Here is a 144179-nt window from a genome sequence, read left to right as displayed (position 1 = left end):
TTTCGCAAGGCACTGTAGGTAGTATATGCAGCGCAGTACTATTTATTTACTTTACAGAGGGTGGTGAGGGTGGAGATGTGGCTAACAGCAAAGTATCAACAGCGTAATGAGGACTTGGGGGTGGATGGAAGGGAGAGAGACTCTCTCTCAGTAAAAACTGCCTGCATCAAGGTGCCAGGCTGAGCCACATCTGTTGATCAGCCATTAATCCCACTACTTCTAGAGTGCTCCTCTGCTGTGCCATCTGGTGCTGGGGCGGCCCGGCCACACCTTGGGGTTTAGCCTGGTCCCCGACTGACTGACTGACAATGCGGAGGATTAGAACAGAGACAGACATTAGGAACTTCCTTGGCATCGCTGAGGTAAAACATTTTATGTGTTGAAGTTATTGTTGCATGTATTAGTGTCACTTTCACCAGTAGAAAGTAATGTATCACTTCACTATTACATATTTGCATATAACATATTGCCCCTCCTACTTAATAACATCATTGTGAGTACAACTTGTAGGAATGGGAGCCCGAGGGGACGGCTGCCGTTTTATGGGCTCCTAACCAACTGTGCTATTTTGTTAGTTTTTTCACATTGTTTGTAACTTATGTTTTTACCTATTTTATATATAATGTTGCTGCTACCGTCTCTTATGACCGAAAATAACTTCTGGACATCAACAACAGCGATTACTCACCTCAAACTGAACGAAGATCCGACGCGAAGGATATACTGCTTTCTCGGGAACGGGTCCAAATTCCTGTCATTTGAGTGAAGAAAGTCATTTGAGTGAAGAAAAGACGGAGAAAAAGGGGGCGGACATCAGGCTGCCTTCTGAGAAATCATAGGCAAGTGAGTAACCCTTCACTACCATCCATTCTATTGGCCAACGTGCAATCATTGGAAAACAAAATGGATGATATACGATCAAGACTATCCTACCAAGGGGACATTAAAAACTGTAATATCTTATGTTTCACAGAGTCGTGGCTGAATGATGACATGGATAATATAGAGCTGGCGGGATTTTCCATGCATCGGCAGGACAGAGAAGCTACGAGGGGCGGTGTTGTGTGTCTATTTGTAAATATCAACTGGTGCGCAATGTCTAATACTAAAGAAGTCTCGAGGTATTGTTCGCCTGAGGTAGAGTATCTTATGACAAGCTGTAGAACACACTATCTACCAATAGAGTTCTCATCTAAATTATTCGTAGCTGTCTATTTACTACCACAAATTGATGCTGGCATTAAGACCACACTCAACCAGCTGTATAAGGCCATAAGCAAAGAAGAAAAATGCTCATCCAGCTCCTAGTGGCCTGGGACTTTAATAATGCAAGGAAACTTAAATCTGTTTTACCTCATTTCTACCAGCATGTCACATGTGCAACCAGAGGGAAAAAAACTCTAGACCACCTTTACTCCACACACAGAGTCGCATACGAAGCTCTCCCTCAGCCTCCATTTGGCAAATCTGACCATAATTATATGCCCCTGATTTCTGCTTACAAGCAAAAACTAAAGCAGGAAGTACCAGTGACTCGCTCAATATGGAAGTGGTCAGATGACGCGGATGCTATGCTAAAGGACTGTTTTTGTAGGGCAGACAGGATTATGTTCATCCAATGGCATTGAGGAGTATACCACCTCAGTCATCGGCTTCGTCAATAAGTGCATCGACGATGTCGTCCCCACAGTGTCCATACGTACATATCCCAACCAGAAGCCATGGATTACAAGCATTCTCATTGAGCTAAAGGCTAGAACTGCCACTTTCAAGGAGTGGGACACCAGTCCGGACGCTTATAAGAAATCCCGCTATGCCCTCAGACGAACCATCAAACAGCAAAGCGTCAATACCGGATTAAGATTCAATCCTACTACACCAGCTCTAACACTTGTCGGATGTGGCAGGGCTTGAAAACTATTACGGACTACAAATGGAAACCCAGACTCGAGCTGCCCAGTGACGCGAGCCTACCAGATGAGCTAAATGACTTTTATGCACGCTTCGAGGCAAGCAACACTTGAAGCATGCATGAGAGCACCAGCTGTTCCGCACGACTGTGTGATAATGCTCTCGGAAGCCGATGTGATCAAGACCTTTAAACAGGTCAATACCTACATGTTTCAAGCAGACCACCATAGTCCCTGTGCCCAAGGAAGCGAAGGTAACCTGCCTAAATCATTATCGCCCCGTAGCACTCACGTCAGTAGCCATGAAGTGCTTTGAAAGGCTGGTCATGGCTCACATCAACAGCATCATCCTGGATACCCTAGACCCATTCCAATTTGCATACCGCCCCAACAGATGATGCAATCTCAATCAACACTGCCCTTTCCCACCTGAATAAAAGGAAAACCTATGTGAGAATGCTGTTTATTGACTACAGCTCAGCGTTCAACCCCATAGTTCTCACAAAGCTCATCACTAAGCTAAGGGACTAAACACCTCCCCCTGGGACTAAACACCTCCCTCTGCAACTGGATCCTGGACTTCCTAACAGTCCACCCGCAGGTGGTAAGGGTAGGCAACAACACGTCTGCCACGCTGATCTTCAACACTGGGGCCCCTCAGGGGTGTGTGCTTTGTCCCCTCCTGTACTCCCTGTTCACCTACTACTGTGTGGCTAAACACGGTCCCAACACCATCATTAAGTTTGCTGACGACACAACAGTGGTAGGCCTGATTACCGACAAAGATAAGACAGCCTATAGGGAGGAGGTCAGAAACCTGGCAGTGTCGTGCCAGGACAACAACCTCTCCCTCAATGTGAGCAAGACAAAGGAGCTGATCGTGGACTACATGTGACGTGGTGAGGTTGGACCCAGGTGCAGAGAAGAGACCAGATGAGGAATCAGAGGTTTAGGACAAACACAATACTTTGCTACACTAAGTCTCGAAAACTCACTGAGGAAACAAACGCACACGGTAAACAATTCTTCTGCAAAGAGAAACCGAAAACACACCTCTGTTAAAGTGGAAATTATAATGACTAATAGAACACACCTGAGTGTCATAATTGTCTCTAGGATGGTCTCTACCGCCTTCTGGTGGAACCATGACACTACAGGAAATGGCGGCTGAACAGACCCTCATAAACATTTTTATTTATTTTATTTTTTATTTTACCTTTATTTAACCAGGTAGGCAAGTTGAGAACAAGTTCTCATTTACAATTGCGACCTGGCCAAGATAAAGCAAAGCAGTTCGACAGATACAACGACACAGAGTTACACATGGAGTAAAACAAACATACAGTCAATAATACAGTATAAACAAGTCTATATACAATGTGAGCAAATGAGGTGAGAAGGGAGGTAAAGGCAAAAAAGGCCATGGTGGCAAAGTAAATACAATATAGCAAGTAAAACACTGGAATGGTAGTTTTGCAATGGAAGAATGTGCAAAGTAGAAATAAAAATAATGGGGTGCAAAGGAGCAAAATAAATAAATAAATAAAAATTAAATACAGTTGGGAAAGAGGTAGTTGTTTGGGCTAAATTATAGGTGGGCTATGTACAGGTGCAGTAATCTGTGAGCTGCTCTGACAATTGGTGCTTAAAGCTAGTGAGGGAGATAAGTGTTTCCAGTTTCAGAGATTTTTGTAGTTCGTTCCAGTCAACGGGGCTATAGCGGGGTGGGTCGAGAGTTTCAAGTTTCTTGGTGTCCACATCACCAACGAACTATCATGGTCCAAACACACCAAGACAGTCATGAAGAGGGCACGACAACACCTTCTCCCCCCCAGGAGACTGAAAAGATTTGTCATGGGTTCCCAGATCCTCCAAAAGTTCCACAGCTGCACCATTGAGAGCATCCTGACTGGTTGCATCATGGCCTGGTATGGCAACTTCTTGGCATCTGACCGTAAGGTGCTACAGAGGGTTGTGAGTACGGCCCAGTACATCACTGTGGCCAAGCTTCCTGTCATCCAGGACCTATATACTAGGTAGTGTCAGAGGAAAGTCCCAAAAATTGTCAAAGACTCCAGTCACCCAAGTCATAGGCTGTTCTCTCTGCTATCACACGGCAAGTGGTACCTGGAGCACCAAGACTAGGACCAAAAGGCTCCTTAACAGCTTCTACCCCCAAGCCATAAGACTGCTGAACAATTAATCAAATGGCAACCCAGACTATTTACATTGACCCCGCCCCCCATTTGTTTTCACAGTGCTGCTACTCGCTGTTTTATTATCTATGCATAGTCACCTTACCCCTACCTACATGTACAACTACTTCGACTAACCTGTAGCCCCACATATTGAATTGGTACCGGTACCCCCTCTATATAGCCTTGTTATTGTTATTTTATTGTGTTACTTTTAATTATTTTTTTACTTTAGTTTATTTGGTAAATATTTTCTTAACTCTTTCTTGAACTGCATTGTTGGTTAAGGGCTTGTAAGTAAGCATTTCATGGTAAGGACTACACCTGTTGTATTCAGCACATGTGACAAATAAAGTTTGATTTGATTTGAAAAGGCTCTTTGAACAAACAGGGTTGAGCAACATTCATTCTTATACAGTTCATAACAGATTTCTGGTTTCTGTAGCACTTCACGTTTTGCTCATAACCATTTGAAACGTGTCAAGGTGTGTAAGTTATTACCTCTTTCTAACCTGGCAGCAAAGTATCTTCTCATTGCCACTATAATTATGTCTTTGAAGTTAAGGAAGCCCGTTCTTTCTTGAAACCGCATTTAAAAACAGTAAAAAAAATAAAAATAAAAACATGGCAAGGGTGATGACAAACATTGGAAAGAGCCGTTTGGAGGAAGATCTCTAACTATTTGAGGAGGCAAATAAATTCAGAGCCTTGATTTAACTTCTGATAACTTGGTATGCCTACATCAATACTCAACTGGCACATTTGCAACTACATCAAAGTATAGTTTATTCCACACCCTTAAATATAAATTCATAGCAAGGATTGGAATGTGACTGTAAATCAAACCCTCCTCAGTTTATAAGGACTCATTCATACTGAACTATGGTGATTAAAGACTCATACTATACATACCGTGATCCTCTGATTAAACTAGAGGGAGACAAAGGAATAGCAGACTAGAACAAGGCCAATAGAACCAGGCTCAGGAGGTTTATTCACTTCAGGACAGGGTCATTATGCCCACACCTGATTGGGGCAACTGGGCCAGACTGAGCTGAGCTGACAGGCTGGGTCCTGGGACCTGCTCCATTGCTTAGGTAGCTCCATTGTTCCATGTACCCCTCCTGATCCGTGGTGGGCAGAGGAGGCTATGGGCAACAGCGGGTCCATGAAAACCCCCTCTATCGCGGCCTGGGTCCAGGAACAGAGGACTTCAGTCAGCAGTGGCCGTCAGTCGGTCACCTTTCACTCTCTCTGCCGCCATTTAATCCAGGTTCTACTATTCACCACCGGCTGCCTGGGAAACATCCAGGCACAGCGCGGAGCAGGCAGGGAGCGACCCAGATAAAGAGACCAGGCCGGCCTCTGAGGAGCTTCTCTGGGCCTGCTCCAGTTCCCCCTTCTTCCGGTTCCCCCTCCTGCCCCTTCACCCTTCAACTCCAATCCTCCACCCCCAGGCCTTGGGCCAATACCGGACGGAACAGCAGGGAAACATTAGACCACTTCATCGGCAAGCTTCTTTGGGAGGGTTTGGTTTGCTCAGTGTTCATTTATGTAAGTGCTAGATGCTATTGCTATGATGCTGTGCAGATACAAAAATCATCATAGTAAACATGTCACTTCCAATGACTAATTACTGTACTCACTCAAAATGTTCCCCGATTTTTTTGCTAGGTTCTCAGAACGAGTACTACATTTCTAAAGGCTTGAACAGACACACATGAACAATCCTTACTTTATTACTGTAACTGAAGTGGTCATGATGATATGATAAATCATGAAAATAAGATGATGTGCAAGCACTGCTATAAGGACCTACAGTTAAGTATGTCTGCAGAAATGTAGAGTCATTAGCATGATATTCACTGTAAAGTCTGCAACAATTGTATTCGGTGCATGTGATAAATAACATTCGATTTGAAATAGGACAACTATAGTATGATTTTTTTCCGGGACAGTTTGGCAGTTTGGCTTGCCGCTAGATAGGCAGCCAGCATACCTTATGGAGGACCATAAAAGATAATCACAGAAGTTAATATCTTAACAGTTAATTAAAGCGGCAGGACCGTTTCATTAGCACAGACTGGAATATGTTCCGGAATTCTTCCTATAGCATTGAAGAGTTTACCACATCAGTCACTGGCTTCATTAATAAGAGCATCGATGATGTCGTCCCCATAGTGGCCGTACATACATATCCCAACAAGAAGCCATGGATTACATCCACTTTTAAGGAGTGGGACACTAATCCGGACGAACCATCAAACAGGCAAAGCGTTAATAGAGGACTAAGATCGAATCCTACTACATTGGCTCTGACAAGAGGTACGTTCAACATCATAGTGCCCTCCAAGCTCTTCACTAAGCTAAGGACCCTGGGACTGAACACCTCCCTCTGTAACTGGACTAGTTCCCAATGGGCCAACGCAGGTGGTGAGGGCAGGCAACAACACACCACGCTGCTTAGTCCCCTCCTGTACTCCCTGTTCACCCACGACTACTTTGGCCGTGCACGACTCTAACACAATATCATTAAGTTTGTCAACGACACACCGGTGGTAGGCCTGATCACAGACGATCGATGAGACAGCCTATAGGGAAGAGGTCAGAGACGTGGCAGTGTGGTCGTAGGACAACATCCTCTCCCTGAACGTCAGCAAGACAAAAGAGCTGACCGTGGACTACAGGAAATGGTGGGCTGGACACGCACCCCTTCACATCAAATGGGGCTGTACTGGAGTGGGGAGAGATCTTCAAGTTCCACAGTGTGCACACCTTTCATGGTCCAAACACACCAACACGGTCGTGAAGAGTGCACGACAACACCTTTTCCCCCTCAGGAGGCTGAAAAGATTTTGCATGGGCCCTCAGATCCTCAAAAAGTTCTACATCTGCACCATTGAGAGAATCTTGACTGACTGCATCACCGCTTGGTATGGCTTTGGTAATTGCTTGGCATCCGACAGTAAAGTGCTACAGAAGGTAGTGCGCACGGTCTACTACATCACTGGGGCCAAGCTTCCTGCCATCCAGGTCCTCTGTGCCAGGCGGTGTCAGTGGAGAGCCAGCAAAGTCATATACTGTTCTCTCTGCTATCGTACAACAAGTGGTACCGGAGCGCCAAGTCTGGGACCAAAAGGCTCCTGAACAGCTTCCACCCCAAGCCATAAGACTGCTGAACAGTTAATCAAATGGCTACCCTGACTACTTGTATTTACTTGTATTATTTATTTATTTGCACGGACTCTCTTGCACCAGCTCTATGCACATTCACTGGAATCTACCCACATACTACACTGACACTCCAACACACACACACGCACACACACACATGCTACTCTGTTTATTATCTATCCTGATTGCCTAGTCACTTTTACCCCTACTTACATGTTCACATCAAAACCTCAACTACCTTGTACCCCTGCACATTGACTCCATACCGGTAATACTGGTATATAGTATCTTTGTTGATATTTTATTGTGTTACTATTTCCTATTTCATTTGTAGCTAATTTTTCTCACTTTTTAACTCTGCATTGTTTTGAAAGGGCTCATAAATAAGCATTTCACAGTAAAGTTTACACCTGTTGTATTCGGCACATGTGATTCTTTTTGCTGTTGATTTGATTAAACAGCAGCTCTAATAACAGGGAACAGTCTCCTGGGAATTGTAATTTCGTTATTACTACGCTGGTTCCCCTCCGCTCTAAGTCCACATTGCAACGCCTTCAATTTTCTTGTCCGAACATGCCACAGTGAAGGCTGCAAGGAGCCGGCAGCTTTGAGGATTGCAACTAATCACGATCCAAACACAGTCGTTAATAAAACAATGGGGACGTGACGCAAGGGGTAGGGAGGGGGTCAAAGGGTAGGAGGATGACCTCCACTCATGGCGCAGTCACTATATACGGTGCATTCGGAAAGTATTCAGACCCATTGACTTTTTCCACATTTTGTTACATTACAGCCTTATTATAAAATGGATTAAATCGTTTTTTTGTCCTCCTCAATCTACACACAATACCCCATTAATGACAAAGCGAAAACAGTTTTTTTTTTATGTTTGCAAATGTATTAAAAAATTTAAACAGGGAAAAAATGATTAACATAACTATTCAGAACCTTTACTCAGAACTTTGTTGAAGCACCATTGGCAGTGATTACAGCCTTGAGTCTTCCTGTGTATGACCCTACAAGCTTGGCACACCTGTATTTGGGGAATTTCTTCCATTCTTCTCTGTAGGTCCTCTCAAGCTCTGTCAGGTTGGATGGGGAGCGTCTCTGCACAGCTATTATCAGGTCTCTCCAGAGATGTTCGATCGGGTTCAAGTCCGGGCTATGGCTGGGCCACTCAAGGACATTCAGAGACTTGTCCCGAAGCCACTCCTGCGTTGTCTTGGCTGTGTGCTCAGGGTCGTTGTCCTGTTGGAAGGTGAACCTTCGCCCCAGTCTGAGGTCATGAGCGCTCTAGACCAGGTTTTCATCAAGGATCTCTCTGTACTTTGCTCTGTTCATCTTTCCCTCAAACTGGTCTCCCAGTGCCTGCCGCTGAAAAACATCCCCACAGCATGATGCTGCCACCACCATGCTTCACAGTAGGGATGGTGCAGGTTTCCTCCAAACGTGACGCTTGGCATTCAGGCCAATGAGTTCAATATTGGTTTCATCAGACCAGAGAATCTTGTTTCTCATGATCTGATAGTCCTTTGGGTGCTTTTTGGCAAACTCCAAGCGGGCCGTCATGTGCCTTTTACTGAGGAGTGGCTTCCATTTGGCCACTCTACCATAAAGGCCTGATTGGTAGAGTGCTGCAGAGATGGTTGTCCTTCTGGAAGGTTCTCCCATCTCCACATAGGAACTCTGGAGCTCTTGGTCACCTCCCTGACCTCCCTTCTCCCCTGATTGCTCAGTTTGTCCGGGCAGCCAGGTCTAGGAAGAGTCTTGGTGGATCCAAACTTCTTCCTTTTAAGAATGATGGAGGCCACTGTGTTCTTGGGAACCTTCAATTCTGCTGAAAGTTTTTGGTACCCTTCCCCAGATCTGTGCCGTGACATAATCCTGTCTCGGAGCTCTACGGACAATTCCTTTGACCTCATGACTTGGTTTTTGCTCTGATGTGCACTGTCAACTGTGGGACCTTATAATAGACAGGTGTGTGCCTTTCCAAATCATGTCCAATCAATTAAATTTACCACAGGTGGACTTCAATCAAGTTGTAGAACCATCTCAAGGATGATCAATGGAAACAGGATGCACCTGAGCTCAATTTCGAGTCTCATAGCAAAAGGTCTGAATACTTAGGTAATAAGGTATTTCTGTTTACACATTGTATTGTATGTAGATTGATGAGGGAAGAAATTATTTAATTTATTTTAGAATAAGGCTGTAACGTAACAAAATGTGGAAAAAGTGAAGCAGTCTCAGTACTTTCCAAATGCACTGTATAAGGGTTTGTGTTCTGTTATAGGTTACTTGTTACCACCATACAAGACTAACCACCAGCATACAAGGGGCTATATAGCTCTATAATGATAGAGCCCCTGTAAACACAAGGTAAGAGAGGCAGTGAAGCATGCTGGAGAGCTAAATATCCTTCGCTCTGAGGCCCCTACCGCAGACCAGACTAACCACAACAGTAGTAGGTCTGAATTGAAGGAACTACTGCTGACTCGTTCTTTCTAGTTCCTCCGGGTCATCAAGGGTCACCTAGAGCAGACATACCTATTCTCTTCTGAACACAATTCATTGAAATATAGTTAGAGAAGTTGGTTGGTACCTTCATTTGTAGTCTAATGGACACTCCTTAACCTTGGGACACTAAAGAGGTAAATCAGCCTGAAGTGGGCCACTACACAACCTGTCCAGAGGCTCTCAGAGAGGTGGTGAGAGTCTCTGAAAGCACAAAGTTCAAGACCATGACATACCTTCCATGAGCATGGGCTTCCCTCCCCCATGGGCCAGCATCTCCCTACGGTAGCGCTCTCCCAAGTCCCTGGGGGAGAGAGAGGAGAGATATAAGATTACAGCCATATGCATTCTGCTAAAACAGCTCTTCTTCCCCATCCTGAGAGTCCTGGGCAATGTCTCAGCTCTCCCCTCACAGGGCTGATCAATTAAATCAAATCAAATTGTATTTGTCACATGACCCGAATACAACAGGTGTAGACCTTCCCTTAAAACGCTTACCTACAAGCCCTTAACCAACAATGCAGTTAAGAAAAATAAGAGTTATTTATTTAATATTTACTAAATAAACAAACGAAAACAACAAATCAAAGAGCAACAAAGAAATAACAGTAAGGAGGCTATATAAACGGAGGTACCGGTCCCGAGTCAATGTGCGGGGATACAGGTTAGTCGAGGTAATTTAGGTAATATGTACATGTAGGTAGGGGTAAAATGACTATGTGTGATAAAGTGATAATTAACAGCGAGTAGCAGCAGCGTAAAAAAGTGTGTGGGGGGGGGTCAATGCAAATAGTCTGGGTAGCCATCTAACTAGCTGTTCAGTAGTCTTATATCTTGGGGGTAGAAGCTGTGAAGAATCCTTTTGGAGCTAGACTTGGCTCCAAATGTACCGCTTGCCGTGCTGCAGCAGAGAGAACAGCGGTAGCTGGCTGGAGTCTTTGGCCATTTTTAGGGCCTCCTGATGCTAGGAAACAAAGGTTCAACAACCACAGGTGGAACTAAATGTCAGAGGGAAAGGAGAGAAAGGAAGACAGAGAGAGAGAAAAGGGCTGCGGGCTTGAATCTCTAAGATGAATCTCTAAACAAAGCCTTTGTGGAGTCCAAGTCAGAGCAGAGCTGATAGGGAGGGCTGTGGGCTATGTAATGTAGATGCTGGTTACTCTGACTGGATTACTGTACACACCTGCCAAGCTGGGGTGGGTTTTATATTGATGTCATGTTCAATGTCAGGCGGAGAGACTTAACACTACCCAGGGAAGGTTGCTTGTGAGAGAGCATTTGCCTCAGTCTTTTTGGAAATGCAAACATGTCCTTCCAGTCAAATGTACTGTAACTTTTAGTGATATAACAGTTGTTCATTGAATTTTGAATAACAAGTTCCTGGTGTATGATCACACACAGGCAAAAAATGTCAAGGGACACACAAAAATACATCACCAAATTGTCCTGACATTAGTAAAGAAAATCTTGTTTTGCATTAAAAAAACATCATCGATTTATGACTGCCTCAGAGGAAGTTCTTTGTGTTATTACAGTAAACTGTTTTTTTTTCTGTAGGGACACTGCATTTAGGTTATTGATACCCTGCATTTAGTCATACCCTACATTTAGTCATACCCTACATTTAGTCATACCCATAAAAGTCAAGTAAGTGCTGCAGACAGCCACGCCTTGATATTGTGTGTATTTCCTGATGAAGGGTTTGTGTGAGGACACACTGAATGGCTCTCAGTCTCACCTGTTTAAAGGATCGTGAACAAAGCACTGTTTTCCCACCATGGAGGCCACAGTGTGGGACATGATATAGGAGTAGTACTTGGCTCCGTAGACAATGAGGTGGTTGAATCTCAGCTGCCATGCCTGCAAAGGAAAACAAAGCATTTCACAATATCACAGCATCATTAACAACACCATAAATAAATACCCAATAAATAACCCAAATTAAACGGGCTTTCAAACAGGTTCCACTGTTTATAACATGATTCATAAAGACCACCACTGTAGGCATATTGACAAAGAAATATTTGATCTCAATTTTTTTTTTTAAACATAGACAGACCAATTGAATGCAATTATCTTTCCCCTTCGAAAAAAAATGCTTAATTCATGACAAAAGGAAACATTAAATGAGTTTGTTTCTACTATGTATGGTGAGAGTGAAGTTTGAATAGCAAGGCCAATTCAGCTTTGAAGGTTCCTGCTCATAAATGTTGCTGAAGGAAAAGACAAGCAGAGATATTCTTCTGTCATCATCTACTTCCTCCTCAGGAAAAGATCCAAAAGTATTCTGGGCCATTAAAGACAGTCTATTGATGTTTGTTCTAGTTACTGTCTGGTCACTGTTTTGTCTGCTTCAAAATGTAGGCTACTGTTCAATTGGCCAATGATTAAATCAAATACAGACTTCGGTTTAACTGTATACATTTTACTTCAAACCTTTTACTTTGCTTTTAGAGGAATATGGAAATTCCTAAAAGTGCACACCTTTCCATTTCACCTTGTTGCCTAGAAGGTCCAACTTCCTAACTATAAAGACAACGTACTCTTTTATCATGTCTGATTTGGGACTCTGGGGAATTTCATCTGGCAAACATTCAAACAGTCAGTCAGTCAGTCATTCAGTCATTCAGTCAGTCAGTCAGAAGAAAGCAGTGGTGGAATAAAACTAAATTATACCCCTGTCTCCACGGTGGTTGTAAAACACAAATGCAAAGCTAAGTACTGTAAGAATTGTATCAGAGCATTAAGGCTGTAATGCATAAGGAACCTTATAAACCTTGTTAGAGTCACATGGATATCTCCAAATGAAGTAGCCCAAAGTAACATCCAAATCTGGGCCCAGATCTTTATAAATTAATGAGTGACTAGCTCTTAGAAGGAAAAAAAAGACAATATTTTTATCTTGCTTTTTTATCCCTGACTGTGCACTTTACCATACCGTCTTGGAGAGGTGAGAGAGATAAGTTGATAGGGGCTAGTCTAAAGCACCCTGTACTCTGCCTTTGAGAGGGGTGCTGTTTATTTAAACAGCGAGCGTTGTGAAAGAAGATCGTCTAGCGTGAAACAGGCTTAAGCCGCCAAGTGTCTGCATGATGGGTCCCATCTGGGCCCTAATGACTTTAATAAGGGTAAACAGTACCCCTGACAGAGGCAGTACAAGGGGGAAACCAAAACATTAGGAAAGTGAGCACAAATTGTGAGGAGAGAATTCACCAGCTGTCAGTACCAGAGGCCTATAGTAGATATGGGGTCACCCTCATCCTCCTGTGGCAAGATATCTCCAACTGTATAACACCTTTGAACATGAAACGGAACTTCAGGTATGACCGACAGAATGGCTGAAACTTTGAGGTGGACAGTAAACACACAAACTAATCAGTTCAGACACCAGTGCTCTGCTTTATTTTTTATCCCTCTGCTTGCCTCAAATGCTAGATGTCAACTTTTGAGGAGGTCATAGCCCAGTCAAGTTAACATCTCAGGGAAATATCTCTTTTGATCCTCACACACAAAGACAAGGAAAGTCAGAGCACCCCTTCACTCTGTTCTCCTGTGTATTAGATAAAAGACACTCCTGTCCTTTGTAGACCAGGCTGCTAGGCCTTTGTTCTGGGTGCTAGGGATCAACACCACATTCTGGGTGAGAAAATACCATGTCTTGACTCTCTAGGGCTCCAAGAGAACTGATAAAGACAAAGAATCATCAACACAGCAGAAGGAATGTCAGGCTTTCCAAATATTATTATTGCAGTTGCAGGGTTTTCCATTTGGTCCATGTACTCAACAACAGATGAAAGTTTTTCTCTCCAGTCAGAACTGATACCTCTGGTCTATAAACCATATACATGTCACAATCACCCCAGTGTTTATCATTTGGGTCTTTCTGTAACCTATTAGCCATTCAAATGTTCAGTTTAGTGTGGAAGGTTTTGCTTCACTGCTGTTTAGCAAGGGCAGGGAGAGAGAATAAAAGACCAGAAATATCGTCCTTTCAGCAGAACATAAACAAATCTGGTTTCACTTGCTCCAATCCCATGACTTATCCTTTAACAACACAATTCAGATTTTTGTAAGTGGGGCTAAAAGGAGGAAAACTACTCTTCCATCATAACATGTAATTTGAGTGAAATGTTGAATTTCGGCATGGTTTTATAATCGAAGAAGAATTACCCAGACAGGAAGGAAAGTATATAACATTAACCACACTCCCCTGAGAGGTCGGTCGCTGCATGGATAAAAGTGGAAGTAGGACTTTTAGCGAGGTTAAAGCAACTGTGGCTGGTAAGCTCAATTAAAGTGAGGAGGAATATAGTTCTGACGGAGTGCTCTCTATTCCTGATGGCCCACATAATTATAGCTGAGGATAAATGCCTTATGAAGGCCATTCCTTGCTAAATGATGGCTGTGTTTTACATTCTCTATTCCCTCCTGACTTTGTACTCTTTTGTTATTTTTTTTCATTAAAGGACCACAGAAAGAAGAGTTTCAAATATTTCCCCCAGGGAGTGCTCATTCAAAGTATACCTCTGCTTTGTTATTTGAGCAGGGCCTCCAAAAAAGCTTTAATCCCTTAAACGGTACTGCGCCTGGGTAAGACATATAAAACCACAGAGCCAGGGAAGAAAAGCCAAAAAATAACTCCCTCTACCTCGCTCTTTCTATGCTCTGAGCTGTTTTTGTCCCTCTGTTGCACGAGAAAAGGCACACACTGTGGTAAAGGTTTGGGGATTAGGCAAAGAATGCCCCCCAAACATTAATTAACTATAAAGGCTGTGCTTGAGCACATAATCAAAGATCTATAGACCACCAACTCAGTGAAGGCAAAGACCATTTTGACACTGAGGTAGCCATCGTGTTTGGAGTATATGGTAGGCCGTAGAATTTATGCTGCATGTCTTTTAAGATATCACTCGTTGATCAGTTTTGGGGTTTTCCATGATAAATCTGATCCAGAGCAGAGTAGAAAATCTGTCCACAGAAAAAAGAAAATATGCTGAATCATTCATGTTACATGTTACATGTTAAACCTTAGAAATGTTCCCAAATATCCCACTTGAGTCAAGCCATTTTCTGATGCCTGAAAAAGGCTGATATCTATTAAGTCTCTACACTTATCTACCATCAATCACTCAGTCAAAGCACTTACAGGACCCTTATGTCCATTGTGTTAAAGTTAGTTTTTAAAGCAACGGTAACAATATAGGATACCTTGTTAAAAAACAACTATAAAGATGAGCAGATAAGAGTTGTCAGTGTTTGCTGCAGTGCAGGTACACTTTAAATAGTTTAGGAGGACATTTGTACATTTGTACATTTGCATGAGAGTTCAGTGTCAATGTAGCCCATGAAAGTAAACACTGTGACCGATTTAGTTCATTGTTGTTGTGTGTCAGGAGGAGTTATCTGTAGTTGAGTGTCTGCCACACTACACAACTTTTTGGACTCACACAGACGAGCCACCATTAAGACATTCATTTCTCAGCAGAAATATTGCACCATATCTTTACAGTAACCCATTTACACTGAACAAAAATATAAAACGCAACATGTAAAGTGTTGATCCCATGTTTATTGAGCTGAAATAAAAGATCCTAGAAATGTTCCATACGCACAAAAAGCTTATTTCTCTCAAATTTTGTTCACAAATTTGTTTACATCCTGTTAGGGAGCATTTCTCCTTTGCCAAGATAATCCATCCACCTGACAGGTGTGGCATATCAAGAAGCTGATTAAACAGCATGATCGTTACACAGGTGCACCTTGTGCTTGGGACACTAAAAGGCCACTCTAAAATGCGCAGTTTTGTCACACAACACAATGCCACAGAAGTCTCAAGATTTGAGTGAGTGTGCAATTGGCATGCTAAATGCAGGAATGTCCACCAGAGCTGTTGCCAAATAATATAATGTTCATTTTTCTACCATAAACAGCCTCCAACATTGTTTAAGAGAATTTGGCAGTGCGTCCACCCGGCCTCACAATCGCAGACCACGTGTATGGAGTCGTGTGGGTAAGAGGTTTGCTGATGTCAATGTTGTGAACAGAGTCCCCCATGGTGGTGGTGTGGTTATAGTATGGGCAGGCATAAGCTATGGATAACGAACATAAATGCATTTTATCGAGGGCATTTTGAATGCACAGGTACCGTGACGAGATCCTGAGGCTCATTGTGGTGCCATACATCCACCGCTATCCCCTCATGTTTCAGCATGATAATGCACAGGCCCATGTTGCAAGGATCTGTACACAATTGCAGGAAGCTGAAAATGTCCCAGTTCTTCCATGGTCTGCATACTCACCAGACATGTCACACATTGAGTATGTTGGGGATGCTCTGGATTGACATGCTCAACAGCGTGTTCCAGTTCTCGACAATATCCAGCAGCTTCTCACAGCCATTGAAGAGGAGTGGGATAACATTCCACAGGCCACAATCAACAGCCTGGTCAACTTTATGCGAAGGGGATGTTTCGTGCTGCATGAGGCAAATGTTGGTCACACCAGATACTGACTAGTTTTCTGATCCTCGCCAATATTTATTTTTTAAAGGTATCTGTGACCAACAGATGCATATCTGTATTCCCAGTCATGTGAAATCCATAGATTAGGGCCTCATTTATTTATTTCAATTGACTGATTTCCTTATATGAATTGTAATTTAGTAAAATCTTTGAACTTGTTTCATGTTGCGTTTATATTTTTGTTCACTATAGTAACACTTTAAAACAAAACTAATGTATGGCTTTGTTATCAATTTTGTGTCATCAACATGTTGCCACAACAAAATTGTGAGTTTGTGTACCTGCACTGTTTGATAATGGTTGAAAAATTGTTTCACTACTCAATAATCAGTGGCCTCCGCATAGTCAGTGGCACAACCACAGTCTCAAGTTGCTACATCTATTTCATGTAAGTGGATATCTCTCTCCATGAAATTGACATTTTGAAGTATCTTGAGTTGCTTGCTAAGGCGTATCCCTAGTCTGCATCTAACAAGTAAAGGAGCATGTAATCAATCCAATGATAACCTGTGTGGATTTCCTCACCAAACAGTATCATTCTCAATAGGATTTAACAGGCCTTTTCAAGTCTCCACACCCTGACTGAACACAGAATCTATGCATGCCATTCTAACCTGTGACCATCATTATCAGATGCACTGTGTGTAACATGGCATAGACAACACCAACCACTACACCAGGAGATACTGAAATAACCAACCAGTAAACCATTGATACTGAAATCAATCTTTCTCACTATTAGGCCTATTGATTTGAGAGAGCTTTACATACAGTCATCTCCAAAGACTTTCCCATATTATTATTCACATTAACAGTACAAATACATAGGGGCAATTCTATGGTAACAGAGTGATGCTGAAACTCAGATGTTTCACTTTATAATCTATGCCAAATAAAAACCAATGATTGCGAAGTTAAACAACCCATACAACTCTATGCTCAAGGACGACTTGGACGTTTCAGCATCACTATGTTACTATGGAATTGCCTATAATCACAATGTCAAGCTAAGCACAAGGTTAAAGCAGCTAAAGTTAACGGTTCATCTCTGAGATCGTCAGATGAGCATGGCTGACCTGTGATGTGTTGGTAGCACGTGCACCCTACAGCATGGAGTGCATGGCATGGCCCATCTCGCGGACCAGGTTCTCCATCATGTCAGGCGTGAGCACACTCTATATGCTGTTGGTTTCAAGATCAGTCCCACAGGGCCATAGAGACCTTTTCTTTTGAACATGCCAGAAACAACAGCCATGACTGCATTTTGAACTACTGAAAACATTTTTGATCTACTGAAACTCATGTCATCTTTAAAGAAAGGCAGTTGTGCTGTGGGCGTGGTGTGTGATGCTCTGTCTATCTGGTGGGGTTTATTTGCTCTGTGGACGACTTCACAGTAGATGTATCCCAGCAACGCCTCTGTCTCATGAACTACAGCCTGGGCAGGAAGTGACGAGACAAATGAGCCAAAGTAGGAGATCACACCATAGAAACACAATTTAGACACAATATAACCACAGCAAACAAACCACAACTGTAACATTGTACGGACATTGGAATAGTTATACAAGGGTTTTTACCAGTTTGCGGACATCATATTTCCACACCTCTCCTGCACTTGGATTTTTGGACATGAGAGAGACTCCATAAAGCTGGGTGAAGAGGCTGTTCAGGCCCTCCATACAATACCCCAGAGAGAAGTAGGGACTGTAGAGGCTGGGATAAATGTTGTACCAGCAACCAAAACACAACCACAAAATGTCATGAAAACATTTTAGCCAGTCCCAGTAGTGTGACAGAGACAAGCTACTGTAGATGACTGCATGAATCTCCTGCTAAAACCAAATTGGCACCTATTAGCAAAGTTCCATAGTTAATTATGGTGCTTTACAGATTCCTCTTATTCCCCCCTAAAGCCACTTGTTGCTCTGATTAACACTTGTCATGGTGACTCTTGGGACTAACGCTCTGAGATTAGCAGACATAAGGGGGGCAGCCCTATCAGTTGATTTGCAAGGCTGCTGCCAATCTTGGGAAGCATGCACAATTCCTCAGTTCTGGTGTGGACAATGCATTCCATTTCAAGAAAGCAGTGCCTTCCCTGGAGGCATATACAAATGTCACTTGGATTGAATTCAAACCAGTGAGAAGCCCATTTCCTAGGCCCAGTTTTGTAAACATGACTAGGCACACAGCAGCACATGATGTGGCCTCCTTGCTTGTTGTATATGGGACAAAGTGTTACTGCACATTATGTGCTGTATTATTTAAGTGGTGTTTCACATTGAAAGAATACTCAGGTAACACCGTATACTATGCTTCACTCAAGGGGCAACTGTAAACTTTTTCACCAAATGCTAATGGAATAGTAGCAGTAATCATATGATCTTTCCTAAAGAGTAAATTATCTTTCCTACATACTACTAAAGGGAGTCATTTATACTATTTTGCACATGATGTACTACTAGGGCTTCATTTACCACACATAATCAGAAACCCATTTCAGACTCCAGGAGAAGATGACAGAGTATGAGCACCAGGAGCCATGCAGTGGTGGTGGCAACTTTGGGCAACCAGCAATCCCTGGGAACCAACCGCATTCTAAACACAACTCCATATGAAACTCCTAACAACAACATAGCACAGCACGGCATAGCACACCAAGGAGATGGAGAGGGCTGAGGGGAAAGAGATTCGGAAACAGATTTTCCTCAGTTAAAAGAACGAGGAAAAAAATACTCTCCACCACCTCCCCCTCCTCAGACAGAGGTTGTGCCTAACCCCATTGTAGAAACAGCCATTAAGTCCATCCCCCAGGAACTGGAAAGTCTGCAATAAAGCTTTAATAAACTGTTATCCAGCACATTTGGCATTTAGACTTATTGGCCTCTGGTGAACGCCTGAGAGGAAAAGCAGTTCTTTAATAATTTCCATAAAAAAGATGATGTGAGACAGGCGCAAACTGGAGATGCTAGATGTGACCAACCACATCTCGCATTCACTCAAAATGTTCACAGCAGATCAGGCCATTCCACTTCTCCATCTGGGAATCGTAACATTTATGAATCACCCTTGGCAATAAAGATAATACACTTTCTTAATGGCCCAAAGCCCATTAATCAGCATCAAACTGCTGACATAACACATACTAGAACAAATGAGTAGGGTCTCAACAGATAATACAACATATTGTATATGCTATTGGAGAAATCCTTTCCCGACAGACTAAAATGGGATTTATTCCTGCAATGAGTTCAGATTCAGGTTGACTTGAATATTATCTGGGTCCTCACCAATGTCCCCTTTAATTTTTTTCAGCACTGAGCAAATTTCAGGTCTGCTGTGTGCCAACTTCAACATTGTGAAAATGATGTGGAACTTCCAGCACACGTTTACTGTGAACACAGAAGCTGTACCCGCTTTAAGTTACAGTTTTAACAGTGGCCAAGTAGGCTACTGTGGCTATTTGATCATATTGTAGGCCTACCAGTGGCCTACCATCAAAAACTATAGAGAAAATGCATCCCATAACATCAAAAGTTTTAGAACACCAATTCCTTCAAGGGTTTTTCTTTATTTATACTATTTTCAAAATTGTAGAATAATACCGAAGACATCAAAACTATGAAATAACACATATGGAATCATGTAGTAACCAAAAAATGATTAAACAAATCCCAGTATATTTTATATATTTTAACAGCCTGAGACAAATAAAATAAAAAGGTAAAAACAACGATAAAAATCGTTGTTGTATTATTATTATTTTTGAACTTTTTACTGATATCCATTTGGTAGTTACAGTCTTGTCCCATCGCTGCAACTACGGTACGGACTCGAGAGAGAGGTGAATGTCGAGACCTGTGTGTCCTCCGAAACACCACTGCTGGCTTGCTTCTGAAGCTAAGTGGGTTTGGTTCTGGTCACTCCCTGGATGGGAGACCAGATGCTACTGGAACTGGTGTTGGAGGGCCAGTAGGAGGCACTCCTTCCTCTGGTCTAAAAAATATCCCAATCCCCCAGGGCAGTGATTGGGGACACTGCTCTGTGTAGGGTGCTGTCTTTCGGATCGGACGTTAAACGGGTGTTCTGACTCTCTGAGGTCATTAAAGATCCCATGGCACTTATCATAAGAGAAGGGGTGTTAACCCTTGTGTCCTGGCTAAATTTACCTGGTAAAATAATGGATAAATAAAAAATAAAAACACGACCCAGCCAAACTGCATTGCTTCTTGACACACTGCTCGCTTAACCTGGAAGCTAGCAGTAGCAATGTGCTTGAGGAAACACTACAACTGGTGGCTGAAGTCAGTGTGCATGTGCCCAGCCAGCCACAAGGAGTTGCTAGAACGTGATGAGACAAGGAAATCCTGGTCTCATGGGTCTCCCGGTCACGGCTGGCTGCAACACGGCATGGGATAGAACCCGGGTCTGTAGTGCCTTAGAATTTTGCTCCACTGGGGAGGCCTTTATCTTCCCTCTGTGGGGAATAAGTGGGGGGGGGGGTGACATCTACCCTCTTTCTTTCTACATGTCCTTGTTCTGTATGTCTTGTTTTCTATTATTTGTTTTGTACCCAGAACTCTGGGTCTTGTTGTACCTGTCTGCTCTTTTATGTTTAGATAAGAATTGTATACCTGTCTTGTATACCTATACACCATTCTTGTGTGTGTTCAATAAAAAATATTTGAAACAAAAAAACTGGGATTTTGGGATTCTTCAAATATATATATTTTTCAAACATAAAAACCTTTACTTCACAAAACTTAGAAAGCTCTGAGCAATTAACTATTTCAAGGTATTATATCGTCACCTTGTGGTAGAGAGGATACATATCATCTTTTCAAAACAAAGATGGAGAAAATATATTTCCTTCCTAGAGAACAATGGAGGTTTACTCAGTAGCAGGTCATGGTACAGATACAGTATATAGACACTCAATCATATTTTTAATGGTAAGTTTACAAACATATATTATGATCAATAGAATTGACACTTGTATGTCATTATGGTAAACGGTGAAATAAGTATAACTAGTTATAATTCTAATGGCTTAGCATATAATAAGAAAAGAACATCAGTATTTACCTGGCTAAAAGAGAAGGAATATAATATTGTTTACAGAAAAGTAAAGGAAATCACAAATCTCATGGATATATTGGAACTAGTGGATATATGGAGGCTTAAATATCCTGACCTAATGAAAAATACAAGGCAGAGTCTCAATCAAACTAGTCGTTGGCACCAAAAGTTTAAAAAAAAGTGGTGATAGGGGACAGAATGCGGTCGGACCATCAAATAATTGAAATATACATTACTCTTACAGAATTTCCACATGGGTGAGGATATTGGACATTTTATCAAATCCTATTGGATAACAACTTATTTTTAACCAGGACAGAAGAATTTATAAAATATTTTTTTCAACATGGTCATGCCCTGACCTTAGAGATCCTTTTTATTCTCTATTTTGGTTAGGTCAGGGTGTGACTAGAGTGGGTAGTCTAGTTTTTTTTAGTTCTATGTTTACCTGGTATGGTTCCCAATCAGAGGCAGCTGTCTATCGTTGTCTCTGATTGGGGATCATATTTAGGCAGCCTTTTCCCACTGGGTTTTTGTGGGATCTTGTTTATGTATTGTTGCTTGTGAGCACTACATAGCTTTACATTTCGTTTTGCGCTTTATTGTTTTCTGTGAGTTTCATTTAAATAAACATGTGGAACTCTATGCACGCTGCGCCTTGGTCCAGTTATTCCAACGATCGTGACAAACATAGGTGCAGCAGATCCTCCTATTGTAATGGACACTTAAATGTGGCTTTATAGGCCATGCAATTCAATACTCATCTTTTTTTTAAATCCAGGGCCCGCAATTGATCCAGCAATTTAGGTCAAAAGAGAGAAAATAGAGGGACTAACAGTCCATATAGATAGAAAACTGTACGATAGAGGCACGGAATAAGTTAGAGGAAAAATAAAAATAACTGGAGGAACTTATTCAAGAAAGATCAAGTGTAATATATTATAAAAAAAGCAAACTGGATGGAATATGGGGCGAAATGGGGGAAATTGATATGTCACGATCGTTACAATGAGTGGACCAAGATGCAGCGTGGTATGGTTCCATCCTCTTTATTTTGAAGTGAAACTCAAAGAAAACAATAAATTGAAAACGAAACGTGAAGTTGCTATAGTGCTCACAGGCAACTATACATAGTCAAGATCCCACAAAGCACAATGGGGAAATGGCTGCCTAAATATGATCCCCAATCAGAGACAATGATAAACAGCTGCCTCTGATTGGGAACCATACCAGGCCAACATGGATATATATATTGACCTAGATAACCCACCCTTAGTCACACCCCGACCTAACTAACATAGAGAATAAAAGCTCTCTATGGTCAGGGTGTGACATGATATGATATTTTCAACAGAAATGCTACACAAAAAGAATTTACTGAAACTTGTAACAAATGATGAAGTCATGATTCACCAAGTAATATTTAGAAAAAGAAGCAAAGTACGTTAAAGCATATGTTTTTGTATCAGTTTCCTCCATCTCAACTAACCAAAATTAATATTAAGGATTATTTTTCTATTAATAATGTAAAATTAACAGCTGTACAGAAAGACTCATGTGAAGGCCAAATTACAGAGGAGGTACTTCTTGATGCCATTAAAGCCTTTAAGTGCGGTAAAACTATTGTCCGATATTATTCATCCTAATCAGACAGGTTTTTTACATGGACGATACATTGGTGATAATATAAGACAAGTACTGGAAACAACAAAACACTGAAAAATCTGGGAAACTAGGCCTGGTATTCATAGCTGACTTTCAAAAGGCTTTTGATATACAGTGCCTTGCGAAAGTATTCGGCCCGCTTGAACTTTGCGACCTTTTGCCACATTTCAGGCTTCAAACATAAAGATATAAAACTGTATTTTTTTGTGAAGAATCAACAACAAGTGGGACACCATCATGAAGTGGAACAACATTTATTGGATATTTCAAACTTTTTTAACAAATCAAAAACGGAAAAATTGGGCGTGCAAAATTATTCAGCCCCTTTACTTTCAGTGCAGCAAACTCTCTCCAGAAGTTCAGTGAGGATCTCAGAATGATCCAATGTTGACCTAAATGACTAATGATGATAAATACAATCCACCTGTGTGTAATCAAGTCTCTGTATAAATGCACCTGCAATGTGATAGTCTCAGAGGTCCGTTAAAAGCGCAGAGAGCATCATGAAGAACAAGGAACACACCAGGCAGGTCCGAGATACTGTTGTGAAGAAGTTTAAAGCTGGATTTGGATACAAAAAGATTTCCCAAGCTTTAAACATCCCAAGGAGCACTGTGCAAGCGATAATATTGAAATGGAAGGAGTATCAGACCACTGCAAATCTACCAAGACCTGGCCGTCCCTCTAAACTTTCAGCTCATACAAGGAGAAGACTGATCAGAGATGCAGCCAAGAGGATGAACTGCAGAGATCTGGATGAACTGCAGAGATCTACAGCTGAGGTGGGAGACTCTGTCCATAGGACAACAATCAGTCGTATATTGCACAAATCTGGCCTTTATGGAAGAGTGGCAAGAAGAAAGCCATTTCTTAAAGATATCCATAAAAAGTGTTGTTTAAAGTTTGCCACAAGCCACCTGGGAGACACACCAAACATGTGGAAGAAGGTGCTCTGGTCAGATGAAACCAAAATGGAACTTTTTGGCAACAATGCAAAACGTTATGTTTGGCGTAAAAGCAACACAGCTCATCACCCTGAACACACCATCCCCACTGTCAAACATGGTGGTGGCAGCATCATGGTTTGGGCCTGCTTTTCTTCAGCAGGGACAGGGAAGATGGTTAAAATTGATTGGAAGATGGATGGAGCCAAATACAGGACCATTCTGGAAGAAAACCTGATGGAGTCTGCAAAAGACCTGAGACTGGGACGGAGATTTGTCTTCCAACAAGACAATGATCCAAAACATAAAGCAAAATCTACAATGAAATGGTTCAAAAATAAACATATCCAGGTGTTAGAATGGCCAGGTCAAAGTCCAGACCTGAATCCAATCGAGAATCTGTGGAAAAAACTGAAAACTGCTGTTCACAAATGCTCTCCATCCAACCTCACTGAGCTCGAGCTGTTTTGCAAGGAGGAATGGGAAACAATTTCAGTCTCTCGATGTGCAAAACTGATAGAGACATACCCCAAGCGACTTACAGCTGTAATCGCAGCAAAAGGTGGCGCTACAAAGTATTAACTTAAGGGGGCTGAATAATTTTGCACGCCCAATTTTTCAGTTTTTGATTTGTTAAAAAAGTTTGAAATATCCAATAAATGTTGTTCCACTTCATGATTGTGTCCCACTTGTTGTTGATTCTTCACAAAAAAATACAGTTTTATATCTTTATGTTTGAAGCCTGAAATGTGGCAAAAGGTCGCAAAGTTCAAGGGGGCCGAATACTTTCGCAAGGCACTGTAGTACGATTGGAATTTATATATAAATGCCTGGAGAATCTCATACAATGGGTTAAAGTTATGTATAGTAACCTTAGGTGAAAAATAGTAAATAATGGCTACATCTCAGAAAGTATTAAACTGTCAAGACGAGTAAAACAAGGTTGTCCACTATCGGCATAAGTATTTATTATGGTTATCGAAATGTCAGCTATTAAAATCAGATCCAACAATAATATCAAGGGGCTAGAAATACAGGGCTTGAAATCAAAGGTGTCATTCTACACTGATGATTCGTGTTTTTTTTTTTAAATCCACAGTTTGGATCCCTCCATAGCCTCATAGATGATCTAGATCATTTTTTCTAACCTCTCTGGATAATGAATATGAATTCTAAGGGCTGAAATGATTAAATATTCAAGACTTAGGCCTCTTACTAAAGGCTTCAGTTACACACTGTACTTAAATCTGAACGGGTTCTCTAGCAGATTAGTAAGTAAGAAAGGCTCACCCCATGTTCAAGAATGGCCTTTTTCCCATTCAGGCTCTTGGACTGCGACTGAGTACACCCTAGCCTGACACCTGGATGTTCCTGGTCCAATCCACCTGGCCCCGCTCTATCTGGTGGATGTTGCTGCCTCCACTGGCTATATCTCCTCCTCAAGTTACTTACCAGTCTCTTTCCATCTGACCATCTGAGTACTTCCGGCGCCGACAGAGATGGCCGCCTCGCTTCGCGTTCCTAGGAAACTATGCAGTTTTTTGTTTTTTTACGTGTTATTTCTTACACTAGTACCCCAGGTCATCTTAGGTTTCTTTACATACAGCCGAGAAGAACTACTGAATATAAGATCAGCGTCAACTCACCATCAGTACGACCAAAAATATGTTTTTCGCGATGCGGATCCTGTGTTCTGCCTTACAACCAGTGTAACCGAGTGGATCACATGCAGCGACCAAAAAAAAAAAACGACTCAGAAAAAGAGGGAAACGAAGCGGTCTTCTGGTCAGACTCCGGAGACGGGGACATCGTGCACCACTCCCTAGCATTCTTCTTGCCAATGTCCAGTCTCTTGACAACAAGGTTGATGAAATCCGAGCAAGGGTAGTATTCCAGAGGGACATCAGAGACTGTAACGTTCTTTGCTTCACGGAAACATGGCTAACTGGAGAGACGCAATCCGAAGCGGTGCAGCCAGCGGGTTTCTCCACGCATCGCGCCGACAGAAACAAACATCTTTCTGGTAAGAAGAGGGGCGGGGGCGTATGTCTTATGGCCAACGTGACATGGTGTGATGAAAGAAACATACAGGAACTCAAATCCTTCTGTTCACCTGATTTAGAATTCCTCACAATCAAATGTAGACCGCATTATCTACCAAGAGAATTCTCTTCGATTATAATCACAGCCGTATATATCCCCCCCAAGCAGACACATCGATGGCTCTGAACGAACTTTATTTAACTCTCTGCAAACTGGAAACGATTTATCCGGAGGCTGCATTCATTGTAGCTGGGGATTTTAACAAGGCTAATCTGAAAACAAGACTCCCTAAATTTTATCAGCATATCGATTGCGCAACCAGGGGTGGAAAGACCCTGGATCATTGTTACTCTAACTTCCGCGACGCATATAAGGCCCTGCCCCGCCCCCTTTCGGAAAAGCTGACCACGACTCCATTTTGTTGATCCCTGCCTACAGACAGAAACTAAAACAAGAAGCTCCCACGCTGAGGTCTGTCCAACGCTGGTCCGACCAAGCTGACTCCACACTCCAAGACTGCTTCCATCACGTGGACTGGGAGATGTTTCGTATTGCGTCAGACAACAACATTGACGAATACGCTGATACGGTGTGCGAGTTCATTAGAACGTGCGTTGAAGATGTCGTTCCCATAGCAACGATTAAAACATTCCCTAACCAGAAACCGTGGATTGATGGCAGCATTCGTGTGAAACTGAAGGCACGAACCACTGCTTTTAATCAGGGCAAGGTGTCTGGTAACATGACTGAATACAAACAGTGCAGCTATTCCCTCCGCAAGGCTATCAAACAAGCTAAGCGCCAGTACAGAGACAAAGTAGAATCTCAATTCAACGGCTCAGACACAAGAGGTATGTGGCAGGGTCTACAGTCAATCACGGACTACAGGAAGAAACCCAGCCCAGTCACGGACCAGGATGTCTTGCTCCCAGGCAGACTAAATAACTTTTTTGCCCGCTTTGAGGACAATACAGTGCCACTGACACGGCCTGCAACGGAAACATGCAGTCTCTCCTTCACTGCAGCCGAAGTGAGTAAGACATTTAAACGTGTTAACCCTCGCAAGGCTGCAGGCCCAGACGGCATCCCCAGCCGCGCCCTCAGAGCATGCGCAGACCAGCTGGCCGGTGTGTTTACGGACATATTCAATCAATCCCTATACCAGTCTGCTGTTCCCACATGCTTCAAGAGGGCCACCATTGTTCCTGTTCCCAAGAAAGCTAAGGTAACTGAGCTAAACGACTACCGCCCGTAGCAGTCACATCCGTCATCATGAAGTGCTTTGAGAGACTAGTCAAGGACCATATCACCTCCACCCTACCTGACACCCTTGACCCACTCCAATTTGCTTACCGCCCAAATAGGTCCACAGACGATGCAATCTCAACCACACTGCACACTGCCCTAACCCATCTGGACAAGAGGAATACCTATGTGAGAATGCTGTTCATCGACTACAGCTCGGCATTCAACACCATAGTACCCTCCAAGCTCGTCATCAAGCTCGGGCCCTGGGTCTCGACCCCGCCCTGTGCAACTGGGTACTGGACTTCCTGACGGGCCGCCCCCAGGTGGTGAGGGTAGGCAACAACATCTCCTCCCCGCTGATCCTCAACACTGGGGCCCCACAAGGGTGCGTTCTGAGCCCTCTCCTGTACTCCCTGTTCACCCACGACTGCGCGGCCATGCACGCCTCCAACTCAATCATCAAGTTTGCGGACGACACAACAGTGGTAGGCTTGATTACCAACAACGACGAGACGGCCTACAGGGAGGAGGTGAGGGCCCTCGGAGTGTGGTGTCAGGAAAATAACCTCACACTCAACGTCAACAAAACTAAGGAGATGATTGTGGACTTCAGGAAACAGCAGAGGGAACACCCCCCCATCCACATCGATGGAACAGTAGTGGAGAGGGTAGCAAGTTTTAAGTTCCTCGGCATACACATCACAGACAAACTGAATTGGTCCACTCACACAGACAGCATCGTGAGGAAGGCGCAGCAGCGCCTCTTCAACCTCAGGAGGCTGAAGAAATTCGGCTTGTCACCAAAAGCACTCACAAACTTCTACAGATGCACAATCGAGAGCATCCTGGCGGGCTGTATCACCGCCTGGTATGGCAACTGCACCGCCCTCAACCGTAAGGCTCTCCAGAGGGTAGTGAGGTCTGCACAACGCATCACCGGGGGCAAACTACCTGCCCTCCAGGACACCTACACCACCCGATGCTACAGGAAGGCCATAAAGATCATCAAGGACATCAACCACCCGAGCCACTGCCTGTTCACCCCGCTGCCATCCAGAAGGCGAGGTCAGTACAGGTGCATCAAAGCTGGGACCGAGAGACTGAAAAACAGCTTCTATCTCAAGGCCATCAGACTGTTAAACAGCCACCACTAACATTGAGTGGCTACTGCCAACACACTGTCAATGACACTGACTCTACTCTAGCCACTTTAATCATGGGAATTGATGGGAAATGATGTAAATATATCACTAGCCACTTTAAACAATGCTACCTTATATAATGTTACTTACCCTACATTGTTCATCTCATATGCATACGTTGATACTGTACTCTATATCATCGACTGCATCCTTATGTAATACATGTATCACTAGCCACTTTAACTATGCCACTTGGTTTACATACTTATCTCATATGTATATACTGTACTCGATATCATCTACTGTATCTTGCCTATGCTGCTCTGTACCATCACTCATTCATATATCCTTATGTACATATTCTTTATCCCCTTACACTGTGTATGACAGTAGTTTTTTTTGGAATTGTTAGTTAGATTACTTGCTCGTTATTACTGCATTGTCGGAACTAGAAACACAAGCATTTCGCTACACTCGCATTAACATCTGCTAACCATGTGTATGTGACAAATAAAAATTTGATTTGAATTTGATTTGATTTGATTTGACCAGGGCTCTGGTCAAAAGTAGTGCATTATACAGGGAAAAGTTATAGGGAATAAGGTTCCCTTTGGGATGCATTCTGCCTGTTGTATTTATATTTATTATGAATCCCCATTAGCTGCTGCCAACAATTAAAAACATTACATTGCATATTTCTGTATTTTAAAGGTTACATATCTTGACTGCTGAAAAGAAAAACATTTTGGAACTAGGTCAACAAGTGTCTAATGAAACCAACACAAAACGATAGTTTTTGGTTGGAATTTTCCTTTAATTGTGTGCCCTCAGGCCACTACTCTACCACATCATATCTACAACACAAACCCATGTGTATGTTATCATGTGTGTGTATGAGTGTGTCTGTGCCTGTATGTGTGTCTCTTCACAGTTCCTGCTTTTCCATAAGGTGTATTTTTTATATATATATTTGAGCTAATTTTACAGCTTGCATGAGTTACTTGATGTGGAATAGAGTTCCATGTAGTCATGGCTCAATGTTGCCATGAGCCCCACCCTGCCTATTGTAAACGATTTCTTCATCCCATTCCCCCAGTTAAGCAAACGAAGGGGAGAGGCTGGGACTGTAAGTGATGTAGTAAATTACTTTTCCTGTCAATAACTTTGTTTGTTAAATGCCCTTTATTGTGTATGTGTGTCTCTTTTGAAGGTTTAATAAAACCTTCATTCAGCCAAGACATATTTTCATTGATTAAATATTATACAGACTGAACAGTCATTTACCAATGAGATGAATAAGTTGCATTGCAGTTGTGTGTGGTGTTGTTGCCATTCAGCCTCATCTAGTGTTGGTATGGAATAACTGATAACTGAAAAAGTACCTCAGCCTTAGGAAATCATTGGGGAAAGAAGTCACACTTCCAGTTTGCACGAATCTGTTTTTGATTTACTGTAATACAGAGATACAGACAGTATAAAAGAATACATTCAATCTAACAATGTCTTCATTTTGTTTTAATAGAAAATGAAAGCATAGTCTTCTTTTATTCACAATTTCAATAAGGAAAGGGCAATACCAGTATTACTGGCCAGAAGGCTCAGACAATATGCATAATGACTACAGAGAAAGTACTCACACTTTAAGACCCTATGAACCGATGGCTTTTCATAAAGTCATATGGTAAGTAATGAAATACAAGTTTCTAGGTGTGTGGGGAGTGGGTCAGTGACTTGAGGGGGAGAAAGAATCAGTGGAGGATGCAACAGGCTGGTAGAGGGGGGCAAGGTGGGATTGGGCCAGGCACGTTCAGGTGTCAGGCTGGGGTGTCCTCAGTCGCGGTCCAAGAGCCTCAGGTCCTCTGGAAGGAGAGACAGAGAAAGAGAAAAGATGAGGGTTTGTGAGCGCATGCCTAAAACCATAGTACACCACATACACTGGGGGTAGAGAATAATCAAAAGTGTTGTTGTGGACACTGGACAGTCGGACAAACACACACACACACTGGACACACACACACACACACACACACACACACACACACACACACACACACACACACACCTGTTTGACCTCGTTGTGATACTGAAGGTCTACTTATGTTACTTTTTTGAGTGAATTCAGGTAGCATTTGATGTCCTGCAATTGTGTTAACAATGGCAGCCAGCATTGTAAATGAAGAGATGTGCAGAAAGATAATCAGCCTCTGTGTCATTGGATCCTTTCCCCTTAATGTATTTTTTTATATCAGCCAAGCCCATCTTTTCAAGAAACACAATTGATTTCAATATCTAGTTGAGTGAAGAGTCTATTGCTTCAGTCCTTGTATAGTTTTGACTTCTTGTTACACTATTTATATTAATCTCTAGTTGAGTAAAAGTCACAAAATGATTTTAAAAAATGTGGTAAACAGTGCCACACTCAGGCAGAAAACGGAATGTTCTATTCTCAGCCAGGCCCATATTTTCAAAGATAAACATTTATTATATCTATATTTGATCAAAATACCTAGTTTTGTTGTGATCACAATAAAATCCTAATAATTCAGGTATAGAGCCCCACAGTCAGGCAGACACATCTGAATGTTCTATCACAAAGTTTCCCTGGCTGATATGGATTCTACTTAGAAATACTATACAAGTAAATTAATAGATGACAGTCACCGCTATTAACCTGTCTCCAATATAATTGCATAATTTACAGAGACCCGCCGTGGACATTCGTGTGAAAAGGTGTTCCGTGGTCTGTTTTAAACAATGGGTGGGTCTAATCCTGTACGCTGAATATTGGTTAAAAGCGCATCCCAGCCGGTGTCTATTCCACAAGCTACCGCCAGCTAAATCTATGACGTTAAAATGGCTATTTACTCTGTTCCATTTGACTGCGCAATCCACTCGTCAAATGTCTCGTCAACCCAGCCAGGCAAATTATAAACTTGATCTCCACCATAAAAAGCATCTAGACATTTTATCTCATATTTTTGGGGGAATAACATTTAGTTTCCAACAGCAGAGATTTGTATAAACCTTGCCGTCTTCTCTCCGATATTTGCAACATTGTTTCAATATTCATTCGATCTACAGCTGTCCCATAGTAATGAACGAGTCGGGACGAGATAGAGGCAGGCAGCGTTTCTCAGCCAGACGAAATCATGAATCAGCTGGCATCACCAAAAAATGTCAATTGAAAAAAGGTCAAACGAAACGAAGTGCAGCTACTGTAGTTTGCAGTCTTTCCAGCTAAAATTGGAAGTGATTGTGTTGGCTAGCTCCTCTGAACAAGTGTCCTGACGAGTGAGCACATTTTCTATGCCAAGCGAAATCGTGCCTCATTAGCTCATTGTTATGGATGAATCCAAATACATGTCACTAGAAAACAGTTTAAACAAATGCAGCTACTGTTGTTATTCTGTCTGCACTGTTTGACGTGACTGTAAGTTAGCTGTAGTCGGCTAGCTAGCAAGCAAGGGATAAGAACGTTTCCAGTATGACAATAGAACATTTAGAATGAACGACTGTGTCGCGTCCATAGATACAGAACAAAAAGACTGAACAACTTGGTCGAGTCTCTGACAACCGAACCAATAGAACGAACGTTGCTTGGGTAGCAACCCTAGATTGGTCTCGGGACTATATCTTGTTGAAGGATGAAATGATAAATTAATAAAAGATAACGTTTTGAATGAAAATATGTCAATCATTATTTGAATATGTTGGTAACCCGTTGTATAAAAGTGATAATGCCCTCCACGCCAGTGTTTGAAATATATATTTGCACGATTTGCCGGTGTTGTGCCGGAAATCCACCCCTGCCAAAATTTTCCCCCCCATTGGCGTGAACGCCCACACACTAAATTTTTCATTGCTGCTACTTGCTGAGAAGCCCCTGACTGCAGGGTGCAGTTCTCGGCCGGGCTCAATGTGGGCGGAGTCAAACGGTTTAACCCAAAACCTTCCCATCTCCTTCGAGGTCACGCAAGTTGAGGTAAAGTCAATGGTGTCAACGAAAGCGAATCTCAATCGAACCTAACCTACATGGATAGCACTATAAACCATGGAAGTAAGTGAGACTGGTATTATGCATAATGTACTTTGTAGCGTTAATTAGCACCCATTAGCACGTGAGCTAGCTAATTGCTCATAATAAGTGACACTTATTTGGACAAATTTGCCTACTTGAGCAGTAACGTAAACTCGTACATCGCCATGGTCCGTACAATTGCCCTTATTTTAGCACCCCAAAAACGTAATACTTCCAGATCAACTGTAATGTCAATACCATTGTAAAGCACCATTTCTCCCCTTTCCAACCGAATCAATTACATAACCTAAACGCTGCCCGTTTCTGCATAATTCAAGCAGGCATTTTTAAAAATGGCGGGTGGGGAAGCGAAACTAATGCGTGATAGTGAGAAGGAGAGATGTTGTGTGGGAAAATAGCTTTTTTCCACTCGATCTGTCCAACTTATCAACTTATCGCCTCTAAAATTTAAAACACTATAAAGAGTTTATATAATGTCTCATTACATACCTATTTGAAGGTTTGTGTCAAATTTGAATCAGGTTTTTAGGGCGGTGCTAAAGTGATCTTAGAAGTAAACAGCGGCTTTGAGAATGATGATCCGCATGCAATGATGACGCAAAAAAATGACTAGGTATCCCCCCTTACCCCGTCACTGTCCATTTCTTGCTTTTAAAGGATGAGAGAAGTGCTACACCTGGTGGAGAGAGATTGTAAGACAGAAATAGTTGCTTTATGTGTGCTGTACGTTACGACGTCTAGATGTAACGGAGGGTCCGTTTTTTCAACTTTTCTCCAATACTATAGAGCCATTACCATGTCGATCAACGCTTTTGAAGTGAACACAGTCGCTACAGTCCCATTCGTTTTCTTTGTAGCCTCGTTTGAATGTTGCGGTTGCGCATATTTGTACGGAATGAGGTGAGTTTACGTTAAGCCTAGGTTTACATGTACAGTTATGTAATCAATTTGATTGTTGATTTTCTGTGTTTCTTCAATGTATGCCTTGTTTTGTTTGGCTGGCTCTAAATGTCTATTGTTGATGCCATTCCCATAGTTGCACATAGCGAGTTTACACAGCCCACACAAATTCAGCAAAAAAAGAAATGTCCTCTCACTGTCAACTGCGTATATTTTTAGCAACTTAACAATGTTAATATTTGTTTGAACATAGAAAGATTCAACAACTGAGACAAACTGAACAAGTTCCACAGAGATGTGACTAACAGAAATGGAATAATGTGTCCCTGAACAAAGGAGGGGGGTTCAAAGGTAACAGTCAGTATCTGGTGTGGCCACCAGCTGCATTAAGTACTGCAGCGCATCTCCTCCTCATGGACTGCACCAGATTTGCCCGTTCTTGCTGTGAGATGTTACCCCACTCTTCCACCAAGGCACCTGCATGTTCTTGGACATTTCTGGGGGGAATGTCCCTAGCCCTCACCCTTCGATCCAATAGGTCCCAGACGTGCTCAATGGGATTGAGATCTGGGCTCTTCGCTGGCCATGGCAGAACACTGACGTTCCTGTTTTGCAGGAAATCACGCACAGAACGAGCAGTATGGCTGGTGGCATTGTCATGCTTGAGGGTCATGTCAGGATGAGCCTGCAGGAAGGGTACCACATGAGGGAGGATGATGTCTTCCCTGTAACACACAGCTTTGAGATTGTCTGTAATTATAACAAGCTCAGTCCGATGATCCTGTGACACACCGCCCCAGACCATGGCGGACTCTCCACCTCCAAATCGATCCCGCTCCAGAGTACAGGCCTCGGTGTAACGCTCATTCCATCGATAAACTTGAATCCGACCATCACCCATGGTGAGACAAAAAAGAGAAATTCAGTGAAAAGTAATTTTTGCCAGTCTGGTCTACTGACGGTGGATTTGTGCCCATAGGCGACGTTGTTGCCGGTGATGTCTGGTGAGGACCTGCCTTACAACAGTCCTACAAGCCCTCAGTCCAGCCTCTCTCAGCCTATTGTGGACAGTCTGAGAAATGATGGAGAGATTGTGCATTCCTGGTGTAACTCGGGCAGTTGTTGTCATCCTGTACCTGTCCCGCAGGTGTGATGTACTGATCCTGTGCAGGTATTGTTACACGTGGTCTGCCACTGTGAGGACGATCAGCTGTCCGTCCTGTCTCCCTGTAGCGTTGTCTTAGGCGTCTCACAGTACGGACATTGCAATGTATTGCCCTGGCCACATCTGCAGTCCTCATGCCTCCTTGCAGCATGCCTAAGGCATGTTCACGCAGATGAGCAGAGACCCTGGGCATCTTTCTTTTGGTGTTTTTCAGAATCAGTAGAAAGGCCTCTTTAGTGTCCTCAGTTTTCATAACTGTGACCTTAATTGCCTACCGTCTGTAAGCTGTTAGTGTCTTAACGACCGTTCCACAGGTGCATGTTCATTAATTGTTTATGGTTCATTGAACAAGCATGGGAAACAGGGTTTAAAGATCTGTGAAGTTATTTGGATTTTTACGAATTATCTTTGAAAGACAGGGTCCTGAATAAGCGAGGTTTCTCTTCTTTTTTTTTGCTGAGTTTAGTTTATACAATAATGAAATACATGGCAAAAGTCAAGAAAAGTCATTGCAACTTGTCCACACTGCAAACATATTTCAAAACATATTTACGAAGAAGTCATGCACATTGCTTTGAAACAGTGTCCAAGGAAACATTTTTGGCATGTGAGTGCATTGATGTGAGAAATGGTGTGTTTGCAGTCAAATACATTTTCTGGTCCAGCAAAACCCATACATGTTCCAACTTTGTTCAAAACTGTTATGAATGCTGGAGTATTAAAACACTGTTGAATTGTACTTTTTCTTTACTTTCACATACTGTGTGTACATAAGCATTGCTCGGATCTTGTCCCCTGGACCTTGGGGGACTTTTGTGGATGATGTTCAGGTTAGACATTCCTTTAAATTATTCCACTGAACTGTAATATTTTATTTACATTCCTTTATTGAAACTTGTACCTTGTTCACACCACAGGGCCTACCAAAGTAAGGTTTCTCAAGCAACTGTGAGATGTTTGTTTTGATGGTAAGATTCCCCCCCCCCTTATTCAGTATATTATTTTTGTCCTACTTTCTGTTATAACATATGAAAAGTTACTATTTCTGTTCTTGCAGTATGTAAAGCACACTATTGTTATTGCTCATACTTTTTATTGTTCTTGACAGTTTTTGGGACCTGTTTTTACATGCACAATTCATACATCAAACTCCTGCAGAGCTGGATGCCGATGTAACATGCTGTGACTTCTTGGGGGGGGTTGTTGTCTCCTACATCCTGATATATATTCCTGGGGGGTGGTATTATCATTATTGTTATCATAACAATCAAACCTAACACCTACTCTTTCTTAACTTACACTACACTTTGTACATTGCAATGGAAGCACAGTGTGATTTCACTGAGGTATATATAAATTATGAATTTCTCATCACTAGTGGATATGTTTTTTGGGATCCCCATCCGATTGTGTGATTTTCTTTTTCAAAGGAAAACGTGAAGCAAATTAGGCGATGGTGGTGACTAGTTCTCCTGCAGAACTTTCCCATGCCATAAGTCTAGTTCTCCTGCAGAACTTTCCCATGCCATAAGTCTAGTTCTCCTGCAGAACTTTCCCATGCCATAAGTCTAGTTCTCCTGCAGAACTTTCCCATGCCATAAGTCTAGTTCTCCTGCAGAACTTTCCCATGCCATAAGTCTAGTTCTCCTGCAGAACTTTCCCATGCCATAAGTCTAGTTCTCCTGCAGAACTTTCCCATGCCATAAGTCTAGTTCTCCTGCAGAGAACTTTCCCATGCCATAAGTCTAGTTCTCCTGCAGAACTTTCCCATGTAAGTCTAGTTCTCCTGCAGAACTTTCCCATGCCATAAGTCTAGTTCTCCTGCAGAACTTTCCCATGCCATAAGTCTAGTTCTCCTGCAGAACTTTCCCATGCCATAAGTCCAGAACTTTCCCAAGTCTAGTTCTCCTGCAGAACTTTCCCATGCCATAAGTCTAGTTCTCCTGCAGAACTTTCCCAGGCCATAAGTCTAGTTCTCCTGCAGAACTTTCCCATGCCATAAGTCTAGTTCTCCTGCAGAACTTTCCCATGCCATAAGTCTAGTTCTCCTGCAGAACTTTCCCATGCCATAAGTCTTGAACATTATAAAAACTTTTCATTTGCATCCTTTAAATCACTTGTTTCACTGTAGCCAGAATGACCTGAATATATTTTCGTATGCATGTCATTCACTCACTAAGGTCTGAAGAAGAGAGGTTGAAAGATCGAAAAAGCCAGCGAAAACAAAACACACTACAGGGAGGTGTCATATGTGGTATAGTGGTATAGTCTTAAACCAATGTTTAAAGAAGTCACAGAGCATCCAGCTCTGCAGGATCAGGTGCTGTATAGGCTATTAGCTAAAGTAAGGTGCATTCTTATTTAACCTTTATTTAACTAGGCAAGTGAGTTAAGAACAAATTCTTATTTACAATGACAGCCTAGGAACAGTGGGTTAACTGCCTTGTTCAGGGGCAGAACGACATATTTTTACCGTGTCAGCTTAGTGATTTTTATCCAACAACCTTCCGGTTACTGGCCCAACACTCTAACCACCAATAGACCACTGTCTATTTTCTTTCTAGATGATACTGAAAACAAAATGCACGACGAGCTGTGTCCTGGGTATGTAGTCTACTGTGTGTAATGCTGAAGACTTGATGAATGGCAAGATATAATAGTTGTGATGACTTGAGTAGTTATAGATATCACTGAAAACCCCTTTAGTAATAGGGGCTTTTGTTTGCATTGTATTGTGAAAGTGGAGTATAATTTGACTTGATCACCCAATGAGGCACTACTCTTAATATGTATTCTTCCTTTTTCTTCAAGGAAGCAGATGTTCTTCTAAGGGACACCCTAGAGGCAGCAAGGTGATGTGAACTCCAAACATTTAAAGGCACTGTTCCCCTCCCTAGTGTAATTGGGATGGAAGGGGAAGACCGCATTACAACCCTTAAAGAACTACAGTTGTATGATGGCCTGGATGAAGAGAAAAATGTTCTCCTCAAGGAACCATTCATGTTACAGAGAGATTATAATTTGTTCTATTTGGAGGCAGTTGACAACAAGAAAATTACTGTCTTTGTCTTTTGAGGAGCAAAGCCATTTTTGAGGAGTGGTCAAACTTTGTCTGCTGTGTTAATTGTTTCAATTGTTAATTGTGTTATGTTTAGTAAAGATGACGTAGAAGTCACCCGAGTCTCTGATCTCTTCACTGGAGCTGGTATAACTTAATGTACAAAGCACATTCAGCTTGTCAGTATGTCTATATGGTATAGTCTGTCTCCATTCTCATGAGGAAAGTAAATAACATTATAAATCAGGATGGGTAGTAACTGTGTGTATATGCTCAATTAAATAATATAATTACAAAGTTATAACATTTATCAACACAATTTTAACAGTAAATAACAAGTCTGCTGTTCACTGCAACTATCAGTAGTTTGTCTCAAATATAGCATGAAGCAAAAAGTGTTACATCTGCTGGTACTTGTAAGAAATATTATATAAATCTTCAAAAATGAAATATGTTTGTATTCAACTTGTGCCTTGCGCAAATGTGTGTTACTGTCAAACATCAGATGGACAAAAAAATGTGGGCAGGGTCAAATGTGAGCAGAGTCAAACGTTTGACTCCACCCACATTGAACCCAGCCCCGAATTGCACACTGCAGTCAGGGGTACTTGGACTTGCTTGCTGGTTGAGATTTCTGCTCTTCACTCCATTGTCAGTTTAGCCTACATTTCACTGATCATAGGAGCAGAAATGGTTTTTTATTTGTGTCCTTCAAGGCAGCTGTCAATGATCACGTTAGGCTGTGTTTCATTTGATTTGTTATGGCGGTTTGATCGCAGAGGAGACACTAGTAATGTCTGCAGTTTTCGGTTTGTCATTTTGTTTCAAATGTATTAGTCTAATAATAAATCTCTTCGCCAAAATTAATCTCTCCCATGTCTTATTCGACTAGTAGTTAATCTGAAATGTTTGCTTGCCTACATTTTACTCTGTTTAATATAACACACATTAAGTCAGAGGCAAAACCAAGACCGGAGGGGGAATAGACCGGGAGGTGGACAAGGGGTTCGAGACGAGTCAAGACCGAGACCGGAGGGGGGATAGACCGGGAGGTGGACAAGGGGTTCGAGACAAGTCAAGACCGAGACCGGAGGGGGATAGACCGGGAGGTGGACAAGGGGTTCGAGACGAGTCAAGACCGAGACCGGAGGGGGATAGACCAGGAGGTGGACAAGGGGTTCAAGACGAGTCAATACCGAGACCGGAGGGGGATAGACCGGGAGGTGGACAAGGGGTTCGAGACGAGTCAAGACCGAGACCGGAGGGGGATAGACTGGGAGGTGGACAAGGGGTTCGAGACGAGTCAAGACCGAGACCGGAGGGGGATAGACCAGGAGGTGGACAAGGGGTTCAAGACGAGTCAATACCGAGACCGGAGGGGGATAGACCGGGAGGTGGACAAGGGGTTCGAGACGAGTCAAGACCGAGACCGGAGGGGGATAGACCGGGAGGTGGACAAGGGGTTCGAGACGAGGCAAGACCGAGACCGGAGGGGGATAGACCGGGAAGTGGACAAGGGGTTCGAGACGAGACGAGTCAAGGCCGAGCCCGGAGGGGGATAGACAGGGAGGTGGACAAGGGGTTCGAGACGAGTCAAGACCGAGACCGGAGGGGGATATACCAGGAGGTGGACAAGGGGTTCGAGACGAGGCAAGACCAAGACCGGAGGGGGATAGACCAGGAGGTGGGCAAGGGGTTCGAGACGAGGCAAGACCAAGACCGGAGGGGGGATAGACCAGGAGGTGGACAAGGGGTTTGAGACGAGTCAAGACCGAGAACGGAGGGGGGATAGACCGGGAGGTGGACAAGGGGTTCGAGACGAGTCAGGGCCGAGAGTCCAATTCAAGCCCATGATTGTCATTTTGTCAAATCACTACCATAAACAAGAGTCCAGTATTTCTGTGTGCATATTTCAGAACAACATATATATTCTTTAGACATTCAAAATAGTGGCAGGGGGGCCTGGGGGTCCTCCCCATCATTTTGGGGGGGCATCTAAAGCTAATTTCCTAACTTTTTACACAATCCACAGTCTCTATTTAGCAAAAATGCCCACAGTCATCAAGCTAGGTAAGAGATCATTACAAAATATGTTTAAGGGGTTAATAAGACTGAACTAGATAAAAGGTCATTTATTAATAAATATTGTGTTGCACCTTTAACCAATCGCCTAACAAATGAACAACTCTTGAAAAAATACAAAGTCTTTTGATTGTCTTTACTAAGACATCCTCTATATAACATTTCAGCCAGACCGACCAGCCAGCCCACATACACCACATACTGTGCCTTGCAAAAGTATTCACCCCCCTTGGCATTTTTTACTCATTTTTTCTAATCTTTACAGGAAAATGCCACGGGCGCTCTCTGATGTGTGGAGACATTTCACTGCAGCTAATGTAGAAAGAAAAGCTGTGTGAATTTTAGGGCTGGATGGAATCCTGTGGCGTACGGCATTAGCATAAAATAGTCCCCGCGATATGCAACTTTTCAGGGAAGTTACTAACCAATATACACAGGCAGTTAGGAAAGCAAAGGCTAGCTTTTTCAAACAGAAATGTGCATCCTGCAGTAAAGTCCATGGAGAATAAGAGCACCTCCTCCCAGCTGCCCACTGCACTGAGGCTAGGAAACACTGTCACCACCGATAAAGCCACAATAATTGAGAATTTCAATAAGCGTTTTTCTACGGCTGGCCATGCTTTCCACATGACCACCCCTGCCCTGGTTAACAGCCCTGCACCCACCACAGCAACTTGCTCAAGCCTCCCCCATTTCTCCTTCACACAAATCCAGACAGCTGATGTTCTGAAAGAGCTGCAAAATCTGGACCCCTACAAATCAGCAGGGCTAGACAATCTGGATCCTCTCTTTCTAAAATTATCAGCCGAAATTGTTGCAATCCCTATTACTAGACTGTTCAACCTTTCTTTCGTATTGTCTGAGATCCCCAAAGATTGGAAAGCTGCTGCGGTCATCCCCCTCTTCAAAGGGGGAGACACTCTAGACCCAAACTGCTACAGACCTATATCTATCCTACCCTGCATTTCTAAGGTCTTTCGAAAGCCAAGTTAACAAACAGATCACCGACCATTTCGAATCTCACCGTACCTTCTCCGCTATGCAATCTGGTTTCCGAGCTGGTCATGGGTGCACCTCAGCCACGCTCAAGGTCCTAAACGATATTATAACCGCCATTTTCTCTGCATATATCAATGATGTCGCTCTTGCTGCTGGTGATTCTCTGATCCACCTTTACGCAGACGACACCATTCTGTATACTTCTGGCCCTTCTTTGGACACTGTGTTAACTAACCTCCAGACAAGCTTCAATGCCATACAACTCTCCTTCTGTGGCCTCCAACTGCTCTTAAACGCAAGTAAAACTAAATGTATGCTCTTCAACCGATCGCTGCCCGCACCTGCCCGCCCATCCAGCATCACTACTCTGGACAGTTCTGACTTAGAATATGTGGACAACTACAAATACCTATGTGTCTGGTTAGACTGTAAACTCTCCTTCCAGACTCACATTAAGCATCTCCAATCCAAAATTACACCTAGAATTGGCTTCCTATTTCGCAACAAAGCATCCTTCACTCATGTGATGTCATTTACAAAATAGCCTCCAACACTCTACTCAGCAAATTGGATGCAGTCTATCACAGTGCCACCCGTTTTGTCACCAAAAATGCTCTCGTTGGCTGTCCCTCGCTTCATATTCTTCGCCAAACCCACTGGCTCCAGGTCATCTATAAGTCTTTGCTAGGTAAAGCCCCGCCTTATCTCAGCTCACTGGTCACCATAGCAGTACCCACCCATAGCACGCACTCCAGCAAGTATATTTCACTGGTCACCCCCAAAGCCAATTCCTACTTTGCCCGCCTTTCCTTCCAGTTCTATCTATCTATTCTGCCAACAATGCCTTAGTATACGCTGAGTCAAATAAAACCTATTTTTAAAACCTCTTATAAAGTTGGTTTTGTAGCATAAATTGTGTATTTAATATTGGCTGATATTACGATTGTCTGTTTTATATCTGCAAAGTAGTTCAAATTAACGCTTTCAGATCCACTTTAAACAGTTACTTTGTGTGCTAAACTCTTTTTTTTTTACAATGGGAAGTAATAGTTGTACATTTCAATTGGGAAATGCTTAATGGTTGTGTTTTTGTATTCTTATGATTGGGACCTACTGGCTTATTATGTCTGAGTTTATGGATTGCTTAACTTTTAACATCATGCTGTATGTGACTGCTGTCTTTCCATTGGCTCTATGCAGTTGTGTAGTGGTGCCTGAAGAAGTGGGTATACTCAGATTTAGCCAAAAAGTTCCCCGGCGGCCACCTAGCGAAGGAAAAGCAACCTGTATGAAAAAATCCTGTTTTCCTATTATTTTTTAAAAATGTAGTTTTCCTATAGATTTCTCAGATTTTCACTCTCAAAAGCACACTATTTTAAAATAGAAAAAAATACAAAAATGTGATGGTCTAAGTACACAACAATGCTTAAACCACATAAATCTGATTGGGTGGGCCTGTCAGGGCATTGCTCCCCAGTGGGTGGGCCTCTGTCCACCCAGACCCGAACCAACACTTTGGACTAAACTTTTTCAATAGCTGGTTTGCATACCCATTGTTGCCTTATTTAGAATTGACTGGTAAATGAAACGTCTTTCCTACCCTACCGATGTCATTCTTCTGTGAGCTGCTCCATGCCAAAACCAGTTGAGAGCTGCACACTGGCTGCCTGCAGATGACATTCCGCTGAAACTGTGCGCGGCGGGCATGTGAATAGAGTTCACGTGCTTTGCGATTTCGTATGCTACTTTGTGCATGATTTCTCGATTGCACTACAATACTTTGATACGCATCAGGGATTAAGAAGTAATTATAAACTGGGTGGTTCAAGTCCTGCATGCTGATTGACTGACAGCTGTGGTATATCAGACGTATACCACGGGTATGACATAACATTTATTTTTACTGCTCCAATTACATTGGTAACCAGTTTATAATAGCAATAAGGCACCTCGGGGGGGGGGGTTGTTATATGGCCAATATCGCGATGCGTCGTGCGTAAGAACAGCCCTTAGCTGTGGTATATTAGCCATACACCCCCTTATGCCTTAAGTATACGCAATAGCCACTGAAAAGAAGTGGGTATACGGTTAATACTTGCGTATAAACTCCACTACACCAACGGGCCTGTGTTACAGAGTGCACTCTCCTACATGAGTGCACTAGTATTAGGTTCCCACTGCGAAAAAAAAACACGTTTATAATAATAAATATGCTGTTAAGATACTGTATTAATGTTTCAAGGCAGAATTGTATAGACTTAGTCTGGCAAAGCTGTTTTATGCATTGTGACAATGGAAGCTGATCATTTGTTTCTTTACTCTGCTCTTTTCAGCTGGTCTCGGGAAGAAATTACATGTCCTCACTGTCAGTCTGAGCACAAATGTATCAGTACAAAATGTATCTGACAGAGACACTTAATGTGGTCTCGAGACCAACACTGAAATTGATAAGACATACAAAAATTAGCCTTGAATTGATGTCTTTATTAACCAGAAAAAAACAGCCATCTTGCTCTCCACAACCATACTGAGTACCAGGAACTTTTCCCTGTGAAATCTGTTTGTATCAAAGTATGAAAAACATTAAGCAAAAATGTCAATGCAATTGCAGTTCAAGACCCCCCCCACACACACACGACTGGCAAAAATCTCAGAAAAGGAATTTAATACTGAGCGTACATAATACAGAACAACACTAGAATGTCTTCCCAATATGAGAAATCACAGTATTTTGCAATAAGTACTTTTTGGTTTCCTGTACTTGGCAAAAGAGTACCAATTTGTGACATGTGGCAAGACAATGCATTGTAATGTCATACAAAAGGAAAATGAATACTCAAATTTAAATAAGCAATGGTTTGCTACAGAGTGATCCCCAAACCACATCACTCAATCTCATATTTACACCTCAATCAATGACTAGAATACACAACGAAATATTGCAAAATAAACAATGAAAAAATGAAGACAAAACAGAGGAAAACTAGGAATTCAAATTTGTACATTTTGGCTCATATCAACAAGTCACCACACAACACATTAAAGGATAATTCGTGTGGATTTACAAAAGGAGTGTTGAAGTCAAAAGGAGGGTGAAGAAGATAAGTTGTCTCAGCGAGTGTGCTTGGACTGAATCCGCCATCCTGGAAATGTTTATCCCTACCTACTCTAACTCCCAAGACTGCATTTCTGAGACTACGGTAAACTTAGTTGACCCCTGAGTTCCTAATGCAAAACTAGTGTATGAAATACCTCTTTACAGTGTGTTTCTTAGTGCAAACCAGCAAAATATGCTTGATTAAACAGAGGTATATTAAGATAGCACCCAAGCTGACAATGCTTCCCCGAACAGTTATTTAGCTGGCCAAATCACAAAGCAGAATGGGAGGTGGTTTGCTCTATATACACACACACTTGTGAAAACCAGCTGTTCAAATGCTTGCATTCATACATTTTTTTACCTTTTTTTTCTCCATTTATTATTATTTTTTCATAGAAAATATAAATATCCCTGAATGAAACAGATTCACAGCATTTCCTTTTGAAAGGGCTCCAGTGCTACTACCTTAATGTGGCGATCAAGTGTCTTCAAGGTCTCCAGTTAGTCTCGCTCTGGCTAAGCCTGCTGCGCCAAGTCCTTCATTCGCTGTCGTGATATGTCACCGTCCGTTTGCCACGGTTTCGGGTCTTGATACGTGTTCCACTCTGAGGTTCCTTGTACGACTGGTCGGTGTCTGCCTCAGATGCATCCCTCCTGCGTTGTCGAGAGTGGCGGACGGCACCCTTTTCGCTGACCCTTGACCTCTTGTGGCTTTTTCTCTTTGTACTGTTCTGGGAACCTGAGCTAGCAGAGGACTTCTCAGAGGCAGAGGACTCTTCCTCCTCTTCGCTTTCAGAGGCAGAACTGTGGGCACTGCTGCTGCAGCTTTCTTTTCGCTTGCGTTTCTGTCGCTCCAAACGTCTCTTCCATCTCGGACACTCAACCTCCTTCTCATCCTCTGACCCTTGAGAAGAGGCATCTTCCTGACTATTACAGTCCTCGGGTTCTGACTTGGATCGAGATTCCTTCTTGGGATGCTTTGAGTTAGATCTTTTTGCCTCCCTCTCATCCTTATCACAGTAGCTCTTAGCTTTAGCCTTGCGCATGCACTGTTTCTTTTCATCAGGGTTCTCTGAGGAGTCTGAGGTGTAAATGCGTTTTCTCTTGGAAGAGGACTGTCGTTTTGTAGCAGCTGGGGAGGCTTTTCTTCGGTTGCGTTGATATCCTTTATGTGAAACAGTTTTGCTCTTCCCATTCTTACAACTGCCTTGCATCTCAGAGTTCAAGTCCTCCTCAGAGTCTTCATTGATATATTTCTTTTTTGGTTGGGCGCGAAGGCAAGGCCGCATGCTAGGGCTATGCTTCTCCTTCCTATCAGATTCTTCCTCTGAGGAAGCATGCAGTTTCCTCCTTGCTCTCCTGTTGGGTACAACTTCCTCCTCGCTCTCTGAAGCAGAGTCATTGCGACTCTGCCTTTTGTTTCGCAATGGAGTTTTTTTATTGGATTCTCCCTCAGATTCATCGTATGAATGGTTGCTGTCTGCTTCGTCTTCCTCCCCATCTTCCTCCTCTTCAGATTTCAGTATTTTCTTGCGAGAGCTTGATCTCTTTGGAGTGTCACTGAGTTCCTCTGATTCAGGGCCATCCTGTTTGTGGGTTGACGCAGATGTTTGCTCTTGGCTTTTTGATGGTAATTTACAATTTTTCTCTGAGTCTTTAAGATGTTCTTTCTCCACCCTCCTCCCGTTTTTGTGAGGGTGCTTTTGAGCATTGTGGTCTCGTGTTGTGTGTTGTCTCTTTCTGGAGCCAGACTTCTCTTCTGCCACATAACTGGTAATGCAAGTTCTACTTTTGCTCACTGCAGCAGTTGCGGTGCTTCTGGAGGACTTCTGAGACACAATAGTTTCTTCCTCCTCCCCTTCAGAGCTCTCCTCATCCTCTTTCTCAGAGTTACTATCAGCCGGTTGATGTTTTGTGCTGTAGCCATTTACATGAGACAAATCATCTGAAAGAGATAGAAACATTAACACTACAGCAACAAATGAATGAAATTGGAGTAAAGGCAGAGAGAAAGTAGCCTTGACTGTGAAAGCATCTACAGTATGCATGTAGCTCTTACCCTTACCCCCCGTCACTGCAGCTTGTCTGGTCGTCCTGCGGCTGCTGGAGTTCTTACTCTCTCCATTCTGATGGCAACGAGAGGATGAAGCTTCACTCTCAATACTGTCCTCATTGTTCTCCCAATCACCCGATGAATCCTTGCCTTTTTTAGAACCTAGGTGAGAGAAAGAATATGTTACCCAATAGTGTTGAAATTTGTTCTCAAAGAATGCCCCCTTTTGTGGTTCTGGTACAGTAGATCCTTGAAAACAAAAGTTGATCCAAACCGACTGTGTGCTTACTCTGTGCTGATGACGGATCCTCGGATCCAGAGGCTGATGACTGATCCTCGGATTCAGAGCTGCTCTGGATCACGGCAGTGCGTTTGCTGACTCGGGTCGCATGGCGGCTGCTTTTCCGCCTATGTTTGTCCTCATCCTCAGAGGCTGAACCATCGTCTTCCTCAGAGGCTTCCAGAAGCTTCATCTTGTTAACAGCTGCCCTGGCAGTCTTCCTTTTCAATGTCCTGCGGCCCACATTCTCCTCCTCATCCCGGTAAGTGTCTGTACCCTGGGATGGTGATCTCTCAGAGTCGTTCCCTCGTCGCCTCTCTCGCCCAAATGTTCTGCTATGACCGTTCATCTGGGAACCCCTCTCTGGACACAGTGCAGCAACATTTTAATGGCTAATAATCATATAATAACAACAAAAAAAAATCTGCTCTGTACAGACCTTTGACCAGAAGGGCAGTTATCTGCTCTCTACTCCCTGCTCTAGTTACCTCTAATTTTCCTTGCTCTGTGGTGTGATGGTATTTACCTGGCCGTTTGGTATGCTTCCTATGGGTAACAGCATTGTTCCTGGTTAGCCTGGTGCTGGACCTGCTGGGGAATCGGTGAGACATTGAGTTGGACAACTTCTCACAGTCCTCACTCTCCTCCCGCTCATTGGAGGACTCACTCTCGCTCTCAGCAACTGAAATAAAACATCAAAAACAGGGATTTTATTAGAAGGACAGCTAATAAGAGCTAGCTGCCTTCTGTCAGATTTATGTGAAATACTCACTTTTCTTCTTTGCCCCATTGTTCCTGGTGACTCTTCTGGTTCCCCTGGTCTCTGTGCTGTGATGGTGCTGTGAGGACCTCGGGCGTTTCTCTTCTTCAGAGTCACTCATATATAACTCACTGTAAATCTCAGAGTCTGACCTTGAGGAAGCTTCAGAAGAGCTGTGGCCTGAGCTGTCACTGCTGTGGCTCCTCCTCCTGGTTCTCTCAGGAGCAGAGACTTTGGCTGAGGTAGATTTGGTCGTCGACGCCGCTTCCACCTTTTCCTGAGTTTTTAGATCAGTCCTCTTTTGACTGAAGGGAAAGAACAATATAATTAGAAGTGCTGTACGTCATGTGGACAAGTACATTTCCTTAAGCCCAATGAGGTCCGTGGGCAGTAGAAATGGGGCCTACCTTGTGGTGTCAGTGCTGGGTGCAGCAGACTCGTGGTGCTGAAGCTTCTTTCGGAACCTCTGGCTGCGGCGGAGCTTCTCGCTGCTCTTGACGGCAGTTTTGTATTGCGATATGATTGTTCTGATTCGCTCTTCGAAGAATGCAGAGAGCCGCAAAGTCATACTGTAGATCTGGGGACATAGGAGATAAAAAATATGTAAAGCACACCAATTTGGCATCAGGTCCTAGTCACTAGATTGATGACAATCCAGAACCTGACCAATGTCAAATTGTAAATGAAAAATCAACTCGATAAGTTTTTGATCAAGGTAGGATTTTTTACACTGGAATCACTTGTATGGTTTGGAAATGCAAGAGCTGAAATACCTTTGAGCGTTTGTTTGGCGTGAAGGCTTTAGCATTGGCAAATATCAGAAGTGTGTCTTTGCAGAGCTCCATGGGGTTTTCATAACGGTCCTCCTCAAGGGTCCCCTTCACCATTTCAAAGTCCATGGGAGTGTCAATGATGCTAAGGTAGTCCTGCAAACAGACATGAGTCCCATTCGATCAACAGTTCTGTCAAAGCCAGAGTCATTATTACAGTAGAACTCTCTGTTCTCTTACTGGGTAGGAGGTAGGATCCACAGGCTTTCTGAAGGGCTCAGAGTCCTCACACTCAAAGACATAGTTCATCAGGCGTTTGCACTGCCCCTTCCAGGAGTCTGGGTCAGGTACCGTCTCCAAAGAGCGCTGGGATGAAGGAAGACACAAGATAACATCCCCAGCCACTTCCCTCAGTTTTCATTGATGATTTTACATAATCTTTCATTACTTACCTGGCACAGTCTGTGTCCAGAAGAGGTGCCTGGTGCCTCTTCCAGGTCCTGGGAAAGACATTCAAATCAACATCAGTTCATCCCAAACATTTCAGAGCAAGGTTTGAATGACTTGCCACATCAAACCCTGATTTACCTCATCATCCGTGTAGTCCATATCTTCAATTGCATTGTAGATCTCCATGATATCTGTACAGCTAGGTCGACTGAGGAAATAAAAAGGCAACATAAGTTGTTAAAAATGTATCTGTATAAAAGTTTGAGCTCAATAACACTTGAAAAACTCACTTGATAAATTTTAGCAGGACATCTGTGATAAGTTTTGCTGAATGGGCTATCTTGCTCCTTGGCTCATTGAAGGTCCGGGCATTGTGCACAATGTATCTGGCATCCCAAACTACAGCGGACAGTCGCCTGTAGAACCTACTCAACAGTCTCAGTCTGATGGTGCTCAGGTCTGTGGGGAAGGCTATCACCGTGCAGTAAGTTGGGTATTGAACTATGTCCACCGGGCCAGAGAATGGGGCTACAATATCTGTCAATGAGAAGGAAAAGAACATTTTAAATTCAAAACCTCACTAGCCCATCTAGGAATGGTATACAACGCAGGGTCTGTTGAGGAGGAAGTAGTACCAAAATGCAGTGGTGCTTACCGACAGTGATGAGTTGGTCAATGCCTGCTATGATGCGTTCACACTCGTCATCTCTGCTCCTCTCACCCCACTCTCCTGTCTGGGGTTTATACATGACCTCTCTCATCTCCTCTGCTGTCACTGGAACCCCTCCACCTATACACTCAGGTTGCTGGGCTGAAGAGCACACACCATTGTTGCCATATAGTCCATTACCAAATAGTGTACTAGAATGTCCCATTTACAACAGAGTCTGTTAAAATTACCATCCTCTGGAATAGCTTCCACATCCCAAGGACTTAGCTTCTCCGTTTCGCCATTGTCCCATCTGGCAACAAAACAAAGACAAGCAGGTTAGAAGCATCATTTTGACTGGTTTCGAACATTGCAGACCCAATCATACTAGCACTTTAATAAATTCTCACCGGACTTTGAAGCACTGGAAATGACTGTCTGGATATTCAGGCTGATATGGCTCCTGACAAACAATAATCCCAAACCACCAGGCATCATCTATTACGGACCGGAATCTGTCATCTGCAGTGAGGAATGTTACCATTTTAGGTGGGGGAATGCAGAAAACATTGTATCGAAATGTTGACCTGTTCATCTCATACGTTACTGGACCTTGAGTGTGTGGAACCCCTGAGGAGAGATGTATTGTTAACTTACTTGGCTGCCAGACTCTACTGCGTGCTTCGTCATAACTCTGCCGAAGCACGAGGAAGTCAATCACATCTGGCATGTCATGATACCTGAGGGGAGGCGTACAGAAGTCCAAAGTTACCAAATGGCTCTGGTAATATCTGTGTACATTCATCTTTAATGTTAGACACTTTGAAGCGGTTGCATCACTTACTTGACATAAAATGATTTGTCTGTGATTTTGCGCGTGCCGTGGTCAATGAGCGTCAGTTTCAGGCGGCAGAGTGTCGGAGGGCACACTTCATACTTGATCCCAGTTATTTTAACAAATTCTTGGTCCTGTAGAGAAAAGGAGAGCGTCAAGTTACTCTTCAACAATGTCCTTTTAAACACAGGCCCTCTCAACACACTAGCCCGTTTTCTACCGCATCAGTGGAAGACAGATTCATCCGTTTCCTAGTTTGGAGCAGAGTGGATATGGTCTTACCCTCAGCTCCATCTTCCTCCAGGGCTGTTTCTCCATGTTAATGGGGTACAGGTTGTTCCTGTTCACCGCCTCCACATACGCCTCGTGACCCTGGCGGAAATAGATTACCTGAGGGAGAGAGAGGGTAACAGTAATTAGATCAGAGGAGGCTGGTGGGAGGAGCTATAGGAGGACAGGCTCATTGAAATTGCTAGAATGGAAATGTGGTTTCCATTTGTTTGACACCGTTCCATTCCAGCCATTCCTATAGCTCCTCCCACAAGCCTCCTCTGATGTAGACATCAGAGAAGCACACAACGAAGTAGGGGAGACATATGGTCCAGACAGAGCCACGTACCTCATCACCCATCTGGGGAACAAAGGGAGACTTCCTGGGAATGACATCAGTGATCCACGTTGAGGGTCTGAACTCGTTGGAGACTTCTCTGTTGATCGACGGCCTGGCTTTAGGCCGCTGTGATACAAATGAACAATTACGTAAGATTCATTTAATATTCAATAGAGAAGTGTGAAACTACTTTGTCATACCATAACAGGATGCAAGCACTGACAGAAAATATGCAGGTTAGTAGAGTGGCTAACCTTGGGCTTCTTGGATTTCTGCTTGCTAGTCTGAGGTGGTCGTTCCTCATCCTCACTTTGCTGCTTCTCTTCCTCCTCTATCTCTTCCTCCTCCGAGCTGCTAAGCTGGCGGCGAACTCGTTTTCGTGATGACACGGGAGTGGAGGGCTGCAGGTTAATCCCAGCGTCTGCAGTCCAGTCAGAGTACTCACTGGACGAGTGGCTGTCATGGGAAACGCAAGTTATATTAGCATTAAACCAAGGGAAACAACAATATGACATACGTCATGTACCTCTTGCAAGGAATCAAGAGAAGCAAGGAGCTTATCTGTACCTTGAACTGTCACTTTTCCATTCCTCTTCCTCATTGGATGAATCCAGTTCACTGCCCTCCATCTCATGGTCCTAGAGGGATAGGCGATGGCAAGATTGACCTCTTTCACCCATATTCCAATATAGCTTGTTATTCTCTAACGGACACGTCAAAAGCATAGAATGTACCTCTGATGTTGTGGTCCCCTCTCCCTCCTCACAGGAGAACTCGATTAATTCCTCCACAATGCCATCTCTGCTCTGCTGGAAGACTTTTTGCTTTTTGCGGGACTGTGCTCGTTTGATGCAAGGCAGCTCATCTTCAGAATCATCCTGAGGCAGAAGCAAAGCAGAAATGCAGGTATGACGTCAGTATCATTTAAAAATTCCTGTGGTCAGTCATGATTTTAAAAGTAATAAATATATGGCTACTTACTCTACAACTGCCGTATGTCACACGGCGTTTCTTTGCATTGTATAAGGCAATCTCCTCCTCTCCTTTTGTAATTCGGAAGTCATCCTGGTAACTAAGATCATTTACACATTTAATTTAAACTTGCATTTCAGAAATAATGTTCTAGCGATGAACCATTCAGGAGTAGGCTTGTTTATATACATGACATCCTTTGTGTTATATAACCAACTATACAGATTATCTACCCCTGTTGTTTGAGGGATGTCGGTGTCACCTGTAACTGCTGGATGAGAGCTCAGGTACCACCACCCTGCGTCTCCAGGCCTGCAGGTCCCTCTCCGTGGCCATCTGGCTGCGAGGGGCATTTTGGTGCATCTGTCTCACCCCCTCCACCTGCCCACTGCGCCGCAGACCCACGTTAGGGGACGACTGCACCTCAGCTGCACCTCGCTCATTCACCGATGCTGGGAACAGAGTGGGAGAGAAGGGAACACAACATCACTGCTTGTCCAGGACCCAATCATTCATTCAACCATAATGGATGAGAAATGATTTTCCATTTCCAATAGAGTCCTCGACCATTAACATGTAGGAATACAAAGTTTTTGAGCATGCCCCAGAGCAATGGTAGCTTATAGAAAGTAAAAGAGCTAGGAATATGTTATCTTGCACGCCACCACACAATACTGCTAGTAGAACTGACAGTATGGGTGTGTTCCGGTACCTCTGCGTGGGGTGCTGGGGGCTGGGGCCAGTGTCCCTGGTCTGCTCTGCCTGTCCTGCTGCTCCTGCAGCTGCCTGATGGTGTCGTCCAGAATGCTGCGTCTGGCCGTGGCCTCCTCGTGGTCTGTGGTCAGCTGACTGATCACCTGCTCCATCACCTCGCCATCACCTGAGGGGGACAACATGGACAGTCTTAAGTAACAGGGTCTTAAGTAACAACCACTTTCTCAAACAGATTAACACATCCACCCACTCACAAACTCTCAGAGAAACAGATGGTAGTTGCACTGGTCAAACAAAATCCACCCATCCACACATGCCCAACTGCTATTTTAGTGTGGTTGTACTGGTCCAATAAACAAAAGGATCATATTGCCTTACAACTGTCTCGTAAATGCTAGTTTACATACTTGTGGCAACATATCCCAGCTGAGGCACCAGGTGTTCGTCTGCAATGTTCTCCCTCCCAGGGACCAGCCGCTGGTATCTAGGGGGGTGGGGGTTCCCATCCACATCCACCAGGAAGGGAGGGGGCATGAGGTGGGGTGCCTGCTGGGTCTGCTCATCCAAAACAAAGCCGTTGGCGTCCCGGATCAGTGGCCGATAGTCGGTGTGGAAAAACACCTGATCTGGAAGCTGGACAAAGACAGACAGGCAGTCAATCTCAAACCATTAAATAAAGGACTCTTTCCTATGCATAGATATAGTATGAACTCCAGCCTTACCTTCTCGTATGGCTTGGAGCTCCCAAAGCCAAAAATGACCAGATGACCGTGGGAGTCTGTGCAGGCAAAGCGCTGGCCGTCGGGAGTGAATTTGCAGTCAAAGACAGCACCATGACCCTGGCCCTCAATCTGTAGGGCAGACAGAGCAACCAAGATGGAGTCAGTCATAGTTGGAGAGAATGGATGTTACTGTCTTCTGGGGTGCGTGGCTCCTCCTCACCATGTTGAAGTAGTGCTGTGTCTTTGTGCCCCGGATGATGTCCCAGATGAAGACGTTTCCGTCGTGGCCAGCAGACAGCATGATCCTGGGATCTGAGGGGTGGGGCTCCAGGACAAACACCTCAGCCTCATGGCCCTGCACAGAGCATCACACAGCTGTCAGGTCAAATCACTGTCTGATGCTATTTTGCCAAGTCACAGGACAAAATGTTTTGAGGAAATGCTCCTGAAAAGCATGCTTACAGTGACAAGCAGTTGCAAGGGGAAAAACAGTAGAACTATAATGTCCTCCTGACTAAAGAATCTAGGACTATCCCTCAACATGTTATTTATATACAAATAGTTGAAGGATGGAAATTCATCTACACTAGTAGTAGTCATAGATACAACATGTCCTCAGCTATCTTTGTGAGACAGCACTGTTCATGAAAATAGAATGTAAGACAATGCAGTTGCTCCTACTTTAAGGATATGTAGCAGCTGGCCTGTATAGGAGTTCCACACTTTGAGGATATGGTTGTTGACCGCTGTGATTACTGAGTTGTCATGGCGATCCCACGCTACCATGGTGACCTTGGGCTTGAAAAAGCTTTCCTCACAGGTCGCGTGTTCTGAGCTGCGGAGAAAGTTGATATGAAAGGATAAAAACAGATACAAGCATGTGTAGGTGTATGTAATGGTGCTGGCAAGCTGTTCATTCCTTACCCTGGTAGAGTGGCATTCATGTTGAGAAGAAGGCTCCTCCACTGCTGACGCTGAGTCAGCCTCCAGATGCGTGCTGTGCCATCTCGACTGCCACTCGCAAACCTACGAGACAAACCAAGACAATGGACTCTAGGCAATCCTCATGAAAACGGTTGGGCTAAGGTGAGTGCTTCAACTAATCACATTGATCATACCTTTCTCCTGAGTGGCAAAATTGGATGCTGTCGACCTTGTCCTAAAAATTAGAACATATATTGACAACAATGATGATTAGAATATTACATCAACATTGTTTGTATTTGTTGTAAATTAAAGCTTCAATGGATTTAATGATTATTTGTTTTAGGAACTAATTTTCTTGTGTTCAGCTTTTCGCTGCTATGTGATGGTTTATCTGCTCTTCAAAAGGATCTTACCGTGTGTTCATGAAGCTCTGATATTTTTTCAGGGTTCCCACCTCCCAGGTAATATATTCTGATGACATCGTCAGTACTTCCCGTCGCTAAGAACATACCACCTAAAATGTTTTATAAAACAAAACAACTACTATCAATTTATCCCAGTTTGGTTAAGCCTTTATATACCCATGTTAGAATAACTTGTAACAGTTGGTGAGGTAAAAAGTTGAATCAATACTTCTGTTAAAATCGTATCAGCTATGATTAGTGTAATAGTATGATCAATTTGTAGAAATGTATTTAATGAGCCAAAGCATTATTTTACACAAAACTGCTATCTTGACATCGTTACCTGGACTGAATGATGAGCACACCATCTGAACTCCCGGCCTGGGTCGCTCTGTAAACTTCTGCGGGCGATCACTTTATAAACAGAGTGTAAATGTTTCAGATTTATGTCATTTTCAGGATGCAATTACTATCTAAATCAAATTACCAGTAGTTGAAACTCACCTGAAATTGATGTTATTGACATCCCACTGCCAAAAGCAGATTGTTGCATCAGTTCCAGTGGACACCAGGTATCTCTTTGAGCCCTTGGCAAACGGTGAGAACTGAGACAGATGTAATTCAAAGTTAAATGCTGTTCCAGATATACTTATGTAGTTATATACTTATGTAGACATCCCCTATACTGAGGGATGTCTACGGTACAGACAGCAAATCACACTAGAAGTCCAATGTGAGCTGCTGAAGCAATCAGGTTTAGTATGTACATTATGAGTTAAAAAGTGCTGTGTTCAGTTAACGCATTGCACTGTTGCATGGTGTCCTACATTTGCAAAACTGTGGACAGCATTAGCTTACATACTATTTGCCCGGCTAACATTACAGTCGATCGAAACATAATAAGGGTGTTGGAGGAATATGGAAGCTCCTACCTGTAGGGAGGTAATGGATCCACTGTGCCCCTGTAGGACAGCCATAGGGGCACAGGTACGAAGGCACCACACTCGGATGGTTTTGTCACAGCTGCCAGCTGCCATCAAGGTATTCTCAAAGCTGACAGCCAGGTCTGAGATCTCAGCAGAATGTCCTCGCAGGGTGGAGTGAAGCCTCCCGTCAAACGAAGACCATATCTTCACCAAGCAGTCGTCCGAGCCCTTGAAAGTAGGGTTTGATAAGGTAGATAAAGTGATGAGCCTCGGGTATACCACCTAACATGATTTCCCCCAAGAACTTGATCTTTATGACGACAAAACTCACAGTGAAAATCCTGAGACCGGTCCGATCAAAAGCAATGCAGTAGACTGCAGACAGATGACCCAGAATCCTCCTGTGCATCCGCATGTGCTGATAGTTGCTCACAGGGTTCACAGTGCTGAACCGTTGAGTACCTGTTAGCTCCCTTCCTCTGTACACCTCCACTGTGAAGGACAAAACACTATGATTCAGAGTCCAAACATGATAACAGAATCATTTTAAGAGAAAACACAGAATGCGTTAAGTTGAATTTACCGCACCGGCATGAATAGAAAATAATGTGTGAACATGTCAATCCTGTGTCAGGGAATACCCACCTAGATTTGGAGGATCCTTGCAGGTCAAAGGCATCTCTGGTGGTCTCCCTCTGTGCAGGGCAGCAAATGATGAGCCTTTCCTCCGAACATTGCCGTAACCTGGAAGAGATGGAAAGAAATAAGTAATTGAATCATTTCATTTTACAATTCGATTTCAGAACAAATAGTTGCTGATGTATACATTTAGAATGCACGCTCAATCAAGATGCATGTAAAGCTTTGTACCTTTTGAAGTTCTGAGTAAGGACTGCCTCCCAGTTCCCAGTAGGGAATGTACGCCTGGAACACATGGCACTTCTTTGTCCAGAATCGGCCCAATCTTCTTACAGATCTGCAGCAAATGGTCAGGTGCAATGTGTCCGTTGGCTGCAACCTATGGGATCAAAAATAGTGTTGATGATGAGCAGAATGACTAATCCAGCTTTCATTGTTAAACCATTATGCATGCTTTGTTCTTTCTTCAATCAAGCCATCACAACATTTGTATATTTATATTTGGGTAGCTGTTAAGTGCGTTGGGCCAGTAACCGAAATGGTCGCTGTTTCAAATCCACGAGCCGAATAGGTTAAGTCGTTCTGGAGCGTCTGGTAAATGAAAAAATTAAAATACAAATGACACCAGGAATCGTGAAACTACAGTACTGCAACCACACTGTCTATATATTATTATTTAGATCATCATAGTCTTTGTCTAATAGACAGTCAGCCAGTGGTACTGTAAGAAAATTGCATTTATTTTTCTAGGGGGTAAAAAAAGAATCACTGACATAACTTGGGTTCTTCATGTACATCGGATCTCATTCCACCAGTGTGCTGTATTCTTTGTGGGCAGAACGTTTTATGTAAAACACATTCATCAACCGACGAATCACAACACAGGTCACAAGGAAAATAACGCAACTACAGCCTTTCTAGGACGTGGATTGGTCAACAGTGGTGTCCTGACGTAGCCAGAACCCAAAGAGTCCCCACCCTATCTGCAGTACAACAGATACATTTAAATGTGTTAAATGTGTTTCTATACTACAGCGTTAAGCTTTCGAAACATACAAAAATAAGTAATCCTACATACCGGTGAAAGTTTAAATCTGGTTATTATGTAACAAGAATGTAACAACGAATAAAGCTGAATAGAACAAAGAGTAAATGGCCTATGCATGGACACAACGTGGCTGTCATTCAACAATAACAGATATTCGACATTTAATTTACAGCTATAGATTATAGACTTACCAAATCTTCGTAAGATCTTGGATGTTCATGTCCTTGCCAGTCTAATCTGCAAGGCAAAAGCTATCCAAAAAGGTGCCTGTTAGTGTAAATCACAACACTCAAGATGCTAGAAATACTGACAGAAATTAAGTTAGTAAAAACATGTGATGTCAAACGAGTGAGGCGGTCAGAGAAGCATTAAAACTCGTGAGTGAGACAAGTTCTACGTTCCAGTCCAATCGGGATAGCTAGTAGCTACATACACCGAAGGCAGAACGCCGCTGCTACCGGAATACACACCTGATATTCTTCTAGTTCGCTCGCTAGAACCTGCAATAGATACAAAAATAGGTTTTTCGAATGTGTTGCTTTCATGAACTTTTCGCCAACAATTTTGAATAGTAAGAAAAATGATGTCAATAAGGCACGCCAATTTACCTCAGCCGCGCTCTGACATGGACCCGTTGTTAGAAAACGTGAAATTAGGTAATATAGCTCTGTAAGTGAATATAATAAAATAGTGAGCACAATTGGATATCAATTAAATCAAGATTTATATATATTTTAAGCAATGAATTAGGCAACTATATTCGCCTTACCTGATTCAAGGAGCGAAATATTCCGACTTTTGGCCATTGAATCGGCCGTGATTTGGTGGGTCTACAATTTTAAACTAACTTTATGACTAGTGAGAGTATGATATATTTATTTAATTTCGGTTACACTGCTCTGACCCCCTCCACAGTTGCTCCCGCTTTCTAATCAGCCTGTTTTCAGTCGCCATTGGAAGGATGAGGCCTCAGCAATACGAGTTACTTCCGCCACAGCAGAGGAAATAGGGGGTGGGGAACAACTCTTTATTTTTTGTTCGACTACAACAAAGACAAAGCGAAGCTCGCCCTCTAAATGAACTGATATTCTATTTGAATACATTAGAAAGCTTTGGGTCAATGTAACGAAACAAAGCTATTTATATATGCGAAACTATAGTATAAAGACGCATTGTTGTTGTCTTCGACAAGGTCGAGTGTCTTGTTGATGACGTCATATGTGATGGCAAAACAAAAATGTCAATCTGTCACATTTTATTTTACCCGATGCAATTTGTCTTTGATACACTCACTTAGCTACACTATTTAAGCTTTGTTTCAATAACTCAACTAAATAAAGAAAAATATCCATGCATCCCTTTGTATAGACAAGTAGGCTATGCAATGCTGATGAGAACAATGCAGTATTAGCCTGTGCAGTGCACGATAGGCTTCAATTGCGTTGGCGAAATATTAGTGCTATGACAATAATAGGAATATTATCTTTTTATTTTTAGACATTTGTCTGGAGATATGGCATGATAGACCCACATTTCTTACATCATGTAACTACACTACATGAACCAAAGTATGTGGACACCTGCTTGTGGAACATCTCACTCCGAAATCATGGGCATTAATATGGAGTTGGTCCCCCCTTTGCTGCTGTAACAGCCTCCACTCTTCTGGGAAGGCTTTCCACTAGGTTTTGGAACATTGCTGTGTGCTTCCATTCAGCCACAAGGGCATTAGTGAGGTCGGGCTCTGATGTTCGCAGTCAGGGTTCCAATTCATCCCAAAGGTGTTTGTTGGGTTTGAGGTCAGTGCTCTGTGCAGGCCAGTCAAGTTCTTCCACACCGATCTCAACAAACCATTTCTGTATATGCCTCGCTTTGAAAAAAGGGCCTTCCCCAAACTGTTGCCACAAAGTTGGAAGCACAGAATCGTCTATAATGTCATTGTATGCTGTAGCGTTACGATTTCCCTTCACTGGAAATAAGGGATCTAGCCTGAACCATGAAAAACAGCCACAGACCATTATTCCTCCTCCACCAAACTTTACAGTTGGCATTATGCATTCCATCAGGAAGCGTTCTCCTAGGCTTCAATTGAATTGACAAGTAGGCGAAATATTAGTGCTATGACAATTTCAGGAATACTTATTTTTAGACATTTGTCTGGAGACATGACATGATATACCCACATTTTTACATCATGTAAATACTGTATATTGTTTTCTAGTCTCCATGTGGTGTCTATCCTGCACTTGCATTTGAGGGATCTTGACTAGATGGGATATGCAGCTAATGTCAGAAGTGACTTTTCGTAGCAGGTCAGGAGAATTTACGCTCAGGTTTGGAGAATTATGTTAAAGGTGTCACGCCCTGACCATAGAGAGCTTTTATTCTCTATGTTGGTTAGGTCGGGTGTGATTTAATGGTGGGTTATCTAGGTGAATTATATTTCTATGTTGGCCTAGTATGGTTCCCAATCACAGGCAGTGATTGGGGATCTGATTGGGGATCATATTTAGGTAGCCTGTCACCACGGGACTAGGTGGGTGAGGAAGGCGCAGAGTTCCACTGGGAAAAAAGTGCACTTTAATAAGGCACACAAAATTAGACAAGCCCAACAACACAGGGCGTGGACAGTAAAAGTGACTACCCAAGACACAGGGTGCCAAGTCCAGAAAATACACACCTATACCTAAAACACACACACACACACATGTAACATAAAGACAATCCCGCACAAAACAAGGGCGGTACACGTACTTTAAATAAGGAAGCTCATTAAGCACATACAGAACACAGGTGAAACTAATAAGACAAAACAAACAGACAAATGAAAAAGGGATCAGTGGCGGCTAGTCGACCACCGCCAAGTGTAACGGGTGTGAAACGGCTAGCTTAGTTAGCGGTGGTGGGCGAGGGGACGGTCTAAAGTTATACTGTTATATTTATGCTGTTGTCCCGGATCACTGGTTGCTGCGGAAAAGGAGGATGTCAAAAGCGGAGTGAGTGTAACGGATGTGAAACGTTAGCGGTGTTGCGCGCTAAATAGTGTTTCAATCGGTGACGTCCCTTGCTCTGAGACCTTGAAGTAGTAGTTCCCCTTGCTTTGCAAGGGCCGTGGCTTTTGTGGAGCGATGGGTAACGATGCTTCGTGGGTGACTGTTGTTGATGTGTGCAGAGGGTCCCTGGTTCGCGCCCAGGTATGGGCGACGGAACGGTCTAAAGTTATACTGTTACACGAGCACCGCCAGCGGAAGTCGTGACATAGCCATTTTCCCATTGTGCTTTGTGGGATCTTGATTTTGTATAGTTACTGTTTAGCCTGCAGAACGTTACAGTCATTTATAGTTTGTTGTTTTTTGGGTGTTCATCAAATAAAGAAAGACGCGTTGTGCCAGCTCTACGCTCCAGACCTCCAGTGCGCCTCCACGGCCCAGTATAACCTGCGCCGGCCATACCTACTGTGTCTCTAGTGCGCCTCCACAGTCCAGTACGTCCTGTGCCTCCTCACCACACTCAAATCAAATGTATTTATATAGCCCATCGTACATCAGCTGATATCTCAAAGTGCTGTACAGAAACCCAGCCTAAAACCCAAAACAGCAAGCAATGCAGGTGTAGAAGCACGGTGGCTGGGTGTTAATGTAATTTCATAATTCCAATATGTTTTCATTAATTGAATTAACTTAGTCTATTTTATGAGAATATGTAAGATTCTTATTTGCATAAAATAGACAGAGACCAGTCTTATCAAAATTAGATAATAGTATTTATTCTCGGAGAGGCTCCAATTTAACCACGAACAACCGTTTATATACAAAATATGATGTCATAGGTTATAAAATGTTCTTCCTCCTATCAACCAGGACCCAACAAAAGTTTAAAGTTTATTCCCACCCCTTCACTCTCTCACTCCAGACACACAGTTAAATCAAGATAAAACTTCTGAAGTTTTCATCCATCACCATTCAGCAGACAGTTCCAGCTAATGGAAAACCTAAGAAAACACACACTGCCTTATCTTAACATCCCAGAGTTAAGTTGAGTCGGTTCAACCACAGGTTAACGACCCTTTCTGCTTACTTAAAAACCCACAATTCCAGTCTTCTCCAACCTGGCTGGAATGGTATTTATTTTGTTTAATTACCCCCTGTCTCATGCTCCACAATCCCTCCCTTATGAATTAATATTATTAATAAGATATAATAAAACAGAGTATAAGTTTCATTAGTTATAGTTCTATTTAAAATGTAGATATTGTTTAGTCATTATTCATAAAATTCCTAACACTGGGAAAAACTCCCTAGAAAACCTAGGAAGAAACCTAGAGAGGAACCAGGCTATGAGGGGTGGCCAGACCTCTTCTAGCTGTGCCAGGTAGAGATTATAACAGAACATGGCCAAGATGTTCAAATGTTCATAAATGACCAGCATGGTCAAATAATAATAATCACATTAGTTGTCGAGGGTGCAGCAAGTCAGCACCTCAGGAGTAAATGTCAGTTGGCTTTTCATAGCCGACCATTAGGAGTATCTCTACCGCTCCTGCTGTCTCTTTAGAGTTGAAAACAGCAGGTCTGGGACAGGTAGCACGTCAGGTGAACAGGTCAGGGTTCCATAGCCGCAGGCAGAACAGTTGAAACTGGAGCAACAGCATGGTCAGGTGGACTGGGGACAGCAAGGAGTCATCATGCCAGGTAGTCCTGAGGCATGGTCCTATAGCTCAGGTCCTCCGAGAGAGAGAAAGAAAGAGAGCATTAGAGAGAGCATACTTAAATTCACACAGGACACCAGATAAGACAGGAGAAGTACTCCAGATATAACAAACTGACCCTAGCCCCCCAACACATAAACTACTGCAGCCTAAATACTGGAGGCTGAGACAGGAGGGGTCAGGAGAAACTGTGGCCCCATCCGATGATACCCCCGGACAGGGCCAAACAGGAAGGATATAACCCCACCCACTTTGCCAAAGCACAGCCCCCACACCACTAGAGGGATATCTTCAACCACCAACATACCATCCTGAGACAAGGCCGAGTATAGCCCACCAAGATCTCCGCCACGGCACAACCAAAGGGGGGGTGTCATTGGCCAGGCAGAGACAACAAGGACAGTTCATTGCTCCAGAGCCTTTCCGTTCACCTTCACACTCCTGGGCCAGACTACACTCAATCATATGACCCACTGAAGAGATGAGTCTTCAGTAAAGACTTAAAGGTTGAGACCGAGTCTGCGTCTCTCACATGGGTAGGCAGACCATTCCATAAAAATGGAGCTCTATAGGAGAAAGCCCTGCCTCCAGCTGTTTGCTTAGAAATTCTAGGAACAATTAGGAGGCCTGCATCTTGTGACCGTAGCGTACGTATAGGTATGTACGGCAGGACCAAATCAGAAAGATAGGTAGGAACAAGCCCATGTAATGCTTTGTAGGTTAGCAGTAAAACCTTGAAATCAGCCAGTGTAGGGAGGCTAGCACTGGAGTAATATGATCAAAAGGTTTGGTTCTAGTCAGGATTCTAGCAGCCGTATTTAGCACTAACTGAAGTTTATTTAGTGCTTTATCCAGGTAGCCAGAAAGTAAAGCATTGCAGTCGTCTAACCTAGAAGTAACAAAAGCATGGATTAATTTTTCTGCATCATCTTTGGACAGAAAGTTTCTGATTTTTGCAATGTTACGTAGATTGAAAAAAGCTGTCCTTGAAACAGTCTTGATATGTTCGTCAAAAGAGAGATTATTAAGGTCCAGAGTAACGCCGAGGTCCTTCACAGTTTTACAGTGGGGCAAAAAAGTATTTAGTCAACCACCAATTGTGCAAGTTCTCCCACTTAAAAAGATGAGAGAGGCCTGTAATTTTCATCATAGGTACACTTCAACTATGACAGACAAAATGAGAAAAACAAATCCAGAAAATCAAGATTGGGAGAATGTCATATGGTCAGATCAAACCAAAATAGAACTTTTTGGTAAAAACTCAACTCGTCGTGTTTGGAGGACAAAGAATGCTGAGTTGCATCCAAAGAACACCATACCTACTGTGAAGCACGGGGGTGGAAACATCATGCTTTGGGGCTGTTTTTCTGCAAAGGGACCAGGATGACTGATCCATGTAAAGGAAAGAATGAATGGGGCCATGTATCATGAGATTTTGAGTGAAAACCTCCTTCCATCAGCAAGGGCATTGAAGATGAAACGTGGCTGGGTCTTTCAGCATGACAATGATCCCAAACACACCGTCCGGGCAACGAAGGAGTGGCTTCGTAAGAAGCATTTCACGGTCCTGGAGTGGCCTAGCCAGTCTCCAGATCTCAACCCCATAGAAAATCTTTGGAGGGAGTTGAAAGTCCGTGTTGCCCAGCAGCAGCCCCAAAACATCACTGCTCTAGAGGAGATCTGCATGGAGGAATGGGCCAAAATACCAGCAACAGTGTGTGAAAACTTTGTGAAGACTTACAGAAAATGTTTGACCTCTGTCATTGCCAACAAAGGGTATATAAAAAAGTATTGAGATAAACTTGTGTTATTGACCAAATACTTATTTTCCACCATAATTTGCAAATAAATTCATTAAAAATCCTACAATGTGATTTTCTGGATTTTCTTTTCTCATTTTGTCTGTCATAGTTGAAGTGTACCTATGATGAAAATTACAGGCCTCTCTCATCTTTTTAAGTGGGAGAACTTGCACAATTGGTGGCTGACTAAATACTTTCTTGTCCCACTGTATTTGAGACCACTGTACAACCATCAAGATGAATTATCAGAATCAACAGATGATCTCTTTGTTTCTTGGGACCTAAAACAAGCATCTCTGTTTTGTCCGAGTTTAAAAGTAGAAAGTTTGCAATCATCCACTTCCTTATGTCTGAAACACAGGCTTCTATCGAGGGCAATTTTGGGGCTTCACCATGTTTCATTGAAATGTACAGCTGTGTGTCATCCGCATAGCAGTGAAAGTTAACATTATGTTTTCGAATGACATCCCCAAGAGGTAAAATAGATAGTGAAAACAATAGAGGTCCTAAAACGGAACCTTGAGGAACACCGAAATTTACAGTTGATTTGTCAGAGGACGAACCATTCACAGAGACAAGATAAGATCTAAACCAGGCCAGAACGTGTCCGGGTAGACCAATTTGGGTTTCCAAAATTCGCCCTGAAGTGCGTGTCATCAGCCCGGTGCCACCTGTACCGGTCCCACGCATCAGGCCTCCAGTGCGCCTTCACAGTCCAGAGCTTCCGGCGACAGGTCCCAGTCCAGAGCTTCCGGCGACGTTTCACAGTCCGGTTCCTCCGGCGACGACCCGCGGTCCGGTAGTTCTGGCGACGTGTCCACTAGTGGAGTGGGTACTTCGCCCGCACCGGAGCCGCCCCGACGTTAGATACCCACCCGGACCATCCCCTATTGAGTCAGGTTTTGCGGCCGGAGTCCGCACCTTTGGGGGCTACTGTCACGCCCTGACCAGAAAGCTTTTATTCTCTATGTTGGGTAGGTCGGGGTGTGATTTAAGGGTGGGTTATCTAGGTGAATTATATTTATATGTTGGCCTGGTATGGTTCCCAATCAGAGGCAGCTGTTTATCGTTGTCTCTGATTGGGGATCATATTTAGGTAGCCATTTCCCATTGTGCTTTGTGGGATCTTGTCTATTTATAGTTGCCTGTGAGCAAATCAAATCAAATTTTATTTGTCACATACACATGGTTAGCAGATGTTAATGCGAGTGTAGCGAAATGCTTGTGCTTCTAGTTCCGACAATGCAGTAATAATCCAACAAGTAATCTAACTAACAATTCCCCCCCAAAAACTACTGTCTTATACACAGTGTAAGGGGATAAAGAATATGTACATAAAGATATTTGAATGAGTGATGGTACAGAGCAGCTTAGGCAAGATACAGTAGATGGTATCGAGTACAGTATATACATATGAGATGAGTATGTAAACAAAGTGGCATAGTTAAAGTGGCTAGTGATACATGTATTACATAAGGATGCAGTAGATGATATAGAGTACAGTATATACGTATACATATGAGATGAATAATGTAGGGTATGTAAACATTATATTAGGTAGCATTGTTTAAAGTGGCTAGTGATATATTTTACATCATTTCCCATCAATTCCCATTATTAAAGTGGCTGGAGTTGAGTCAGTGTGTTGGCAGCAGCCACTCAATGTTAGTGGTGGCTGTTTAACAGTCTGATGGCCTTGAGATACAAGCTGTTTTTCAGTCTCTCGGTCCCAGCTTTGATGCACCTGTACTGACCTCGCCTTCTGGATGATAGCGGGGTGAACAGGCAGTGGCTCGGGTGGTTGTTGTCCTTGATGATCTTTATGGCCTTCCTGTAACATCGGGTGGTGTAGGTGTCCTGGAGGGCAGGTAGTTTGCCCCCGGTGATGCGTTGTGCAGACCTCACTACCCTCTGGAGAGCCTTACGGTTGTGGGCGGAGCAGTTGCCATACCAGGCGGTGAAACAGCCCGCCAGTATGCTCTCGATTGTGCATCTGTAGAAGTTTGTGAGTGCTTTTGGTGACAAGCCGAATTTCTTCAGCCTCCTGAGGTTGAAGAGGCGCTGCTGCGCCTTCTTCATGATGCTGTCTGTGTGAGTGGACCAATTCAGTTTGTCTGTGATGTGTATGCCGAGGAACTTAAAACTTACTACCCTCTCCACTACTGTTCCATCGATGTGGATAGGGGGTGTTCCCTCTGCTGTTTCCTGAAGTCCACAATCATCTCCTTAGTTTTGTTGACGTTGAGTGTGAGGTTATTTTCCTGACACCACACTCCGAGGGCCCTCACCTCCTCCCTGTAGGCCGTCTCGTCGTTGTTGGTAATCAAGCCTACCACTGTTGTGTCGTCCGCAAACTTGATGATTGAGTTGGAGGCGTGCTTGGCCACGCAGTCGTGGGTGAACAGGGAGTACAGGAGAGGGCTCAGAACGCACCCTTGTGGGGCCCCAGTGTTGAGGATCAGCGGGGTGGAGATGTTGCCTGCATTATAGTAGCATCACGTTTTGTTTGTTTGTTTTGTTGTCTAAAGTTTTCTATTCCAAAATAAAGGATTGAAACATACCACGCTGCATCTTCGTTCACTCCTTATAACGATCGTGTCATAAGGTTAGTTAAAATGCAAAAATCCTCCCCGATGCTATTCAAATATGAAAGTTTTGAGGTCAGTTATTAGCGGCATCCCTTCAAGACACGACCCATTCTAGGCTATGTATTTACGGTACAACAAATGTCATTTGTGTTTAAAAAAAAGTCATATTGAAAAAAGAATGACATATGCAACAGATAAGTTTCATAAGTAGGTATAACTGAGTAGTTACAACTGTTATTAATAGGTAGCTAAGTGGTTGAAATAGTTAATGGGCCATTAACTAGATTCAGCTCATTTTTTTGAACATTTTTTTTTCTGAGCGGATGATGGGGACCCGGAACATAAATATAAATAATGTGCACTCTGCAAATTTACACAAGAATCCCAACGGATCATTGTAGGCTCGTGTTAATCTGCAAAATTGTAATCATTCGCCTACCTCATGCCTTTTGCACACAATGTATATACTCTTTTTTTCTCTCTACTGTGTTATTGACTTGTTAATTGTTTACTCCATGTGGAACTCTGTGTTGTCTGTTCACACTGCTATGCTTTATCTTGGCCAGGTCGCAGTTGCAAATGAGAACTTGTTCTCAACTAGCCTACCTGGTTAAATAAAGGTGAAATTAAAAATTACCCAAAAAAAGGCTATGAGAATTTATTCCGAAAACTTGGGGGCGGGGATAAAATCAATAACGGGACTAATTAGTTGACAATCCCTGAAATATTGTGATTGTCATGCAGCTACTTGTCGAATAGCCTGAGGTGGTGTATGGCTACACTGGCCTAATAGAATTAGACATATGCTCAATATTTGGCAAGCACCAAAAAACAATCACATATTTTCAATCAATATGGTATAAGAGATATTACAGAGTATTTAATCAATGCATACATAGTAAGTGTCTGTGAATTAGAATATTACACATATACAGGTTATTTCACTTGTGATCAATAAGAGAACAGAGAAAACAGAGAAATTACAACCATTTAATTAAATTGGCACGCTTATATCAATCATAACACAGATACAGCTACAAAAAAAGGAGAAATACTGTACATAAAATCCTAAAACCACATGTAAATCTTGCTACAGCTGCTATGTTCACTTGAAAGATTAAGTGAAATTACAGTCATGTTTATCAGTATCCCCAAAAGGATAAGCTACAACCAGTATGTTTAACACTGTAATGCATTTCATGTTACTAGCTTGGCTAAAAACACATGAACCATCCCCATTCCTCACAACGTACCATTACATACTGCATAGAAATTATGAAAAAACCCTAGTTTTACAGCAGCTATATCAAATGTTATTGCAATGCCATCACCGAACAGAGTCAAACAACATTTAACATAATGCACAGGCCTGACGAAAAATCCAGTACATGTACTAGGGAGGATGATGAATCATAACTGTGGATTCATAAAACAGTTAATATTCATAGAGCACAGCTTAAACAGTCACCACATTCCTACCCATTATAAACAAACATGAAACAAGTATTATTGTGTATAACCCCCCCCCCCAACCCTTCCCCATACAATACAGGTTAAATAAACTGTCCCTCATAAAGCCTATGGAATGTTAGTGTCAGACAAGCTCTCCCAGTTGAATAACAAATTCCTGATATTGACATGATTGCATGTCATTGCTGCAAACCTGCCCCCCTGACAACTGCCCCAGACTACAAAAGAAAAGGGAAACACACAATGACCATAACTTTTCTTCCAGAGGTGTAAAAAAAAAAAAAAAAAAAAGGGGGGGGAATAAGTGTTTCTACAATCTTACTACTACACAACCTGCCTTTTCTTAAGAAAATAGTTGATAAAAATATTCCTCTGCATTGTACAAGAAAGGAGGTACGGGGAGCACTGGCAAAAGTGTAAGCTTATTATTCTGCCTCATCCTCCTCTTTCTCAGGCTCATCTGCATCAGCATCTGCCTCTTCTGCTGCCCCCTGGAGGATGAAAAAAATATGTCTCATATTATAGGATAGTTATTTTAGGTCTTGTTGGTTACACAATATTTTTGTGTGTAGGGGACAAACAGCTGTCAATGCCAATTATAATACTTGTCCTGTTTGTAATACCTAATACTCATGATTTTGAATGCTGTATATATCAGTGCCATGGCATATCGTATAATTTAAACTAAACCAAGTCTTGCCTCCTCATCTTTGGTCTCTCCGTTTTCTGCCGGTGCTGTTTTTTCCTCAGGAGCTTCTTTCTTCTCCTCAGGCTTGACCTTCTCTACTACCTCCTTTACTTTTTTGGGCTTGGCTGCTGCCTTGACTGGTGTCTACAAAAAAACAGACAAACATGAGATACATGTCAATGTAAAAATGCACAGCACGCATAATAATTGGGTGCTTTTTAGTTTCAGCAAAAGTTGACAACTACAACATTTGTTTTTACCTTTGTCTTAGGCTCTGGTTTAGCCGGAGTAGTGGGTTTCTGCAAAAATTATTAATATTTGATAATTAGTCCAATTACAAATAGAAAATATCATATATTAACCAAATAGATCGAATAGATCATAAATAGGCTATACAACATATAACTATTAACTTACTGATGACAACCTCGTGGATCGCCTTTTTGGCTGGTGAGAAAAACAAAAAGGTTATCAGTTATTGCAGAAAAAGTATTTATTTATAATGAACAAATATAACAGCATGAAATACTAACCTCGACTTCAGTGTCATTACTTGCCTGTGGGGGTGGGGAGAGAGAGAAAATAAAATGTTAGCAAAAACCAAGAACAACAATCCCACATTCATGGATCTGGAGCTGCCGGGAGAAGTGGGAGTGTAATGCTTGGGGAGGGGGATGGGCTCACATGCTGTACCCCCGCCGCTCCACCCCCAAATTAACGAGGATTATGTAATCTGAAACTGGGTGGGGGAGGGTAGGCTAACGTATTTACATTTCTATGCCATTTGACTTTTCCCATTGTCATGATGCAAAAACAGAGCCTTTGTGGTACCAGTTACCGGGAGAGCGACAAGTAAAACAGTATGTTATAGTCAGGCTTTAGTATCCTGTAAACATAAAGGCCAAATAGCAGCCCCCTCAATCCACCAGCAACACACGGAGGCATCCATCCACACGCCATGTCAACCAATCTACTGTATGTTCCCGCCATTAGTAATATCTATAATTCCCTGAACCACCCCTATACGATCCCGTATGCGCGTTCGTGCATGTCCAGAGAAATTCAATGTTGCATAATGCAACATTGTTAGAGAAGCAAAGACAGGAAATACGCACGAACAAATAGCAAAACATTTTTTTTATTACCGTGATCACCTATAATTCAGGTGGTCTTTTTCTTTAAAAATAAATAAATTATATGACCCCATTTAAGTGATACATAACGATGAGTTGTCGATGCCTTTCGTATTTGCAAGGGCTGCCATGACACTCCAAAGACCGTACCTTTCCATGCCATAGGGTGTCGCGCATTACACTACGCTTTACTGCACACAGGACACAAAGTGATAATATAGGATGCCACAAGCGTCTGTTTTTTTAGGATTAAAACGGGGCTATTAAAAGTATTTGAATACAAACGTGAACGTACTATGTATGCGATTTAAAGCACTTCCAATATTCACAAAATATCCTATAGTTCATGCACGCATTTCTGCAATGGCAACATGTAGCTTACTTACATCGCTGGTGGGTTACACCCCTTTGTCTGATCTCATTGCTGAGAAGGCTTTTAAGCTACTTTACATTAATGAAATACCCAATATATGCGTCAAATTAAATGAGATGATTACGTTACTTATATAAAAAGCACAAGCTGTGATAGTTTATTATGTACGGATTATTAACAGGAGAAAGTGAGATCGACTGGAAAATGCTACCACACTAAGTAAAAAGGCGCCACTTCCATATCAACAAGACAGACACACAAAGACACATTCAGACTTTAGAGCAAAAGTGTTACATTGTATCAAGCATATTTTAGCGTACATGCAATTGTTGCAGGTATTTATAAAACACTTCCTGTGTTAAATTATATTGTACAATAAGGTTTAAATGAAGGTACACAATCCAACTTACTTTGCTTCTTTTCGGCATGGCTGCTTTACTTGTATTGTCTAGATAACAAATTAGCCTTCTCAGTTACTGAAAATTCAGTGCAGGCTTCTGAAAGTGTTCGATGTAACTCAGTCAGTACCTTCAGAACACACTGTAACTAACATAAATGTTCCATCAGTAGGCCTACGTACAGAAACGAGCTGAAACCGGATTGGATCCCCCTCTCTATATTATATTCCTTATCCTACCAACCTGACGGCCAACGCATTCTCCGCCCCTTGTTGCCATTGATTGGCTTTAAGGTCCAGGCAACATATTTTTAAACCATAGCAAGTTACCTGTGTGGGTATGTCTGTATGCCAATCAGTCGTTCCAACTTTCGATTTTTATTAAAGGGGTGGGAATAGCTCGATTCAAAATTGTGTTATTTTCCTTGACATTATATTAGAATAATGTATACATACTGTAAATGACCCTTATAGAATTGTCAATCTTTTTTTATTGAATAAAGTCATTTTGTACATTTAGCCTATGTGGATAATGAATTTATATATTACATCTTCTTATGCATATATTTTGCACATTCTCATAATGATTTGAAGTTAATAAAATATGCTGTATTTGAATAAATAAGAGTTTCTAATGTGAAAATCAGCCCGTGGTTCAGACTGGATGTGTCTTCCATTTATCATAAGCGCATCAGCAACAAAGGTTGATAAGAAGAAATGGCTGACGGGTGCGCTTGGTTCCTGGTGCTGGGATCTGTCTTTTTGTGCAATCTCTTCAAAATACTGTTGCCGACCATTTCCTCTTTCGTAAGTAGGGGTTATTTAGGCATTGGTCGTGTGAGAAATGCAGGGTTGGCTTGTAAATCATGTAATGTTTTGGCAGATTTGCCCAGGTTAAATGAGCTAGCTTGCTATTTCACCTCTCGCGCCCCTCAAACAACGAAGCTAACCAACCATTCCGTCCTGTTGGCAAATTGTTACATTGGATCATGGAAGGTGTGTTAGGCTGATAATATTGCCGGGTAGATAATGCCGTGTAGTTATCTATTGGCTACAGATTCAAATAGCAACCATAACATGTCAATACATCTGAGGTCTTATGGTATTTCTAGCCTATAGGCATAGAATATGGGTTGTTATAAACTGGGTGGGTCGAGCCCTGAATGCTGATTGGCTGAAAGCCATGGTATATAAGACCATTGGGATGACAAAACATTTATTTTTACTGTTCTAATTAATTTTGTAACCAGTTTATAATAGCAATAAAGCACCTCTGGGGTTTGTGGTATATGACACATATACCATGGCTAAGGGTTGTATCCAGGCACTCCGCATTGCATCGTGCATAAGAACAGCTCATAGATGTGATGTTTTGGCCATATATCACACCTCCTTGTGACTTATTAAGCAATATACTCCTAAACCATGTGTTGCATGTTCTCATGCAATAAACCACAAATGGCCAATTGCCAAGGCAATTTCACTACAAAGAAAATAGACTTTTAAATGAGTAAAACATTTGGTATCCTACATGTGAATGCAATTCATGAAAGTCGTTGACTATCAGACAACACATTTAACAGGATGACGTACAGTGTTTATTGGACATAATACAACTTTCCAATACTTTTGCACTTTTGTTGCAGTAACATACTGGTAACTAGCTCTCAAACTCTAGGTGGCATTCTGCCTTCTCCCTACAGTTTTCAGCCATTAGCTTCGTTCACGACTACCTCATGTGAACTACAATCCTGAAGCTGTGTTTTAATGTTTAGGAACACTTACACACAGGTGTTCGGAGAATGCTAATTAGCACTGGTGGCCGCCTCTTGGCTGCCATAAACAAGCGCTATAATATGGAGATATGGCCGCATGGGAACACTAACCCTAAACCTATCAAGGTGTGTTTAAATTTACCTTTATTTGTCGCTGATTTAAAAGATAAGGTCCTTTCTTGTGCTTCCAAAACCGTACGTCAAGCGATGCGTGTTAATGTTCAGATTGAGCGTCGGGGCTCTTAATTAACAAAGTTCCACTGTATAGAAGACGCCTTCGTCCAATGAATTATGTGTAATAAAACTGAGTCATGATCAAGGGAAAACTGGTAACCATCCCAAAGTTATCTCCTATCAGAAACCAGGCTAAACCTGTAGTGTATTAGCCCTGCTGCAGCAGATGATGCTTTTATTCCTTACGAATTTTGTAATTTCCCATTGAAAATGACAAAAAAACATGGAATAATAGCGCCATCTGTTGGCAGTAGGCCTAGTAATGTGTGTTCGCTGTGTTCTAGCAAAATATAAAATTAAATGTTTGTCTGTTGGGATGTGAAGCTGTCGAAGGTCCTTCAGAACGATGTTGAGCAGGAGAGGGATATGAGGGCTGAGATCCAGGAGATGAAGAAGGAGCACAACTCCGTTAGCATGATGGATGAGTTTGCAAGATACGCCAGACTAGAGCGCAAAATCAACAAGATGACTGACAAGCTGAAGACACATGGTAAGAGAGACACACAATTTAAAGTTGGTTTAGGTGGTCGGTGTGGAAGAGGGCGTGGCAATGGGCGTGGTCGGGCCAGTTGGCTCTGCTGAATTTCTCTACACCCCTATCTTGGCCATGTAGATTCCAAGAACACAGGATGAGATGTTACTATCCTTTGTGCAAGCACTTCCAAGAGTTAATGAACAGTGAGCGTGGTGAAATTTGGGGAGCGCATCGTCAGTAGTGTACCTTTGGTTCCTAGGGTGTTTCGGCCTTTCACACTATACACCCTCCCCAAAGGCGACCAGCGACAGGGTGATCAATCCTACGCTTGCGTCCCATTCCCAATTAGTCATAGGAGTTGCCTTGTTGTTGATAGCCAACATCCCATGGGACTATGCATGGCAGGGGCGTCCTCCTCCCTGAGTCAAGCATTGTTGACCGCATACCTCCTGGCCCTCTCACTTCGGGGCCCAGCCGGGGTCTTTCCTCTTCGGCAGCTAGATCAGCATAGCGCAGATGTTTTCGCTCATAAGCCTCATCTACTGAGTCCTCCCAGGGTACTGTGAGCTCAATGATGAAGACCTTATTGAGCGAACGGGACCAGAGCACCATGTCAGGTCTTAGGGTGGTGGTTGCGATCTCCGGAGGAAACACAAGTTGCCGGCCAATGTCAGCTAGCATTTTCCAGTCGCGGGCCAAGCACAGCTGGTCTCGCTCTAATGGTGTAGAGCCGCTCTTCGGTGGTTTAGCCCCTTCGCGGACAAAGTTTGTCCGTAAGGAGTGTGATGCTGCTGTGGGTGGTAGGGAGTTGGTGGCAGCTCGCTTGTCCTCCAGGGCGGACGCAAGGTTTTTAAGGACTTGGTTGTGACGCCAAGTGTAGCGTCCTTGGGTGAGGCTTGTTTTACACCCTGTGAGAATGTGCCTGAGGTTGGCTGGCATGGAACAGAGGGCACAGTCCGGATCTTCACCATACCATTAACTGGTGTTGGAAGGACGTCATATGTTGCTCTGATGGAAAAGCTCAACCGCCTCGCTTCCATGGCCCACAGATCCTTCCAGCTGATCTTCCTCTTCTCCACACTGTCCCATCGAGTCCACTGTCCCTGTTTGGCAAGAGAGACTGCCTTGGCCCACCTTGCAGCCTCCTCCTGATGGCGTACTTCCTGCACTACCATCTTCCGCCGCTCGGGTGCAGTGGCCTTACTCCAAGCAGCACGGCTAGTTAACCCAAGGCCTCCTCTCCCTTGCTGAACATGACCCACAATGTCAGCATGTCTGAGGGCTGCTGTTGCCTCCTGGACTGCTTTTCCTGGCCTCCATTTTCGCCCAGTTGCCAAGGTCGGCGCGGTGTTGCTCACCACTGGGTCTCGAGATTCATTCAGTGTCATCTGGAGCCTGGTTTTTGCACACTTGAATTCCTCTGTTAGACTGGTGAGGGGCAGCTTGAGGACACCATCTCCATAGAGGCCTATGGTGGTAAGGCATCGTGGAACTCCGAGCCACTTCTTTAAGTAGCCTGTGACTCCTCTTTCCATCTTCTCCACTGTTGAGATTGGAACCTCATACAGTGCTAAGGGCCACAACACCCGGGGTAGGAGACCAAACTGCAGACACCAGGCCTTTAACTTTCCAGGTAGCTGGGTGTTGTCGATGGACTGTAGGCTACTGCTGATGTCTTTGCACAGCTGTTGCACCTGGTCTTTGTCCTTCAGGCTTGCATCATACCACCTTCCAAGGCTTTTTACCGGCTGCTCAGACACTGTTGGGATTTGGTCATCTCCGATGAAGAATTTCAGGTCAGAGAGTACTCCCTTCACAATCGAGATGCTGCGTGACTTGGATGGTTTAATCTTCATACGGGCCCAGCTGATGTTCTCCTCGAGTTTTCTGAGCAGTCTCCTGGTGCATGGGACAGTGGTGGTCAATGTTGTAATGTCGTCCATGTAGGCTCTGAGTGGAGGGAGGCGGAAACCAGAGTCGACTCGCTGTCCACCAGCAACCCATTTTGAGGATCTGATGATAACCTCCATTGCCATTGTGAATGCCAACGGAGAAATGGTACATCCCGCCATTATACCTACATTCAGGCACTGCAATGAGGTGGTGAACTCTGAGGTGGTGAAGCAGAACTGCAGATCCTGGAAGTACGACTTCACCAGGTTTGTGATGGTGTCCGGTATGTGGAAAAATCTGAAGGCAGACCACAGGAGTTCATGGGGCACAGAACCAAATGCATTGGCGAGGTCGAGGAAGACTACATGGAGGTCCCTTTTCTCCACCTTGGCCATTTGGATCTGGTGCCAGATCATGCTGGAATGTTCCAAGCAGCCAGAGAACCCTGATATTCCTGCCTTCTGTACAGATGTATCGACGTACGCATTCCTTTGCAGGTACTCGGCCATCCTCTGGGCAATGACCCTAAAGAAGATTTTACCCTCGACATTCAGTAAGGAGATTGGGCGGAATTGGCTGATGTTCACTGCATCCTTCTCCTTAGGGATCAGGACCCCGCCTGCCCTACGCCACACTTTGGGTATTATCTTCTTCTGCCAAGCTGTTCTCATAAGCCTCCAGAGGAACCTCAGGACGTCTGGTGCGTTCTTATACACTTTGTACGGGACTCCATTTGGCCCCGGGGCTGATGCTGTTCTTCCCTGACGAACTGTGTTTTCCACCTCTTTCCATGTCAGAGGGCTGGTCTCAATATGACGTTCCGGGGGTTCAATGGGTGGGATATCTGATGGGATGGCCAGATGTTCATGTCGCTTTGAGTCAAAGTTTGTTGTTCTCAGGTGCTCCTCTAGGTCTTTCTTTGTTGTTTTTAGAGCTCCACTTTTTTCCTTTGTGAAGAGACTTTTAAGGAACTTGAAAGGATCTTTATAGAATCGAGTTCTAGTTTGCTCTTTCTTCCTTCTGCGTTTCCGTAGGTTCTCTGCTCTACGGAGGGATGCCAACCGGGTTTTGATGTCAGCCTGAAGTGCCTCTATGCCCTCCTTTTCCACTTCCGAGGCCTTCTTCCACTGTTTCTTAAGCTGCCGCCTTTCTTGAACGAGGCACTTGATTTCTTGTTGCCTCCTGGAAACTGGTGGGGTTGGAACCTTTCTCCCGCCTTTTGCCTCTTCCACTCCAAATCTTTCTGTCCCGTACTCATAGATGATGTCCCCCATCCTCTCCAACTTCTTCTCCACTGTGCCTCAAAGTTTCTCGAGGGTCAAGGTAAGGTCAGTATTCACTGTTTCCCACAACTTCTTGTCACTGGCGCCAGGCCACTTCACATACGGTCTGTGCCCTGGCAGTCTCCTCTCGACTGCAGGTCTGGGAGGCTGGGTGAGTTCCACTCCTGTTGTTGGTTCCACCTCAGTTGTTACTTCGGTGCTTGAGTTTACGTCCTCCATGACAAGTGGTACTGATGCACTGCAAACTATGGTTTACGTCCAGTTGCTGTGCTTCATTCGACTGATTTGATCGCTTTCGCAGAAAGTAATCAATGCGAGTTCTCTGTCTCTCTTTACCCAAACACCCCTTCTTCCCCTGGTGGATCCTCAACCCATGGTGTGATGTAACTTTCCTCCAACCACAGACACATACCTGCATCTGTTTGTGGCCCACTGTTGCAGCAGAACTTGTGACAGTTGCTGTGGTGTTCTCTTGTGCTGTGCTCTCATTACTCGTAGTCGTTTCCAGTCCAGTCGTTACCATGTTGTCAGCCGATGAGTCATCTTCCGCCCCCGCTCTCGCAGACTCTAGGGGTATTCTCGTATGTTGACTTTCTGTAGCTAAAGCGGGTGTTTCCAACATACTGCGAAGCATGGGAAACTACAGAAATGGGAAGCTACCCCATGACTGTCCCAGTGGGGTCTATTCCCTCCGGTCAGCCGTCTCTCCATGCCGCCACAAACACTTTCCCCTGTTGTCAGCAGTCACTGGACAAGTCCAGATATTCAGATTCCAAGAACACAGGATGAGATGTTACTATCCTTTGTGCAAGCAAGACATTTCCTGCAGTTCTACACATTTTTGTCCATGGAGCTGAGATACATTTTTGCAGTTTTAAAGTTAATTTCATGCAATACCACATTCTGCAATAGAGCTAAGATAATTGTTTTAAAGCTTATTTCTTGCAATTCATCATTGCTAATACTACTAAATTCATTGCTTTTGGAATTTTCAATTCTCCCTGATATTCTAGCTTTTATAAAGGTTATTTAATTAAAAAAGATATGTCTTTAAAATGTTCTACATAATTTATAGCTGGTTTTAGTTGTTTAAGTTTACACTGAAAGTGTTTTTCCACTCCAAAAAAGTATTGTATTGTTATAATTGTTTAAATTTAACACTGTTTGGAATTAGGTGGCCTGAAAAAATGCTTAGGCTGTCCACCCAGAGATTGCAATGGGAGAAAAATCCCTTATAGTGAGTAGGGTTGCACATTTTGGGGAATATTCAGAGGTGGAAACTTTCCATGGGAATATATGGAAATTAATGGAAATACATGCAAATGAATATAATTTAAATGTAGATGTTTTTTGCATTGGATATATTTACCATATCATATGGAGACAGAAACATAAACATTTTACCTTTTCATAAGTAGACATAATTGCAAATTATGACATCCTTCCAATAGAAATAACAAAAACGATTTAGTTATGAATTTAACTTTAATTAAATGAGTTGACTCTTCACATGGGATGATTTCACTGAACAACAAAAGGGAATATTGAACGATCCCCAATGATCCATCGCATCACCCAAAAATGTTTTCAACATACATCTGTAAAATGATAACCAAAGCTTTAGTTTCTAGACTCTTCTTCTCAGGCTTCCATGTCTTCTCCCTGGACCTCCTTAATGTCCACCTCTTGAACATCAGACTCTGAGGCCTCATCTTCACTGTCACTTTCCAACCTTGTTGAGGATGGCTCGTTGTTAGGCTCAAAAAGCCTCAAATTTTACAGAATGGCCACCTATTTTTCAACCCTTGTATTGGTTGCATGCTTTGGTGTGTGTGTTCCCAAACAAGGCCCAGTTGCGCTCTGAGGTGGCTGATGTTGGTGGGATTTGAAGGATGATGGAGGCAACAAGGGAAAGCCTCAGATCCACAAAGTCCTTTCCACCAGGTGGCTGATGAGATATGTTGGCATGACTGCCATATTGCATCTCCATCCCAAAGCCCTTGCTTGGAAGTGTATTTTGCCAAACTGTCAAAAACCTTGCCCTCATCCAGGCCAAGGTGGTGAGACACGGTAGTGATGACACCATAGGCCTGGTTGATATCTGCATCAGACAGGATGCTCTTGCCAGCATACTTGGGGTCCAACATGTACGCTGCGGCGTGTATGAGATTCAGGCAGAAGTCTTCACGCTTTTTTATGTATTTCAGAAGTGCAGTTTCTTCTGCATGGAGCAACAGTGAAATGGGCAGGGCAGTACGGATTTCTTATCTTACATCTGCAAGCAGAGTCAACATCAGACAGGATGGCATTGTCTCCCTCAATCTGTGCAATGGCTACAGGTTTCAGGAGTTTCAGGCTGTTTAGCACTCTCTCCCAAAATACATAATCTAGGAGGATCCTCTTAATGGGGCTGTCCATATCGGCAGACTGTGATATGGCAATTTCTTGGAGAGACTCCTTCTCCTCCAGGAGACTGTCAAACACGATGACAACACCACCCCAACTGGTGTTGCTGGGCAGCTTCAACGTGGTGTTCTTATTCTTCTCAATTTGCTTGGTGAGGTAGATTGCTGCTATAACTTGATGACCCTTCACATAGCTAAACATTTCCTTGGCTCTCTTGTAGAGTGTATCCATTGTTTTCAGTGCCAAGATGTCCTTGAGGAGCAGATTCAATTCATGAGCAGCACAGCCAATTGGTGTGATGTGAGGGTAGGACTCCACCTCTTTAGACCAAGCAGCCTTCATGTTCGCTGCATTGTCTGTCACCAGTGCAAATGCCTTCTGTGGTCCAAGGTCATTGATGACTGCCTTCAGCTCATCTGCAATGTAGAGACCGGTGTGTCTGTCCCTGTCACACCCTGATCAGTTTCACCTGTCCTTGTTATTGTCTCCACCCTATCCAGGTGTCGCTTGTTATCACTGGTGTATATATCCCTGTGTTTCCTGTCTCTCTGTGCCAGTTTGTTTTGTATGTTTCAAGTCAACCAGTGTGTTTTTCCTGTGCGCCTGCCTTTTCTATTCTCTTTTACTAGTCCTCCCGGTTTTGACCTTTTCCTGTTTTCTGGACGTTACCTGCCTGTCTGACAATTCTGCCTGCCCTGACCTTGAGCTTGCCTGCCACACTGTACCTCCTGGACTCTGAATTGGTTATGACTTTTTGCCTGTCCACGACCATTCTCTTGCCTACCCCTTTTGGATATAATAAATATCAAAGATTCCATCTGCCTCCCGTGTCTGCATCTGAGTCTCGCCTTGTGCCTTTATAGTACGAACTGGCCATGACAGACCCAGCAGACTTGGACCAGCTCCGCCATGCTATCTCCTTGCAGGGAGCCACCATTGGGCGGCATGAGGATTTACTGCTGGACCTTTTGGAAGGGCTTCGTTCCCTGACAGAATGTCACGACCAAGGGTTCAAGGCTATCATGGTGCGAATCAGTGAGTTAGCTATTATAGGCAACCTGCCGCCTCAGCCCTCCCAACCACCCAGTAACCTGTCTACTATCAGTGGTGGGTTTGTACAGCCTACCCCGGCTCCCCGAGAACCCCCGCTTACCACCTCCGGAGTGATATTCTGGGGATCCTGGAACCTGCCGGGGTTATTTTTCTCAATGCTCCCTTATTTTTCAGATTTTTTGGGGGGGGAATATCTCCGTACAGCCAAGCACCTTAACTCCAGGCAGGCTGGGTGGGCTCTTGTTTACTAGGTTCAATTTCACCGTTTCAAGTAATGTAGATGCAGATGCTATAGCTCCCTCATTTACCTTCTATATAAGATAAGGGGCAAAAAGACGGGAAACCAAATGATCCATACCTCTAGGTTTTTCCAAACTGCTCTCTGCTGCCTATAGGGGACTTGCATGTTAATGCACCATGTTTGGGAGGTGGGGTTTAGATAACAGACTGAGTGTGTACTGGGGGGCCTGTTGTTGCAGTTGCTGCCTGTTGCTCTCCTTCATGTCCAGGCCATAGCTCTGAACTATACTGAGGCAGGAAGCATAGTATAGAGCTCCATTCCGACTGTGTCATACAGACACACACTCCATTGACTATCAAACAACAACCACATGTCTCCAACAGACATTTGAGTTAATGTCATATGAATGACAGCCTTTGCATTACACTATGGCGCCTGCCCTGTAACTGTAAGGGCTATGACCGAGCCAACAAGGAAATACTATACTCAGATGGATTTTATTTTTTTGTTATGAAAAACTATTTTGGACAAATTCTCAGGAATGAGAATGGTTTGTTTGGAAAACATTCCTCAGTGGATTTTGTTACACCATTTTTTTTTCTACAGGGGCAAATACAGGTTGTGACAACCCAAAGGCTATTTTGGGGGGTTTTGTTTGAAGAGATCTAGTTTTGAATTTGTCAAAATGGCCAAAAAAGTCCACACGTTCACTCTTTACCACATTGTTTAAATGAGTCACAACGCAGGTGACCTTGATATATGGTGTTTTATATGTTGTCTCAGTTCAGGGCCACTGCCTAACAACCAACATGCCTTCACGTTCAAATCATGTTGTTCAATGACAGGAATATTTCACTATTTTGGAATCAAAAGCATTTTCACATTGAAATGCACCACATGTATTTCTCCAGTAATTCTCCAGTCTAAGACACTGCATCTCAGTGCTAGAGGCGTCACTACAGAGCCTGGTTCAATTCAAGGCTGTATCACAACTGGCTGTGATTGGGAGTTCCATAGGGTGGCGCACAATTGGCCCAGCGTCGTCTGGGTTAGGGTTTGGCCCGGGTAGGCTGTCATTGTAAATAAGAATTTGTTCTTAAATGACTTGCCTAGTTAAATAAAGATACTTTAAAAAATTTAAATGCACTGTATACACTGGTCACACATCAGTCTTATTTGTCCCTGCCAACCCCTCCCTTACGCCATACCATAAAAAGCAGGTTCTATTCCAATGCATGTTGAGTAGTATACACTGAAATGAATTGTGAAGAACACACAAAAGGCAAGTGTTATTAGATCTGCCAAAATTCCTAACATTTAATGTATGTCTGTAGGCATTTTAGTGGATATTTAGAGAATGGATGCCAATAATTAATTTAGATGGTTCCTGTGCAGATTGGTCATTTAGTTTTTTCTTCTTACAGTCAAGTCAAGAACTGCTCAACAAGCCAAAATGAAATGGATGGTGAATATAGGTTTTTACATCCTGCAGGTAAGTTAAACATTTAAGTGAGAAATATGTCCTATATTCTTTAATAGGTACAAAATACACATACCTTTTTTTAAATGTCAGTTGTCACCACCAGAAGACATGCACAAGTAATTCTGATGCACTGAATCAGGCTGTTTTCTCTTGTCTCTCTAGGCTGCTCTGATGATCTCACTGATTTGGAAGTATTATGCTGACCCAGTGACTGTTGTACCCAGTAAGTGGATTGCCCCCCTGGAGCAGATGGTGGCTTTCCCATCTAGAGTAGCAGGTAAATTGTGTGATTTCAACACCTGAGAATTGAGGCCCACACTCGCTTTCAAAGTGGGTCAATTCATTATAATCAAGTTTAATGTGTAAAATACTTAATTATAGACGACTACTGAATGTCCCTTTTATTCGGTCTCTTTAAATACTGAAGATAGAATCACATGACCCTTTTCCATCTTAACATGGAATTCAAAACTCTCTGTTGTCTCCAAATTCAACTTAATCAAATAACTGCTAACTGACAACTCTGACGAAACCTATTTGAAACCAGTCTTTTTATCCTTTCAGGTGGTGTTGGAATCACATGCTGGCTGGTGGTGTGCAACAAAGTGGTGTCTATTGGTCTACATGCTGTTAGCTAAGGAATGGTATCTTCTCATGTCTTATTTATTCCCCAAATGTTCTGAGAATGAAGTCAGGCAGTGTTACTCAGCGCATTGATATTAAAGTTTAAACCGGTACTGTTGGTAAGCACCTTTTTACAAAGCACCCCATATTCAAACGTTGCCTTACATTGCCAGTGTTATTGCACATATTTGACGGTCTCTCATGTTGGCTTTGGAATTGTATGTTATTTCACAGGTTGCTACTCTGCGAAATGATTGTATGAGCATGTTTTAATGAGCATGTATTTAAATCTCATTCCAACTTATTGAGATGAGTTGAGCAAGAAGTGTTAAAATTGTTTAATTGTTATGTCATTTTGTTAATTGTAGGCATGGTCTGTGGCAACATTTTCATTTTGCTGAACTAATATCACAAAGTTTACTGTTTGGGTTTTTGGAAGTGTTGAAGTATGCATAAGAAAATATGCGTACTTCAACACAATAAAGAATTTGAAATCCGAAGGCCTCAAGTGTTGGTTGTTCTTAGCATCTTGGGTATTTTACAGAAGCTGGTACAAAATTGTACAATGTACCATTGTGGCATAGGAATGGTCTTCATTGAATGTTGCTTTCATTACAATCTGATTTCAAGGGAGTTAAGGAATTCGTCATGAGCAATAGTGTCAGAGAATGTTTGATGCTCTAATCACAAACAGATAGCTTAATATTACCTCTAACAAATAGTTAAACAATACTTTCCAGGTATATAACTCACTATAAATATCACGTATACAAATACTCCGTTTAGTAATGCGTTGAGTTGCCATGGCAGATGAAATATTTATTAAAATAATCAACTTGTGAAAATAGATTATCATTTTGTATTGTTCTTGGGTCAGTCAAAAATGATCTTGGTCTCTCTCCCAGGTGAGACTGGGCTAGCATCTCCTGTATGGTGAGATGACATTCTGTCCAGGTCTGTACTTTGAACTCTGGATCTGCCTGTCTGCATGGCAATTGGATCAGTGATTGGGGCCTGGCCGAAAAGCTCTTTCATCAAGCTGCTCTTCTTGCTGCGGACTACACCATCCTCCGGTTGAGGGCCCCTGGTGTCACTTTGCCACTTCTCTGCTGGTAGAGTGACAAAGGAGGGCTCATATGCCCCAGACCCAAGGTTCTCGACCCTGGCCTGGCTCTTGATGTATCTAGGAGGGCTCTTTCTCAGGCTGTGGGTATGGCTGGTATAGGCAGGCTTTCCACTGTGTAGGTTCTGGATGGTTTCTTTGAATTTGTAGAGGCGTTTGGTCCTGGGAGAGGATTCAAGGGCCTTGTTGGCACGTTCTGTATTCAGAAAATCCTCCAGAGTGTACCGGACCTGGCTTTCAAACGGTTCTGTTTGCTCTCCTGAAGCCTTCAGGGAACTCGCTGCCTTCTCTGCAAGGCAATCCTCCTCACCCTGAAGCTGAGGATTCTCCTTGTCAGAATCACCATCCAACTCTCCATCCTCTGTGGATAAATATGATAGTTGCTTGCATTTGTGGTTGCCATTCCCTCAGATTTTTTGGGGATATAACATGACACAGGAAAGATTATTTCAGTCCTGTTAATTACTATGACACGTGAGCTTGAATTATTCCCAATATTGGAGTTTTTTGTGTTTGCATATACTGTGACTGGAGAGTACATACAAGCCTCTTCAGAATATAATTTAACCATTTATTTTCTCAATATCCCCTTCGCTTTGCAGCTGTTCATTGGTTCTCCCAATCGTCTGTAGTAAAGTTTTAAAAAATCCTTACCCGCAAAGTCTTCATTATTGTTTGATCCTCTGTCATCCACCAACGTGTCTGCTGCGTCACTTCTGTCTGTGAAGTCGATGGCAAAGGACTCCTGAAAAAAACAACCAGATATCAACTTTACACTGGAACTCACTACACAAACTTTTATCAAAGAGTTACACTCTTGCTTTTATCGGTCAATATTGAATAAATGTTTTATTGATCATTACCCATTTAAACAGCTTTCTGCACAGAATGTGAGAGAGAAGGAAATCCATTTACGTACCCAGCTCAAACTCTTCTGCTTCTCCAACTCCAGATGCTGGAGTGAACAGGCATATTCTAGTTCAAGTTGGCACGGAGCCTCAATGGGGAGAGAGGACAAGTCATCTGTTTGAACAGATTTAGTTTCTCTTGCCCCTGTAAATGTGAAAAGATATTCAGCCTCAAGTAAAAACAAATAGTCTGATCTGGATCATGGGTTGAATATGTTAAAAGTAGCTCATAATGTCTTTGTACCTTTTCCGTTCCAGCCATTTGGAAATCTATGTGAGTAGATATTGTGGATCTCCAATTCTCTCTCTTTTTCCTATATTTCATGTTAAATGCATCAGTAATCATTTCTCAAGAATGCAATATGTACAATAAATGTTACTTTCTCAAATGTAGTGTAATCATCCTGATATCTATTACCAGGCTGGTTTGTTGCCAGTTGCTTGACGACTCAAACTGAATTAGTCCGCTTCTCTGATTACTTTGTTTTGTTGAACAAAACAAAGTAATCAGCGATTGGATCATTTCTAACCAATTAGATTAGAGTATCAAAGCCAATGACACATTTTCAAAACGCTGCCTTACCCATGTGTGTTCTGGCTCTGGCCCAACCCATCGGTTTCTGGGACCAATCAGAAGGGTTAGAATGTGTTTGCGTTCTAGAAATCGTCTGGGAGGTACTCAGATCCAGGTTCATTGTGGAGAAGAAACTAACGTCTGTGGGCGTGGCATAGCGTTTGGGTAGCCAGGCAAGTTTACGAGAGGGAAATGGGTATTTCGCTTCATTCAATTATGGCTTTTGAAATACAGCTGTATTAGACACCCTCTTGTGTTTACATTGCAGTACTGCAAGTTAAATGACTCACTCTTTCAAACAACAGTACTGTTCCAAATCTACTCAGATCTGGAACAGTTTACCTACACTGATTGTACAAAACATTATGAACACCTGCTCTTTCCATGATATAGACTGACCAGGTTGAGGGTGGGGTGGGGTAGGGTGCAACTCAATATTAGGAAGGTGTTCCTAAAGTGTTTTACACTCTGTATGTTGCTGCTCTCAAGTACTTATAAACTTACTTTGATTTTTTGGGTCAACAGACTGATCTGTGCCTGGAGGTAATCAGACATCTCTCTGGCCTCATTGGTCTTCCTTGTTTCTGTGGCAAGATGGCGATTGAAGGATATCTGGCTCAGCTCAAAATTTCTTTCCAAGTCCTGCAACATACAATATATGTAAGTTTCACTACAGATATAACATTGTGATACTATGTGTCCAGTATCAATCTAGCATAACTGTATTGACCCTGTCCACCTATATTGGTCTCCCAGTAGATGACCAATACAGATGGACAGATTTGAAAACCCAATCAGTTTCAATACAGACATCCACCTGGCCTGTGAACATGGAGTCAGCCCTGCCTTGTGAGTGCATGTACTGTACCTGTATCCTCTTGTTCTTCCTGTTCAGGTCCACACTGATCAGGGCCAGCCTGTGGCTAAGCTCTTCCCTCTCTTTCAGGCTGCGGTCCTCGCTGAGCAGCTGCAGCCTGTGCAGAACGTCCTTGGTACGCAGCAGCTCCTCCTCTGTTCCACGCAGACGCCTGGACAGACTGTTGCGGCGGATGCGGGCTTTGCGCAGGAGCTCCTGCAGACCACGCACCTCATTGCCGTGCTTGGCCAGGACCTGAGGGTGTGGGTGGGTGCAAAACATTATGATCTTAGCCAATGCTACAAGATCAGATTATTGTTGTTAGCTGATGAGTTTGTTATAGCTGTGTTTCTGATCAGAGTTTGTTATAGTTGTGTTACAGATCAGAGTTTGTTATAGTTGTGTTACAGACCAGAATTTGTTATAGCTGTGTTACAGATCAGAGTTTTTTATAGCTGTGCTACAGATCAGAGTTTGTTATAGCTGTGTTACAGATCAGAGTTTGTTATAGTTGTGTTACAGACCAGAATTTGTTATAGCTGTGTTACAGATCAGAGTTTTTTATAGCTGTGCTACAGATCAGAGTTTGTTATAGCTGTGTTACAGATCAGAGTTTGTTATAGCTGTGTTACAGATCAGAGTTTGTTATAGCTGTGTTACAGATCAGAGTTTGCTTATAGCTGTGTTACAGATCAGAGTTTGTTATAGCTGTGTTACAGATCAGAGTTTGTTATAGCTGTGTTACAGATCAGTTATTAAAGCCCCCAGAAAAACTGCAGCGTACCTGGGGAAGGCCACTCTGTGAGTCTTGGAAGCGCTGTAGCGCCACTGTGTGGCGGACCTGGAGCTGCTTTAGCAGTTTGTTCTCTGTGGCGACACCACTCAGCTGCTGCTGTAGCTCCCACACTTGGCTGTTGAGCTCCTTGATGCGGTGCCTGTGGGCAGACCTAATGCGCTGGTTTGGGCCCTCCAGGGGCTTGATTGGAGGGACGAGAGAGGCCTTGCGGTTCCTTAAATGAGTGTTTTTCTTCTTTTTGCACCACTGCCCTCCCTTGTTTTGCGCTGAGAGGAAAAATGTGCCTAAGTGTGATGTGTACATGGGAATATGCTGCAAACCATCTCTGCCTATAGGCCTACACTTACGGTACATTCGGAATGTATTCAGACCCCTTGACTTTTTACACATTTTGTTACCTTACCTCCATTATTCTAAAATGGATTAAATGGTTTTCCCCCCTCATCAATCTAAACACAATACCCCAAAATGACAAAGCGAAAATAGGTTTTTAGAAATGTTTGTATTATGTATTCGAAATAAAAACTGAAAAACCTTATTTACATAAGTATAAAGACCATTTGCTATGAGACTCGAAATTGAGCTCAGGTGCATCCTGTTTCCATTGATCATTCTTGAGATGTTTCTATAAATTGATTGGAGTTCACCTGTAGTAAAGTCAATTGATTGGACATCATTTGAAAAGGCACACACATATCTATATAAGGTCCCACAGTTGACAGTGCATGTCAGAACAAAAATTAAGCCATGAGGTTGAAGGAATTGTCCGTAGTGCTCCGAGGCAGGATTATATCGAGGCACAGATCTGGGGAAGGGTACCAAAAAATGTCTGCAGCATTAAAGGTCCCCAAGATCACAGTGGCCTCCATCATTTTTAAATGTAAGAAGTTTGGAACCACCAAGACTCTTTCTAGAGCTGGCCGGATGGCCAGCAGTCAGAGGAGAAGGGCCTTGGTCAGGGAGGTGACCAAGAGCTCCAGAGTTCCTCTGTGGAGATGGGAGAAACTTCCAGAAGGTCAACCATCTCTGCAGCACTCCACCAATCAGGCCTTTATGGTAGAGTGGCCAGACGGAAGCCACTCCTAAGTAAAAGGCACATGACGGCCCGCTTGGAGTTTTACAAAAGGCACCTAAAGGACTCTCAGGCCATGAGAAACAAGATTCTCTGGTCTGATGAAACCAAGATTGAACTCATTGGCCTGAATGCCAAGCGTCATGTCTGGAAACCTGGCACCATCCCTAAGGCGAAGCATGGTGGTGGCAGCATCATGCTGTGGGGATGTTTTTCAGCGGCAGGGAGTGGGAGACTAGTCAGGATCGAGGGAAAGATGAACGGAGCAAAGTACAGAGAGATCCTTGATGAAAACCTGCTCCAGAGCACTTAGGACCTCAGACTGGGGCGAAGATTCACCTTCCAATAGGACAACGACACTGAGCACATAGCCAAGACAGCTCAGGAGTGGCTTCGGGACAAGTCTCTGAATGTCCTTGAGTGGCCTAGCCAGAGCCCAGACTTGAACCCAATTGAACATCTCTGGAGAGACCTGATAATAGCTGTGCAGCAACGCTCCCCATCCAACCTGACAGAGCTTGAGAGGATCTGCAGAGAATGGGAGAAACTCCCCAAATACAGGTGTGCCAAGCTTGTAGGCTGTAATCGCTGCCAAAGGTGCTTCAACAAAGTACTGAGTAAAGGTTCTGAAAACGTATACATTTTTCCCCCCGTTTTTTATTTTTAATACATTTGCAAAAAATCTGTTTTCGCTTTGTCATTGTGTGGAATTGTGTGTAGATTGATGAGGAATAAAACTGATTTAATCCATTTTAGAATAAGGCTGTAACGTAACAAAATGTGGAAAAGGTCAAGGGATCTGAATACTTTCCGAATGCACTGTGTGTCATTAAAGCTAGGCTGTCCTGTAGTAATGAGAAGATATGAAATATCAGATATCACATACTTCGTGTTTTAGCTGTCTTCGTGCCTAGATCTGGCTTCTTGTTTGGCGAGAGGGCAAAGGTCCTATTTGCAGTAGTGTCAGCCTCCTCCTCGTAGTCTGACTGGGTGCATGACCCCTGAGAGTCTACCCTGCTGCCTGTCGTACTGCTGTATCCCCTGCTTGACCTGGAGGGGGTGGACTGGCCTGAGGAGCAGCTTGAGTCTACATCCCCTGCTCCAACTTCATAGTTAGCATCGTCCTGCTGCACTATGCCTCTGGTGTGGTGTCTCAGACTCAGAGACATGTCTCCCATGCAAATGATGAGCCTGCACCAGTTTCTGTAATATAGCAGAAAGATATCCAATTAGTTGAAGTAGTTCATTTAGCCACACTGTATGTTAAATGATAAGAATCAAAGCAATCTATACTTCCAACTATAGCGTACTTACATTATTTAATAGTATAATCCGTTTAGCTATCTATCTAACGTTATCTAGCTAGGTCTAGCCAATTGAAGACACAGAGTGATTGAAGACAATCATTAGCTCGATTGAAAACCTTTCCTGACCTCAACTATTCTACATAACTAACAACCAAGCCTAATTATTCCCCATGCCAAGGCTATCCCTACATTCAATTATTAAAATATCTCAATGTTTTTTTTCCCCTACTCGCATTCAGTTGAGTTATTATTTATCTTCAATAGCAAGAGACAATCATTGACGATTATGTTGCTGGCTGGCTGTCTCTGAAAATGTATTTTTGGTTGCCCTAGAAACCAGCGTTCTCATAGAATAGGACAATGGGAAATGTAGTTGTCTGTCTACTGAACCTCTTTGGAATACGTTCTAATTATATGGTTAAATCACAGCTCATATGACATTTATTTGAATTGACAGCTTTTGGGAGAATTAAAAAACACATTGTAAACCACACCATTGTAAATAAACTCAAACTGTTTTCAACTAAACCAATTATATTAGACTTAGTACAAGTTAGTACATAGTACAATTGTTGTTTTGATTCACTTTCAGGATATACTACAATAAACAAACGATACATTAGCCTAAAATAAACATGCACAATGTAGATCTACAAAAATGACTGTTAGGCTTATAGATAATCATGGTCCAACAGCATACATTTCACCTGCCGCTTTAACTCTTGGTTTTGTTTCACTAGTTGCTCTGTTGGGCAGTCGCTATTTCTGTCCATATATGCACTATGCATGTAGCTGCGAACTAACTTTGTGGTCCCCATGCCGACAGACAGCTGAAGTTGCCAATCACTCGGTCAGCGCTGCACCCCTAAAACCTGGCCCACCAATCCTGCGGTAATGGAGAGTTTGGGGACAAAAATAGCCTCAGTGGTGTGTGTGGCTTGGGTGCGCTCTACTATTAGGGGAGGCAGCCTTTATTTTTACTAACCTACGTTAGTACTTCATTCTACAGAACACATTGTAACAAAATGGTTATAAAAGTATTTCTAGCTTCTTCATCAGGATCGACAGCGGTAAGCATTTACCCGAGTCTTTGTTTTTAAATGCTATTAACTTTGTGGCCGGTTTACCACGACTATTGTTCAGTTCTTAATTCATGCGTTTATGTGACTGGCAAACAGATTCAAATCGCTTGTAGTTATTATAGGCCTAGGCAATTTAGCGGTTTGTCAACTTTTAGTACCGTTATTTGCGTCTAACTTCTCATTTGAGGAGCACTAGGACTACCCGAGTTCCATATATATCTCTACCGTCGTTGAGATCATATTCCTAACCTGCAACACCAATCTGTTGAAGATGAATCACCATGCACTCACTTGCAGAACCTTCTGGAATATATTTGGATTACCTCAAACCTAATCTACAATATCAAAGGAAATGTACACTACATGACCAAAAGTGTGTGGACACCTGCTTGTCGAACATCTCATTCCAAAATCATGGGCATTAACATAGAGTTGGTCCCCCCTTTGTTTCTATAACATCCTTCACTTTTCTGGGAAGGCTTTCCACTAGATGTTGAAACATTGCAACTGGGACTTGCTTCCATTCAGCCACAAGAGCATTAGTGAGGGGTCTGTGCAGGCCAGTCAAGTTCTTCTGCACGGATTTCGACAAACCTTTTCTGTATGGACCTTGCTTTGTGCACGAGGGTATTGTCATGCTAAAACAGGACTGGGCCTTCCTCAAACTGTTACCACATAACTGGAAGCACAGAATCATCCAGAATGTCATTGTATGGTGTATCATTAGGATTTCCCTTCACTGGAACTAAGGAGCCTAGCCCGAACCATGAAACACAGCCCCAGACCATTATTCCTCCTCCATCAAACGTTACAGTTGGCACTATGCATTGGGGCAGGTAGCGTTCTCCTGGCAGCTACCAAACCCAGATTCATCCCTAGGACTGTCAGATGGTGAAGCGTAATTCATCACTCCATAGAACGTGTTCCCAAGTCCAATGGCGGCGAGCTCTACACCACTCCAGCCGATGCTTGACATTGCACATGATGATCTTAGGCTTGTGTGCAGATGCTCAGCCACGGAAACCCATTTTAATGAAGTTCCCGACTAAACAGTTATTGTGCTGACGCGGCTTGCAGAGACAGTTTGGAACTCGGTAGTGAGTGTTGCAACCAAGGACAGGCCATTTTTGTGAGCTTTTGTGGCCTACCACTTCGCTGCAGAGCCCTTGTTTCTCCTAGATGTTTCCACTTTACAATGACAGCACTTACAGTAAACCTGGGCAGCTCTACCACGGCAGAAATTTGACAAACTAACTTGTTGGAAAGGTGGCATCCTATGACGGTGACACATTGGAGGTCACTGAGCTCTTCAGTAAGGCCATTCTACTGCTAATGTTTGTCTATGGAGATTGCATGGCGTTGTGCTCGATTTTATACACCTGTCAACAACAGGTGTGGCTAAAATGGCCAAATGCAATAATTTGAAGGGGGTGTACACATACTTTTGTATACAGTTGAAGTCGGACGTTTACATACAGCATAGCCAAGTTCATTTAAACTCAGTTTTGTACAATTCCTTACATTTAATCCAAGTAAAAATTCCCTGTTAGGGTCACCTCTTTATTTTAAGATGTGAAATATCAGAATAATAGTAGAGAGTATGATTTGTTTCAGCTTTTATTTCATCACATTCTCAGTGGGTCAGAAGTTTACATACACTCAATTAGTATTTGGTAGCATTGCCTTTAAATTGTTTAACTTAGGTCAAATGTTTCGGGTAGCCTTCCACAAGCTTCCCACAATAAGTTGGGTGAATTCCAGTCCATTCCTCCTGACAGAGTCAGGTTTGTAGGCCTCCTTGCTCGCACCCACTTTTTCAGTTCTGCCCCCAAAATGTCTATAGCATTGAGGTCAGGGCTTTGTGATGGCCACTCCAATACCTTTACTTTGTTGTCCTTAAGCCATTTTGCCACAACTTTGGAGGTATGCTTGGGGTCATTGTCCATTGGAACTTTGGAAGACCCATTTGCGACCAAGCTTTAACTTCCTGACTGATGTCTTGAGATGTTGCTTCAATATATCCACATAATTTTCCTCCCTCATAATGCCATATATTTTGTGAAGTGCACCAGTCCCTCCTGCCGCAAAGCACCCCCACAACATGATGTTGCCACCCCCGTGCTTCACAGTTGGGATGGTGTTCTTCGGCTTGCAAGCTTCCCCCTTTTTCCTCTAAACATAACGATGGTCATTATGGCCAAACAGTTCCATTTTTGTTTCATCAGACCAGAGGACATTTCTCCAAAAAGTACAATCTTTGTCCTCATGTGCAGTTGCAAACCGTAGTCTGGCTTTTTATGGTGGTTGTGGAGCAGTGGCCTCTTCCTTGCTGAGTGGCCTTTCAGGTTATGTCAATATAGGACTCGTTTTACTGTGGATATAGATACTTTTGTACCTGTTTCCTCCAGCATCTTCACAAGGTCCTTTGCGGTTGTTCTGGTATTGATTTGCACTTTTTGCACCAAAGTACTTTCATCTCTAGAAGACAGAACGCACCTCCTTCCTGAGCGGTATGGCGGTTGCATGGTCCCATGGTGTTTATACTTGCGTACTATGGTTTGTACAGATGAACGTGGTATTTTCAGGCATTTGAAAATTGCTCCCAAGGATGAACCAGACTTATGTTCTACAATTGTTTTTCTGAGGTCTTGGCTGAGTTCTTTTGATTTTCCCATGATGTCAAGCAAAGAGGCATGAGTTTGAAGGTAGGCCTTGAAATATATCCACAGGTACACCTCCAATAGGCTAATTGATATAATTTGAGTCAATCAGAAGCTTCTAAAGCCATGACATAATTTTCTGGAATTTTCCAAGCTGTTTAAAGGCACAGTCAACTTAGTGTATGTAAACTTCTGACCCACTGGAATTGTGATACAGTGAAATAATCTGTCTGTAAACAATTGTTGGAAAAATGACGTGTCATGCGCGAAGTAGATGTCCTAACCGACTTGCCGAAACTATAGTTCGCTAACAATACATTTGTGGAGTGGTTGAAAAACAAGTTTTAATGACTCCAACCTAAGTGTATGTAAACTTCCGTCGTCAACTGCATATAGTGTATGATATGTGAATATATTCTTTGTCAAACTATAAAACAAAAAGTTAAAAGCTTTCATTAATGTATTAGCCTTCTACTCTGCTCTCCCCAACCTAGTGATAGAAAACAAATCTGCCAAACATGATCTCATGAAGAAGAAGCCTATCTATACTGTGTTTGTTGTCTGTCTGTACACCTGTGTGATGGTCCAGATCAAAAAGAAGCAACAGGATGTGCTTGGGTTCCTGGAGGCCCTGAAAGTGGACTACGCTCCATTGGACATTGCCTGCAATGAGGACAACCGCATGTGGATGAGGGAAAATGTCCCTGTGGAGAAAAAGCCCACCAACGGGATCCCTCTACCCCCTCAGATCTTCAACGAAGAGAGCTACTGTGGGGTGAGCATAACAAAATAATATAGAAGGTGTGGTGACCAATAAGCCTACTCCCTACTGAATGGTTCAGGTAAAGGTGGGGAGAAGTGTCCATTCAAATGCTGAGAGAACGATTGGAGAATAAACAGAAATGTCTAATTTGCTTTTTACCATAGGACTACGAGACATTCTTTGATGCTAAAGAAGACAATGCGGTATATGCCTTCCTGGGTCTGCCACCTCCTCCAGGTTCCAAGGTTGGAATTCAACTTTCACTTAATTTTCTAAAATATACATTGTGTTTATATAGCTTTTTAGCTATAGAATTCAACCACAAAATGTGTTTTCCACTCTAGGGATTTTATAATGCAAATAAACTCGCCCCAATATTGTTGCTGTCAGAGACAGGCTGTTTTAATGTTTGTTTAGCTGAAATGCTCAGGCATGTATTGTCCTCCTAATTTGTTTTCGCTCAGGTTGAGACATGCCTGAGTGCACGCCACATAACAGATTTCTTTGGAGGGCAAATAGGAGTTAGTGAGGTTAATTGTGTGAGAGGGATACGATGTGACATGTAGGCTAACGTAGTTGAGTTAAACAACCTGCCAAATTTTCCTTGGTGCAGGAAGCGAAAGAGGCATATCTCCTTGAAAATGGGCCTGTTGAGAATGGAACCATTGTAAATGGAACTGATGATGCTGAGGATGAAGAGAACCTTGAAGCTGAGGAGGAGAACATTGATGATGACACACTAGTAATGTCTTTCTCTTATCCCTCAGTCCCTGTCTCACCTTTACCATTTCTCCCCTGGTTTCCTCCCATCCAGCATAACCTTAACCATTTCTCCCCTGGTTTCCTCCCATCCAGCATAACCTTAACCATTTCTCCCCTGGTTTCCTCCCATCCAGCATAACCTTAACCATTTCTCCCCTGGTTTCCTCCCATCCAGCATAACCTTAACCATTTCTCCCCTGGTACCCTCCCATCCAGCATAACCTTAACCATTTCTCCCCTGGTTTCCTCCCATCCAGCATAACCTTAACCATTTCTCCCTGGTTTCCTCCCATCCAGCATAACCTTAACCATTTCTCCCCTGGTTTCCTCCCATCCAGCATAACCTTAACCATTTCTCCCCTGGTTTCCTCCCATCCAGCATAACCTTAACCATTTCTCCCCTGGTTTCCTCCCATCCAGCATAACCTTAACCATTTCTCCCCTGGTTTCCTCCCATCCAGCATAACCTTAACCATTTCTCCAGTTAACTCCTGTTGGATTCATTTTCCAGTTACCAAGTTAAATCTTGTTGGTTTAATTTCCATGGATGATTACCAAGTTTTATCTTTATTTAACTAGGCAAGCCAGTTAAGAACAAATTCTTATTTACAATGACGGCCTAGGAACAGTGGGTTAACTGCCTTGTTCAGGGGCAGAACGACAGATTTTTTACCTTGTCATCTCTGGGATTCGATCTAGCCACCTTTTGGTTACTGGCCCAACGCTCTAACCACTAACTAGGCTACCTGCCGCCCCAAGTAACCAGTAATGTTGCTAATCCACTCATTGCATGGATGAGTGTCAATTTAGAGTTGGTTTAAAAATAGTGTACCTGTCTCTCATTAATTAACATGTGTTCATTTCTCAGTTTTTATAGTGTTTCATTGTGTTTATATTGCATCTGTAGTTTTTGTAAAGCATATAAAGTATTTATAATAATTCTATGATATTATATAGGATTTATACTCAATAGAAAGCAGATGATTGGGAATCAGTTAATTATTTTTTTAATTCATTATTTGTATAATAGGACTATTCTTATAGAAGAACATGCCGATGCTGTTGTAAAAAATTATCTGAACATTTATACGTAGATATATTAAGAAAAATCTTAAACTTCTCAACTCACTTTGGGATGCTGCCAAACCATAGAGATTGACCTGGTGCATGAGCATCACAGAGAAATGATTTGTATATTTTTTCCAAAAAGGTGGCAAGGGACAGCAGAGAAATTATTGCCCAGCTGAACCTGTGATCGTCTTATAACAAATCCCACAGGCTTTTAGAGGATGCTGTTTCGAGAAGGGCGCAAATTGAGTTAATTTTACTCGACCAGCTTCATGGGTATTTCTGGGAAAAGAGTTCAGACGCCCTCTGTTTTCGCTGCTCTCCAGAGTACCAGGCTGGTTTATTTTCCATTTAAGTTGCAATGTTGGAATGACAGTTTTTTTATTGATACTGTTGACTGGACTCCTGTCCTGTTGGCTGGCTCCCGGCAGTGTGATAATATGCAGTCTTTTTCGCTACAGCATACATCATTGAAAACCTCTAATTTATCTCCGCAGCACCACTATGCTGCTGTTCATCACCTTGCAACCATATGTAATTGCCCTTAATTTATTCATGCATTTTCCTTTACTCAGAGGAGCTGCTGATGCTGAGGCCTTACTCTGTGATGTCTTTGAAAATGTGACTCCAGCAGTAGGGCTGCCCCCCTCCTGGTGTTTTGATGTGTGCCCATGACAGCTGCTGTGTCATTATTATTCTAACACATCGTTTTTTCCCCCTTGATGGCACATTGTTGTTTTCACTCTAGAAAAGAGAGGTTCCGATGGAGGAGTGCAATAGAGATGAACACACAGAGGAGGTGGAAGCAGAGGTGGGAGGAGAAACAGGAGAGGAAGCAGCAGAAGAGGCCGCAGAAGAGAAGGTGGCAGAGGAGAAGGAGGCAGTCAAAGACACAGAGGAATCCTTAGAGAACACTGTAATTGGCTCCCAGAATCCCATGCTGTGTCCTCCCGTGATGTCTCCTCTCTCCATCTCTTTAACGTTGTCTTTTTCTCGACCTCAGGGTTTTGTTTCCCTCGAGCTGCTGTTATTCTCATCTCCTCCTCAACTCTGGACCATACTAACCCACCTGTATTCTGTTATATTGACTGTCCCTTAACTGTTTCAATTGACTGTTCTATAACTGTTTCTATTGACTGTTGACTGAATCGTTGGTCTTGATTTTCTTTGATATGTACTATGTCCTTTGTTCTACAACTATGTCTAGGTGTGTATGTGTCGTTCCGCTGTCCATCCATGTCTAGGTGTGTATGTGTCGTTCCGCTGTCCATCCATGTCTAGGTGTGTATGTGTCGTTCCGCTGTCCATCCATGTCTAGGTGTGTATGTGTCGTTCCGCTGTCCATCCATGTCTAGGTGTGTATGTGTCGTTCCGCTGTCCATCCATGTCTAGGTGTGTGTGTGTCGTTCCGCTGTCCATCCATGTCTAGGTGTGTATGTGTCGTTCCGCTGTCCATCCATGTCTAGGTGTGTGTGTTGGTGGGGGTCCTCTGGAAATCCCACCATGTTGTTCAATGTGCGTGATCTGTTCAAGTTGCATGACCTCCAATGTAGAAGTGTCTCATTCATGTTTGAGGAGAGGTTCTCTATTTCCTATATGCCTCCTTGAGGTCATGCTATCATTCTAATAATCCTGATACACAATCTTTTCTACTTTCTCCTTTTTCTGCCAGAAGGCCCCCGTGAAGGAGGAAGAAGCCCAGGTAAATTGTTTTTACATTTCTGAAAAGTATTGAAATCAAATAGAAATTTGGGAGTCATGTCTCAGTCTCACTGTTTGTCTCTCTTATTCTAAACAGGAGGAAGCAGAGGATGAAGAGGCTAAGGTAACAGGCGACACTGTGTCCACCGGAGTAATTCCTGATATGAAGGGCATTGTCATTAATAATAACAGCCACTGCTCGCTGCATTGTGCCATCTGCATTGTGCCAGGTCTATGTTTTCCTGGCCATAGTCACTGATTATCAGTACTATGAAGTTTCTCTTCCAATGCCCAGGCACAGCTATGTCTGCTAGCCATTGTGTCAAAATATGATTGCATCATACATGCTTAATAACATGCTATATACATTTGCAAAGTTTCACAACTCACCAGTAGCTTAATTCATTAATAAATGTTTTTATTGTGACTTGAAAGCTGCCTGACTGATCAGCAAAGGTCACATTGTTTTAATGTCTCATACCACTGTCGTGTTCTGTTGGGCTCAGAAGTGCACAGAAGCTAGCTAATGCTGGTATTGAATACAAAATGCTGTGGTACAAACAAACAAACGCAGAGTTAACCCGAGATGTGTTAGTGTTACCCAGGGCACTGTTGTTCATTACAGAGTGAACCACTATCAACTCTTTATTGATAAGATATAAAGTTATAAACTTCTGTTCAACTGAATATATCCATTAGACTTATGTGCAATGTGTCAATAGATATCAAAGCACTTGTGATGTTATTGGAATGTAGTAATAGTCAATTTGTTAAAATCTCTTTCTTAGTTACAGTAACCTGGTGAAAGCTAGTGAGTTGATCCGAAGCTAATCATTGCTATTCGTTGTTTTAGGGAGAAGATGATCAGCCGGTTTCTGAGGTAGATCTACTTATTTTGAATGTTGTTTTTTTTATCCCTTTTTCACCCCAACTTCGTGATATTCAATTGGTAGTTACAGTCTTGTCCCATCGCTGCAACTCCCTAGCGGACTCTGGAGATGCGAAGGTCAATAGCCATGCGTCCTCCGAAACAAGACCCCGCCAAGCTGCACTGCTTCTTGACACGCTGCTCATTCAACCCGGAAGCCAGCCGCACCAATGTGTCGGAGGAATCACCATACAGCTGGCGACCGAAGCCAGTGTGCATGCACCTGGCCGCCACAAGGAGTCGCTAGAGCGCAATGGGACAAGGTCATCCCAGCCGGCCAAACCCTCCCCTAACCTTGACGACGCTGGGCCAATTATGTGCCGCCTCATGGGTCTCCCGGTCACGGTCGGATGCAACACAACCCGGGATCGAATCCGGATCTGTAGTGACATTCTCTAGAACTGATCATTGCCTTAGACCACTGCGCCACTCGGGAGGCCGAGGTAGATCTACTTTGAATTGTGTTCCATGTTCTATAGCTGTAGTGTTCAGCCCTTAAATCAAATTCATTATATAATGTTTTCTCAATTTCTGTGCTAAGGGCCTTGGGTGTTCAGTTTTAATGTGTGTTGTTTTTGCATCCTTGTGATTGTGGTCTGTGTCTGATTGTCCAGACTACTAACCTCACATATTCTTCTTTGTTGTAGCTTTTCTTGTGCAGTATTGAATGCTTGAAACCCCTCTTCCTTCGTAATACCATGACTTGCAACTCAGACCCACTTTTGTCATTTTTTGCCCCCTTCTCATTTTCCTCAGGTCTCCTATGGAGGGATTTCTCTATGTTTGGATGCATTTCATCTTAGTCCTTGACACAGTTTTAGAACACTACTGATATTTTCTATGGCATGCCACCTTAGAGATATAATCATTAGATACCCTAGCATTCAACATTCATACAGTGCCTTCAGAAAGTATTTAGACCCCTTGACTTTTTTCACATTTTGTTACATTACAGCCTTATTTTAAAGTGGATTACATTAAAAAACAAATCTAAAATCTACACACAATACCCCATAATGGCAAATTGAAAACAGGTTTTTAGAAATGTTTGCGAATGTATATATAAAAAAAAAACTTAAATATCTTATTTACATAAGTATTCACACCCTTTGCTATGAGACTCGAAATTGAGCTCAGGTGCATCCTGTTTCCATTGATCATCCTTGAGATGTTTCTACAACTTGGAGTCCACCTGTGGTAAATTCAATTGATTGGACATGATTTGGAAAGGCACACACCTGTCTAATATATGGTCGCACAGTTGACACTACATGTCAGAGCAAAAACCAAGCCATGAGGTTGAAGGAATTGTCCGTATAGCACCGAGACAGGATTGTGTCAAGGCACAGATCTGGGGAAGGGTGCAAAAAATGTCTGCAGCATTGAAGGTCCCCAAGAACACAGTGGCCTCCATCATTCTTAAATGGAAGAAGTTTGGAACCACCAAGACTCTTCCTAGAGCTGGTCAACCGGCCAACTGAGCAATCGGGGGAGAAGGGCCTTGGTCAGGGAGGTGACCAAGAACCCAATGGTCACTCTGACAGAGCTCTGGAGTTCCTCTGTGGAGATGGGAGAACCTTCCAGTAGGACAACCATCTCAGCAGCACTCCACCAATCAGGCACCTAAAGACTCTCAGACCATGAGAAACTAGATTCTCTGGTCTGATGAAACCAAGATTAAACTCTTTGGCCTGAATGCCAAGCGTCACATCTGGAGGAAACCTGGCACTTTTGCTACAGTGAAGCATGGTGGTGGCAGCATCATGCTGTGGGGGATGTTTTTCAGAGGCAAGGACTGAAAGACTACTCAGGATCGAGACAAAGATGAAAGGAGCAAAGTACAGAGAGATCCTTGATGAAAATTTGCTACAGAGTGCTCCAGACCTCAGACTGGGGCAAAGGTTCACCTTCCAACAGCACAACAACCCTAAGCATACAGCCAGGACAATGCAAGAGTGGCTTCAGGACAAGTCTGAATGTCCTTCAGTAGCCCAGCCACAGCCCGGACTTGAACCTGATCGAAACATCTCTGGAGAGACCTGAAAAAAGCTGTACAGAAACGCTCCCCATCCAACCTGACAGAGCTTGAGAGGATCTGCAGAGAAGAATGGGAGAAACTCCCCAAATACAGGTGTGCCAAGCTTGTAGTGTCATACCCAAGAAGACTCAAGGCTGTAATCGCTGCCAAAGGTACTTCAACAAAGTACTGAGTAAAGGGTTTGAATACTTATGTAAATGTGATATTTCAGTGCTTTGTTTTTTTATAAATTAGCAGGAACATGTTTTTGCTTTGTCATTATGGGATATTGTGAGGGGAAAAAAATATTTCATCCATTTTAGAATAAGGCTGTAACCTAACAAAATGTGGAAAAAGTCAAGTGAGCTGAATCCTTTCCGAAGGCGCTGTATTTGTCATTTGATAAGATAGTTTGATGATTTGATTTTGAAAAATGGCTTGCTCATTTAGCTGCTACTGTGTCTACATTGAAATATATATTGTATAAGTAGTTAACACCAGACACAGTAAAAAAATATTGTAAGTCTAAATAAATCCAATAAAGATAATTAAGTTTTACAAAATATTTTAGGGCTCCATGTTGAATCATGCATGAAAAGCTATCTGCAAGAGGGTCTCCTCTGCCAGCAACTCCTTGTACCTTCTCCACACATTGACCTCTCTCACCTTTGCCCTTTTCCCCCATCTCTTGGTTTGCTTTTCCAGGGATAAGAGGATTTGGGGTCGGAGGTAACTGGGCGTCTGCGGCTGTGAATTTCTGTGGTTGTTCCCTTAGTCACGAGCTGTGTGGGTTTGTCTGGCAGAGATCAGAAGGCTTTGTGTTGTAGGACGGAAGAGCTTGTCTTGTGAGCTATCTGCCATTCGTTCCCTCATCAGTAGTCCATGTTCACTCCCTCTGAACCTCTCTTTTTCCCATCTCTCTTAGCCTTCCTCCTCCTCATTTCTTCCATAGTCCGGTAGCTGCTTCCTTTCTGTCAGCCTGAACTATCCCTGCAGATAAACATTTGACTTTTCCTATCGCGCATGCTTCTGGTGTCACCTCTGACCGGACCATCCACACCACTGACACTCAATCTCATCCTATCTAGGAGGAAGAAGAGCTGCGACAGCTTGAGGTAGATTGATAAGTGTTTTTTTCCCCAACTACACTCGTCCCCCCTCTACCTCTTCACCATTCTATCAATGCTGCTGTTCTTGATTCCACATCTTGCACAGTTTATTCAGCATTCCTTCAATTTCCTCCTTCACTACTTTTTGTGTAGATAGAACAGACCTTATCTCACCTATGGCATCTGAACAGACTGTATCCCTACACTAAAGAAATATTTTGCCCTCTGTCTCATGTCAGATAATGATATCTCAATCACATAGTTGGATGAGCAACATGGTAACTCTGGTAGCCATCAGAACACAGACCATGATAGAGAAACCCAGCACTGTCATTCATCCTGATTTTAGAATTTCACTCACTCACTCACTCACTTACACAGAGCCTCTCCAACATTCCTTACTGCCCCTGCCTGCCCTCTCTTCTCTTCCACACAAGCTTCACTGCTTTTGCTCTATCTGCTCTTATTCTTTCTCCCCTTTCTTGCTCTCCTCCACCTCCTCCTATACTTTCTTGCTCTCCTCCACCTCCTCCTATACTTTCTTTCTCTCCTCTACCTCCTATACTTTCTTGCTCTCCTCCACCTCCTCCTATACTTTCTTGCTCTCCTCCACCTCCTCCTATACTTTCTTTCTCTCCTCTACCTCCTATACTTTCTTGCTCTCCTCCACCTCCTATAGTTTCTTGCTCTCTTCCACCTCCTCCTATAGTTTCTTGCTCTCTTCCACCTCCTCCTATAGTTTCTTGCTCTCTTCCACCTCCTCCTATACTTTCTTGCTCTCTTCCACCTCCTCCTATACTTTCTTGCTCTCCTCCACCACCTCCTATACTTTCATTGCAGGAGCAAGAAGAGTCAGTCAGTGAGGTTGAAATAGTTTCCTCTGGTTGTAATTTGTGGTGTCTTCTGTGGATCTTAGATTGGAAAGACCCTCTCTCTCTGTCTCTCTCTCTGCTGCATGGGTGGTGGTCTCTGTGGTACAGATAACTGATGGTGTGCAGCATGGCAGACACAACATCGCCAACACAGTCATTCGGTTCACTTATGGTAATAATAATGGGAACATTAGGTAACACAGGGTTTTCCTCCCTCTTGTAGTCTCCTTAGTAACATGCAGATTCACTTATCTCAAATATAGGCTGTTGTATCTCTTGCGTTTGTTCCCTCTTTGACATTGAAATGCTCAAAACCCCTGATATCCCCTACCTTAGGAAGAAGAGGCCCCAGAGGTAAGAGGTATATTCTGGCTGTGCTCCAAGCCCATTGCATGGTGTGGCCCCTGACGTGGAGTTAATGGATCTTATGCATGACCCTACTCCTTCATGTGTGGGTTGGTTTGTGAAGAGCTCTCTACCCTCTTATTCTTCAAGGCTGCCAGCATCCCTCCTGTGGTATGCTGTCTTTAATTTCAAGGAAATTATTGAGCTCTCTCTGGACTCTGGTTGTGGTTTTGATGCTGTGTGACTGGGATGAGGTCATTACCCGTTGGTTTACCTGGAGGCTTGAGGATTCTGCAGCATTGTGCCAGTGGATGTTTCATAACAGGTGACATTCATCGTTTGGTGTCCAGATCTGCCTCTGCGCCCATGAGTACAAGTCTGACACATAGACATGCTTGTGAATTGGATCTTACAGTGTTGCATAGGGATCCCTAGTGACTTGACCAGAACTCCATGACAACCAGGATGTTTAAATAGCCATTGGCATGGCTTCACTTTGCGAGGAGAGTCTTGAGACTGAGTGTGGACAGGACAAGCACAGCAGAAGATTAATGGACTGTTTGTTATTGTGCAATGCTCCCCCACAACAAGATCTTGGCAGTGTCAGATACATTGCACCAAACTACACTGCTTTAAATAATGTGTTAATGTGGACATCATTCGTCAAATCTTGAATACACAGCAAGCACTATATCCACAAGCAAGTTTTCTGTAAAACTTAGTCATTAAAAACAGTGAATGAATTGGTCACAGGACCAATTAATTGCACTTCACCCCCTGTTTTAAGTGTAGCATATAGGGTAAAGGCTTTTTACATTTGTAGAAATGTAGCTAATTGCAACACCATGCTCAACCCAACAGATGCACCTCGGAGTGAATGTGGTCTGATGATTTGTGAAGTATGCAGTGCCTTGCAGTTTCACGTCATATGATACCACCTCATAGAGGGCCTTGCTTAAAGGCCCACACTAATCTTACTACTTCACTAGCAGTTAAGGGAATGGTGCACTATCCCTGTGGCTAACTTGTTCCATTGGCCTAAGTAATGGTGATATTCCTAGTGTCTTCCCAGTCTCATCTCTGCTACCTGTTTTCTTGATGCCTCCCCTGGATGGTTTAACTCCCTTTTAACCCAACTATACACTCTACTTCTTCCTTTTCCCCTATGCTGGACTCATCCCTTCACAAAAAAACCAACAAAAAAATCTCTTTTTTTCTATGCCAAGGAGGAAGAAGAAGAAGTGACAGAGGAAGCAGAGGTAGTATATCAACCAGCAAACACACGGATGTTCTCACCAGTGTTCTTTGATGCAAAGACAAATTGCCTTATCTGAATGAAATCAGTTTCTCCACTCCTCAGTAATCTTGTTCAACTGTAATCAAGCACATCTGAGAGAACACTTAACTGAAGAGGAAAGCTTTGTTCTGGCTGCTCTCTTTATTAAACTAGCACTATGAGATGAGTCATCTGTGCTCTTTTTTTAAAAGAAACTAATATGGATTTAAACTACGGTCTGCTCTTATATTCTTATATTGATAGGACTGAGTGGGAAATCTTGGTTCTCCTCTCTTCTGTTGTCTTGCTTTACTTTGTCATCAACGTTGTCATTACTCAGTTTTATTTTCTCAGCAGGAAGAAGAGGATGAGTAGTTACAGCCAAGAAAGGTTTAGGATGTGATTTACTACTGCCCAGGTAAAATACACTACTATATTACTTAATCAGAATTCTCTTCTCTGCCACTGAGTGGCAGTATTAGAGCATTTAATTTGCCATGAACTGATGGCTGCATCGTGAAACTCGTAAACATGTCTTCTTGTTACTAAATATCTTTCTAGAGTCTTTTAAAAATAAAACTATTCAGTACATGTATTACTTTGTGCCTTTTTGACCCCTTTATCAAATGTCTCCTCATACTGGCATTATTAAACCATTGTATTGTTTAGTGCCCTACATGTACCCAGATTACAGATACAAATCCTAAAAAACACAACCCAACCAGTGTAAAGTGAGGATATAATCCCTGTATTTAATGTACACTGTGTTGCTGTTCTGTATTGGTAGCTGTGTGTTTTCAAGTGTTTTATCAGAGAAGCTAGAGAGAACAGAGAATTGGGCTATTTAACAGGGACTGTCACCAGTCTCTTTACACCGAAAGCTTCAGTGAGCACAAAATGCCTGAGGGATCAAGTGAACAGCCATATAAAACGATATCTCATGAATTGTCTTTTATTTTCCTGTGGCAGTGATGATGATAATAATAATCGTAATCTTCAAAGCTGCACTCATCGCCCCTCTCCAGTAGTCTAGAAAAAGGCTCTGCTCGCTGCAGGATATATTTGGGTTGAGGAGAGGGAACAGCCTGAGACTTTGATCGGATGGCACAGCCCCCCCAAATAAAAAAAACTAACCTGTCACGCCCAGTTAGAGAAAGCAGCTAAGTGAGCTACTGAAGGGCCTCGAGAGGGACTGGCACTCAGGATGGCATGGGCAGTTTGGGCACAGTGGTGACTAGAAGCTTAGGACCCACAGCCACTAGCAGAGGCGCATTGGTGACTTTTTTTTGTCTTCCAGCCTAGAGAGACCCCTTGTTCCGGCCCCTCCTGACCCCTCTGATCCCTCAGACCGTCCCCCACCGGACTACCCACATTGCCCCCAACTGCTCACTGGGAACGCACATGTCCCCCTGCTGGAACCTGCTGGCTGAAACCTGCCAATCACACACTGTCTGTACGGCCCACCCATACTCCAGAGATAACCCCCTCTTTTACCAGATGTTTATATTGCATTCAGTGTGTAGCTCAATTAAATAGTGTTATCAGTTTGTAGTTTTTAGCAGCTTTTCTAATTGTACATACACAGTCATATGTTAAGCATTTAAATATTTCAGACATACTGCTCATGTTTCAAATTGAAAAGGTTAGTTTTATACCACAGTTTGTATAGGATGATGAGCATCTTACCACCAACACCTTAGCAGTCAATGACCGACAGCTTTAACCCTGTGAGTATCTGAGTGAAGATCACTCTACTGTGAACTGCAACCAGTGAATGGACTCTCGGACTGAAACCGATCTATCAATGCAGTGCCCCTCACTCGATGCCGGCAAAGATGTTAGATCTATATGTGTGAATGCAACCCAGTGACTCTCAATGCCTCAGTCCAACATGAGAAAGACCCTCATGTAGGGTTTCCACTAGCTTCCATAGCCACAAAGTCACATATGACAAAAGAAATAGCCTTTTGGTCTTACTTTAATGTTAGGGTGAAGGATAAGGTTAGCAGTGTGATTAGGGTTAGGTTTAAAATAAAATGTTAAGAAATTGTAGAAATGGGCGGGGTTTAGCCATAATTATGACTTTGTGGCTATGGATACTAGTGACGACCCTCATTGTAGCGTGCCTTATGACAGCTACTGGACACCATTCACTGAACATTACTGTTAGCTGATTTACTCTGCAGTTTGTTGAATGTAAAAAGAAGTGGATGACTAAGAAAGAGATCCTCCCAAGATGTAAGAGAGGTGAAATGCCAATAAAGTTACATGGCCTATTATGTTCTATTTTCAATTCAATGGGTTTTGTTTATAGATCAGTGGGCAATTTTAGGGTTGGGCAGAGCAAGGTCAAGTCAACAGGATGTAGCTCAGTGTAAAGCCTTTCTCTGGGGGACTCCAGAAAGAGGTTACTGAGGAGGGTATTGCACAGTGAAAATATATAGGTGAAAAAGTACATTTATGTGTACATTTTGATAAAGAGTATTATTAGTTTCGAGAATTTGTCATGAAATGTGATATTTGGTGCTCTCCTTTGAAAACATACCTATATTGAAAGATATATGCATTTGAATGAAAGAGACCTGAGAAATCAATATCGTCTGTGGTCTCTCCCTTGGAACACAGCATACTTTTGGTCGGTTGGCATTACAGTGATCAATGCTGTCCCTCTAAATTCACACACAGGTCATCATGTCTGTCCAGACCCATTCTCCTGAAGAGGGAGGGGAGCTGCCATGAAGCCCCTGTAGACTGGGGGAATTTCAATGGCATTGTTCTCTCTGGGACTGTGGGAGTGAATCATGATGTACAGTTTAAGTCAGAAATTTACATACACTTTAGCCAAATACATTTAAACTCAGTTTTTCACAATTCCTGACATTTAATCCTAGTAAACAATTATATGTTTTAGGTCAGTTAGGAGCACCACTTTATTTTAAGAATGTGAAATGTCAGAATAATAGTTTAGAGAATTATTTTTTCAGCTTTTATTTCTTTCATCACATTCCCAGTGGGTCAGAAGTTTACATACACTCAATTAGTATTTGTTTGCATTGCCTTTAAATTGTTTAACTTAGGTTAATGTTTCGGGTAGCCTTCCACAAGCTTCCCACAATAAGTTGGGTGAATTCCGGTCCATTCCACCTGACAGAGCTGGTGTAACTGAGTCAGGTTTGTAGGCCTCCTTGCTCGCACCCACTTTTTCAGTTCTTCCCACAAAATGTCTATAGCATTGAGGTCAGGGCTTTGTGATGGCCACTCCAATACTTGACTTTGTTGTCCTTAAGCCATTTTGCCACAACTTTGGAAGTTTGCTTGGGGTCATTGTCCATTTGGAAGACCCATTTGCGACCAAGCAAATATATCCACATCATTTTCCTCCCTCATAATGCCATCTATTTTGTGAAGTGCACCAGTCCCTCCTGCAGCAAAGCACCCCCACAACATGATGCTGCCACCCCCGTGCTTCACGGTTGGGGTGGTATTCTCCGGTTTGCAAGCCTCCCCCTTTTTCCTCCAAACACAACGATGGTCATTATGGCCAAACAGTTCTATTTTTGTTTCATCAGACCAGAGGACATTTCTCCAAGAAGTACAATCTTTGTCCCCATGTGCAGTTGCAAACCATAGTCTGGCTTTTTTATGTCGGTTTTGGAGCAGTGGCTATTTCCTTGCTGAGTGGCCTTTCAGGTTATGTTGATATAGGACTTGTTTTACTGTGGATATAGATACTTTTGTACCTGTTTCCTCCAGCATCTTCACAAGGTCATTTGCTGTTGTTCTTGGATTGATTTGCACTTTTCGCACCAAATTGCATTCATCTCTAGGAGACAGAACTCATCTTCTTCCTGAGCGGTATGACGGCAGCGTGGTCCCATGGTGTTTATACTTGCGTACTATTGTTTGTACAGATGAACGTGGTACCTTCAGGTGTTTGGAAATTGCTCCCAAGGATGAACCAGACTTTTTCTCAGAGGTCTTGGCTGATTTCTTTTGATTTTCCCATGATGTCAAGCAAAGAGGCATTGAATTTGAAGGTAGGCCTTGAAATACATCTACAGGTACAGTACACCTCCAATTGACTCAAATGATGTCAATTAGCCTATCAGAAGCTTCTAAAGCCATGACATCGTTTTCTGGAATTTTCCAAGCTGTTTAAAGGCACAGTCAACTTAGTGTATGTTAACTCCTGACCCACTGGAATTGTGATACATTGAATTATAAGTGAAATAATCTGTATGTCAACAATTTTTGGAGAAATGACTTGTGTCACAAAGTAGATGTTCTAACCGACTTGCCAAAACTATAGTTTGTTAACAAGAAATGTGTGGAGTGAGAGAAAAACGAGTTTTAATGACTCCAACCTAAGTGTATGTAAACTTCCGACTTCAACTGTATGTGTGTCACCATTTGTTAGAGGCACGGAGCAAATTTGCCACTGGTCTGTAGTAATGTTTAACAGGCTGGTTTTGGATGATATGGTAGCCACAATACACAACCGCCACACTAGAGGAAATAGCTGCAGCGTCAATAGTGTTCCTCAGCTGACAGCCTGTGGTGCACTACCTGTCAGAAATCCCCAAAGTCACACTGAGGTAAGTGAAATAGATACTGTAAAAAAAAAAGAGCTGTATTTTGTTCAACAATAAATTCACCCAGTCAACATATTTCTGTGGTATCTACCATATACAGTACAATAGGACAAACATAGCATATTACCATAAAGATCCTGTATTTGATGAATAGTAGGATATTTATGATTAAAACAACATATAAGTTTGAGAAGTTGCATCGAGATTACATTTAATAAATGTTATACTACCAGTGGTGTAAAGTACTTAAGTAAAAATACTTTAAAGTACTACTTAAGTAGTTTTTTGGGGTATCTGTACCTCACTATGTATATTTTTACTCTTTTACTTCACTATATTCCTAAAGAAAATATTGTACTTTTTCCTCCATACATTTCCCCTGACACCCAAAACTACTTTTGAATGCTTAGCAGGACAGGAAAATGGTCCAATTCACTCACTAATGCCTGGTCATTCTGACTGCCTCTTATCTGGGGGACTCACTAAACACACATGCTTTGTGTGGTGCCGTCTGGTTTGCTTAATATAAGGAATTTGAAATGATTTATACTTTAACCTTAACTCTTGATACTTAAGTATAAAATCCAAATACTTTTCGACTTTTACTCAAGTAGTATTTTACTGAATGACTTTCAGTTTTACTTGAGTCATTTTCTATTAAGGTATCTTTACATTTACTCAAGTACTAGAATTGGATACTTTTTCCACCACTGTATGGGAAATATTGGTGTGTATCTCTTGGGACTTACTGTACCTATTTTACTAAGATTGTTTCTTCTCAAGCTATACCATAGGGAAATGTTTGTTTAATCCTTGTCAGTGCACTTAAATTCAGGTTGGTTGAAATATAACTATTCAAAGGAACAATTAGAAAACAACATTTTGCGATCTGTTTTTCTTATTTGAGATAATTAAGTCAATTTAATTGATATGCAATGAATATACTCTGAAGTGGAAAAACTGTTTGAATTACCTTGATGTATTTCTTGGTTCATTTAATCGAGGTAGTAGGTGTTTACATTTGAATAACATTCATTACACAAAATAAATTCTGTTTTACCTGCCAATTTAGTAAAGAAAGCAATCAAGATTACTGCCAAAACGGTGGGCATAAGCGTAAATGTAATACACTCCTACATTCCTGTAATGAGTGAGGGTTTACCATCAACACACATTGAAGGTTTACCATCAACACACCCACCCACCACCACCACAATGAGCTTGGTCATTGTACCCCTTGGTATTAAACCCACAGCCACACTAATTAACTTCCTAGTGATCTATGTGCTCTGCATAATTAATTTCCTCAAATTCCTCAAATTAGTGGGAGGATATAGTGGTCAGGAACAAGAGTGTCACTGAATCCCATCTCAAATTAGAGCAGGAACATGTTCATTACTTCATTCATTCTCCCATTTGGAGGAAAAGTATGAGCTACATAAGCTGCCCTAGATATTTCTCAGACCTAATTTCCTAAACGGATACATCATTTATGACTCCACACAGGCCATATTGGCTAACACAGTTAGCACTGCACAAACAATTTATAGATCACCCAGATTACTTGGAAATGAGCATATTACTATATTATATTCCAAAGTCGCACCTGACCCACAAATATTCTCCCCTTTCACCTCCATCTATCAATGGAATTAAGCTCTGTGAAGCGCCACTGAAATTCAATTGAGGAGTGACTCTTCTAAAGGAGGAGTGTAATGTAAATGCCTCACAACAGGGTATAGATCTTCACTCCTCACAGACTATACCGTCTATCTATTCTTAATCAGGTACATGGTCTTGTGGGCTATTAAATCTAACATGGCACTTCAGCTGTTAATGTGTTTGTTTACCCATCCCAGCGCAGTGCTACTTAAAGAGCGCCCACCCGCTGCCCGCTGCTGCTATGGGACCTCATTTACTCTACCCTTTGGTCTGTACTCTACTCTGTAAGTCCTGGATCCCGAGCCAGATCCTGCTTGCCATCTGGACAGCTCAGCATAGATTTATAGTTGCTCTCCTCATTTGGACCCACTGGTTTAACATGTGTTTGTCTCACTGGTTTAACATGTGTTTGTCTGGAGCTGACAAGCCTCTGTCGGCAATCAAAACAGATTTATACACAGATTTGGGGTAAGACGGAGAGAGATAAGCTTGAGTAGGTCACATTTCAAAAGCCTTCTCGACTCAGTTTTATGTATTGTTTTTTAGAGGATGAATCTTACAGTCAGATAGTACATGTTTCTTACAGCTTCCCAATCAACGAAGACGGTCACGCCTCATGTACCATACCAGAGAATAATTCAGTGGAATTCAAACACTTTACTACTCCTTTAGGTTAAATGGAAATGTGTCATTGGTTTCCATTATAACTCAATCATGATTGTATCACAACACCCCAATGTCACCCACATTCCCCGACCACCATGCTTCTGACGCCCATGTCTCTATGTCTGTCCTTGTCAGTGCTGGAGGCCTGGGTGCAGCTGGAGCCCAGAACCATCACGGTGCTGCGAGGTTTGGATCCTCAATAGTGGCTCTGTGTTGACCATTTCAGCCCAGTATGGTATTCTCTCAAACAACCCCAATGCGACTGCCATAAACCGCTCCACCAATCAAGTCTTTAGCTGGGAATTTGTCCTGAGGAGAGTCCGATCTGTTTGTTCAAGTTTTGTGTGCTTTTCTCATTTGGCTGTCCTTGAGCTGGCTGCCTACTGGCAGGATGACAGTGTTCAGTATGGCAGAGAAACAAAGGATAACAGAAAGGAAAACACGACACTGCTGCTCATGCTCCCAGGTGATATTTATTTATAACGGTCTTCATCAGGCATCCATATCCCAGGTGGGGGTGGAAGGTCCCATATATAGGGGCAGTACTTAGTGACAAAATGTCAAAATTATCGTGTGCCCTAATTGAATATTGTTTGTGTATATACAGTATATATTACTGTAAATATGGATCACATTCCTTGTGTATGATCATATATTTTGATGAATTGAATGTTAATAATGTGAACCTAAGTTAGATATTTTTTACCTCCTGTTTCAAGAAGTGATGTCACTAAGTACTGCCCCTATATATAGGACCTTCCATCCCCACCTGCGATATGGATGCCTGCTGAAGACCTAAATATCACATGAGCATGAGTAGCCTGCAGCGTTTTCCTTTCTGTTTTCCATGAGTTTGCCTACAACTCCAGCACCTGCAGAAAGTACCTGGATATGCGTGTGGTTCAGCTTTTGTAGAGAAACAAAGGAGCCACAGTTACAGTACTGCAGAGGTTTTTCAAGAGAGGATTTCAAAGGCCAGCTGGGAAGTGGGATTTTTGTTTTCTTATGGGCTCTCTCTCTCTCTCTCTCTCTCTCTCTCTCTCTCTCTCTCTCTCTCCTTGTCTCTCACACATGTGTGCACACTCACATGTACATGAGCATACACACACAAAGAAAACAAAACAGGTGGAACCCCTTTTGAAAACAATGGCAGAATGAAAGAAGACAAAAAGGGGGAATTTAACCTTGACTAGGAGAAGAAAAGCAGAATAAACAAAAGTTGAACCTAATCCTTGATGATGCCACCCATACACTCCCTGACACTAGAGACAAAAACTCAATGTTTTCCTAAGCCATATTGGCTTGTTGCTTTAATTGAAAACCTTTGTTTACATTTGTTTGAGGTTTCATGCATGCAGCAGATCTTCTCAAATTTTTCTCAAAGCAGCTGATTTAGTTGTTGGGCATCGAGCCAGGTGTATATCAAAGAGGAGGACTGCTGCAGTGGCTATTTTGATGGGCTGTATGACATTGTTGATGCCAGGGTTGAAGGGTGTGGGATGGGAATCGATTGGGCCAGGTATAAATACAAGGTGAAGGGAACTGTCCTGAGCACCAATCATGCACCACCCGGGATTTAGAGTCTGTGATCCCTCACCTGATATGCCCTCCCTCTATCCCTGTATTCCTCTATTGCTCTATCCCTGCTTCCCTTTCCCCCCGCTATCTCTCTTTCCATATCTTCGACTTGGATGCCGATTAAGGCAGCCCCCCGCACCTCTCTGATTCAGAGGGGTTTGGGTTAAATGCGGAAGACACATTTTGATTGAATGCATTCAGTTGTACAACTGACTTTCCCTATTCCCCTCTGTCCCTCTGTCCATGTTTCCCTTTTCCCCTCTATCCCTCTGTCCATGTTTCCCTTTTCCCCTCTGTCCCTCTGTCCATGTTTCCCTTTTCCCCTCTATCCCCCTGTCCATGTTTCCCTTTTCCCCTCTGTCCCTCTGTCCATGTTTCCCTTTTCCCCTCTGTCCCTCTGTCCATGTTTCCCTTTTCCCCTCTGTCCCTCTGTCCATGTTTCCCTTTTCCCCTCTGTCCCCCTGTCCATGTTTCCCTTTTCCCCTCTGTCCCCCTGTCCATGTTTCCCTTTTCCCCTCTGTCCCTCTGTCCATGTTTCCCTTTTCCCCTCTGTCCCTCCCCTCTGTCCATGTTTCCCTTTCCCCCTCTGTCCCTCTGTCCATGTTTCCCTTTTCCCATCTATCCATCTGTCCATGTTTCCCTTTTCCCCTCTATCCCTCTGTCCATGTTTCCCTTTTCCCCTCTATCCCTCTGTCCATGTTTCCCTTTTCCCCTCTATCCCTCTGTCCATGTTTCCATTTTCCCCTCTATCCCTCTGTCCATGTTTCCATTTTCCCCTCTATCCCTCAGTCCATGTTTCCCTTTGACCCTGTTTCCAGTATGCAGATAAACTCTGTTCCACAAGGGCTAAAGGTGTGGAGAGATTCAGTGTCAAAATAGTTATCTGAAATTGTTATCTCTATCCCAGTGAATCATCTCCGAGAGTTTGCTGGGGATACCCTGCATGCCACAAAGAATACTCAACTAGAAATGAAGAAAGATGACGAATGATAAGCTGTTATGGACAGTAGCAATGCTAGGAGGTATTGCTCATATCTCTTCTACATTTTTCATATAATCTTATTATAAACTCCACTCATATTGGAAAGTTGGACCGAAGACAAATGGGTTGTAAACAATACAAGCTGAGAAATGTATAATTCACTTTTTGATAAAAACACAAGTATTGTGTTAATGATGTTTACTCTGGAATGTTTTAGCATAAAAATGAATGAGATGGTTATGATGATGATGTGTAAAAAAAATAGCATGATGATGACATATCGGGTGATGAATCTTTATTACACCATAGAGGATATTCATGTATTCCCCTTTCCTCTCTCATTATTCAGCTAATTTCACCCTGCTGCAAACTGAGAGCTCAGCTAAAAGCCTGAGCAATGTCCTCCATGCAAAAAGGAAGGAACAAAGCAATGACCCATTGCCTTCAATATATTACAGGAGGAGTCCTCCTGTATTGCCAGAGCTACACATTATCACTGACGTACACTGAGTATACCAAACATTGGGAACATCTTCCTAATATTGAGTTGTCCCCATTTTTTCATCAGAACAGCCTCAATTTGTCTGTGCATGGACTCTACAAGGTATCGAAAGCGTTCCACAGGGATTCTGGTCCATGTTGACTCCAATGCTTCCCACAGTTGTGTCAAGATGGCTCAATGTCCTTTGGCTGGTGAAGCATTCTTGGTACACATAGGAAACGGCCGAGCGTCAAAAACACAGCGGCATTGCAGTTCTTGACACAAACCGTTGTGCCTGGCACCTATTACCGTACCCCTTTCAAAGGCATTTAAATCTTTTGTCTTGCACATTCACCTTCTGAATGGCACACATGCACAATCCATGTCTCAATTGTCTGAAGGCTTAAAAATCTTTCTTTAACCTGTCTCCTTCCCTTAGGGCTCCTGAGTGGTGCAGTGGTCTAAGGCACTGCATCTCAGTGCTAGAGGTGTCACTACAGACACCCCGGTTCATATCCAGGCTGTATCACAAAGTCCCATAGGGCGGTGCACAATTGTCCCAGCGTTGTGCGGGTTTGGCCGGTGTATGCAGTTGTAAATAAGAATTTGCCTAGTTAAATAAAGGTTCTTAATGTTTTATATACTCAGTGTATGTAACCACTACCCATTAACACTAGTGCATGGTGGATCAAGCCCTCCAGTGTGGATGCAGAGGATCTCAGAGCCTTTGAATTAATTGTGCATCTAGGCCTTTTCCAGTTACCCATCAGCAACTCTGCTGGTGATTTGTGGCCCGTTGGTCCATTGGAGGAGAACTACAAATCTCCACTGGAGACTGGTCTCACCCCTTATGAATATGATGCAAACACGCCCACACAGAACATACATACTGCTGGCAGACACACAAACATACATGTATGAACATACTGTACACACGCACACTTTTTTTACATGAAGAAATCAATATGCCTGTATGGGGTTGTTGAATATGAACAGATTGTGCTGCAGCCGAGGATGAGGCCACTTTGATGTAAATCAGAGGCGAGTGAGCGTGCCTTTGGTGATTGGGCTGGAGAGGCGCAGTGTGCTGGACAGACAGACAGACAGACAGACAGACAGACAGACAGACAGACAGACAGACAGACAGACAGACAGACAGACAGACAGACAGACAGACAGACAGACAGAGCTACTAGTGCTGTTGGAGAGAGACAATACTGCTCATCCTAGCAGAAGGCGCCCATACTTCTTCCAGATTAAAGGCTGTCCCTCAGAGTGGCAATTTCACTGCCAAGGGCCCTGTTGAAAAATCACAGGAATTAAAAAGAGTTGTACTCCTCACCAGCATCATCTCAGGGAACAGTCACAAAGCCTGTCTTAGATGGCTAGGCTTACTGTGATTAATGAACCTTATAAAACGTTATTTCAGAGATCACTTAGATTGGAATGATGGGGGAGGAGCCTCATGTTGTAAGGGACTGACTATCTTTCCTCAAATGTATCAATCTTCCATCCATAATTAGTTGCAGTAGTTTATTAGTCCATGGAAGTGAGACACTGTTTTCTTCTTCTGATCCTCTTTATTTTATTGCACTGCTGAGATTTTCAATGGGGAGACAGCATAATAAAAGTTTTATATCAACTCATATGATACCAAATCAAATATCAAGACGCAGCCTATAAGGAACAGGGGAAGCCATCATTGTGCACAGAACATTGAGAGCTTTGATCGTGAATCAACATAGACATGTAATTCAGTTAGACAAAGCGACAAAGCTTCAGTAATTATCAGTCTATCTATAGCAATTCTCTGCTGCACCCTCTGCCTTTCACTCTGCCAGACAATAGACTTCACAGAAGATAACGCCCAGTCTAAGTGGCTTATTTGGCTGCCAGTGTATGAGATAGGGGGAAAGAGGCATTCTCCCATCAGTCTTTTGAGACCTCGAGGCACACGATTGGTCATTTAGGAAGAGTAAGAAGCCTCTAAGTGAGCAGGTCAATTGCGATCAGAGAATCCCTATCCGTCTCAGGATACACTTGGCATGCATACAGTACACACGCATATGGCGTACTACACACAGCGCCTTCCTCTATTCCAGAAACACACAGTTATGCATGTGACCGAACCAGCTAAATACTACACACACTCTTGCAAAATAGCACAATGGACTAGAATGATCTGGCAAACTGTAAGAAATACAAACAGTACCCCAAAACGCTTTATCTTTTATTTCCAGAGAAGGGTAACGTGACCATCATGGGGGGAACGTGACTGTGCTGAAGGGGAAGAGGTCCTGTTCCAAGCAGAGGTCCTGTTGTAGGCTGGTACCCAGAGCTCAGTCTGACTTGGCTGGTGAATGGCAGAGAAGTGGACCAGGGTCAGTACAACATCAGCACTGAAGGGACTGTTGATGTGGAGTGCCTCCACAACCTGACCAGTAATTTCAGTGTCCAGGCAGCAGAGAGCTCTCATGTGGAGTGCCTAGCCTCTGTGTCTGCCCTCCTCATGCCTCAGGCCAGCAATGTGCATCTGACCATGGGTGAGAAACACAAAATCACTCGCTCTCTCTCTTTCCCTCTACTCAGAGCTGAGATTAGTCTACATCCTCATATTCATCAGTGAAAGCAGACTGTGGGGGTTTGTTATTGTTGATGAGAGGAATGACAAGAAAGGCATTGCAGGACAGACACATCTTTTATCACCATTGAAGTCATCCTACATAAATAGAGACTTGGGAGCTACAGGATTGTAAGGGATTTCCTCCTCTTCTTCCGAAGAGGAGAGGCGAAAAGGATCAGAGGACCAATATGCGGCGTGGTAAGTGTCCATGGTTCTTTTAATATGTAAACTTACACATGAACAACTGATACAACAAAACAAGAAACGTGTGAAACCCTAAACAGCCCTATCTGGTGCAAAACACAAAGACAGGAACAATCACCCACAAACACACAGTGTTACCCAGGCTACCTAAGTATGATTCTCAATCAGAGACAACTAATGACACCTGCCTCTGATTGAGAACCATACTAGGCCGAAACATAGAAAACCCCAAATCATAGAAAATCAAACATAGACTGCCCACCCAACTCACGCCCTGACCATACTAACTAAATACAAAACACAGGAAATAAAGGTCAGAACGTGACAGTACCCCCAAAGGTGGGGACTCCGGCCGCAAAACCTTGACCTATAGGGGAGGGTCTGGGTGGGCGTCTGTCCGCGGTGGCGGCTCTGGCGCAGGACGCGGACCCCACTTCACCATTGTCTTAGTCCGCCTTATTGTCCGCCTCCGTGGCTTTCTCACCATGGCCACCCCTCTCAATGACCCCACTGGACAGAGGGGCAGCTCGGGACAGAGGGGTAGCTCTGGACAGAGGGGCAGAAGCTCTGGACAGAGGGGCAGAAGCTCTGGACAGAGGGGCAGAAGCTCTGGACAGAGGGGCAGAAGCTCTGGCGCCTCTGGACTGAGGGGCTCTGGCGCCTCTGGGCTGACGGGCTCTGGCGCCTCTAACTCCGGACAGGCGGGAGGCTCCGGCCGCAGCGCCGGACAGGCGGGAGACTCCGGCAGCGGCGCCGGACAGGCGGGAGGCTCCGGCAGCGGCGCCGGACAGGCGGGAGGCTCCGGCAGCGGCGCCGGACAGGCGGGAGGCTCCGGCAGCGGCGCCGGACAGGCGGGAGGCTCCGGCAGCGGCGCCGGACAGGCGGGAGGCTCCGGCAGCAGCGCCGGACAGGCGGGAGGACCTGCAGGAAGGAGACGGAGAGACAGCCTGGTGCGTGGGGCTGCCACAGGAACCACCAGGCTGGGGAGACCTTCAGGAGGCTTGGTGTTAGGAGGAGGCACCTGAAGGACCGGGCTGTGGGGAGCACTGGAGCTCTGGTGCGCAACCTTGGCACCACTTCCCCAGGCTGGGCAACTCCTCTAGCCCGGACCCTCCAGAGTGCAGGCACAGGTTGAACCGGGCTGTGGATAAGCACGGGAGATCTAGTGCTCACTACACGCACCTCTCCCCTAGGCTCCACTCCCACATTTGCCCGGCACGAGCGGAGCGCAGGCAGAGGACGCACTGCACCCTCCCAGCGCCCCGGAGACACAGCACGCAGAGCCGGCGCAGGATAACCTGGACCAAAACTGCGTACTGGCGACCAGACCCGCTGAGCAGGCACCATACGCCCTGGCTCAATGCCCACACTCGCATGGCACTTTCGGGGGGCTGCCCTATAGCGCACCGGGCTATGGACACGCACTGGCGACACCGTGCGCTTAACCGCATAACACGGCGCCTGACCAGTAATGCGCTGCTTATCATAAGCACGAGGAGTGAGCTCAGGTCTGCTACCTGGCTTAGTACCACACCTCGTCTGCCCCCCCCCAAAAAATTTTTTGGGGGCTGCCTCTCCTACCTGTCGCACTGCCGTGCTGCCTCCTCATATCGCCGGCTCCTCTCTCCGGCTGCCTCTGTTCTCCTAGTTGCCTCCACCTGTTCCCATGGAAGGCGATCCTTTCCCGCCAGGATCTCCTCCCAGGTGTAGCAACCCTTGCCGTCCAATACATCCTCCCATGTCCAGGAGTCCTGTGATGCTGGCCGCTGTTGTTGCCGCTGCTGCTGCTGTCGTCGCTGCTGTTTACCACGCCGCTTGGTCCGAGTTGGGTGGGTGATTCTGTAAGGGATTTCCTCCTCTTCTTCCGAAGAGGAGAGGCGAAAAGGATCAGAGGACCAATATGCGGCGTGGTAAGTGTCCATGGTTCTTTTAATATGTAAACTTACACATGAACAACTGATACAACAAAACAAGAAACGTGTGAAACCCTAAACAGCCCTATCTGGTGCAAAACACAAAGACAGGAACAATCACCCACAAACACACAGTGTTACCCAGGCTACCTAAGTATGATTCTCAATCAGAGACAACTAATGACACCTGCCTCTGATTGAGAACCATACTAGGCCGAAACATAGAAAACCCCAAATCATAGAAAATCAAACATAGACTGCCCACCCAACTCACGCCCTGACCATACTAACTAAATACAAAACACAGGAAATAAAGGTCAGAACGTGACAAGGATTTGGTACGTTCACTGTGTTATGTTGCATACTGAGTTTCCCCTCTGTGGTTTAGGTAATCTTGAATTACATTCAATAGTGTAAACAAAAGACAAGACACTCTCCCTTCCACAATCACAGCAAATGCTGATAATAGATTGCATCAATTAAAATATTAAATGAAGAATTACATTTCTCTTTGGGACTAAACCTCATAAATGACCTTCTTAGTTTAGTTGCAGAGGTCCTGGTGGAGAATGTATGCGACGACTGCACTGTTCTAATTGCGGATGACAAAGGAGATGATTGTGGACTACAGGAAAAAGAGGACCGAGCACACCCCCATTCTCATCGATGGGGCTGCAGTGAAGCAGGTTGAGAGCTTCAAGTTCCTTGGTGTCCACATCACCAATGAACTATCATGGTCCAAGCACACCAAGACAGTCGTGAAGAGGGCGCAACAAAACCTATTCCCCCTCAGGAGACTGAAAAGATTTGGCACAGGTCCTCAGATCCTCAAAAGGTTCTACAGCTGCACCATCGAGAGCATCCTGGTATGGCAACTGCTCGGGTAGGGTAGTGCAAACGGCCCAGTACATCACTGGGGCTAAGCTGCCTGCCATCCAGGACCTCTATACCAGACGGTGTCAGAGGAAGGCCCTAAAAATTGTCAAAGACTCCAGCCACTCTAGTCATAGACTGTTCTCCAATAGGCTTCTAAACAGCTTCTACCCCCAAGCCATAAGAGTCCTGAACATCTAATCAAATGGCTACCCAGACTATTTGCATTGACCCCCCTTTTTACTTGCATGTACATAATACCTCAACTAACCGGTGCCCCCGCACATTGACTCTGTACTAGTACCTGCCTGTATATAGTCTCGCTATTGTTGTTTAACTGCTCTTTAATTACTTGTTACTTTTATCTCTTATTCTTATCCATATTTTTTTTTAACTGCATTGTTGGTTGGGAGCTTGTAAGTAAGCATTTCACTGTAAGGTCTACAGCGGTTGTATTCGGTGCATGTGACTAATAAAATGTGATTTGATTTGAGTAGCCTCAGTGTCCGCCATCCTCCTGCTTCTGTGGATGAGCATCTGCACTGTCCTCTGTTACAGATGGAGGAGAAGAGCAAGTAAGCGCCTTTCTTTTCTTTTTGTACCGCTCAGTGAAAAATGTCCACCCCCCCCCAACCCTCACGGGAACAATGATTAAAGTATAATGAAGGAGTTAGGCGGTCACGCGCAGTGATTCTGCAATGTGTTCCACGCCTGCATCGGCAAGGGCATAGGGTTTTTGAACGTATACAGAACGTCCGCTGTCAGCAGAATGCTCCAGTTCTAAAGTGCTGGCTTTGGCTTGGCCTAACCCCCCCCACCTGTCCACAAAACACAGGAGCACCACCATGGAGAGACAGTTGTCCAGGAGAGACACACACCTGGTGGTCACTATGTGGAAATGCAGTTATGCTGTCACTAAGTAACACAGGTAAACATACTCATGAATATGGGTGAGAATGTCATTAGGCAGGAATTAGCATATTCTGAGAGTTATGTCAATCATCAAACAGTCTTATGATCTGGTGTTACAAATACCAAGACAGATTCATAATGACTCTAATAGGGGCCACAACCCACAAACATGTCTCTGAAGTGACCCCCAAAAATCTTAAACTTCCCACCTCTGGGATTAATGTCTTACTGAGTTACCGGCTGACAGTGAATAGAAGGTTTTGTGAGTCTTTGGCGGCTTTCAGAGTAGAGACGGATGGTGAGGAGTTTCTGGAGAGCCATCTCAGAGGGGATCGTTGTTGTGTGCGACGAGGCGTCCGTCTGGCTGTTTGTGTACGATAACAAAACCTGCCCCTGAGTCATGCATTAGACTGCTCTAATCCCTGTGACTGATTTCAGACCAGTGCAAACCAGGGCCATGATTTGGGAGCTGTAGGATTATCTTAATAAAGCAGGTGTGCCCTCCTTAGTACATTTAGAGTATTCACCCAAAGGTCTGATATCTTTTTCACTGTCCTTGATTTGGTCCAGTTCCTTTCCCCGATTTCCTTACTATAACTCCCGTAACTCAGGATTTTTCACATTTAACAAAATGGCATGACTCCAAGTCAGTACTGCTCTCAGTTGGCAAATCCAACACACTGAAGAGTAATGCATGCATTGCAATTATTCAGACAGAATGGGGATTAAATATATTCACCTTAATAACGTTGGACAGTATGGGTTTAAAACATCAAGACAGAGGCAATTTCTCCTCCTGTAAAGAGTCTGGTTTATCCTTCTCCTGGGTCAGCACCATCTGTACCGCCATTGTTATAGGATTGTTTTGGCTCTGGCCAGGACCTTGGGCTAAGAAAGGTAATGATGCTGTGTGATAAGATTCATTAACAATCAGCTCAGGCTTTCACTCTAACATTGCTAAAGTGACCTCAGGCTTGAGTGAGTGTGTGCTGGCCCAAAACTAATTAACGCTGCATTTACAGCTAGCATACATACACTCTTAGAAAAAAGGTTCTATCTAGAACCTTAAAGGAACACTTTTTGGTTGTAGGTAGAACCCTTTCTAAATGGAACCCAAAAGGGTTCTACCTGAAACCAAAAAGGGTTTAACCTGGAACCAAAAAGGGTTCTCCTGTGCGGACAGTCGATGCTGTGGTCTATGCAACCACAAGCAAGGTCAGGATTACTGTATTAATCTAGAGTGAGCATTGAGACAGTGAAAATCCTGTACGATAGCTGTAATATAAATTCACATAAGATATTGACTGTTGTAATTTTCTGTATTTGCTTGTCTTTCAGAATCAAGCCAACTGGAGACTATAAAGTGAGCATTTGACGCTCTTTGTGCCATTCTTTCCAACCTCTCAACCTGCTTGTTAATGTAGGATTATACAATATTTGAAAAGGTACAGACCTTGGCATTTCTTTATTGGCAAGAGCTGCCGAATGAATATCCAGGATCAAGTATGGCTACTTGAGAGGATATGACTAACCATCCATGAACTGACTTATTGGAAACATTTGTGAGAGGGTGCTAATATAGTGTCATCCTATTCATTCAAAATTTCATTAGTCCTTTACACAAGTTACTGCTGGCACTCTGCATAAATCTTAGTAAATAAGTCTACCCAAAGGCATGTATTTAAATGTCTCTGAGTCTGCCTTGTGTCTGAGAAAGATACTGGGATTTTATAGTTAATTAAAATAAAGAATTGAGAATAATTATTTGGAACATTAGATGGTTATTAGATTATAACATCCACATTAAAATTGAAACTCTAGTTTACCCCCCCAAAGAATATTTGAACTTGAATGTGCTACTGTGTATGTATTGCAATATCCATGTATTTCTGTTTCATTGACTTCCATGTGGATATCAGTACAAACAATTGAAATGCATGACAATATGTACAGTACATTCAGAAGACTCATTCAGAAGACTTTGTATAGGTATGGAATGGGACACTTTCTATATTTCTCAGTCCTGGCCTGTGGAATTGAAAGCAGGTGTGTGCTGTGGGTGGAACTTCCTAACACTTGTCCCCAGCAGGCAGGTTACCAGTCTCTCAAGGGGGACTTGAAACAAAGTCCAGTCACAGTTTATCTCTTCTCTCATGAAGTGAGGGCAATGATAGTGATGTCAAAGCATTGTTGTATCCAGGATATGCCGTGCCAACGATGATTCTGCAAGTACGCTTCTGTATGTTCTTGAGTTGTTCAGAGAGGACTTGAGTCAATGAGCTGTGCCAAGCTGGTGCGGCATATTCTAGGCAGGGTCAAGCATAGCTAGTAGATCTAGTTTTATACCATTTGTCAGCAGTTTTAATGTCCCTCATGATACGATTTTACTACTGAAGCAGCGAACACGCTGACTTAAGAGTGGTTAAGTCTAAATTAATTGAATAATGACATTGGATTTTTCGTAGGTATCAGCTTGTACACCGGCAAGACAATTGATAGTACCAATGTAAAGCTCACAAAACTGTTGATTCTTTCAAGGTTGCACCATTTTCCTTTTGTAGGGTAGGAATTGGTCACATTTTCTATTGGGCTGTTACTCTGGTTATCCACAGGATAGACAAATCACAGAGTAGGAGAAGCTCTGTTGCCAAGGCAACAGGGGGGGAAGGTCAACCTGGGATACACCACAAAGGGCCACTCAGGTGAGAGTCAGTGTGACAAATACCCCTGCTCCTCATTAGGACACATTATCTTCAACATCTAATGAGATCAGTGAGGTATGTTGGCATAGAAAAACAGATTGGATAGGCTATTTTATTTGATATGTGATTTTTGTTTGTTGTTAAAAGTATTATAGGCTACTAACAGTATTAGAGGCTATAATTGACTATGATGTAATCATAATGCCGTGTTCTATGTTGGAACCGCTGTACTATACTTCCTCCCCTGAGATTACAGTGCGGTACAGTGAAATGGTCAGGTCAGATGATGTCAGGTCAGTTAAACAACTATTTCTCTCTCGACAGAAGCTGGCCGCAGTGACCTCATCGTCACTGGGGGAACCCACAGCCAGATTAGCTCCATCAGCACTCACAAGCTAAGGAGAGGGAGAGAGCAAATTACCGCAGTTGAATAATGCAGTCAGTCTCCATACTGCAGCCGGAGCCCCTGACACCTCCCAGGCTCTCACATTGACGGGGACTGCAGGGATTACCAACATCCTCCCCTGGCCGGGGGACAGTTAACTCTCAATGGCTGTATTTGAATTGACATCCTATTCACTATATAGTGCACTAGTTTTGACCAGGGCCCATGAGTCACTCATAATGCTGAACTTGACACATTTATGAAATTGCTTATTCCAGTTACTAATATAAGCATGCACCCATTAAGAGAATTACTGTAAAAACTGTTAAATCCACTTGGATTGATGAGGAATTGAAAAATTGCATGTTTGAATTGGAATGAGGCAAAGGGTATGGCAAATAAGTCTGGCAGCACAACCGACTGGCATGCGTACTGCAAATTGAGATATCATGTGACTAAATAAAAATAAACTATACTATGAAACAAAAATAAATCATATAAAGAATTATAGTAAAAAGCTTTGGAGCACCTTAAATGAAATTTTTGGCAAAAGGCAAACTCGGCTCCATCATTCATTGAATCAGATGGCTCATTCTTCACAAAACCCATTGATATTGCCAACTAATCGAATGTTTTTTTTTCATTGGCAAGATTAGCAAACTTAGGTATGACATGCCAGCAACAAATGCTGACACTACACATCCAAGTATATCTGACCAAATTATGAAAGACAAGCATTGTACTTTTGAATTCCGTAACTGACTGTGGAAGAGGTGACTGTGGAAGAGGTGTCAATCAACACTGACAAGCCATTGGGGACTGACAACCTGGATGGAAAATTACTGAGGATAATAACAGACGATATTGCCTCTTCTTTTTGCCATTTCTTCAATTAAGCCTACTATAAAGTGTGTGCCCTCAGGCCTGGAGGGAAGCAAAAGTCATGTCGCTACCCAAGAATGGTTTACTGCCTCAAATAGCTGACCAATCAGCCTGTTACCAGCCATTAGTAAACTTTTGGGAAAAATTGTGTTTGACCAGATACAATTCTATTTTGTTCAGAGTTGCTGCATGATCACTAATGGTGATGGGAGAACGATATGGCAACTACACTGTCCTTAGATTGGTGCTGAGTTTATTTTGTCCCCTTGCATTGTCCTTGAAGTAACTTTGCACAAGGTCTCGTTTGACTGTGGATATAGATACTTTTGTACCTGTTTTCTCCACCATCTTCACAAGGTCCTTTGCTGTTGTTCTGGGATTGATTTGCACGTTTCGCACCAAAGTACGGTCATCTCTAGCAGACAGAACATGTCTCCTTCCTGACAGATATGACAGCTGCGTGGTCCCATGGCATTTATACTTGCGTATTATTGTTTGTGCAGATGACCGTGGTACCTTCAGGCGTTTGGAAATGGCTCCCACGGATGAAACAGACTTGTGGAGGTCTACAATTCTTTTTCAGAGGTCTTGGCTGATTTATTTGGATTTTCCCATGATGTCAAGCAAAGAGGCACTGAGTTTGAAGGTAGACCTTGAAATCCACAGGTACACCTCCAATTGACTCAAATTATGTCAATTAGCCTATCAGAAGCTTCAAAATCCATGACATAGTTTTCTGGACTTTTCCAAGCTGTTTAAAGGCACAGTCAAGTTAGTGTATGTAAACTTCTGACCCACTGGAATTATGATTCAATTAATTATAAGTGAAATAATCTGTCTGTAAACAAGCTTCCCACAATAGATTGGGCAAATTTTGGCCCATTCCTCCTGACAGATCTGGTGTAACTGAGTCAGGTTTGTAGGCCTCCTTGCTCGCAGACGCTTTTTCAGTTCTGCCCACAAATTTTCTATAGGATTGAGGTCAGGGCTTTGTGATGGCCACTCCAATACCTTAACTTTGTTGTCCTTATTAAGCCATTTTTCCACAACTTTGGAAGTATGCTTTGGGTCATTGTCCATTTGGATGACTCATTTGCGACCAAAGTTTAACTTCCTGACTGATGTCTTGAGATGTTGCTTCAATATATCCACATAATTTTCCTTCCTCATAATGCCATCTATTTTGTGAAGTGCACCAGTCCATCCTGCAGCAAAGCACCCCCACAACATGATGCTGTCACCCCTGTGCTTCACAGTTAGGATAGTGTTCTTCAGCTTGCAAGCCTCCCCCTTTTTCCTCCAAACACAACGATGGTCATTATGGCCGAACAGTTCTATTTTTGCTTCATCAGACCAGACATTTCTCCAAAAAGTACAATCTTTGTCCCCATGTGCAGTTGCAAACCGTAGTCTGGCTTTTTTTATGGCGGTTTTGGAATAGTGGCTTCTTCCTTGCTGACTGGCCTTTCAGGTTATGTTGATATAGGACTTGTTTTACTGTGGATATAGATACTTTTGTACCTGTTTCCTGCAGCACCTTCAGGCATTTGGAAATCTCTCCCAAGGATGAAACAGACTTGTGGAGGTCTACAAATATTTTTCAGAGGTCTTGGCTGATTTATTTAGATTTACCCATGATGTCAAGCAAAGAGGCATTGAATTTGAAGGTAGGCCTTGAAATACATCCACAGATACACCTCCAATTGACTCAAATGATGTCAATTAGCCTATCAGAAGCTTCTAAAGCCATGACATCATTTTCTGGAATTTTCAAAGCTGTTTAAAGGCACAGTCAACTTAGTGTATGTAAACTTCTGACCCACTGGAATTGTGGTACAGTGAATTATAAGTGGAAAAATCTGTCTGTAAACAATTGTTGGGAAAATTACTTGTGTCATGCACAAAGTAGATGTCCTAACCGACTTGCCAAAACTATAGTTTGTTAACAAGAAATTTGTGGAGTGGTTGAAAAACAAGTTTTAATGACTCCAACCTAAGTGTATGTAAACGTCTGACTTCAACTGTCCCTTCTTGTGTTCATCGATCAATGATGCCAACATTAATAATGTATGCTCTCCCTTCTAGTGAAAATGGATACAAGAGACATTCAACAAAAAGGAAGACAGGAATAGATTTTTATTACATGCAATATGCAGACGTGCTCTTCAAAATCTGTCTATGATATAAAGCATGTCCTATATTATATGAGAGGAAAGCTATGTTACACAATATTATCATGCTGGAACTCAATAATCCAATAAAGTATGTATTCAATACACATTACTGGCATGAATAGAAAGACCATTCACTGTCTCTATCTACCCATTAATAGAGCTAAGCAACCAAGGAGCAACCAAACCCCAGTAAACTTACAGAGCAACAGTGTTTGGTCAGTCAGTGTCCCTAAAAAATTCAATGAGTAGGAACCAGTGTCATAAAACATTTAAGCCGAAAGAACATTTTCCCCAACAATAGCTGGTCAGAAAGAACATTTTCCCCAACAATAGCTAGTCAGAAAGAACATTTTCCCCAACAATAGCTAGTCAGAAAGAATTGTTCCCCCCCTGTTCCCTTTTCTTTATAGAATAGTTTTTTTCCCCAACTAAACCGTATTCCAATATGTGTCAGCACCTCTACCCCTGCCTCCTTTAATTCCCTTATGAGGAGAGGAAACGGCTACAACAGCCATGGAAAAGCTTGGAGTGGTATGCTGCTGCTGTTCCTGTGAGAGAGAGGCTCAGCAATGCATTAGAAAGTGGATATTCTTCCAGAAGGGATGATATAACATCAGCATATTATAATGGTGAAGGACAATAGTCGCGAGTGGTGGAGGTCTATAAACCTGTCATAGCAATTCTATAGTCACACATACGTTACTGTCATTTACAGAGTCGGTATGCATAAAAATAATGACATGCCTATGACTTCTATCTCGGAGGTGGAGACGCTTGATTTGCTACATCGTTTAACAGCATGGGAGCAGAAAGTGGCAAGGAATGCAATTCAGTGGCTTATGCTTTGTGAATAGAAAATACTCAGACATCTCAGTGTATGTAAGCATTTTTAAAGATCTGTTTAGCACATTGATTGGACTTCTCAGTACCTGTGACCTTGGTGTAGAACAAGGGGCCTGAAGTCTTTGGTGATTGGCGTAATAATGACAGAGACTATCAAATTGTAAGTGCTACCTCAACTGGACCTAAAAACACAACAAAGCAAAATGTTTGGGCCCTGACCTTAATACCTCTTTATTTGCAGATGAGGGGTTTCTAGTCTAAATTATCTATCTGTAAATGGTACAGTAATTGGATCTGTGCTGCCTGCAGCTGGAGTACATGAAAGTACATGAAAAACATAACATCCTTATTGGGTGGCGTCTGAGAGAATATATTCCCTATTGTCAATTATGCAGGGACAACATCCATTGCATTATTGAAGCATATTCCCTCAGACGCCACCCAATAAGGATGTGACAATGGTGCCGGAGGGGGTGGCTTCCGTTTTACAGGCTCCTAAACAACTGTGATACTTTATGCGTTTTTTTTCGACTTGTTTGTAACTTATTTTGTGCATAATGTTGCTGCTACCGACTCTTATGACCAAAAAGAGCTTCTGGATATCGGCTACGAGGGATATACTGCAGTCACCCGACCAGGCTCTGATCCCCGTGATTCGCTGGAGAAGGAAACTGAGATTTCGAGGCAAAAGATCCAGGTGCCTTGAAAGGATCAGGCGACGAGTGACTAATCTGCCCTTGCCTTCCATTCTGCTAGCTAACGTTCAATCACTGGAAAATAAATGGGACGAACTGAAAGCACATATATCCTACCAACGGGATATTACAAGCTGTAATATCTTAGGTTTCACCGAATCGTGGCTGAACGATGACATTAAGAACATACAGCTGGCGGGTTATACACTATCGGCAAGACAGAACAGCAGCCTCTGGTAAGACACGGGGCGGGGGCCTATGCATTTATGTAAACAACAGCTGGTGCCCGATATCTAAGGAAGTCTCAAGGTTATGCTCGTGGGGGTGAGCAGAGGTAGAGGTAGAGTATCACGATAAACTTTAGACCACACTATCTACCTACAGAGTTTTCATCTGTATTTCTCATAGCTGTCTACATACCACCACAGAGCGAAGTTGTCACTAAAACTGAACTTAGTGAGCTTTATTCCACCATAAGCAAACAGGAAAATGCTCACCCAGAGGCGGCGCTCCTGGTGGCCGGTGACTTTAATGCAGGGAAACTTAAATCAGTTTTACCGAATCTCTATCAGCATGTTAAATGTGCAACCAGAGGGGATAATTTTCTAGACCACCTTTACTCCACATACAGAGACGCGTACAAAGCTCTCCCTCGCCCTCCATTTGGCAAATCTGACCATAACTCTATCCTCCTGACTCCTGCTTACAAGCAAAAATTAAAGCAGGAAGCACCAGTGACTTGGTCTAGAAAAAAGGGGTCAGATGAAGCAGATGCTAAACTACAGGACTGTTTTGCTAGCAGACTGGAATATTTTCTGGGATTCTTCTGATGGCATTGAGAACACCACATCAGTCACTGGCTTTATCAATAAGTGCATCGATGACGCCGTCCCCACAGTGACTGTACGTACATACCCCAACCAGAAGCCATGGAGTACAGGCAACATTCACACCGAGCTAAAGGGCAGAGCTGCCGCTTTCAAGGAGTGGGACTCTAACCCAGAAGCTTATAAGAAATCCCGCTATGCCCTCCGACGAACCATCAAACAGGCAAAGCATCAATACAGGACTAAGATTGAATCGTACTACACCAGTTCCGACACTCTACTTTTAATTTTTTTTTAACCTTTTTTATTTATTAGGATCCCCATTAGCTGTTGCAAAAGCAGCAGCTACTCTTCCTGGGGTCCACACATAACATTAAACATAATACAGAATGACATAATACAGAGCATCATTAGACAAGAACAGCTCAAGGACAGAACTACATACATTTTTTTAAATGCACACGTAGCCTACATATCAATGCATACACACAAACTATCTAGGTCAAATAGGGGAGAGGTGTTGTGCCGCAAGGTGTTGCTTTATCTGTTTTTTGAACCCAGGTTTGCTGTTTATTTGAGCAATATGAGATGGGAGGAAGTTCCATGCAATAAAGGGCTCTATTTAATACTATACGTGCTCTTGAATTTGTTCTGGATTTGGGGACTATGAAAAGACCCCTGGTGGGATAAGTGTGTGTGTCAGAGCTGTGTGTAAGTTGCAAACAATTTGGGATTTTCAGCACGTTAATGTTTCTCATAAAAAGAAGAAGTGATGAAGTCAGTCTTTCCTCAAGTCTTAGACAAGAGACACTGGCATGCATAGTATTTATATCAGCCCTCTGATTACAATTAAGAGCAAAACATTCAACAGCCACACCATTCATGCCATTCTGCTGTGGGGTAACCAGTCCAAATCACTCCGGCTGATAATCTCTCCACCTGGTTTATTGTCCTGTTTCCCATCTCCAAAATTATTAGTCCCTCTGCTGTTCGTCTTCTGCTGCCCCGTACCCTTTGTATACACTCCACCTTTCATGTGTACCGAGTTAACTTCTTTGGGAATCTCGACAACATCCGGTGAAATTGCAGAGCGCAAAATTCAAAATACAAAAATCGTAATATTAAACATTCATGAAAATACAAGTGTCATACATCATTTAAAAGCTTAATTTCTTGTTAATCCAGCCACTTTCAGATTTCAAAAAGGCTTTACGGCGAAAGCATCCATTCGATTATCTGAGGACAGCGCCCAGCATACAAAATCATTAAAACCATTTTCCAAACCAGCAGAAGCGTCACAAAAGTCAGAAATAGCGATACAATAAATCACTTACCTTTGAAGATCTTCCTCTGTTTGCAATCCCAAGGGTCCCAGCTACACAACAAATGGTCGTTTTGTTCGATAATGTCCTTGTTTATGTCCCAAAAAAGTCAGTTTAGTTGGTGCCCTTGATTCAGTAACCCACCTGTTCCACTCTTTCAAAATGCATACAAAGGAATCCCAAAAGTTACCAATAAACTTTGTCCAAACAAGTCAAACAACATTTCTAATCAATTCTCAGGTACCCTAATATGTAAATAAATTATCAAATTTAAGACGGAGAGTAGTGTGTTCAATACCAGAGATAAATAACGAAGTGCTCTCCCTCATCCACTTGAGCCACATGATTACAGTCAAAATGAGAGCCACCTTGAAAAACTACAAATTCTAGCTTATTTTTCAAAAAACAAGCCTGAAACCCTTTCTAAAGACTGTTTACATATATTGGAAGCCATTGGAACTGCAATCTGGGAGGATTTCCTTTGAATTTCCCATAGACAAGGATTGCAATGGGTGGTCACCTCAACAAACAAAACAATTATGGTTGGATTCTCCTTGGGTTTCCGCCTGCCATATCAGTTCTGTAATACATACATTATTTTAACAGTATTAGAAACTTCAGAGTGTTTTCTATCCAATATTACCAATTATATGCATATCCTAGCTTCTGGGCCTGAGTAACAGGTAGTTTACTTTGGGCACGTCAGTCATCCGAACTTCCGAATACTGCCCCTATCCCTAAGAAGTACCTATGTCTCCTGTTTCCAGGCCCACCCCTCTTCCCTGTCTCACCGATGGCCAACTAGCTTACACGGTGAGGCGTCTCCTGAAGGTTCGACCTCGGGGCAGGGGGTTCCAGTACCTGGTTGACTGGGAGGGTTATGATCCGGAGGAGGTGCTGGGTCCCCGCCAGGGACATTCTGGACCCAGGCCTCATCATGGATTTTCAACACCGACACCCCGGTCAACCAGGTATGCGCCCAGGTTGGACACATACCTGGTGTCCCCATCACCAACTAACTATCATGGTCCAAACACACTAAGACATTCGTGAAGAAGGTACGACAATGCCTTTTCCCCCTCAGGAGAATGAAAAGATTTGGCATGGGTCCCCAGATCTTTAAAAAAATCTACAGATGCACCATCGAGAGCATTCTGACCGGTTGCATCACTGCCTGGTATGGCAACTGCTCGGCATCTGACCGTAAGGTGCTACAGAGGGTAGTGCGTACAGCCCAGTACATCACTGGGGACAAGCTTCCTGCCATCCAGGACCTATATACTAGGCGGTGTCAGAGGAAGGCCCAAAGAATTGTCAAAGACTCCAGTCACTCAAGTCGTAGTCTGTTCTCTCTACTACCGCACGGAAAACGGTACCAGAGCACCAAATCTAGGTCCAAAAGGGTCCAAAAGACTGCTGAGCAATTAATCAAATGGCCACTCTGACTTATTTAAATATTTTATTAACTCTATTTCTTGAACTGCATTGTTGGTTAAGGTCTTGTAAGTAAGCATTTCACTGTAAGGTCTACACCTGTTTTATTCGCCGCATGTGACAAATAAAATTTGAATTGATTTGAAATAACATTTTGTTCACCGCTATTCTATTTCACCAGATGGGTGATAGTACAGATCTTCTCCATCTTAAAAATAACATAGTGCCTGTGCCTGAGAGGAAAGTCACCTGCCATATCAAACGCCTGCCATACCGTCAAAGCAGCAGCTATTAAATAAATGAAACATCCTCCAGTGGGTTAACAAAGAGAGGAGTGATATGAGAGGCCTATTACATGACCCTGTTCTGTGTTTTGTTTTCCAGACTAATGTTACCCTTTCTGGAACTGACTTGAGCTCCAAGGTTTTCAGTTACCCTTCACAAACAATGTATTCATTTCGCTGTGAGCCATATAAAACACCAAGAGTTTGTCAGGCAAGGTGTGCCTTTCCAGCATCAACGTCTTGGCAGTCTCTTAAAAGCCATCTCTGTATCTCCTTCACTCATTCTCCATCTCTCCACCTTCCTTTGTTAGCTCTCCACCTGCTCAGGTTCTTGTGTGAGGTGGTCACGTTGCACAGTCTCTCTCAAGTGCCGTCCCGTCTCTCAGCCTTTTGGTGTAGCTCTTGCGTAATCAACACTCCTCTCTTCGAGGGGCTTCTGTAATTTCGGCAGTTGTTTTTCCCCTCATAATTGAACAGAACACAGGAGATCTCAGCAGATGTTCCACAATTAAAAGCAACCAATGAGGAGAAGCAGTGATAAGGGTTCAGCTCCCAGGTTCCTTTCATAGCTTGCCCTCGCAATTACCCAGGGTGCCCAAGACCTTTCCTAATGTATGAATAAATAAATAGAGCCTTTGCTAATGGCTCTCTGGAGCTTTTTAGGTTCTCTCCAGTGGCTTGTTATGTGGAACTTTTACTTCCTGTAGGACTGCTGTGTCCATTATGGAGGACTGAGTCAGTGAGGATGGAGCAGAGACGAGCACTGATGCAACAGAAAAACAGAAACAGCTGACCTCAAAACACCACAGTACCATTTAGCTGTGTTTACTGCTATGTCAGGCCAGTTTAAACAGTGTACATACAGAAAGTATCTCCTTAATCTTGAACTGCTGTTGCCTGAGAGAAACATGGCTTACACAGATATAGGAAAACAGATTATTTTATTGAGTTGGTGGCACCAAGGTGGCACCAGATTCATCTCTCCTTATTGACCTATGAATGTAGATAGGAGTGCAACTCTGTCACTCCAATATTAACATAATAATAGGATATAAAGCCTGAGCTCTTCACCATTTCTATAAACATGTATTCATGCATATTAGACCCCAGCGACATACAATACTTTGCCTCTTCAGGATGGGTCCTGAGTTTATATAATTTACTTGAGTTAAATGGGCCCTGTTGGCATTGGTCAGGGAAAATAAAACAATCTCGGTTTGTGCCTCTCAGGGCCAATGCTGATGAATAACTTAGCACGACCTCCCTCTCCTTATTGAAAGCCAATGCTCTCAAGTGCGTCTTTCACTGGCCTGGGCACGAGTGAAGGGCTTCCAAAACCAGCCATTTGCTACTGTATTATGTGCCTGGGCTATTAAAGGCAACTGGAGCAAAACATCCTTGACGTGACCCTGTTAACATAATCAAGTCTCTCTTAATTAGCTGATTAACGCAATTTAGAAATAGATGTGGCAGCCCTTTACCAGAGTGCGACAGAGTGAGAGCTAAATGTGGTGGTCAATTCTCTGTGAGAGATCTCTGTGAGATCTCTGTGGTACATGTCTCTTCGCTACCCTCCAGGCCCCAGTGGCTGATTGAAGGTGCAGTCCGGGATCTTAAGCATTTAGGAATTTGTAACATATCATACGAATTACAAAAAAAGTTGACAAAAAAATAGAACGGACCCATTTTGGCTCATGAGCACTACTTTCAAAACTACTGGCTTGAAATTATACAAAAGCTCTGGAGCATCACTTTAACTGGTTGTGGCTGAATGTGGAGCAGGGTCAAGGGATGGTCACCATCTGATTCCTAGCTAAGCAGAGCACTTCCACTTTTAAGCCTGTGAGGCGTCTCCAATCCTCCCCAGCCTTCCCTCTACATCCAGTATGTGTCTCTGACTCACAGTGCTTTCAGTCAGATTCAATTTCATATCCTACCATTAACATTAGCCATAGCCAAACACACATTTTTAGCTGCATGAGGGTTATCACCAGAATAAAAACAACAAGACCTCTAGTGGGATGCATCTTGAACGAGCATGGGATGAATGTCAATTAATTAATGAATGAATGACCTTTTAGCCATTCTAGGAAGAATATTATTATACATTATACATACAGTATAGTGTTCCCTATACTCTAATGGTACATTGCTAAATCATAGCAGCATCATTGCATGACAACTCTTTCATCTTAGCTTTGTTTTTCTCCTTTTCCTATGTGTCAACAGACTTTAATCACACTAATGACTCAATGGTAGCTGGAAAGAAAGTGCTATTCGACTTATGTGGTATCGTCCCCAAGTTAAGCCTTGGGAACGATTCATGTCATGTGCACTCAAATAATTATTTGCAGTCCAAAATGTTCTGGTTCATTTCTTCAAGAGTGCAAGTTATTCTTCTTCTTTTTGCAGCATGTTTTTATTTGACCCCTGGCAATTCTCTGGGAAGCATAAGTAAACTGGATAGAAGTATTTTGTTCTGTAGACAAAAATATAAAACAAATACAGTCCCTAATATCTTGAGTTGGGGAATTGCTTTGTAGTGTGTTGCTAAGGGCATCCTGCTGTTTCAAACGAGGGTGTAGAATCGATTATATCACCAGCCAACCAAGGATGGATATCATTTTTATATCAGTGTAGACTGCATTTGAGTCACATTTTTCTGTTGTTTTTTATCACTTCAATTTCACCCATTGTGGGAAAATAAGAACATATTTTATCTAACAGATGTTATCTCCTTATGTCCAGTCTATTGTATTTGTTTTACCCTGTACACATTTGAATATTAACACAGTGAGATTGGGTGCATGGACACTTCACTGAAATCTCATTTCATCATCCCACCCATCCTTACATTGAGTCCACCCAGAGTTGCTCCGATGAACTCTGCAGATTCTGTGGACCCTTTTCCATATGTCCCGACCTGCTCATCTGTCACTGCTGGGCACAGATGGCAGGGACTTTGGCAGAAAGGGGGCAGCAGTTCACGTACCCTGACAGCTCTCATCCTGATAAATGACACCCACTGGCCAGCAAGCAAAAGACATGCAATGCTAGAGCCCCTGACAGAAAGCCTTTTCATAACAAATCTGCATTGACTCATCATTGTTCACTCCACATCACAGAAGTAACTTAGTAAAACAACTCCCAAATGGAGACCTACAGCATTAGGTAGAATGTTAGACCTCATACAGTATGTGTGGATTAGTTTGCTAACTCCGGTATTAGCCCATGAGCAACAGATTTAAGACACATACCATGACCAAAAATGGCACCAACCGATAACTGGATTGGAACTATCTAGTACAGGAGGTTATGAGAGAGTTCACCTCTGGCTCTGCGAGGAAAGTGAACCTCTCTCACAGACTATGTTCTGTCACATCAAACCGAAATGAAACCGTGAAGGCAGCTGGGCAGAACACCCCATGTAAAGTTATGTCAAGATAGGGATGCATACACGCCAGTACAGTACATTGGGTACCAATCGAGGTGAAAGTTTTCAAGCTTTTTTATGAATTTACTCTATGTTCTCTTCTTGAACTTCGAGTGCTGTGTCAGGTATTTTAAAAGGTTCACACTGGTCTGGAAAATGTTGATGTTTCTGAAAGAAGCTTTCCAGGTTTATCACAACATGCTAGCAGAGCTTAGCAATGGGCAGTATTTTATCAACAGCCACAGCTGTGCATTTTGATGATTCTCTCTGCTCTCCACTTGAGCAGCACATGCCCAAAATTCATGTTTGTCAAAACCCAAAGCCAAGTCCCCCCCCAATTAGAAGCACCTAGACGGTAACCATGCCCTAAGGTTAGTGCATTAGACCGGAACCACTCTTCTGCACACCAACACCAATACTTAATTTGAAGTGCATCTATTTTAGCTGTAAATGTAAATTTGCCCGGTCCTCTAAAATGACCCTCTTGACTAACCACTGGCATTTGTTTTGGTTCAGCTGCCTAAACAATCTTTAAATCCCTGATCTGAATGATCATCATTGCAAATCATAATGTCAAAGCCTTGCACTTTGAGTAATCTGCATGGGTTTATTAATGACAGAAAGCCTAGATACTGCTAAACCGCAAGGCTGTGTGGAATTAGTGTGTAAGAGGTTTTCTCAACACTGCTTAATCACCAATAAATCAAATTGTATTGGTCACATACACATATTTAGCAGATGTTATTGTGGGTGTAGTAAAACTGCTTGTGTTCCTAGCTCCAACAGCGCAGTAGTATCTAACAATTCACAATAATATGCAAATCTAAAAGTAAAATAATGGAATAAAGAAAAATATAAATATTAGGATGAGCAATGTCGGAGTGGCATTGACCAAAATACAGTAGAATAGAATACAGTATGTACATATGAGATGAGTAAAGCAAAAATATGTAAACATTATTAAAGTGACTAGTGTTCCAATATTCAAGTAGCCAATGATTCCATGTCTATGTATATTAGGGCAGTAGCCTCTAAGGTGCAGGGTTGAGTACCCGGGTGGTAGCCGGCTAGTGATGGCTATTTAACAGTCTGATGGCCTTGAGATAGAAGCAGTTTTTCAGTCTCTCAGTCCCAGCTTTGATGCACCTGTACTGACCTTGCCTTCTGGATGGTAGTGAGGTGAACAGACTGTGGCTCAGGTGGTTGATGTCCTTGATGATCTTTTTGGCCTTCCTATGACATCAGGTGCTGTAGGTGTCCTGGGGGGCAGGCAGTGTGTCCCCGGTGATGCGTTGGGCAGATCGTACCACAATTCTGTAAAAGTTTCTGAGGATCTTAGGGGGCAAGGGGAATTTCTTCAGCCTCCTTCAGCCTCCTGAAGAGGCAATGTTGTGCATTTGTCACCACACTGTCTGTGTGGGTGGGCCATTTCAGATCGTCAGCAATGTGTATGCCGAGGAACTTTAAGCTTTCTACCTTCTCTACTGCGGTCCAGTCGATGTGGATATGGGCATGCTCTCTCTGCTGTTTCCTGAAGTCCACGATCAGCTCCTTTGTTTTGTTGACGTTGAGTGAGAGGTTGTTTTCCTGGCACCACTCCGCCAGGGCCCTGCCCTCCTCCCTGTAGGCTGTCTCCTCATTGTTGGTAATCAGGCCTACTACTGTTGTGTCATCTGTAAACTTGATGATTGAGTTGGAGGCATGCGTGGTGACGCAGACATGGGTGAACAGGGAGTACAGTAGGGGGCTGAGCAGGCACAATTGTGGGGCCCCTGTGTTGAGAATCAGGGAAGTGGAGGTGTTGTTTCCTAGCTTCACCACCTGGGGGCGGCCTGTCAGGAAGTCCAGGACCCAGTTGCACAGAGCGAGGGTTCAGACCCAGGGCCCCAAGCTTAATGATGAACTTGGAGGGTACTATGGTGTTGAAGGCTGAGCTATAGTCAGTGAACAACATTCCGACATAGGTATTCCTCTTGTCCAGATGGGATAGGGCAGTGTGCAGTGCGATTGCTTTGTCTGTGGATCTATTGGGGCGGTAAGCAAATTGAAGTGGGTCTAGGGTGTCAGGTAAGGTGGAGCTGATATTATCCTAAACCAGCCTCTCAAAGGCTAGAACCAAACCAACTCCTCTTATCCATTTACAAAATATTAGTGACCAACATTGGCAATCGATATGCAAATGCAGCAGCAACTCTTCCTGGGGTCCACATAAAATGTAAAAATACATGACAAAGTACAGAACAGTTATAGACAGGGACATTAAATTAAACAAATTAAAAAAATATAAAACATAAATAAATATATAAGAAATAAAAAATAAAATAAGATATATACACTACCGTTCAAAAGTTTAGAAACACTTAGAAATGTCCTTGTTTTTGAAAGAAAAGCAATTTTTTTGTCCATTAAAATAACATCAAATTGATCAGAAATACAGTGTAGACATTTTTAATAAGGATGTAAATGACTATTGTAGCTGGAAATGTCAGATTTGTAATGGAATTTCTACATAGACATACAGAGGCCCATTATCAGCAACCATCACTCCTGTGTTCCAATGGCTTTTGTGTTAGCTAATCCAAGGTGATCATTTTAAAAGGCTAATTGATCCTTAGAAAACCTGTTTCTCGCATGGAATAGCCTTCATTTCTCAGAACAAGAATAGACTGACGAGTTTCAGAAGAAAGTTCTTTGTTTCTGGACATTTTGAGCCTCTAATCGAACCCACAAATGCTGATGCTCCAGATACTCAACAAGTCTAAAGAAGGCAAGTTTTATTGCTTCCTTAATCAGAACTACAGTTTTCAGCTGTGCTAACATAATTGCAAAGGGTTTTCTAATGATCAATTAGCCTTTTAAAATAATAAACTTGGATTAGCTAACACAACGTGCTATTGGACCACAGGAGTGATGATTGCTGATAATGGGCCTCTGTACGCCTATGTAGATATTCCATAAAAAAATCTAACCCTACAATAGTCATTGACAACATTAACAATGTCTACCCTGTATTTCTGATCAATTTAATGTTATTTTAATGGACAAAAAACATGCTTTTGAACGGTAGTGTATATTGGGAATGTATACATTCGGGCAAAAAAGTATTTAGTTAGCCACCAATTGTGCAAGTTCTCCTACTTAAAAAGATGAGAGAGGCCTGTAATTTTCATCATAGGTACACTTCAATTATGACAGACAAAATGAGAAAACAAATCCAGAAAATCACATTGTAGGATTTTTAATTAAGTTATTTGCAAATTATGGTGGAAAATAAGTATTTGGTCAATAACAAAAGTTTATCTCAATACTTTGTTATATACCCTTTGTTGGCAATGACAGAGGTCAAACATGTTCTGTAAGTCTTCACAAGGTTTTCACACACTGTTGCTGGTATTTTGGCCCATTCCTCCATGCAGATCTCCTCTAGAGCAGTGATGTTTTGGGGCTGTTGCTGGGCAACATGGACTTTCAACTCCCTCCAAAGATATTCTATGGGGATGAGATCTGGAGACTGGCTAGGCCACTCCAGGACCTTGAAATGCTTCTTACGAAGCCACTCCTTCGTTGACCGGGCAGTGTGTTTGGGATCATTGTCATGCTGAAAGACCCAGCCACGTTTCATCTTCAATGCTCTTGCTGATGGAAGGAGGTTTTCACTCAAAGTCTCTCGATACATGGCCCCATTCATTCTTTCCTTTACACGGATCAGTCGTCCTGGTCCCTTTGCAGAAAAACAGCCCCAAAGCATGATGTTTCCACCCCCATGCTTCACAGTAGGTATGGTGTTCTTTGGATGCAACAAGCATTCTTTGTCCTCCAAACACGACGAGTTGAGTTTTTACCAAAAAGTTATATTTTGGTTTCATCTGACCATATGACATTCTCCCAATCTTCTTCTGGATCATCCAAATGCTCTCTAGCAAACTTCAGACGGGCCTGGACATGTACTGGCTTAAGCAGGGGGACACATCTGGCACTGCAGGATTTGAGTCCCTGGCGCCGTAGTGTGTTACTGATGGTAGGCTTTGTTACTTTGGTCCTAGCTCTCTGCAGGTCATTCACTAGGTCCCCCCGTGTGGTTCTGGGATTTTTGCTCACCGTTCTTGTGATCATTTTGACCCCATGTTGTGAGATCTTGCGTGGAGCCCCAGATCGAGGGAGACTATCAGTGGTCTTGTATGTCTTCCATTTCCTAATTATTGCTCCCACAGTTGATTTCTTCAAACCAAGCTGCTTACCTATTGCAGATTCAGTCTTCCCAGCCTGGTGCAGGTCTACAATTTTGTTTCTGGTGTCCTTTGACAGCTCTTTGGTCTTGGCCATAGTGGAGTTTGGAGTGTGACTGTTTGAGGTTGTGGACAGGTGTCTTTTATACTGATAACAAGTTCAAACAGGTGCCATTAATACAGGTAACGAGTGAAGGACAGAGGAGCCTCTTAAAGAAGAAGTTACAGGTCTGTGAGAGGCAGAAATCTTGCTTGTTTGTAGGTGACCAAATACTTATTTCCCACCATCATTTGCAAATAAATTCATTAAAAATCCTACAATGTGATTTTCTGGATTTTTTTTCTCATTTTGTCTGTCATAGTTGAAGTGTACCGATGATGAAAATTGCATGCCTCTCTCATCTTTTTAAGTGGGAGAACTTGCACAATTGGTGGCTGACTAAATACTTTTTTGCCCCGCTGTAGTTGATCCAGTTGATCCAATAGTCCACCTATTGCACTAACCAGAGAGGGTTGATCAATTGCTGTCGAAGTCATTGTTTATGTAGGTATTGGTTTCAATACACCTCCCCTAAACTATGCAGACCACCATCAACGATCAGCCTAAGTGTGAGGCTGCAGGGGAGGGGCTGGGGTAATCCCATCTCTAGCCATTAGCAGACAGAAAGAGAGATAGAAAGCAGCATCCCTGGGTGAATCCCACTCCACAGTTAATCATCGGCCTCAATTATTAACACATAGTTAAATAGACAATTTGTATTCATCACCCTAGCCATAGACTGTTCACTCTGCTACCGCACAGCAAGCGGTACTGGGGCGCCAAGTCTAGATCCAAGAGGCTTCTAAACAGTTTCTACCCCCAAGCAGTAAGACTCCTGAACATCTAATCAAATGGCTACCCAGACTATTTGCATTGCCCCCCCCTCTTTTACACTGCTGCTACTCTCTGTTGTTATCATCTATGCATAGTCTCTTAATAACTCTACCTACATGTACATAATACCTCAACTAACCGGTACATTGACTCTGTACCGGTACCCCCCTGTATATAGTCTCTGCTCTTTAATTACTCATTCATTTTATTTCTTATTCTTATCCGTATTTTTTAAAACTGCATTGTTGGTTAGGGGGTGGTAAGTAAGCATTTCACTGTAAGGTGAAATACCTGTTGTATTTGGCGCATGTGACTAACAACAATTGATTTTATTTTATTCTAGGGGTGTGTACCTTAGCTTAGGCCTCTCCCTTTAGCATCACCTCTGGCTCCTATGCTAGGTGTCAGCCCTGGCTCTGAAGACCTGCATCCCTATAGCCTTTCGTCCACAGATGAACGGACAGAGCTGTTGAAGACAAGGGCTGAGCAATGGGGCAAGAAGGACATGATTGACTCCCAAATGTGCCGCTCCTTTTACAGAACCACTGGAGCCATTGATTCTCTGTGTTGCTCCTTTCACCGTCTGAGGTCTCATTCGGGGCTAAATAGACTAACTTTGTTTTTAGAATGTATAAATTATCTCTCCCCTTTTTTAGCAAAAACAATTGTCAGGGCAGCAGGGAATGAGAAATGGCTAATGGCTATTGGTAGACCATCAGTCATATAACCTCTGCTCCCCAAGGCATTTTAACTCCTGGTCTGGGTCTTTGCTTACCTCAGTATTTTCACATCTCGTAAAAACTGCTTAAGTTAATCTTCAGAAACATTTTTCAATATTGGGATAGTGGAGAAACCCAAGGTCTTCTGACTGGGCAGTAATTAAGCATTGACCCATCTTTCACTTTGATCTCACTATGCTGACTGGGAGATGGCAGTCATTGCTTCTTTCTGTCAGCACTGCATGGGCTTTGTGTTCAGCTGTACCAGAACTAGGAGTAGGAGGATGAGATAATGTAGGTAGATTGTCTGAGGTTTCTACTCTTCATCTATTACCTTCTCTCTCTAACTTAATAGCACACCTCCATAGCTACTCTGCCTGGACTATCCACTTCAACATGTACATTTCACACCCAGACCCTTCATGGAGGAAATTAAAAGCAAACATTGGAGCCATTCCCTGGGTAACAGTAGATGAGCAGACTTCCTCTAGTCTAACCTTTCCCTCTCTCTCCTGCTCCTTCTCTCCTGCTTGGTAATGTTAAAGGCGCCCTCCAGAGGAAGTTTCCACCCCTATTTCAAAGGAATTCCTGTCCTAGAACAGAAGCACTTGTTGTGTTAAACCTCTGAAGAATGATGCAGGCTCATACATATTCACAATTTGGGGTGTGAACGCTGTTGTGAATTCCATCTGAAGTGTAGAGAAGCAACAACAAATAAGGCTCTGACAGCTGTCAGTGTAGCTAGCTAGCATGCTAACCTTATTTAGCTAGCTAGCTATTTTGCTAACCTTATTATTATTATTTTTTAATTATTATTTGTACCTTTATTTAACTAGCTAGTTGTTATCTTTTGTTGCTGTTTTACATACATAGCAGCTATGGCTGCTTCTGGAGCTGGATTTGTCTTAAGCATTAGAGAAAACTTTGCCGCATAGGGGAAACAAGTACCCTGTCTTTCACTTCACAATCTATTGTTATCTCCAAATTTTGACATCTTCCATAAATTGTGGCCGCCAATCCACCACAATAATATAATAGTTAGAAAGAATAATATGGTTAATTATTGAACGATATGGTCTAGACATGCAGTATTATACCTTGTAATGGACAAGTTGCAACTTTTGGTTGGCTGCAGTACTCATGGTTCCCACAGGGGAAGTGAAATGATAGGCTACAATGACTTTGCTCATGATGCACACTGCTCAAATGATATGTAATAACACCCTGAGCGCATCGGACAAAACACCAATACAAATGTAACAACAGCACAACAAAATAGATATATAAGTTCCTTGAATTTTCTTTCACGGGTGCCTTTCATTGTAAGATAGACACTCATGAAATAGTGCTTTCTAGATGCACCAATGAAAGCAGTGGCATGTGTAGCGAAGCAAAACTGTAGTGGTCAAAACCATTCTTCTTGGGGCGACAGGGGGAGCAGGGTTACAAAATGCAATTATATAATTTAGTCAAATGTCATTTTAATACAGACTAGCTCAAAAATAAGTGAAAATTAAAAAATTATCCAATGGATTATGTTATTATGTTAATTATCTGGTAAAAAGTGGAGGTGAAAAATATGTTTGCACCCACTATTTTAATCCGCTCCAGAGCTTATAAGACAAAGTGGACTTCGAAAGGCTGTTTGGCTCAACTCAGTCACAGATAGAACAATGAGACAGATATTTCACTGGATGTATAAATGTGAAGCATCCGCTTGGCATTTCCTCTCACTACCAAAAATGGTAGTGAGAGGAAACCCACTGGCCGGCATTGGGAGAAGATGGAAAGAGATTGATTTTGGCTGACATTCTGCAAATTTTCTCATCGATTAAATATTTAATCTCAATACAGTTTTCTGTTCCCAAACTAAAATCTTTATGAACAGAGAGGACTAAGTTTTTTTTAAACGCGTTGTTTAGGAGTGCAAAGGCTTAGGAAACGCATACACTTCACAGAGTAGGCGTTCCCTAATGTAAATTTGCAGATGCTGCCAATAGGATCTCGCTAGCTCGTGCTTAGCTCTGCCCACCTCCTTGCTTGTTCTGCCCACCATGACTCATTTGTTCCCATTGGAAACGACAGGTTGTGGTCAATCTTGGTTTAGTTATAAAAATATTTGACTCAGTCACAACTTGCAAAGAGGAAGAACTTTGCATGTGTTTCTGATTAATAAACAATGCTATGCTGGTGGGTGGTGACATTCAAATAAAACCCAGTCCTGAAAAGAAACGTAGTCTGAAAAGTATTTGCACGTGTCACGTTCTGACTTCCTGTGCTTACAGGAGAGCGAGAGGGACCGGGCAGGCACCGTGTTATGCTGTGGAGTGCACAGTGTCTCCAGTGCGGGTGCATAGCCCTGTGCAGTACATTCCAGCCGGGCTAGAGTGGGCATCGAGCCAGGTAAGGGTGGGCAGGCTCCTGCACGGTCCGGTCTATCCAGTGCCACCTACATGCACCAGCCCTCCGGTGGCACCCTCCCGCACCAGGCTTCCAGTGCGTGTCCAGAGCCCAGTACTCCCTGTTCCTCCTCCCCGCACTCGCCCTGAGGTGCGTGTCCTCGGCCCAGTACCACCAATGCCGGCACCACGTACCAGGCCTACAGTGCGCCTTGCCTGTCCAGAGCTACTAGAGTCTCCCGCCTGTCCAGAGCTGCTAGAGTTTCCCGCCTGTCCAGAGCTGCTAGAGTCTCCCGCCTGTCCAGAGCTGCTAGAGTCTCACACCTGTCCAGAGCTGCTAGAGTCTCCCGCCTGTCCAGAGCTGCTAGAGTCTCCCGCCTGTCCAGAGCCACTAGAGTCTCCCGCCTGTCCAGAGCTGCTAGAGCCGTCAACCAGCCTGAGCTATCTCTCGGTCCTGAGCTACCCCTCGGTCCTGAGCTACCCCTCGGTCCTGAGCTACCCTTCGGTCATGAGCTGCCCTTCGGTCCAGAGCTGTCCCTCAGTCTGGAGGAGTTTCCTCAGTCATGAGGCACCCCTCAGTCCAGAGGCGCTCCTCAGTCCAGTGGGGCCCTTTGTTAGGGTTCCTAGGCCAAGGTCGGCGGTGAGGGTCGCCACTCAAAGGACGCTAAGGAGGTGGACAAAGACAATGGTGGGGTCCAGCTCCAGAGCCGCCACCGCGGACAGATGCCCACCCAGACCCTCCCCTATAGGTTTAGGTTGTGCGGTCGGAGTCACGTTCTGACCATAGTTCTTTTGTGTTTTCCTTGTTTTAGTGTTGGTCAGGATGTGAGCTTGGTGGGCATTCTATGTTGTGTGTCTAGTTTGTCCGTTTCTATGTATGGCCTGATCAGAGGCAGGTGTTAGTCATTGTCTCTGACTGGGAACCATATTTAGGTAGCCTGTGTTGTGTTGGGTTTTGTGGGTGGTTGTCTTCTGTCTTTGTGTCATTGCACCAGATAGGACTGTTTTGGTTTTTCACATTTATTGTTTTGTATTTTGTAGTGTTCTCGTTTCTTGTCTATATTAAAGATGTTGAACACTAGCCACGCTGCATTTTGGTCCTCCTCTCCTTCAGCGGAAGAAAACCGTTACAGCACGTCATCTCATAGGGGAAACACATAGCATTGACACAGATACCCACAAAGTTCCCACTTCAAACCCAAATACTTCATACTTTGACTAAAACAATTACCTATCAATTTACATTTTTGCACAACATCAAGCTCTGGGTATGGTCTTTCATCTGGAACTTTGCTGTTGTGGTACTTTAAAAGCTGTCCGGACACTCAACAGTGGTGGGTGTTTGTTTACATCTAAAGGGAACACTGTCTGTTTACAGTTAGACAATAATGTAGGGGCAAGGGCTGATTTATGCAGGCATCAGGGCTGTTAGGGTATGCATAATGCATTTAATTTCGAGGGAGAACAATAGGGGAGAGTGGGGTAAGTTGAACCACCCCTTGTTTCTAGGAAACCAATCACAAAATATATAATGTGACCAAATATTTAGGAAGATGTCATAATTTCATCAAGTCTGTGGAGGAAGAAACCAAATGGAAAAAGTAGATAAAAACATACAAAGTAGGTAATCTGGATACGGTAAGACCCAAACGCAGACTGTGTGAAGTAACAATGTTTATTGTAACACCAGGGGCAAACAAACGACAGGTCAAGGCAGGCAGGGGTCGATTACCCAGAGTAGGAGCAAAGGTACAGGACGATAGGCAGGCAGAGTTCAGTAATCAAGGGGTGGAGCAAAGCTAAAGGACGGCAGTCAGGCTCAGGGTCAGGCAGAGTGGTCAGGCAGGCGGGCTCGGAGTCAGGTCAGGCAAGGCAAGGATCAAAACCAGGAGGGCGAGAAAAGAGAAACTGGAAAAAGAAGGCGCTGAGACACAAACCGTTGGTAGGCTTGAACAAACAAGATGAACTGGCACAGACAGACAGAAAACACAGGTATAAATACCCAGAGGATAAGTGGGTAAGATGGGTGCCACCTGGAGGGGGGTGGAGACAAGCACAAGGACAGGTAAAAGAGATCAGGGTGTGACAAGGTAGATTTAAGATTGTTTT

At 43.1% G+C, this 144179-nt stretch overlaps 5 protein-coding genes, 1 long non-coding RNA gene and 1 pseudogene across 42 annotated transcripts; 4 read left to right on the top strand and 3 right to left on the bottom strand.

Annotated features, from left to right (window-relative positions):
* The first annotated feature begins 32280 nt into the window (after nt 1–32280).
* On the top strand, nt 32281–38456 carry LOC112267600. Its single transcript, XR_002956121.2, has 4 exons — nt 32281–32495; nt 35460–35510; nt 37107–37146; nt 37354–38456. It is a non-coding gene; the product is annotated as an uncharacterized LOC112267600 (long non-coding RNA).
* Nucleotides 38457–43329: 4873 nt separating this feature from the next.
* LOC112267164 (bromodomain and WD repeat-containing protein 3) lies at nt 43330–57541 on the bottom strand. 2 transcript variants are annotated; one of them, XM_024445333.2, is made up of 41 exons: nt 57310–57541; nt 57149–57207; nt 57011–57040; nt 56732–56791; nt 55724–55871; nt 55499–55597; nt 55185–55345; nt 54860–55081; nt 54432–54532; nt 54271–54341; nt 53937–54037; nt 53715–53755; nt 53521–53622; nt 53278–53431; nt 52817–52951; nt 52597–52725; nt 52282–52507; nt 51873–52040; nt 51423–51612; nt 51170–51260; nt 50923–51066; nt 50756–50826; nt 50443–50644; nt 50198–50314; nt 49861–49968; nt 49588–49712; nt 49401–49483; nt 49154–49265; nt 48995–49056; nt 48750–48905; nt 48385–48631; nt 48233–48302; nt 48097–48144; nt 47885–48010; nt 47648–47800; nt 47282–47451; nt 46887–47179; nt 46641–46796; nt 46124–46477; nt 45847–45996; nt 43330–45726 (listed from the first exon to the last, which is right to left on the bottom strand). In XM_024445333.2, exons 1-41 carry the CDS (start codon nt 57344–57346, stop codon nt 44321–44323), a joined length of 6678 nt encoding a protein of 2225 aa, XP_024301101.1. In that variant the 5' UTR covers nt 57347–57541; the 3' UTR covers nt 43330–44320. The 2 variants fall into 2 exon arrangements, with proteins under 2 accessions (XP_024301101.1, XP_024301100.1); XM_024445332.2 differs by having other exon boundaries at nt 45841–45996; nt 57310–57540.
* Nucleotides 57542–66614: 9073 nt separating this feature from the next.
* Nucleotides 66615–69915, bottom strand: LOC112267163 (high mobility group nucleosome-binding domain-containing protein 3). The gene is made up of 6 exons (XM_024445331.2): nt 69713–69915; nt 68330–68353; nt 68214–68243; nt 68057–68095; nt 67809–67940; nt 66615–67599 (listed from the first exon to the last, which is right to left on the bottom strand). The coding sequence occupies exons 1-6, from the start codon at nt 69728–69730 to the stop codon at nt 67534–67536; spliced, it is 309 nt and encodes a 102-aa protein (XP_024301099.1). The 5' UTR covers nt 69731–69915; the 3' UTR covers nt 66615–67533.
* Nucleotides 69916–70377: 462 nt separating this feature from the next.
* LOC112267162 (guided entry of tail-anchored proteins factor 1) lies at nt 70378–81594 on the top strand. Its single transcript, XM_024445330.2, has 5 exons — nt 70378–70506; nt 72033–72198; nt 80484–80551; nt 80705–80819; nt 81107–81594. The coding sequence occupies exons 1-5, from the start codon at nt 70417–70419 to the stop codon at nt 81178–81180; spliced, it is 513 nt and encodes a 170-aa protein (XP_024301098.1). The 5' UTR covers nt 70378–70416; the 3' UTR covers nt 81181–81594.
* A 50-nt stretch (nt 81595–81644) lies between these two features.
* Nucleotides 81645–88637, bottom strand: LOC112267160 (lebercilin-like protein). Of its 2 annotated transcripts, none has more exons than XM_024445300.2 (9): nt 88503–88637; nt 87382–87698; nt 85412–85689; nt 84640–84882; nt 84276–84413; nt 83442–83511; nt 83209–83342; nt 82944–83034; nt 81645–82650 (listed from the first exon to the last, which is right to left on the bottom strand). In XM_024445300.2, exons 2-9 carry the CDS (start codon nt 87671–87673, stop codon nt 82040–82042), a joined length of 1857 nt encoding a protein of 618 aa, XP_024301068.1. In that variant the 5' UTR covers nt 87674–87698; nt 88503–88637; the 3' UTR covers nt 81645–82039. The 2 variants fall into 2 exon arrangements, with proteins under 2 accessions (XP_024301068.1, XP_042153392.1); XM_042297458.1 differs by lacking the exon at nt 88503–88637 and adding an exon at nt 87810–88096 and having other exon boundaries at nt 81653–82650.
* A 51-nt stretch (nt 88638–88688) lies between these two features.
* Nucleotides 88689–104664, top strand: LOC112267161 (SH3 domain-binding glutamic acid-rich-like protein). Of its 35 annotated transcripts, none has more exons than XM_042297460.1 (13): nt 88689–88872; nt 92134–92319; nt 92472–92552; nt 92921–93049; nt 94886–95053; nt 95810–95839; nt 95936–95962; nt 96692–96718; nt 99872–99898; nt 101101–101118; nt 102336–102368; nt 102743–102803; nt 103683–104664. In XM_042297460.1, the coding sequence occupies exons 1-12, from the start codon at nt 88828–88830 to the stop codon at nt 102758–102760; spliced, it is 789 nt and encodes a 262-aa protein (XP_042153394.1). In that variant the 5' UTR covers nt 88689–88827; the 3' UTR covers nt 102761–102803; nt 103683–104664. The 35 variants fall into 35 exon arrangements, with proteins under 35 accessions (XP_042153394.1, XP_042153393.1, XP_024301078.1 ...); XM_042297459.1 differs by having other exon boundaries at nt 102740–102803; XM_024445310.2 differs by lacking the exon at nt 94886–95053 and having other exon boundaries at nt 102740–102803.
* A 4524-nt stretch (nt 104665–109188) lies between these two features.
* On the top strand, nt 109189–122007 carry LOC121839163 (annotated as a pseudogene).
* Nucleotides 122008–144179: the final 22172 nt, after the last annotated feature.

Source organism: Oncorhynchus tshawytscha, linkage group LG14 (genome assembly GCF_018296145.1).
Source record: "Oncorhynchus tshawytscha isolate Ot180627B linkage group LG14, Otsh_v2.0, whole genome shotgun sequence".
Lineage (NCBI taxonomy): Eukaryota > Metazoa > Chordata > Actinopteri > Salmoniformes > Salmonidae > Oncorhynchus > Oncorhynchus tshawytscha.
Note: the sequence above shows the minus strand (reverse complement) of the source record. Positions and strands in the feature narration are given on the sequence as shown.

Bases quoted from the DNA above. Each gene is read 5' to 3' on its own strand.
- LOC112267164 (XM_024445332.2), bottom strand. From the start codon at position 57,346: ATGGCCAAAAGTCGGAATATTTCGCTCCTTGAATCAG. The intron at 54,038-54,270 runs GTAACGATGTCA...AAAACATTTTAG, and splicing joins GTGCTCATCATTCAGTCCAG to GTGGTATGTTCTTAGCGACG. The intron at 51,261-51,422 runs GTGACACCGACA...AAATGATCTTAG, and splicing joins CTCTCATCCAGCAGTTACAG to TTACCAGGATGACTTCCGAA.
- LOC112267163 (XM_024445331.2), bottom strand. The intron at 67,941-68,056 runs GTAAAAACAAAT...GTTTTTTTGTAG, and splicing joins AACCAGAGCCTAAGACAAAG to ACACCAGTCAAGGCAGCAGC. The intron at 67,600-67,808 runs GCAAGACTTGGT...TTCATCCTCCAG, and splicing joins GAGAGACCAAAGATGAGGAG to GGGGCAGCAGAAGAGGCAGA.
- LOC112267162 (XM_024445330.2), top strand. From the start codon at position 70,417: ATGGCTGACGGGTGCGCTTGGTTCCTGGTGCTGGGATCTGTCTTTTTG. The intron at 70,507-72,032 runs GTAAGTAGGGGT...TGGGATGTGAAG, and splicing joins TGCCGACCATTTCCTCTTTC to CTGTCGAAGGTCCTTCAGAA. The intron at 72,199-80,483 runs GTAAGAGAGACA...TTCTTCTTACAG, and splicing joins TGACAAGCTGAAGACACATG to TCAAGTCAAGAACTGCTCAA.
- LOC112267160 (XM_024445300.2), bottom strand. From the start codon at position 87,673: ATGGGAGACATGTCTCTGAGTCTGAGACACCACACCAGAGGCATAGTG. The intron at 85,690-87,381 runs GTATGTGATATC...TTTTCCTCTCAG, and splicing joins GAAGACAGCTAAAACACGAA to CGCAAAACAAGGGAGGGCAG. The intron at 83,512-84,275 runs GTAAGTTTATAA...CATGAAATATAG, and splicing joins TGTTGACCCAAAAAATCAAA to GAAAAAGAGAGAGAATTGGA.
- LOC112267161 (XM_042297459.1), top strand. From the start codon at position 88,828: ATGGTTATAAAAGTATTTCTAGCTTCTTCATCAGGATCGACAGCG. The intron at 92,553-92,920 runs GTTGGAATTCAA...TCCTTGGTGCAG, and splicing joins CACCTCCTCCAGGTTCCAAG to GAAGCGAAAGAGGCATATCT. The intron at 93,050-94,885 runs GTAATGTCTTTC...TTTTCACTCTAG, and splicing joins ACATTGATGATGACACACTA to AAAAGAGAGGTTCCGATGGA.